Consider the following 144,179-nt stretch of genomic DNA (forward strand, 5'->3'; position numbering starts at 1 on the left):
AGAATGGACCTCGGAGATGACTCTACTGGTCCAATCATCCGGAACAAACAGTCTTTCTGGTGGACAACGATCCGGTTTATCCACCTGAAACTCCTGCAATGCACGTCGCAAGTCTGGGGATACGGCGGACAATATTACCCCATCCCTAAGGATACCAGTAGGCCCAGAGTCTCCAGGAGAGTCAGGCACAAAACTCCTGGAAAGAGCATCTGCCTTCACATTCTTTGAACCTGGCAGGTATGAAACCACGAAATTGAAACGAGAAAAAAACAACGACCAACGAGCCTGTCTAGGATTCAAACGCCTGGCAGACTCAAGGTAAATGAGATTCTTGTGATCAGTCAAGACCACCACACGATGTTTAGCACCCTCAAGCCAATGACGCCACTCCTCAAATGCCCACTTCATGACCAAAAGCTCCCGATTACCCACATCATAATTGCGCTCGGCGGGCGAGAATTTTCTAGAGAAGAATGCACATGGCTTCATCACCGAGCCATCAGAACTTCTCTGTGACAAAACCGCCCCCGCTCCAATCTCGGAAGCATCAACCTCAACCTGAAAAAGAAGTGAAACATCTGGTTGACACAACACAGGAGCAGAAGAAAACCGGCGCTTAAGTTCCTGAAAGGCCCCCACAGCCGCAGGAGACCAATTAGCAACATCAGCACCCTTTTTAGTTAAATCAGTCAAAGGTTTAACAATACTGGAAAAATTTGCAATGAACCGACGATAAAAATTAGCAAACCCCAAGAACTTCTGTAGGCTCTTAACAGATGTAGGTTGTGTCCAGTCACAAATTGCCTGAACCTTAACGGGATCCATCTCAATAGTAGAAGGAGAAAAAATGTACCCCAAAAAAGAAATCTTCTGGACTCCGAAGAGACACTTTGAGCCCTTCACAAACAGAGAATTGGCCCGCAGAACCTGAAACACCTTCCTGACCTGTAGAACATGAGACTCCCAGTCATCAGAAAACACCAAAATATCATCCAAATACACAATCATAAACTTATCCAGATATTCACGGAAAATATTGTGCATAAAGGACTGAAAGACTGACGGAGCATTGGAGAGTCCAAAAGGCATTACCAAATACTCAAAATGGCCCTCAGGCGTATTAAATGCGGTTTTCCACTCATCACCTTGTTTTATCCGCACCAGATTATACGCACCGCGAAGATCTATCTTAGTGAACCACCTAGCCCCCTTAATGCGAGCAAACAAGTCAGTCAATAATGGCAATGGATACTGATATTTGACTGTAATCTTATTCAGAAGGCGATAATCTATACAAGGCCTCAGGGAACCATCTTTTTTTGCCACGAAAAAAAAACCTGCTCCCAGAGGGGACGAAGATGGACGAATATGTCCCTTTTCCAAGGACTCCTTAATATAATTCCACATAGCAGTATGCTCTGGCAGTGACAGATTAAATAAACGACCCTTAGGGAACTTACTGCCAGGAATCAATTCTATAGCACAGTCACAATCTCTATGAGGAGGGAGCGAATTGAGCTTAGGCTCCTCAAAAACATCCCTATAGTCAGACAAAAACGCAGGGATCTCAGAAGGAGTAGATGAAGCGATAGAAATCGGAGGTGCATCATCATGAACCCCCTGACATCCCCAGCTTAACACAGACATTGTTTTCCAGTCCAGGACAGGATTATGAGTTTGTAACCATGGCAGACCCAGCACTAGCACATCATGTAAATTATACAGTACAAGGAAGCGAATCACCTCCTGATGAACGGGAGTCATGCGCATGGTCACTTGTGTCCAATACTGCGGTTTATTCATAGCCAATGGTGTAGAGTCAATTCCCTTCAGAGGAATAGGGACTTCCAGAGGCTCCAGACTAAAACCGCAGCGTTTAGCAAATGACCAATCCATAAGACTCAGGGCAGCGCCCGAATCCACATAGGCATCAACGGAAATGGAAGACAGTGAAAAAATCAGAGTCACAGACAAAATGAACTTAGGCTGCAGAGTACCAATGGCAAAAGATTTATCAAGCTTTTTTGTGCGTTTAGAGCATGCTGATATAACATGAGCTGAATCACCACAATAAAAACACAATCCATTTTTCCGCCTATAATTTTGCCGTTCACTTCTGGACTGAATTCTATCACATTGCATAGTCTCAGGTGCCTGTTCAGAAGACACCGCCAACTGGTGCACGGGTTTGCGCTCCCGCAAACGCCGATCAATCTGAATGGCCATAGTCATAGACTCATTCAGACCTGTAGGCGTAGGGAACCCCACCATAATATCCTTAATGGCCTCAGAAAGACCATTTCTGAAGTTTGCAGCCAGGGCGCACTCATTCCACTGAGTAAGCACCGACCATTTCCGAAATTTTTGACAATATATTTCCGATTCATCATGCCCCTGAGAGAGGGCTAATAAAGCCTTTTCAGCCTGAATCTCCAGGTTGGGTTCCTCATAGAGCAATCCCAATGCCAGAAAAAACGCATCCACACTGAGCAATGCAGGATCCCCTGGTGCCAATGCAAATGCCCAATTCTGAGGGTCACCCCGCAGGAAAGATATTACAATCCTGACCTGTTGAGCAGGGTCTCCAGAGGAGCGAGATTTTAAAGAAAGAAACAATTTACAATTGTTCCTGAAATTCAGGAAGGTAGATCTATCTCCAGAGAAGAACTCTGGAATAGGAATTCTAGGTTCAGACATGGGAGTGTGAACAACAAAATCCTGTATGTTTTGAACTTTTGCCGCGAGATTACTCAGGCTGGAAGTCAAACTCTGGACATCCATGTTAAACAGCTAAGATCAGAGCCATTCAAGGGTTAAGAAGAGGTAAGAAGCAGCTAGACAGCAATTAAGGGCTAGGCAGCAAAACTCTGAAGGGAAAAAAAAAAAAAAAAAAATTTCCCTTAAACACTTCTTTTTCTCCTGCTTCAGCCCCAAACAATTAACACTTTGTGGGCCGGCTATACTGTCATGAATCCCCAATGGCTAGGGATAGCACAGGACAAGCAAGGTACAAATAAATAACGGACGAGCTCTAGGGTGATGGAACCTGGGCTGACCGCTGCCCTACGCCTGACAAACGCAACTAGAGACAGCCAGGGAGCGTGCCCACGCTGGCTCCAGACGCCACGCACCAGCCCAAGAGCTAACTAGTACTGCAGAGAAAATACAGACCTCACTTGCCTCCAGAGGAACGAACCCCAAAAGATATAGTTGCCCCCTCACATGTATTGACGGTGAAATGAGAGGAAGGCACACACATAGATATGATATATATAGATTTAGCAAATTGAGGCCCGCTGTAAACTAGAAAGCAGAACGATACAAAAGGGGACTGAGCGGTCAGCAAAAAACCCTAATCAAAAAACCATCCTGAGATTACAAGAACCCATGTGCCAACTCATGGCACATGGGGAGAACCTCAGTCCACTAGAGCTACCAGCTAGCATAGAGACATAATAAGCAAGCTGGACAAAAAACCAAACAACTGAAAATCAGCACTTAGCTTATCCTGAAAGATCTGGGAGCAGGTAGGCAGGAACCAAACAGAGCACATCTGAATACATTGATAGCCGGCAAGGGAATGACAGAAAGGCCAGGTAAAATAGGAAACACCCAGCCTCTGATGGACAGGTGGAAACCAAAGGCCGCAACCCACCAAAGTCACCCAGTACCAGCAGTAACCACCAGAGGGAGCCCACAAACAGAATCCACAACACACTCCTCACAATTTCGTAAAACTGGGGGTTGGATAGGAAGTTAGGGAGAAGCTGACTGGGTTTGATCCAGGCAACATTCTGTGGCAGAGGGTGTTGCAGGGGAAGATTCAGGGGGGTCCCTGTCAGGGGTGGGAGCCTGACAGAGGCCTAGCGAAAAGGACAGATCGTTATGGAACCGCACCTGCACCTGATTGCGGCGGTATCTTAAGCAAGGATAAGAAGCACGGTTTCTTGTGGAGAAGTGAGAAACGAGATCACAGCACAAAGGAGAATAGAACCAGTAGGAGTCGTGCCTTAAGATCGTGGCAACATCCTACTGAAGCGCGTAGCCGGTGGCCGGAACGCCGAGGAAGTATTGGGCTCCAAACATTACTTCAAACAGCGGCAGGGCAGTTGACTTTAGGTTGGCTGTCTCACCTAATTCACCTAAGCAGACATAGGAGGCAATTGTAGGAGAGGGGCAACTCTAGGGTCCCAGAAGAACTCCAGGCCTACCCGTCGTACGGGTGCGCCCTAGCCAAATCATCTGGGGGACGGAGAAGAACATCAGAACAGAAACGAGAGTTGTGAGAAAGAACATCAGAAACAGACACAACAGTTGTGAGGACTATCCCGTGGTGCTCAGCAGGGAGGTAGTACAACACACAGGTGCTAGAAGGTAGGCACTGATTTCCACCTGCAAAGGGAACTCTGGATGTGCCTTCGGACCAGCCGGTCTCAGCCAGCCCTGTTAGCAGTGCTCTGGATTGCGGACCCTGAAGCCTTCAGTAAAGAGGTAAAGAGACTGCAACCCTGCATCCTCGTTATTCATCGCGACTTGCACCACGCACCACCATCACACCTTTCATTGGACACCCCTTAGCAGGGTCACGGACCGGGTCTAGCCACCGTGACAACCCCAGGACCGAGACAGAGAGGCCCGGTATCGAGCACCCCGCGGCCCTGCGTCTGGGGGTGCTCCAACTTGGAATCACGAACAGGATCTACTTAAGCCTGAAGAATTGGGTCATGTGTGCCTTGGAACTGTGACTGAATTGTGCTTGAACCTTGATTTATTGCAAAGACTGTGTTTTGCTATTGCTGCCAAAAATTCCTGCCAAAATCGCCACCATTACAGCGCAACGCGGAGCGCAGAGGAAGAAGAAGGGCGTGCCATGGGAGCAGACTATCAAAGCGGCGCCAAAGTGGCGACCGCCCCCTCCGACTCTTGCTGCAAAATGATGTCCTGCCCCGAAGCAGAGGAGAACCGCCCCCTGATTTGCAATGGCGGGAACCAAGACAAGAAGGAGCTCCACCCTCGAGAAATGGCGGAACCAGGTGCATGTGCAGCTACCGACTCCAAGACAGCGAAGGTGACCAGCGAGTACCTGAATGACGATGAAGTGACCCCGGACTATCTCCACCGGTCAGAAGTGGCTCCGGACATACCGCAGCTGAAGGACCCGAACTTCTCGGAGCCACAGGAGGGGGAGCTGAGTCAACCTATCCCGGACATGGAGCCAGCCGATGTGAAGCAATGGAATGTGGAGCCGTGCCAGAGAGACGCCTGGGAGGAATCGCGGTCCGCGCCGCTGCCGACTCCAGCGTCCTCATCAGTGGAACAGATCGGCATCGATGTAACCACATCAGACGCAGGTATGGAAAGAGTCCCTGCTCTCCCGACCGATCCTGTTCCCGTAACCGCTCCCTGTCCCGACAGTGACCGATTCCTCTCCGCTGAGCTGGTAGTGGTAACACCCGACACTATGGAGAAGCTGGTGCCTCCGCTACCGAGGACTATGGGAGAACCGCTAGATGTGAGCTCAGAGGGGGTGATTTTCCAGTGGGATACCCCGAGGATTGGGCCAGACGGGGCCAGACAGGAGGGCCTCAGCATTGCTGTGCTCACCTGGGAACAATATAAACAATGCTTAATCCTACACTGGAAAAACCAAAAAGAGACAGAACAAAGTGACCCACCGAAAGTACAAAGCCCAACGACTGTACGCGGAAAGAAGGACTTGGTAAAATGGGGGACTGTACTAGCCTTTCACCCGAAAAGGGGTTGGGGCTCTATACAAGAACCGGGACTGCTGACTGAAATCTTCTTTACCAGCTACAATGTGAAAATCCCGTTCCGCAACAGATGTGACGATCCACTAATATGTAAAGGGGACCAGGTGACATACACTCGCCATCGGAATGCGCAGGGATGGTGCGCTCGGAACGTCCAAAGATGCGAGCTTGCAGTGGCGCCACCTGCTGCCCTGACTAAGACTAACTCGGACTTGACAAATTCTGCTACCATCACTACTGTGTGCATTATTGCTGCTACTGAGCTTGCAACCAAAGCCGACATTCGAATCCAGGCACTGGGTGACCTGGCCACACCTGAGAGACGAACCACTGATACTGATGTCGCATCGTTACATGTAACGTTTTTTGCTGCCGACGGACCACCATTTCCGACCGCCCATGCACGGCCGGAACTCCGCCCCCACCTCCCCGCACCTCACAATGGGGCGGCGGATGTGATGGAAAAATGCATCCTCTGCCCCCGTTGTGCGGCGCATTCACTGCTAGCGTCGGTACGTCGGCCCGACGCTCTGCGACGGGCCGAGTACGACGCTAGTGTGAAAGTAGCCTAAGGGGAGTAATGGTACATCTGATGGCACTAAAGGAGTTCACCTGACCAGGTATCACAGTCACACATTACACTTCACACTCTGGCCTCCAGGGGGAGCAAAGGGTTCTATGTATTAGGCCACTCCTCACAATCTGGTAAAACTGGGGGTTGGATAGGAAGTTAGGGAGAAGCTGACTGGGTTTGATCCAGGCAACATCCTGTGGCAGAGGGTGTTGAAGCGGAAGATTCAAGGGGTCCCTGTCAGGGGTGGGATCCTGACAGAGGCCTAGCGAAAAGGACAGATCATTATGGAACCGCGCCTGCACCTGATTGCGGCGGTGTCTTAAGAAAGGATAAGAAGCGAGGTTTCTTGTGGAGAAGGGAGAAACGAGATCACAGCACAAAGGAGAATAGAACCAGTAGGAGTCGTGCCTTAAGATCGTGGCAACATCCTACTGAAGCGCGCAGCCGGTGGCCGGAACACCGAGGAAGTATTGGGCTCCAAGCATTACTTCAAACAGCGGCAGGGCAGTTGACTTTAGGTTGGCTGTCTCACCTAAATCACCTAAGCAGACACAGTCCCGGAAGAAATCCAGGCCTACCCATCATACGGATGCATCCTAGCCAAATCATCTGGGGGACGGAGAAGAACATCAGAACAGAAACGAGAGTTGTGAGAAAGAACATCAGAAACAGACACAACAGTTGTGAGGACTATCCCGTGGTGCTCAGCAGGGAGGTACTACAACACACAGGCGCTAGAAGGTAGGCACTGATTTCCACCTGCAAAGGGAACTCTGGATGTGCCTTCAGACCGGCCGGTCTCAGCCGGCCCTGTTAGCAGTGCTCTGGATTACGGACCCTGAAGCCTTCAGTAAAGAGACTGCAACCCTGCGTCCTCGTTATTCATCGCGACTTGCACCACGCACCACCATCACACCTTTCATTGGACGCCCCTTAGCAGGGTCACGGACTGGGTCTAGCCAACGTGACAACCCCAGGACCGTGACAGAGAGGCCCGGTATCGAGTACCCCACGGCCCTGCATCTGGGGGCGATCCAATGACAGACACAGCAAACCTTCTTGCCACAGCTCACATTAATGTGCCATCCTGGATGAGCTGCACTACCTGAGCCACTTGTGTGGTTGTATAATCCGTTTCATGCTATCACAAGTGTGAAAGCACAACCAACATTCAAAAGTGACCAAAACATCTGCCAGAAAGCATTGGTACTGAGATGTGGTCTGTGGTCCCCACCTGCAGAACCACTCCTTTATTGAGTGTGTCTTGATAATTGCCAATAATTTCCATCTGTTGTCTATTGCATTTGCACAACAGCATGTGTAATTGATTGTCAAACAGTTTTGCTTCCTAAATGGATAGTTTGATTTCACAGTAGTTTGATTTACTTGGAGTTATATTCTGTTGTTTAAGTGTTCCCTTTATTTTTTTTGAGCAGTATATATAATTTTTTAACCCTAGAACGCATACCTGGGGCCTCGCAGGCCTGCCAGGTTACTTGTTTTCTATTTTCTGTAAAAGTACTTTAGTTAGAATTTTGAAAATCTAGGTAATCCTCAGGTATATAGTTGTTAGTAATTTCCAGTTATTCATATATTTTTATGTTACAGACATTTCGGTATAACAACCTTTTTTTGGGACTACCCCATATTCACGCACCTGGGGCCTTTTAGGACTGTTCTAGGTTTACATGTGATACACAGATTTGCTTATCAAGGCAAATTACGGAGGCAATGATCCGATGTGGAATACGATTTCTGGAACATCCAGAGCAAAGAGAAAAAAAAAGAAAGTGCTGCTATATTTGGCCAGCAAAGAAGGAAAGAAAATCGGAGCATTTCTGTTCTACTTGCGGAAAAATGTATGCAAGGAACATTCAGCCGAAAAGATAATATGCGAGAATTGTCGGGGGAATATGTAAAGTTACAAATAAATATTCCTGCACCAAGTTTGCTACAACCAAAAAATGTTTTCATAAAAAATAGCATATAGAATGCCTATATTTGGCGTGCCCGTTTACTTACTTTTTTGTTGTTTTATGCACATAATTATGTTTTGAAATATACACATCTTAGGCTGTGTTCCCAGTAGCGCTGGGGTTTGCCAAAAGGGGATCCATAATGGATCTGACCTCCTGGTAACTCCAGGATTCCGCCAGCCTTAGCTGGGGTTACCAGGAGGTCAGATTCATTACGGATCCCCTCCTGGCGGACCCCAGCGCTAGTTGGAATGCATCCTTACCTTGCAATTGTAAAATAAATTTTGAAAAGTATTTTTATTTGAGTTATTCCATGGTAATTGTAAACAGGCCTAAAAGGCCCCAGGTGCGTGAATGTGTAGATTTCTATGGGTATGCGTTCTAGGGTTAAAGCACATTAAAAATTACTTTTGGAATTTTACTTTTCCCTCTAGAATAGATTTACCTAGGAGTGTATTTCTATATACAATCTGCCCGTCTGTGAGTTCAGAACCTGCAATGCAGTTTTAAGTATCCACCATTCTTGTCAGTACAGCCAGCGATTCCAAGCATTAACTGCTGCCTACAATGTTAGAGACTGTGGGTTCAATTCTCGGGAACACCAGATCCAAAGAAAAGAGGAGCTCTGTTTATTAAATTAATGTAAATATTCAGGGAAGAGATGTTCGTCCCGCTGTGGGGTGGCAAGAGTGGTAGTCATGGCAACACGCTGTTGTGTTCCCACACCCTGGCACCCCGCAAAGGAAACAATGTCCTGTCTGTTGTGTTTGATATAGGTAAAGTAGAACACTAGCATCAGGCTCCGGGGTTCCTTCTGAATCTGTGATCTCAACCTCAGATTCAAGGTTCACACAAACAATTCTCGACTCCATATTCTTACTCAACAGTTCAACTTTACATGGGAAAAAAAGATTTGCAACTGGAATATTTCATTCAGTGACATCTAGTATGTGGTATTTTAGTGTTCCCTTTATTTTTTTTGAGCAGTGTATTATATATCTATATCAAATAGCAGACAAATTTGGTGTCCCTGTAATTGTAACAACACAGTGATCAAACTATACGGTGATCAGTAAATGGCATGATTGATTTCTTCCCCATTAAACAACAGCAAAAAAAATACAAAATGTTACGCTGAGGTTATATTCACTCATAGCTAGTGTTGAGCGATACCTTCCGATATCGGAAAGTATCGGTATCGGAAAGTATCGGCCGATACCGTCAAAGTATCGGATCTAATCCGATACCGATACCCGATCCCAATGCAAGTCAATGGGACGAAAATATCGGAATTAAAATAAACCCTTTCTTAACTTGTAGGTTCATTCTACATGAAGGAAAACAACTAAGAATAATGTAGGATGTATTGGGGGAGGTGGTGGAGACATTAAAGGCACAGAGGTTTAGCCCAATCAAATAGAATAGCAGGATTTTTATTTTTTTTTATGACGTTCGGCGTTAGAAAGATTTTGACTATGTTATTTTTTTTTTTTTATTTTGTCAGATATTGATGTTTCACTACTTCCACGCCCTTCACCTTCTTTTTTACTTCTCCCACACTTTCTTCTTCATTATCCTCATCATCAGCTTCTTTGACATCAACTTCTTCACCTTATTCATCTTCTTCTTCATCTTCTACCTATTATTTTTTTTGTTACATTGTTCATATTCTTTTTATTTTACTATTATCTTCTTCATATTCTACTTCTTCATCATATTCTTATTTGTGACAGGCATTCCCGTAGTTGTTATCTATAAAAGTTTGAAGATTACACCTTCCGTTCTGCCTGTCACAAAACAGTTACATTTGTCCGCGTTCAGTTTGGCCTGCAGCATCAGGCTTAATCCAGGGGCACCACGAGGAGGAACGGACTCACCCCCATACACTGCTTAGTCTTCTTCTGCTTATAATTTAGATAATATCTTTTGCTCTGATATTTAGTGTTATGCTTAATGTTCTTCTGCTCTTTGTTCTGCAGCCTCTTGTTCTTCTGCTTCTCGGTCTTCCAGGTCGTCGTCGTCTCCAGGGTCGTCGTCTCCGGGGTCGTCGTCATCGGGGTGGTCTTCAGGGTCATCGTCTCCAGGGTCGTCGTCATCACGGTGGTTGTCGTCTCTGGTGTCGTCGTCATCTTAGGGGTGGTCTTCCGGGTCATCGTGCTTAGTCTCTTGAACTTGGAAATGTAGCAGAAGGTACAAGAAGGCTGAGAAAATGCCGAGAAACAGCTGATGGAACTGGAACTCGGATGGCTGCCCGAAGGTCCAAGAGCCAATGGAACTACCGAGGACCAGCTGACGTTACTGGAACCCGGTTACTAAGCAGGAGGTACCCGTGCTTGAAAGCACTACCAAGGACCACCTGACGTTGGTGGAACTCGGATACCCAGAGGGAGGCACCTAAGCCAAAGGCTCTGCCCGGAACCAGCTGACGGTGCTGGAACCAGGATGGGGACCTATTCAAGCTTGTCTTCCTAGAGCCCCAACTAGCAGTGTTGGAGCAAAGGGTCAGCAGGAGGAGGAGAGGGAGCAGAGTGTAGGCCGAAGCCTGCACTGGCGGCAGCTTTGGGTCTGTTGTGTCTGCGTGGCAGTTGCAGGACACGTTGCCGGCTGCACAGCAGGGGAACAGCTGGCGGTGCTGAACCCCACTGACACATTGGCTGGTGTTTTTCTCTGTGCAGCTAGCAGTACCGGGCCCCAACTGGCGGTGTTGGAGCACGGGCTCTGCAGGGGGAGCAGAGTGTAGGCCGAAGCCCAATTGAACCAATTTCAAAGGTAACCTTTAACCCCCCCTCAGGTGTTACAAAGTAGAAGAGTCACAGCTTATGCAGCAGTAGTGCTGCACAAGTCAAAGGTTGCTGTTTTAATTTTTCTCCTTGCACACGCTGAATGAAACACGTATAACATTTAGCCCTTTATACAGTCAAACTGTGTTGGAGGCGCGAGTTCCCTTCGTAATGAGACGCAGCACAGATTTCAAGAATCCCACCTTGGTGCTGGGTGCAGCCTCCTGAGCGTTGTTATTTGCTGTACAGGAGTCTGCGCTGTCGTGTTATCCCCTGGCCTAGCGCTGTTAGCGCTGCCCATCTTCTGACATCATTTAATGTCAGCCGGTGCGGTTCGCGATGACCATGAATCCCAGCCCCGCAGTGTCTTAACATTTTTAAAACACTGCGGGGCTGGGATTCATGGCCTGGCGCAGCACATATGTTCGCCTCTCACACTCGGGTCCTTACACCCGCTTCAGACTGTGCGGCATCAGCTGATCCCTTATCGCATGCCACGGCCATGAAGCCGCACAGTCTGAAGAAGGCGGAAGGAGATGAGGGACAGGCGAACTGATGCACTGCTCATGCCCGTCAATCACACCCTCGCAGTCAAAATGAATAAGACACCGAGGGGCGTTGTGTGGGTCAGGGCGGCCGCAGAGGCGCAGGCAGCCAAACAATGATGCCAGAAGACGGGCAGCGCTACCAAGGGGGTTGCAGCGTGTCATTACAAAGGAAAGTCACACCTCCGGGACGGTTAAATGGTCACACAGAGGACACATTTTAGACGTGTTTTCAGTTCCACATGTGCGAGGAGAAGACGTTTATGAGCCACCTTGCACACATGCAGCATTACTGCTGTACAAGGTGGCTGTAAAACATACAAACGCCTGGGGGAGGGGGGACAGGTTCCCTTCAATTTCAGTTCTTGTGTCTGCGTGGCATTTGCAGGACACGATGCCGGCTACACAGCAGGGGAACAGCTGGCGGTGCTGAACCCCACTGACACATTGGCTGGTGTTTTTCTCTGTGCAGCTAGCAGTACCGGGCCCCAACTGGCGGTGTTAGAGCCCAGGGTCAGCAGGAGGAGAAGAGGGAGCAGAGTGTAGGCCAAAGCCTGCACTGGCGGCAGCTTTGGGTCTGTTGTGTCTGCGTGGCAGTTGCAGGACACGTTGCCGGCTGCACAGCAGGGGAACAGCTGGCGGTGCTGAACCCCACTGACACATTGGCTGGTGTTTTTCTCTGTGTAGCTAGCAGTACCGGGCCCCAACTGGCGGTGTTGGAGCCCGGGCTCTGCAGGGGGAGCAGAGTGTAGGTTGAAGCCCAATTGAACCAATTTCAAAGGTAACCTTTAACCCCCCTCAGGTGTTACAAAGTAGAAGAGCCACAGCTTATGCAGCAGTAGTGCTGCACAAGTCAAAGGTTGCTCTTTTAATTTTTCTCCTTGCACACGCTGAATGAAACACGTATAACATTTAGCCCTTTATACAGTCAAACTGTGTTGGAGGCGCGAGTTCCCTTCGTAATGAGACGCAGCACAGATGTCAAGAATCCCACCTTGGTGCTGGGTGCAGCCTCCTGAGCGTTGTTATTTGCTGTACAGGAGTCTGCGCTGTCGTGTTATCCCCTGGCCTAGCGCTGTTAGCGCTGCCCATCTTCTGACATCATTTAATGTCGGCCGGTGCGGTTCGTGATGACCATGAATCCCAGCCCCGCAGTGTCTTAACATTGTTAAAACACTGCGGGGCTGGGATTCATGGCCTGGCGCAGCACATATGTTCGCCTCTCACACTCGGGTCCTTACACCCGCTTCAGACTGTGCGGCGTCAGCTGATCCCTTATCACATGCCACGGCCATGAAGCCGCACAGTCTGAAGAAGGCGGAAGGAGATGAGGGACAGGCGAACTGATGCACTGCTCATGCCCGTCAATCACACCCTCGCAGTCAAAATAAATAAGACACCGAGGGGCGTTGTGTCAGGCAGGGCTGCCGCAGAGGCGCAGCCAGCCAAACAATGATGTCAGAAGATGGGCAGTGCTACCAAGGGGGTTGCTGCGTGTCATTACAAAGGAAAGTCACACCTCAGGGACGTTTTAATGGTCACACAGAGGACACATTTTAGACGTGTTTTCAGTTCCACATGTGCGAGGAAAATAAGTTTATGAGCCACCTTGCACACATGCAGCATTACCGCTGTACAAGGTGGCTGTAAAACATACAAACGCCTGGGGGAGGGGGGACAGGTTCCCTTCAATTTCAGTTCTTGTGTCTGCGTGGCATTTGCAGGACACGATGCCGGCTACACAGCAGGGGAACAGCTGGCGGTGCTGAACCTCACTGACACATTGGCTGGTGTTTGGCTCTGTGCAGCCAGCACATCTGGGCCCCAACTGGCGGTGTTAGAGCCCAGCGTCAGCAGGAGGAGGAGAGGGAGCAGAGTGTAGGCCGAAGCCTGCACTGGCGGCAGCTTTGGGTCTGTTGTGTCTGCGTGGCAGTTGCAGGACACGTTGCCGGCTACACAGCAGGGGAACAGCTGGCGGTGCTGAACCCCACTGACACATTGGCTGGTGTTTGGCTCTGTGCAGCCAGCACATCTGGGCCCCAACTGGCGGTGTTAGAGCCCAGGGTCAGCAGGAGGAGGAGAGGGATTAGAGTGTAGGCCGAAGCCTGCACTGGAGCAAGTTGAAAGGGAAACTTTAACCCCCCCCCAGGCGTTTGTAGCTGAAAGAGCCATCGTGTACAGCACTAATGCTGGAAAAGGTAAACTTAGCTCTTTTAATTATGGTCCTTGCACATGCTGAACCTAACACTTATGAAAAGTGTCCCCTCCTACCGTGATACCGTCCGGTTGGTGGAACTTTCCTTTGTGATGTGACGCAGCACAGCCGTCATTCTTACCCCCTTGGCGCCGTGCGCCGCCTCCTCAGCGTTGTTTGAATCAGTCCCGGAGCCTGCGCTGTTAGGTTAGCCCTTGGCCATGCACACATTTTGCGCTGCCCGTCTTCTGACATCATTTGGTGTCAGACTGGCTGCGCCTGTGCGGCTGCGCTGCCCGAGATCCCGCCTCGCAGTGTCGTCTAATGTAATCCCACCGCGGGCCTGGGATCCGTGGCCATGCGCAGTGCATATCCTCACCTCTCACTCCCCTCCCTACGGCTTCTTCAGACTGTGCGGTGTCACGGCCGTGGCATGCTATTAGGGACCAGCTGACACCGCACAGTCTGAAGAAGCCGTAGGGAGATGAGTGAGAGGTGGAGGTTCAGATATGCACTGCGCATGTCCATGGATCTCAGGCCCCCAGTGGGATTAAATCAGAACACAGTACGAGGCGGGATCTCGTCCAGCGCGGCCTTACAGGCGCAGCCAGCCTGACACCAAATGATGTCAGAAGACGGGCAGCGCAAAATGTGTGCATGGCCAAGGGCTAACCTAACAGCGAAGGCTCCGGGACTGATTCAAACAACGCTGAGGAGGCGGCGCACGGCGCCAAGGGGGTAAGAATGACGGCTGTGCTGCGTCACATCACAAAGGAAAGTTCCACCAACCGGACGGTATCACGGTAGGAGGGGACACTTTTCATAAGTGTTAGGTTCAGCATGTGCAAGGAGCACCACGAAAAGAGGCACTTTTTCCCTTTGCATCATTACTGCTGCACAAGGTGGCTCCTTCAGTAACAAACGCCTGGGGGGGGGGGGGACAGGTTCCCTTAAATTTAACTTGTTGTGCCTGCGTGGCGGTCGCAGTACACGTTGCCGTATACACAGCAGGGGAACAGCTGGCGGTGCTGAACCCCACTAACACATTGGCGAGGTGTTTAGCTCTGTGCGGACAGCACTTCTGGACGGCAACTAGCGGTGTTGGAGCCAAGGGACAGGTGGAGGAGGAGGAGGTGGAGGAGATAGGAGGGATTGCCACACACACAGCTGGGGAACAGCGGACATTACTGAACCCCAATAACAGAGGAGGGACTGTTGGGACTGTGCGGACAGCACTTCTGGACGGCAACTAGCGGTGTTGAAGCCCAGGGACAGGTGGAGGTGGAGGAGGTGGAGGAGATAGGAGGGATTGCCACACACACAGCTGGGGAACAGCTGACGTTACTGAACCCCAATAACAGAGGAGGGACTGTTGGGACTGTGCGGACAGCACTTCTGGACGGCAACTAGCGGTGTTGGAGCCCAGGGACAGGTGGAGGAGGAGGTAGTGGAGGAGATAGGAGGGATTGCCAAACACACAGCTGGGGAACAGCTGACGTTACTGAACCCCAATAACAGAGGAGGGACTGTTGAGACTGTGCGGACAGCACTTCTGGACGGCAACTAGCGGTGTTGGAGCCCAGGGACAGGAGGAGGAGGAGGAGGTGGAGGAGATAGGAGGGATTGCCACACACACAGCTGGGGAACAGCAGACGTTACTGAACCCCAATAACAGAGGAGGGACTGTTGGGACTGTGCGGACAGCACTTCTGGACGGCAACTAGCGGTGTTGGAGCCCAGGGACAGGAGGAGGAGGAGGTGGAGGAGATAGGAGGGATTGCCACACACACAGCTGGGGAACAGCAGACGTTACTGAACCCCAATAACAGAGGAGGGACTGTTGGGACTGTGCGGACAGCACTTCTGGACGGCAACTAGCGGTGTTGGAGCCCAGGGACAGGGGGAGGAGGAGGAGGTGGAGGAGATAGGAGGGATTGCCACACACACAACTGGGGAACAGCTGACGTTACTGAACCCCAATAACAGAGGAGGGACTGTTGGGACTGTGCGGACAGCACTTCTGGACGGCAACTAGCGGTGTTGGAGCCCAGGGACAGGAGGAGGAGGAGGAGGTGGAGGAGATAGGAGGGATTGCCACACACACAGCTGGGGAACAGCTGATGTTACTGAACCCCAATAACAGAGGAGGGACTGTTGGGACTGTGCGGACAGCACTTCTGGATGGCAACTAGCGGTGTTGGAGCCCAGGGACAGTAGGAGGAGGAGGAGGTGGAGGAGATAGGAGGGATTGCCACACACACAGCTGGGGAACAGCTGACGTTACTGAACCCCAATAACAGAGGAGGGACTGTTGGGACTGTGCGGACAGCACTTCTGGACGGCAACTAGCGGTGTTGGAGCCCAGGGACAGGAGGAGGAGGAGGAGGTGGAGGAGATAGGAGGGATTGCCACACACACAGCTGGGGAACAGCAGACGTTACTGAACCCCAATAACAGAGGAGGGACTGTTGGGACTGTGCGGACAGCACTTCTGGACGGCAACTAGCAGTGTTGGAGCCCAGGGACAGGAGGGGGAGGTGGAGGTGGAGGAGATAGGAGGGATTGCCACACACACAGCAGGGGAACAGCTGACGTTACTGAACCCCAATAACAGAGGAGCGACTGTTGGGACTGTGTGTACAGCACTACCAGGCAACAACTAGCGGTGTTGTAGCCCAGGGACAGCAGGAGAAGCAGAGGAACACAATGTAGGCCGAAGCCTGATTGGAGAAAGTCGAAAGGGAACCTTTAACCCCCCCAAGGCGTTTGTAGCTGAAAGAGCCAGCTTGTGCAGCACAAAAGATGCAAAAGGAAAAGGTGGCTCTTTTCATGATGCTCCTTGCAAACACAGAACTAAACACTTATAAAATGTGTCCCCTGAAACCGTGAGACCGTCCCGGAGGTGGGACTTTCCTTCATGATATGACGCAGCATAGCTGTCATTCCTACCTCCTTGGCGCCGTTCCCCGGCTCCTCAGCGTTGTTTGATTCCGTCCCGGAGCCTGCGCTGTTAGGTTAGCCCTTGGCCATGCACACATTTTGCGCTGCCCGTCTTCTGACATCATTTGGTGTCAGGCTGGCTGCACCTGTGCGGCCGCGCTGGCCGAGAGCCCGCCTCGCAGTGTCATCTAATGTAATCCCACCGCGGGCCTGGGATCCGTGGCCATGCGCAGTGCATATCCTCGCCTCTCACTCCCCTCCCTACGGCTTCTTCAGACTGTGCGGCGTCACGGCCATGGCATGCTATTAGGAATCAGCTGACGGCGCACAGTCTGAAGAAGGCGTAGGGAGATGAGTGAGAGGCAGAGGTTCAGATATGCACGGTGCATGTCCATGGATCTCAGGCCCCCAGTGGGATTAAATCAGAAGACACTGCGAGGCGGGCTCTCGGCCAGCGCGGACGCACAGGCGCAGCCAGCCTGACACCAAATGATGTCAGAAGATGGGCAGCGTTAAGTGTGCCTGGCCAAGGGATAACATAACAGCACAGGCTCCGGGACGGAATCAAACAACACTGAGGAGCCAGGGCACGGCGCCAAGGGGGTAGGAATGACGGCTGTGCTGCGTCATATTACGAAGGAAAGTCCCACCTCCGGGACGGTTTTACGGTATCAGTGGACACATTTTATAAGTGTTAAGTTCTGCGTGTGCAAGGAGCTAAACAAAAATAGCTACCTTTTCCTTGTGCAGCATTACTGCTGCACAAGGTGGCTCTTTCAGTAACAAACGCCTTGGGGGGGGGGGGACAGGTTCCCTTACATTTCAGTTGTTGTGTCAGCGTGGCGGTTGCAGGACACATTGCCGGCTACACAGCTGGGGATCAGCTGACGTTACTGAAACCCAATAACACTGGGTCGTATGTTTTGACTGTGCAGACGGCACTTCTGAGCCTCAACTGGCGGTGTTGGAGCCCAGGAATTAAAGTTCAGGTGGTAGAAAGATGAACACAACAGGAGACCTGGATACTGTAGACAGTCACCTAATTATTTAATCAGGAAGAGGAATGGCAAATCCCTGCGAGATCCAGGCCTTGTTCATTTTCAGGAAAGTAAGCCGGTCAACGTTATCGGAGGATAGTCGCATGCAACGGTCAGTTAGTACACCACCTGCAGCACTAAAGACACGTTCCGATAATACACTGGCCGCAGGGCAAGATAGCACCTCCAATGCATACTGGCTTAGCTCTGGCCATGTATCCAGCTTTGAGACCCAAAACTTGAAAGGTGAAGAGCCGTCTGGGAGTACAGCAAGAGGGCAAGACATGTAGTCTGTCACCATCTGACGGAACCGTTGCCTCCTGCTGACTGGAGCCGTCTGTGATGGTGTAGACTTTTGTGGCGGGCACAGAAAACTGTGCCACAGTTGGGCCATACTGGTCTTGCCTTGGGCAGAGGCACTGCTTCTGCTCCCTCTTTGTGCAGAGCCTCCACCACTGCCTGGACGCACTGAGCTGCTTTGGAATGCACTAGCAGCACTTCTCTCAGTTGGAATGGAGAAGATGATGGAATTCACCAGTGTGTCTTGGTACTCCCGCATTTTTCGCTCCCGGTTCAACGGTGTGATGAGGCTTTCTACGTTGTCCCGGTAGCAAGGATCAAGGAGGGTGAACACCCAATAATCAGACATGTTGAGAATGTGGGCGATGCGGCGGTCGTTTCTCAGGCACTGCAGCATGTAATCCACCATGTGCTGCAGACTGCCAACTGCCCAAGAAACGCTGTCCCCTGCTGGAGGCGTGATCTCTGCCCGCTCGTCATCACCCCACCCTCGCTGTACACACTGACTACTGGACAATTGTGTAACTCCCTCCTCTGGACGGAAGTCTTCCTCCTCCATTGACTCCTCCTCATCCTCCTCACAAACTGTCCCCTGCCTACGCGTTTGTGAGGAACCACGTGGCGCTGACTGTCCAGAAGATGATGGAAATGCTGAATCCTCATCCTCCACCTCTTCCACAACATCATCCCTTAGCGCTTGCAGTGATTTTTCAAGCAGGCAGATAAGGGGGACAGTCATGCTGACTAGTGCATCATCTGCACTCGCCATCCGCGTGGAATAATCAAAGGGACGCAAAACCTGGCAGACGTCATTCATAGTGGCCCACTCTGTGGTTGTGAAGTCTGTACGGCGCTGAGTGCGACTTCTTTGCGCCTGAAGCAGCTGGTACTCCATTACAGCTTGCTGCTTCTCACACAACCGCTCCAACATATGTAATGTGGAATTCCACCTGGTAGGTAGGTCACATATGATGCGATGTTCCGGCAGGCGGTGTCGGCGCTGCAGAGCCGCAATGCGCGCTTTTGCCGTGCTGGAACGCCGCAAGTGAGCACACTCTAGGCGGACCTTGTGCAGCAGTGCATCAAGATCCGGATAGTCCCTCAAAAAACTCTGCACGACCAAATTGAGCACATGTGCCAGACATGGGATGTGAGTGAGGTAGCCGAGGCCCAGAGCTGCCACCAGATTTCGGCCATTATCACACACTACCATGCCTGGCTGGAGATTCGCTGGCACAAACCACACATCGCTCTCCTGCTTGATGGCATTCCAGAGCTCCTGCGCTGTGTGGCTTCGATTCCCCAAAGAAATTAATTTCAAGACGGCCTGTTGACGTTTGGCCACGGCTGTGCTCATGTCGGTCGTAACAGGTAAACGTTCATCACGGGTCCATGTGGAGGTGGACTGTGACAGCTCCTGCAGCGATGATTCTGAGGAACTGGTGTAAGAGGAGGAGTCAATGCGTACAGAATGGATTCCTGCAATCCTTGGAGTGGGCAGGAAACTTTCTGCGCCACTCGCACGATCTGTACCCGGCTCAACGACATTAACCCAATGGGCAGTGAGGGAAAGGTATCGCCCCTGTCCATGTTGACTGGTCCACGCATCGGTGGTGAGGTGGACCTTGCTACTGACGGCGTTCAGTAGCACGTGTTTTATGTGTCCCTCCACATGCTTGTGCAGGGCAGGGACGGCTTGCCTGCTGAAGTAAAAGCGGCTGGGCACATTGTACTGTGGGACTGCCAATGACATCAAGTCACGGAAGCTGTCAGTCTCCACCAGCCTGAATGACAGCATTTCCAGTGACAGAAGTTTGGCAATGCCTGCAGTCAGAGCCTGTGCTCGTGGGTGGTTTGACGAGAAAGGCCGCCTTTTCTCCCATGCCTGTACTACCGATGGCTGTAGACTGGGCTGGGAGTGTGTGGATGACTGGGAAAGTGGTGCTGCGGGTGGAATTAGGCTAGTTTCACACTAGCGTTAACTGCAATACGTCGCAAATGCGTCGTTTTGCCGAAAATACGCATCCAGCAAAAGTTCTTGCTGGATACGTTTTTTCGTCATAGACTAACATTAGCGACGCATTTGCGACGCATTGCAAAACGTTGCGTCCGTTTTGCGACGCTTGGGCGTGTGGTAGCGGACCGTCGGGAAAAAAAAACGTTACATGTAACGTTTTTTGCTCCCGACGGTCCGCTTTTTCCGACCGCGCATGCGCGGCCGGAACTCCGCCCCCACCTCCCCGCACTTCCCCGCACCTCACAATGGGGCAGCGGATGCGTGGGAAAAATGCATCCGCTGCCCTCGTTGTGCGGCGGAGACCACGCTAGCGTCGGGAACGTCGGCCCGACGCACAGCGACGGGTTGTTCCCGACGCTAGTGTGAAAGTAGCCTTACAGCGGGTCTCTGGACAACAGGGCCAGAGGTTCTTCCACGGCGATCCTGGGAGGAAGCCGAACCAGCTGCGTGTGAGCTGGAGGAAGAGGCAACACGAGCTGAAGAGGTGGTAGCTGCCGCTGTTGGTTGGCCTAGCTCTTCAGTGTGTTTTTCTAACTCCGCCACGTGCCTGGTGCGCACATGTTTCCACATGTTGGAGGTATTGAGGTTGCTGACATTTTTCCCTCTTTTGACTTTTTGATGACACACCTTGCATTTGACATAGCAAATGTCATCTGCAACTGTGTCAAAAAAGGACCAGGCACTGCAAGTCTTGGGAGCGCCCTTTTTGGCTTTTGGAAGAGACATGCTCCTAACGGGTGCCAAAGCGGAGGCTGCAGGATCCGCAGTCTTCCCCCTCCCTCTCCCTCTTTGGGCCGTACGGGGAATCTCTTCCTCAGAGCTGCTCCCACCACCTTCCTGTCCCTCACACCAAGATGGGTCAAGGACCTCATCATCTACACTACCCTCTGCCCCCAACTGCTCCTCCTGGGTAGTCTCAGCAGCAGAGCACGCACCAGTAAGTGGCACCTGAGTGTCATCAGCAGCTGATGCGGCCTGCGATGTGGTGACCGGAGCCACTGGCCCACCCGCCTCTTCAGAGGAAGAGAGAAAAAGCTGTTGGGCATCACTGCACCCTGCCTCTTCTTCCATTTCTCCAATGCTGCTTGGCTGGTCCCCTGTTTCCAAGCCAAGAGATTCAGAGAACAGAAGTAGAGACGGCTCCTGTCCTGGGCTCTCTGTCTGCCTGGGCAATTTGGCAGGTGGTGAAGAGACAGATGGCTGCTCTCCAGTGCTCTGTGTCTGAGAGGATGTGGCACTAATTGAAGTTGATGCATTAGCTGCCATCCATCCGACAACGGCTTCAATTTGTTCTTCACGCAGCAGCGGTGTACGGCGCTCTGCGACAAAGCTGCGCATGAATGACTGTTCCCTGGTGAAAGTGGGTGCTGATGAGTCACCGGTGCCCGCAGCAGGCACAGAATCCCCACGTCCCCTCCCTGCTCCGCGCCCACGCCCACGTGCCTTACTCACTGCCTTCTTCATCTTGGTTGACTGATAAAGATAAGCAGAAAAGTACTAACGGCTTTGTGTGCTTATTCCTGAACAACTCCTAACAGGTATAAGAAACACTAATTTTCTAAAGTGTGGACTAGACTTTAATATGAGCTAATGTGGCCTACACAAATGTAAAGTGGTGTCACTGGTGTGTTTGGTGAACTTTATTATTTATTTATTTTTGGGGGGCTGAACTGACAACAGATAGAGCTGCAGTCACACAGAGACCGTGCAGACAGCCGTAAACGGCGCTGCAAGGCCCAAAAACCCTCCTCTACGTTATCCTATGTAGTGTTTTTCCACAAATTAGCTGGACACGGGTGGAAAGACACTAATAGGATTTTTTTGAAAAAATTAGCAGCAGACTACACTACTTTGAAAAAAAAAAAAAAAAAGAACAGTATGAGGCAATGAACCACCCTCCCTGAACTGAATACAACCAGCTATGGATGGCCTATGTGGCTGCACTCAGACTAGAGAGTGGGCTGCACTCACACACACACACACACAGACCTTGCAGATCGCTGTGAAAACAGCGCTACAAGGCAAAAGCAAGGTGAATAGTAGGTGAACACAGCGGTTGCTAAATTAGCCTTTGAAAAGCACAAAGAAGCAAATCGCTATCTCTAAACTGGCCCTCAGTCAGCAAACAGCGTCCTGTCACTAACTGAATTCACAGCAGAGTGAGCGCAAAATGGCGCCAGCGACTTTTAAACTGCATCATGACATCATTTCAGCAGCCAATCACAGCCATGCCAGTAGTTTCATGCCCTCCATGCTGAACAGGATGTGCCCACACTTGGAATCATTCTCATTGGCTGAATTTGTGCAGTTTGAATCTGTGAACTTCCGATTCCGGTATCCGATACGCGGCAAGTATCGGAATCCCGGTATCGGAATTCCGATACCGCAAGTATCGGCCGATACCCGATACTTGCGGTATCGGAATGCTCAACACTACTCATAGCGCAAATACTGCATTTTTTTCCTTCTGCTTTATCCGGCACATGTCCGCACCACATAATGCAATAACAATCTTTTGTTATAATTACATTTTTCTTACTGTATTCTCCCTCTTATTTGAAGCGTTTTTGGAGCTGACTTGAAGTTGTATATTTAATTGTGCAGAAAAGCTGTGATACTACACTTAACACTGCAATTACTTTTTTTCATGCGTTTGTTCCTGACTCTAGATAAAAGTCTAGAGAGAAAAATTCCATCAAAACTGTACAGTCCAGCAGCGTCTTTGGCTGCACAGTGGGCGGAGTTACATCTAATCACTAGGGTTGAGCGACTTATTTTTATAGGATCGGGTCTGGTTTCACGAAACCCGACTTTCTCAAAAGTCGGGTCGAGTGAAATCGGCCGATCCTATAAAAAAGTCGGGGTCGGGGTCGGCCGAAACACGAAACCCAATGCAGTGCAATGGGATACTATCGTTCCCAGGGTCTAAAGGAGAGGAAACTCTCCTTCAGGCCCTGGGATCCATATTAATGTGTAAAATAAAGAATCAAAATAAAAAATATTGATATACTCACCCTCGGACGCGCCCTGGTACTAACCGGCAGCCTTCCTTCCTAAGAATGAGCACGTGAATGACCTGCGGTGACATCGCGGCTGGTGATTGGCATTCCTATTAGGTATATACTCACCCTCAGACGCGCCCTGCTTCTTTCCGGCAGCCTTCCTTCCTAAGAATGAGCGCATGAAGGACCTTGGATGACGGCGCGGCTTGTCCATGTGACCGCTCGCGACCAATCACAAGCCGCGACGTCACCGCAGGTCATTCACGCGCTCATTCTTAGGAAGGGAGGCTGCCGGTTAGTACCAGGGCGCGTCCGAGGGTGAGTATATCAATATTTTTTATTTTGATTCTTTATTTAACACTTAAATATGGATTCCGATACCGATTCCCGATATCGCAAACATATCGGAACTCGGTATCAGAATTCCGATACCAGATTCAGAAGATCGCCGACCTCATGGCCGACCCCACACAGACAGCTGTTTCGGGGTATTTGCTGGATTTGTTGGATGTTTTGATCTCCCCGAGGTCATTTACCTTTATGTTTATAGCCTTTTCACTAGGCACTGCTCCTAATAGCCAGTTTCCTACTCCACACTGATGAGGGGTAAATACCCCGAAACAGCTGTCTGTGGATGGATACCATGTTTTGGCATAGGTGGTTTTCCTTTATTGGAATGCTGCCCTTCCCGTGGTTGTTCCTTCCCGGGGAAAGACCTGACTATTTATTGCTTGCGTTGAGAAACACGTGATGGTGTCTCCGTGGCTTTTCTACATGCATATGTGTATTTTATGACATGACATACTACCCACTGTACATTGAAGATGCTAATAAACTGTGCTGTTTTGGTGCATTTTTTTCTCCTCTAGAGGGTTCTATGTGAGGCATACAAAATTGCATGAAGTTAATAATGCCACCACCAGCACATCACATCCATGATAGTAGATACACAAGAGACCACGAGGAAGATTAAAAAAAAAAAAAAAAGATTCAGAAATAGTTCAAATTAACACACATATTACAAGTGTAACAAGGTGCCTCAAAATGTAGGGACTGCCTGATAATAGAACAGTGTAGGGTCAGCCCTAAAAAGAGCACAACCATAGCTCCAACAGTATACTTAAAATTTGTTTGGCATAATTCACACAGATTCACTATAATATCATTTGATCTAATATAACAGAATATGTAAAGTCACTCAGGATAATGTGTGATAAGCAACTTACGGTAATCCATCCCACTATTGTGTATCTGTATGAGACCAAAGTATGGAAAGGTGAAAGTGTATATGTGCAAAAATATTAGTCTAATAAATAGTCAGTGAATGATGACAAATAGCTTGCTAGACCAACTGAAGGAGCAACCAAATGTATTTTAGCAAACTCCAAATGAGCCATAAGGGTATGTGCACACGTTGCGCATTCTGCTGCGGATTTTTCCGCAGCGGTTTTTGGAAAATCCGCAGTGAAAACCACAGTGGACCAGGGAGTATTTGTATTGGTTTATTATTTTAGTTTTTTTTGCAGGAGATCGAGGACGTCACATGGATTGGCAGAACAATAAGGATGGGAAAAATGTGTAGTGTTTTACTTCATTAAAATACTTAATTCTGTCTGTTTGTTTATTTAACCCTTTAACATATATAGGATTAGTAATGGATAGGGGTCTGCTTTTAATGTTTCTGTGTTTTCACTTGGCCTAAACTTATACATAGTGCTACTGTGCTTTCTTTTTTCTATATAATGCAGTCTGGCAGCTTGCACATGTTCACACTTAGGAGGCGCTGGTCAGTTTTTTGTATATCTATAGATCTATCTATGTCTCTGTCATTTATTATCTATAAACTATCTATTATCTTTCTATCTGTGTGTAAACATTCTTCAATGGAGTATGTAAATGAAAAGGTTGTACAATAAATGACATCACAATTCTTTTTTTTTTCTTTGTTAAATAATAGATCTTTATTTAGCATACAAAACCGCTTGAAAATCTGCATCAAAAACGCACAGATTTTTACCTGTGTTTTCTGCCAAGAGATGCAGAATCTGCGCAGAAAATTCCACAGGCAAATCTGCAATGTGTGCACATACCCTTAGATTGCACATAGGTGGACTTCCTTTTACTAAGCATGTGACTTATGAAGGTAATTGCTTGCACCATAAATATTTAGGGGCTTCATAGCAAAAAGGATGAATACATATGGACAAGCCAATGTTTAGTTATTTGATCACATAAATTTAATTTATGCCTATAATTTTTCTCACTTCACTAACAGACTAATGCACATGCATTACATACAAATTGAATTACAAAAATATTTAAATCCCAGTTGTAATGTGACGAATAGGTAAAAAGTCAAGGGGGGTGAATACTTTTGCATGCTTCTGTAGTGAAGCTTACATAAAAATTAGAAAGATCTGTCTGCTATTATGGAACAAAAAAATAAATCTATATGTCCCAACTAGACATGACCATCATGCACAGATGATGTTGCGTTGGGGACGCCAGATGGCAACAGATTTGCGGACCTCCAGTCCCGTCGCCAAGTACCATTGACCTAGACACTGGCCCATAGTCCCGTGAATTGATCTGCTCATCTCTAGTCACAACAATCCCTGATACAGAGGTACAGTATTGGATTTCGGTCTATGCCCTGCAGTATCGTGCGTCTGCTGAATCACTACCAACATCCACTCTGACATTTCCTGCCAAGGTAGAAAAATGGTTAATGGGTGGGACATGGCTTGTTCCTCTTTGTGTTCTGTACAAGTTGGAGGCATGAGACGATCAATAAATGATCTTTACTATCTGCAGTCTTATTATCGATTCTATGAACATTCATGAAACCGTGGTAAAGAAAAAGCATGGTTAATTGTGTTTGCCTGACTACCATTAGAAATAGGAGTCATCTTGTGAGAAGAGAGATGTCAGAGAAGCTCTAAATACTGTATAATGTGATATTTGCTATATTTCCATTGACTAACATAGAAGATGACTTTTTGTGTGTGACTTTTTCTGTCAGTCAGGGTATTCCAAACATTAATAAAATCTCCAGCATATTGAATATAACCTCCTTTCTGAAAGGAAAGGGTGAGGCAGAGAAGATGAATACCGTGCCATGGCGGTGTGCACAGATCAGTAAGGAATTTGTACCATTTTATTAATACATGGCTTCTTTCTTCTAAAAGCTGCTGCACATCTGTCCATACTTTGTGTAGTATTAACGTGAATTGAACTGAGTTGCGCTAAAAAGTAGCCATTTTTTTTTCTACTTTTCGACATCAGCTTTTAATCCCCAGCCTTTGCTTATTCTGTTCCAGTATACACAGCAAAGCTCACAAGGGAACGGTCTTGTTTTTTTTTCTCCATTCAGAAAAATGTAAATATGGAGTAAAATATGAAAGCATAGAAACATGGGAGTTAAAATTTATAGTACTTGCATTTGTTAAAACCTTTAATGGTAACAAAACCTCAAAAATATTTTAGGATAGTTATACTTCTGTTTAATACTTACTGTTGAATAAAAATGCTAAAATGTTTTGAACTGTGTGAGCTCATGAAATATGCCGCTCAGGATTTGTGGGACTAATTGACCCCATTCCCACTATCACTATTGAATAGGTAAACATATTTCAATTGTCACACCCAACCCCAGAGTCATAAAAACTAGTGCTGAGCTAATTGATTTGCAAGACACCGACCCAAACCTACGTCAAATTCCGGAAATTGCACTCCTGCTTTATCAGTTTTCATACTGTAAAAAAAAAAAATTGTATTCTAGATAACCAACTCACGAGCATGGACCACTACAAAGATCAAGAAGAAAAGAATTGCTTTATTCTGAACTTTACAATTTTCATAAAGCTTAGCAGTAAACTATACAGAATTAAAAAAAAAAAAAAGTTTAGAATGATTACAATTTTCTATAAATCTCTGAAAAATAAAATCTCTTAATAAAAGTGACGCATTTTCAATTGCGCCTATAAATTAAAAATTTGGTAAAGTGGCTTCTATAGGTAACTAGGTAACGTCATCAGTCCTATGCTAACTGCAGTAAGGATAAGCATCACAACAGGACAAGGAGACCTTGCCCTTCCTTTGGACTGCATCATTCGCATTTCCTCTTTATACTCGTTGGATTCTGTGAAGGAAAACAAAAATAAATAAAAATTATATATATATATATATATATATATATATATATATATATATATATATATATATATATATATATATATATACGGACCATTCAAATACATGGAAATCACCAGGAAAAACATATAGCAATTATAGACATCAAAATCTTTTCTGCTATGAGAAGAAACAGGATGAGCTGTAGTTCTTATTCTTTCCCTAAACATTTGCAGGAGACATGGGCCCTTTATGGGAGGTAAAAGGTGTTAAATGTCTGCTACTGATTTCTTCAGCTCCCTTTGTAGTCATAAAGGACTTTTGATAAGACAACTAGAGCCTTGTCATTTTCCCTTCTATGAAAAGGGCATAAAATGCATGACAGCAGTGATTGCTTCCATATGCTCCCATTTTCTCACATAATCTAGTTATCTGTCCATTTTAACCCGACCTGCTAGGTGACAAATGGAATTCCGGACAGCTCATTGCTATCTGACGTTTTATTGCTTGCAAAATTCTGGAGTAGAATGAGGCCAATTTTACAGCGTTATTAGAGTTTATTCAGCTTTCTGGTTCTATTTTATAGTGATAATTATAATTCAGCAAAAATATTTAAACAAAACAACCATATGGAAAAATGCAAAACATAGGTCTATAAAATATCTTCTTTTGGTGAGCGGATACAGTTTCTGTACACCGTACCTGTATTTTTGTCATTCCCGATACCAACTCCCCTACTCCCCATCCCCACTGGACAGAAGCATTAGGCTGTGGGAACACGTTCCGGATTTTATGCAGAATTTTCCTGAATAAAACCGGAGATTTTCTGCAGAAAAGCCCCATGCGTTTTTCTTGCGGATTTTACGTGTTTTTTTCCGAATCTTCCCAATGCATTAAATAGCGGGAAATCCACGATTAATCCGCAAAATTAATGAACATGCTGCATATTTTTCCGCGATGCGTTTTTATCACGGAAAAAAATGCAACATGTGCACAAAAATTGTGGAATTCATTCAAAATGATGGGATGCTTAATGAAAGCATTTAAGCATTTTTTTGCCATGGAAAACCGCCAAAAAAAAAGGAAAAAATCCGGAACGTGCGCACATACCCTTATAGCATCTGTTGGGTTGTCAACAAGCTATACCAGATCCCTAAATGGCTAATCTGCTATATGCAAGTATGGATATATCACTGTATAACCAAGAAAAGACTATTACTGGCCGGAAGTGCATTTTATGTGGCCATTGAAGGTGGACTACCATCTACCATTAGCCGTGATGGATAAGGCACCTAAGGATTATTTCCACCTTCATTAACTATTGATCTATGCTCTATCTATCTGAGTGTATGTGTGTATCGATGATATCCTAGTGGTTGCCATGGTGACGATGATGTCATAAAGGTTGCCATGGTGAAGATGTCAATGGATGCCATGGCGACGATGATGTCATAATAGGTTGCCATGGCGACTATGTCAGAATGGTTGCCATGGCAAATATGATGTCATAATAGGTATATGGGCATGGGAATATGGGATGGAGGATATGTATGATGGGTATATGGGCACGGGACTATGGGATGGAGGATAATCATTATAATTTGTTATAACTAACCACAGTTAGTTACTGTGCTCGGCAACGCCGGGCTCATCAAAATATTGTAATTATATCCTACAATAGCTGATTATTGATTGGGCCAAGGGTGTGATACAGAGATATTTTTCCGTAGCCCAGGATCCTGAAGGCCTACTAAAGAAAGCACCTTTTTATAAATTGCACCCGATAGATGAGGGAACATGTTTCAGATTACACCAGGGCCCAGGAGTTTTGTTCACATCACATTTCATCTTTCAGGGTTTACGTCTAAAGCCCTGAAAACTGAGACTTGAACATATGTACTTACAAGGTAATTGACTGACGTGGTGGACTACAGTTTGGTTCTCACCGTATCATCGATGTTAATTGTCTTGTCAGCACAAGATCACATTTTCAGGGCTTTGGACTTAAGCCCCGACAAAGCCACCAATGATAAAACCTGCCTGATATTCTAGATGTAAACCTGCCCTGAAGTTCCAGCTGTAAACTTGGCCGTGTTATTTAGACTGCAGTTTACAACCACCTCGTTTGGCCATTGAATGGCATGATTATTTGTACTTGGGAAACTACATGGTTAATCTAATAGGTGCTGAACATGGCATAATACAGCTTGAAGCTGGAAGTGCACATCCCCATTATAAACCCATTACTATGGTCTATTGCTATGTGGAAATTAACCAAAAAAAACCCTACATGACAGGAATGGGGACAAAAAAGGATTAACATTTTGATGTGACTCCTCAAGGACATATTTACTGCCATTTCATGAGAATATATATATTTTTTTTGTTAATGGAATTCCAGGTTATAAATTAAGTTAAATATCTTCGTAATAATTCAATTAATTTGGCAATTCCGTCAATATATCTGAAACCATATACTGGCTGGCTACACTGCAGCCGCGACATGGGATTCATTTATCTTTGTTTCCCGGCTCTTGTAAACCGTGCATGTATGTTTTACGTGTTTGTGTTGCTTATCAAAGGCTAACATGCTCCCTCTAAACACTCTTTGGATTGCTTGGATTTTCGGAAATGGTAAAAACAGAAGGCAATCATTTTCTGTTAAGCAGTGGAGATTGCCGCAGGCACAATATAATTCTAGCAGCTTATTGCTACAGCTTCCCAAGAAATGTGTACGGATTTGTACACTTTGTTATTTTTATGTGTGTATAAATGGCCGCACTGTAAACTATGCCTTTGTTACATAAAATCTATTGCAACCTGGAGAGTCAATCATTTTCCATTGATTAAAATGGAAAGCATCTATACTTAGACTTACCACAGGCCCCAGATGGGAAGCAGTACATAACGCCATGAATGCATCTGCATAAAGCACACTTCTTGGGCAGCCAGTGATTGTGAGCTACAGAACCACAATACCTTGATGAAAAAAAAATAGAGCAGATAAAAGATCAGTCCTCGAAGGTAAATGTAATGCATGGTGTATGGTTTGCTTGCATAACACGCACCTTTTCCGCAAGTCAAACTCACAATGTCTTCCTGTGAAATGCTTAGGGCAGGCACAGAAACTGCCTAGCATGCAGGTACCTCCATTCTGACAGCAATGCTTGTCCAGTGAACTTGCTGGAAATATAAATACATATATTATGTAGATGTGAAACTTGTAATCTGTCAGCAGGTTTTGCTATGTAATCAGAGAGCAGCATAATGTAGGGAAAGGTACTCCGATTCCAGTGGCTGGGCTTTTCTGTTTCAACGCAATCATTGTTAAGCTCACTAATTAACAGACCTCTGTATCTCATCTTAGACTCTTGTAACAGTGGTGGTGCCACAGAATTGGAGGATGGCTGATGGGTACCGATATTTAAGAAAGGTTAAAGGATGGATCCAGACAACTACCACCCAGCAAGTCTGACATCAGTGGTGGCAACTACCACCCAGCAAGTCTGACATCAGTGGTGGCAACTACCACCCAGCAAGTCTGACATCAGTGGTGGCAACTAGCATCCGGTAAGTCTGACATCAGTGGTGTGCAAGATTTTTTAAAGTGCCGTATATACTCGAGTATAAGCCGACCCGAGTATAAGCCGACCCCCCTAATTTTGCCACAAAAAACTGGGAAAACTTATTGACTCGAGTATAAAGCCTAGGGGGGAAAATGCAGCAGCTACCGGTAAATGTCAAAAGTAATAATAGATACCAATAAAAGTAAAATTAACTGAGACATCAGTAGGTTAAGTGTCTTTGAATATCCATATTGAATCAGGAATTCCATATTAAAATATGCCCCATATAATCCTGCATAAAGGTTAATAAAGGCCCCATAAGATGCTCCATAGACACATTTGCCCAATAATGCTGCACAAATGCCGATTATGGCCCCATAAGATGCTCTATAAAGATATTTGCCCCTTATAGTGCTGCACAAACGTTATGGCCCTATAAGATGCTCCATACAGACACTTGCCCCATATGCCGTAGTGCCCTACAAACGTTATTTATGGCCCCATACAGACACTTGCCCCATATAGTGCTGCACAAACATTATGCCCCTATATAGTGCTGCAGAAATGTTATGGCCCCATATAGTGCTGCAGAAACGTTATGGCCCCATATAGTGCTGCAGAAACGTTATGGCCCCATATAGTGCTGCAGGAATGTTATGGCCCCATATAGTGCTGCAGGAATGTTATGGCCCCATATAGTGCTGCAGGAACGTTATGGCCCCATATAGTGCTGCAGGAACGTTATGGCCCCCATATAGTGCTGCAGGAATGTTATGGCCCCATATAGTGCTGCAGGAACGTTATGGCCCCATAGATGCTCCATACAGACACTTGCCCCATTTGCTGCAAAAAAAATAAATAAATCACATACTCACCTCTCCGTCGCTCAGGCCCCCGGCACTTTCAACAGTCACCTGCTCCTCGTTCCAGCGCCGATCTGTCTCCAGCACTGACGTTCAGCAGAGGGCGTGCACTGACCACGTCACCGCGCCCTCTGACCTCAGCGTCACTGCTGGAGACAGATCGGCGCCCGGAACGAGGAGCAGGTGACTCTCGCGCAGCGCAGCGCTCCCCTCCCCGTATACTCACCTAGTCCTGCCGCTGTGTAGATCCTGCTTCCCCGACGCCGCAGCGCTTCATCCTGTACTCAGCGGTCACATGGTACCGCTGATTACAGTAATGAATATGCGGCTGCACCCCTATGGGAGGTGGAGCCGAATATTCATTTACTGTAATGAGCGGGACCATGTGACCGCTGAGTACAGGAAGAAGCTGAAGCTGCTGCTGCCGGCGCCGGGGAAGCAGGGACTAGGTGAGTATTTTTAGACAGCCCCCGCTCCCCCTCCCCTGCCGACCCCTGGTATGACTCGAGTATAAGCCGAGAGGGGCAATTTCCGCCCAAAAAAGTGGGCTGAAAATCTCGGCTTATACTTGAGTATATACGGTATTATAAAAGATAACCTGCAGAAATACAGTATTTTGCAATGAATAATACCTTTCACAAACCAGTGCTGGTTGTCAGTTGTTATCTGTCGTGTCTAACTAACATGTTGGGTTTCTATGAGGAGGAAAGTGCAAATATGGATGCTTGTGGTTTATCTGGACTTTCCAAAGGCATTTGATATTGTAACATAAAAGCCTTATACTGAAGCTACAGAAGCAATGACTGGGGGAGACTATGCAGATGGGTAAAAAACTTGCTAAGGGACAGGAAACAGTTGTAAATGGTACGTTCTCTAAATAGGATATAGTCAGCAGTGGGGTACCACAGGGATCTGTGCTAGGACCGATTATTTCTAACCTCTTTATTAATGACCTTGTGGATGAGATTGACAGTAAAGTGTTAGTCTTTGCTAACGACACAAAACTACCATATATAGGATATTAAAATCTGACCTTTACATTACAATACTGTAAGACGATCTAAATAAAGATGACAGACTGGGCAAACGATTGGCAAATGAGATTTAATGTAGATAAATGTATAGTAATGCACTTAGGACGGAGTAATACTTTTGCTGCATATACATCAAATTGGACAATACTTGTGACTACAGAACAGGAGAAGGACTTGGGTATTCTGGCTAACAAGTATGATGAGCAGCAGCTGCGAAAGCAAACAACATTTTAGGGCTGTCCCACACGTCCAGATAATTCCGGTACCGGAATAAATCGGTACCGGAGTTATCCGTGTCCGTGTGCCTGGGAACTCACGGAGGCCATACGAGCGGCACACGTGTGCCGCCCGTATGGCGAGTGGGTACCACACGGAGCGTGTGGTACCCACTCTGCATGGTGCTGAAGCTGCTGAAGCTGCGATTCATATCCTCTCTGCAGTAGCGTTTGCTGCAGAGAAAATATGAAGAATAGTGTTAAAAATAAAGATCCATGTGTCCGCCGCCCCCCCCACCCCCTGTGCGCCCCCCCGCTGGTCAGAAAATACTTACCCGGGTCCCCCGTCGGCTGTCGCTCCTTCCTGGTCTGGCCGCGGCTTCTCCTGCATGCGGTCACGTGGGGCCGATCATTTACAGTCATGAATATGTGGCTCCACCCCCCATAGGGGCGGAGCTGACTATTCATGATTGTAAATGATCGGCCCCACGTGACCGCATACAGTAGGAGGCGCGGCCAGACCAGGAAGGAGCGAGGGAGCGGGTAAGTATTTTCTGACCAGCGGGGGGGCGCACAGGGGGTGGGGGGGCGGCAGACACATGGATCTTTATTTTTAACACTATTCTTCATATTTTCTCTATAGCAAACGCTGCTACAGGGAAGATATGAATACCGGCTTCAGCACCATGTGGGGGGGACAGCGCTTACTGTAGCGCTGTCTCCGGCACGCCACACGGACCCCAGACGGAGAATGTCCGTGTGTGGTCCGTGTTTTACGCGGACCCATTGACTCTATTGGGTCCGTGTAAAACGTGCGCTCCCACGAACACTGACATGTCTCCGTGTTTGGCACACGGAGACACGGTCCGCAAAAAATCAATGACATCTGAACAGATGCATTGATTTTTATGGGTCTACGTGTGTCAGTGTCTCCGGTACGTGAGGAAACTGTCACCTCACGTACCGGAGCCACTGACGTGTGAAACCGGCCTTAGGGTGTGTAAAGAGAGAAAATCCTGTGAACTCAACGTATTGTTACCTCTTTATAAATCACCGGTGAGGCCACACCTAGAATATGGGCTTCAGTTTTGGGCTCCACATTTTAAAAAGAATAAAATTTTTATTAAGCCATACTGGAAAAAAAGCGGATGGCACAATGATGACACCATTTATTCCTGATACCGGTATAATGGAATGTCTGAAAGGAGACCCAAGGCAGTAATTTTATGAGCCTCCAAGTAGGAAATTCTAGTATATATTCTGCTTTTGAATTTTGAGTGGTAATTTAATTGCCTTGTCCTCAATTGTAGTGGATATGCAGCAACTATCACCACTTGTAACATTTTCAATAGTGATGAATGTGAAAAATCTAGAAATATAAGAGTATTCAAACTGGGCAGTTTAAATAATAATGCAAAAGAAGCAACAGCACAATATTTTTTCAATAGGTTTAGTCAACACATTTGCGAAAGTTTCAGTACACCATAACTTACAGCGCAAGCCATAACCTTGAGCACGTGGTGAATAAACCTATTAAAGAATATATTACACAGTCCTGAAGCAGTGACTTCTTTTGTGTAATTGGCAAAGATTTAACATAATGTATTTATGGACAAGTAAGTATAAGGCAGACTGTATCACTAATCGACACCACCCTCTTGACTGGGATTAGCAGTCAAGAGGGTGGTGTCGATTAGTGATAGACAATCTGTCTTATACATGTCCATAAATACATTTTAGCACACTTAAGATTAGTGTTGAGCATTCCGATACCGCAAGTATGTCATGATGCATGATGTCATGATGCAGTTTAAAAGTCGCTGGCGCCATTTTGCGGTCACTCTGCTGTGAATTCAGTTAGTGACAGGACGCTGTTTGCTGACTGAGGGCCAGTTTAGAGATAGCGATTTGCTTCTTTGTGCTTTCCAAAGGCTAATTTAGCAACCGCTGTGTTCACCTACTATTCACCTTGCTTTTGCCTTGTAGCGCTGTTTTCACAGCGATCTGCAAGGTGTGTGTGTGTGTGTGTGTGTGTGTGTGTGTGTGTGTGTGTGTGTGTGTGTGTGTGTGTGTGTGTGTGTGTGTGTGTGTGTGTGTGTGTGTGTGTGTAGCCCACTCTCTAGTCTGAGTGCAGCCACATAGGCCATCCATAGCTGGTTGTATTCAGTTCAGGGAGGGTGGTTCATTGCCTCATACTGTTCTTTTTTTTTTTGTTTTTCAAAGTAGTGTAGTCTGCTGCACATTTTTTCAAAAAATTCCTATTAGTGTCTTTCCACCCGTCTCCAGCTAATTTGTGGAAAAACACTACATAGGATAACGTAGAGGAGGGTTTTTGGGCCTTGCAGCGCCGTTTACGGCTGTCTGCACGGTCTCTGTGTGACTGCAGCTCTATCTGTTGTCAGTTAAGCCCCCAAAAAATAAATAAATAATAAAGTTCACCAAACACACCAGTGACACGACTTTACATTTGTGTAGGCCACATTAGCTCATATTAAAGTCTAGTCCACACTTTAGAAAATTAGTGTTTCTTATACCTGTTAGGAGGAGTTGTTCAGGAATAAGCACACAAATCCGTTAGTACTTTTCTGCTTATCTTTATCAGTCAACCAAGATGAAGAAGGCAGTGAGTAAGGCACGTGGGCGCGGAGCAGGGAGGGGACGTGGGGATTCTGTGCCTGCTGCGGGCACCGGTGACTCATCAGCACCCACTTTCACCAGGGAACAGTCATTCATGCGCAGCTTTGTCGCAGAGCGCCGTACACCGCTGCTGTGTGAAGAACAAATTGAAGCCGTTGTCGGATGGATGGCAGCTAATGCATCAACTTCAATTAGTGCCACATCCTCTCAGACACAGAGCACTGGAGAGCAGCCATCTGTCTCTTCACCACCTGCCAAATTGCCCAGGCAGACAGAGAGCCCAGGACAGGAGCCGTCTCTACTTCTGTTCTCTGAATCTCTTGGCTTGGAAACAGGGGGCCAGCCAAGCAGCATTGGAGAAATGGAAGAAGAGGCAGGGTGCAGCGATGCCCAACAGCTATTTCTCTCTTCCTCTGAAGAGGCGGGTGGGCCAGTGGCTCCGTTCACAACATCGCAGGCCGCATCAGCTGATGATGACACTCAGGTGCCACTTACTGGTGCGTGCTCTGCTGCTGAGACTACCGAGGAGGAGCAGTTGGGGGCAGAGGGTAGTGTAGATGATGAGGTCCTTGACCCATCTTGGCGTGAGGGACAGGAAGGTGGTGGGAGCAGCTCTGAGGAAGAGATTCCCCGTACGGCCCAAAGAGGGAGAGGGAGGGGGAAGACTGCGGATCCTGCAGCCTCCGCTTTGGCACCCGTTAGGAGCATGTCTGTTCCAAAAGCCAAAAAGGGCGCTCCCAAGACTTGCAGTGCCTGGTCCTTTTTTGACACAGTTGCAGATGACATTTGCTATGTCAAATGCAAGGTGTGTCATCAAAAAGTCAAAAGAGGGAAAAATGTCAGCAACCTCAATACCTACAACATGTGGAAACATGTGCGCACCAGGCACGTGGCGGAGTTAGAAAAACACACTGAAGAGCTAGGCCAACCAACAGCGGCAGCTACCACCTCTTCAGCTCGTGTTGCCTCTTCCTCCAGCTCACACGCAGCTGGTTCGGCTTCCTCCCAGGATCGCCGTGGAAGAACCTCTGGCCCTGTTGTCCAGAGACCCGCTGTAATTCCACCCGCAGCACCACTTTCCCAGTCATCCACACACTCCCAGCCCAGTCTACAGCCATCGGTAGTACAGGCATGGGAGAAAAGGCGGCCTTTCTCGTCAAACCACCCACGAGCACAGGCTCTGACTGCAGGCATTGCCAAACTTCTGTCACTGGAAATGCTGTCATTCAGGCTGGTGGAGACTGACAGCTTCCGTGACTTGATGTCATTGGCAGTCCCACAGTACAATGTGCTCAGCCGCTTTTACTTCAGCAGGCAAGCCGTCCCTGCCCTGCACAAGCATGTGGAGGGACACATAAAACACGCGCTACTGAATGCCGTCAGTAGCAAGGTCCACCTCACCACCAATGCGTGGACCAGTCAACATGGACAGGGGCGATACCTTTCCCTCACTGCCCATTGGGTTAATGTCGTTGAGCCGGGTACGGATCGTGCGAGTGGCGCAGGACGTGTCCTGCCCACTCCAAGGATTGCAGGAATCCATTCTGTATGCATTGACTCCTCCTCTTACACCAGTTCCTCAGAATCATCGCTGCAGGAGCCGTCACAGTCCACCTCCACATGGACCCGTGATGAACGTTTACCTGTTACGACCGACATGAGCACAGCCGTGGCCAAACGTCAACAGGCCGTCTTGAAATTAATTTATTTGGGGAATCGAAGCCACACAGCGCAGGAGCTCTGGAATGCCATCAAGCAGGAGAGCGATGCGTGGTTTGTGCCAGCGAATCTCCAGCCAGGCATGGTAGTGTGTGATAATGGCCGAAATCTGGTGGCAGCTCTGGGCCTCGGCAACCTCACTCACATCCCATGTCTGGCACATGTGCTCAATTTGGTCGTGCAGAGTTTTTTGAGGGACTATCCGGATCTCGATGCACTGCTGCACAAGGTCCGCCTAGAGTGTGCTCACTTGCGGCGTTCCAGCACGGCAAAAGCGCGCATTGCGGCTCTGCAGCGCCGACACCGCCTGCCGGAACATTGCATCATTTGCGACCTACCTACCAGGTGGAATTCCACGTTACATATGTTGGAGCGGTTGTGTGAGCAGCAGCAAGCTGTAATGGAGTACCAGCTGCTTCAGGCGCAAAGAAGTCGCAGTCAGCGCCGTACAGACTTCACAACCACAGAGTGGGCCACTATGAATGACGTCTGCCAGGTTTTGCATCCCTTTGATTATTCCACGCGGATGGCGAGTGCAGATGATGCACTAGTCAGCATGACTGTCCCCCTTATCTGCCTGCTTGAAAAATCACTGCAAGCGCTAAGGGATGATGTTGTGGAAGAGGTGGAGGATGAGAATTCACCATTTCCATCATCTTCTGGACAGTCAGCGCCACGTGGTTCCTCACAAACGCGTAGGCAGGGGACAGTTTGTGAGGAGGATGAGGAGGAGTCAATGGAGGAGGAAGACATCCGTCCAGAGGAGGGAGTTACACAATTGTCCAGTACTCAGTGTGTACAGCGAGGGTGGGGTGATGACGAGCGGGCAGAGATCACGCCTCCAGCAGGGGACAGCATTTCTTGGGCAGTTGGCAGTCTGCAGCACATGGTGGATTACATGCTGCAGTGCCTGAGAAACGACCGCCGCATCGCCCACATTCTCAACATGTCTGATTATTGGGTGTTCACCCTCCTCGATCCTCGCTACCGGGACAACGTAGAAAGCCTCATCACACCGTTGAACCGGGAGCGAAAAATGCGGGAGTACCAAGTCACACTGGTGAATTCCATCATCTTCTCCATTCCAACTGAGAGAAGTGCTGCTAGTGCATTCCAAAGCAGCTCAGTGCGTCCAGGCAGTGGTGGAGGCTCTGCACAAAGAGGGAGCAGAAGCAGTGCCTCTGCCCAAGGCAAGACCAGTATGGCCCAACTGTGGCACAGTTTTCTGTGCCCGCCACAAAAGTCTACACCATCACAGACGGCTCCAGTCAGCAGGAGGCAACGGTTCCGTCAGATGGTGACAGACTACATGTCTTGCCCTCTTGCTGTACTCCCAGACGGCTCTTCACCTTTCAAGTTTTGGGTCTCAAAGCTGGATACATGGCCAGAGCTAAGCCAGTATGCATTGGAGGTGCTGTCTTGCCCTGCGGCCAGTGTATTATCGGAACGTGTCTTTAGTGCTGCAGGTGGTGTACTAACTGACCGTCGCATGCGACTATCCTCCGATAACGTTGACCGGCTTACTTTCCTGAAAATGAACAAGGCCTGGATCTCGCAGGAATTTGCCACTCCTCTTCCTGATTAAATAATTAGGTGACTGTCTACGTTATCCAGGTCTCCTGTTGTGTTCATCTTTCTACCACCTGAACTTAAATTCCTGGGCTCCAACACCGCCAGTTGAGGCTCAGAAGTGCCGTCTGTACAGTCAAAACATACGACCCAGTGTTATTGGGTTTCAGTAACGTCAGCTAATCCCCAGCTGTGTAGCCGGCAATGTGTCCTGCAACCGCCACGCTGACACAACAACTGAAATGTAAGGGAATCTGTCCCCCCCCCAAGGCGTTTGTTACTGAAAGAGCCACCTTGTGCAGCAGTAATGCTGCACAAGGAAAAGGTAGCTATTTTTGTTTAGCTCCTTGCACACGCAGAACTTAACACTTATAAAATGTGTCCACTGATACCGTAAAACCGTCCCAGAGGTGGGACTTTCCTTCGTAATATGACGCAGCACAGCCGTCATTCCTACCCCCTTGGCGCCGTGCCCCGGCTCCTCAGCGTTGTTTGATTCCGTCCCGGAGCCTGCGCTGTTATGTTATCCCGTGGCCAGGCACACTTAGCGCTGCCCGTCTTCTGACATCATTTGGTGTCAGGATGGCTGCGCCTGTGCGGCCGCGCTGGCCGAGAGCCCGCCTCGCAGTGTCTTCTGATTTAATCCCACTGGGGGCCTGAGATCCATGGACATGCGCAGTGCATATCTGAACCTCCACCTCTCACTCATCTCCCTACGGCTTCTTCAGACTGTGCGGTGTCAGCTGGTCCCTAATAGCATGCCACGGCCGTGACACCGCACAGTCTTAAGAAGCCGTAGGGAGGGGAGTGAGAGGTGAGGATATGCACTGCGCATGGCCATGGATCCCAGGCCCGCGGTGGGATTACGTTAGACGACACTGCGAGGCGGGCTCTCGGCCAGCGCGTCCGCACAGGCGCAGCCAGCCTGACACCAAATGATGTCAGAAGATGGGCAGCGCTAAGTGTGCCTGGCCATGGGATAACATAACAGCGCAGGCTCCGGTACGGAATCAAACAACGCTGAGGAGCCGTGGCACGGCGCCGGGGGGGTAAGAATGACGGCTGTGCTGCGTCATATTACGAAGGAAAGTCCCACCTCCGGGACGGTCTCAGGGGACACATTTTATAAGTGTTTAGTTCTGTGTTTGCAAGGAGCATAATGAAAAGAGCCACCTTTTCCTTTTGCATCTTTTGTGCTGCACAAGCTGGCTCTTTCAGCTACAAACGCCTTGGGGGGGGGGTTAAAGGTTCCCTTTCGACTTTCTCCAATCAGGCTTCGGCCTACATTGTGTTCCTCTGCTTTTCCACCTGTCCCTGGGCTCCAACACCGCTAGTTGCCGTCCAGAAGTGCTGTCCGCACAGTCCCAACAGTCGCTCCTCTGTTATTGGGGTTCAGTAACGTCAGCTGTTCCCCTGCTGTGGGTGTGGCAATCCCTCCTACCTCCTCCTGCCTCCTCCTCCTCCTCCTGTCCCTGGGCTCCAACACCGCTAGTTGCCATCCAGAAGTGCTGTCCGCACAGTCCCAACAGTCCCTCCTCTGTTATTGGGGTTCAGTAACGTCAGCTGTTCCCCTGCTGTGTGTGGCAATCCCTCCTACCTCCTCCTCCTGTCCCTGGGCTCCAACACCGCTAGTTGCCATCCAGAAGTGCTGTCCGCACAGTCCCAACAGTCCCTCCTCTGTTATTGGGGTTCAGTAACATCAGCTGTTCCCCTGCTGTGTGTGGCAATCCCTCCTACCTCCTCCACCTGTCCCTGGGCTCCAACACCGCTAGTTGCCGTCCAGAAGTGCTGTCCGCACAGTCCCAACAGTCGCTCCTCTGTTATTGGGGTTCAGTAACGTCAGCTGTTCCCCTGCTGTGTGTGTGGCAATCCCTCCTACCTCCTCCTCCTCCTCCTCCTCCACCTGTCCCTGGGCTCCAACACCGCTAGTTGTTGTCCAGAAGTGCTGTCCGCACAGAGCCAAACACCTCGCCAATGTGTTAGTGGGGTTCAGCACCGCCAGCTGTTCCCCTGCTGTGTATACGGCAACGTGTACTGCGACCGCCACGCAGGCACAACAAGTTAAATTTAAGGGAACCTGTCCCCCCCCCCACCAGGCGTTTGTTACTGAAGGAGCCACCTTGTGCAGCAGTAATGATGCAAAGGGAAAAAGTGCCTCTTTTCGTGGTGCTCCTTGCACATGCTGAACCTAACACTTATGAAAAGTGTCCCCTCCTACCGTGATACCGTCCGGTTGGTGGAACTTTCCTTTGTGATGTGACGCAGCACAGCCGTCATTCTTACCCCCTTGGCGCCGTGCGCCGCCTCCTCAGCGTTGTTTGAATCAGTCCCGGAGCCTGCGCTGTTAGGTTAGCCCTTGGCCATGCACACATTTTGCGCTGCCCGTCTTCTGACATCATTTGGTGTCAGACTGGCTGCGCCTGTGCGGCCGCGCTGGCCGAGAGCCCGCCTCGTACTGTCTTCTGATTTAATCCCACTGGGGGCCTGAGATCCATGGACATGCGCAGTGCATATCTGAACCTCCACCTCTCACTCATCTCCCTATGGCTTTTTCAGACTGTGCGGTGTCAGCTGGTCCCTAATAGCATGCCACGGCCGTGACACCGCACAGTGTGAAGAAGCCGTAGGGAGGGGAGTAAGAGGTGAGGATATGCACTGCGCATGGCCACGGATCCCAGGCCCGCGGTGGGATTACATTAGACGACACTGCGAGGCGGGCTCTTAGCCAGCGCGGCCGCACAGGCGCAGCCAGCCTGACACCAAATGATGTCAGAAGACGGGCAGCGCAAAATGTGTGCATGGCCAAGGGCTAACCTAACAGCGCAGGCTCCGGGACTGATTCAAACAATGCTGAGGAGGCGGCGCACGGCGCCAAGGGGGTAAGAATGACGGCTGTGCTGCGTCACATCACAAAGGACAGTTACACCAACCGGACGGTATCACGCTAGGAGGGGACACTTTTCATAAGTGTTAGGTTCAGCATGTGCAAGGACCATAATTAAAAGAGCTAAGTTTACCTTTTCCAGCATTACTGCTGTACACGATGGCTCTTTCAGCTACAAACGCTTGGGGGGGGGGGGTTAAAGTTTCCCTTTCAACTTGCTCCAGTGCAGGCTTCGGCCTACACTGTAATCCCTCTCCTCCTCCTGCTGACCCTGGGCTCTAACACCGCCAGTTGGGGCCCAGATGTGCTGGCTGCACAGAGCCAAACACCAGCCAATGTGTCAGTGGGGTTCAGCACCACCAGCTGTTCCCCTGCTGTGTAGCCGGCAACGTGTCCTGCAAAAGCCTCGCAGGCACAAGAACTAAAATTGAAGGAAACCTGTCCCCCCTCCCCCAGGCGTTTCTACGTTTTACAGCCACCTTGTACGACAGTAATGCTGCATGTGTGCAAGGTGGCTCCGAAACTTATTCTCCTTGCCCAGGTTGAACTGAACACGTCTAAAATGAGTCCTCTGCGACCATTAAAACATCCCTCAGGTGTGATTTTCCTTTGTATTGACATGCAACAAGCTCCTTGGTAGCGCTGCCCGTCTTCTGGCATCATTGTTTGGCTGCCTGCGCCTCTGCAGCCGCCTTGCCCCACACAACGCCCCTCGGTGTCTTATTTATTTTGACTGCGAGGGTGTGATTGATGGGCATGAGCAGTGCATATGTTCGCCTGTCACTCGTCTCCTTCCGCCTTCTTCAGAGTGTGCGGCTTCATGGCCGTGGCATGCGATAAGGTATCAGCTGAAGCCGCACAGTTTGAAGCGGGTGTGAGGACCCGAGTGTGAGAGGCGAACATATGTGCTGCGCCAGGCCATGAATCCCAGCCCCGCAGTGTTTTAACAATGTTAAGACACTGCGGGGCTGGGATTCATGGTCATCGCGAACCGCACCGGCCGACATTAAATGATGTCAGAAGATGGGCAGCGCTAACAGCGCTAGGCCAGGGGATAACACGACAGCGCAGACTCCTGTACAGCAAATAACAACGCTCAGGAGGCTGCACCCAGCACCAAGGTGGGATTCTTGACATCTGTGCTGCGTCTCATTACGAAGGGAACTCGCGCCTCCAACACAGTTTGACTGTATAAAGGGCTAAATGTTATAAGTGTTTCATTCAGCGTGTGCAAGGAGAAAAATTAAAAGAGCAACCTTTGACTTGTGCAGCACTACTGCTGCATAAGCTGTGGCTCTTCTACTTTGTAACCCCTGAGGGGGGGTTAAAGGTTACCTTTGAAATTGGTTCAATTAGGCTTCGGCCTACACTCTGCTCCCCCTGCAGAGCCCGGGCTCCAACACCGCCAGTTGGGGCCCGGTACTGCTAGCTGCACAGAGAAAAACACCAGCCAATGTGTCAGTGGGGTTCAGCACCGCCAGCTGTTCCCCTGCTGTGCAGCCGGCAACGTGTCCTGCAACTGCCACGCAGACACAACAGACCCAAAGCTGCCGCCAGTGCAGGCTTCGGCCTACACTCTGCTCCCTCTCCTCCTCCTCCTGCTGACCCTTTGCTCCAACACTGCTAGTTGGGGCTCTAGGAAGACAAGCTTGAATAGGTCCCCATCCTGGTTCCAGTAACGTCAGCTGGTCCTCGGTCGTTCCATTGGCTCTTGGACCTTCGGCTACCCATCCGGGTTCCAGTACCGTCAGCTGGTTCTCGGCAGTGTCTTTTGCTCTTGTACCTTCTGCTCCCCATCCTGGTTCCAGTACCGTCAGCTGGTTCCGGGCAGAGCCTTTGGCTTAGGTGCCTCCCTCTGGATATCCGAGTTCCACCAACGTCAGGTGGTCCTTTGTAGTGCTTTCAGGCACGGGTACCTCCTGCTTAGTAACTGGGTTCCAGTAACGTCAGCTGGTCCTCGGTCGTTCCATTGGCTCTTGGACCTTCGGCTACCCATCCGGGTTCCAGTACCGTCAGCTGGTTCTCGGCAGTGTCTTTTGCTCTTGTACCTTCTGCTCCCCATCCTGGTTCCAGTACCGTCAGCTGGTTCCGGGCAGAGCCTTTGGCTTAGGTGCCTCCCTCTGGGTATCCGAGTTCCACCAACGTCAGGTGGTCCTTGGTAGTGCTTTCAGGCACGGGTACCTCCTGCTTAGTAACCGGGTTCCAGCAACGTCAGCTGGTCCTCGGTAGTTCCATTGGCTCTTGGACCTTCGGGTAGCCATCCGAGTTCCAGTTCCATCAGCTGGTTCTCGGCATTTTCTCAGCCTTCTTGTACCTTCTGCTACATTTCCAAGTTCAAGAGACTAAACACGATGACCTGGAAGACCACCCCTAAGATGACGACGACACCAGAGACGACAACCACCGTGATGACGACGACCCTGGAGACGATGACCCTGAAGACCACCCCGATGACGACGACCCCGGAGACGACGACCCTGAAGACCACCCCGATGACGACGACCCCGGAGACGACGACCCTGGAGACGACGACGACCTGGAAGACCGAGAAGCAGAAGAACAAGAGGCTGCAGAACAAAGAGCAGAAGAACATTAAGCATAAGACTAAATATCAGAGCAAAAGATATTATCTAAATTATAAGCAGAAGAAGACTAAGCAGTGTATGGGGGTGAGTCCGTTCCTCCTCGTGGTGCCCCTGGATAAAGCCTGATGCTGCAGGCCAAACTGAACGCGGACAAATGTAACTGTTTTGTGACAGGCAGAACGGAAGGTGTAATCTTCAAACTTTTATAGATAACAACTACGGGAATGCTTGTCACAAATAAGAATATGATGAAGAAGTAGAATATGATGAAGATAATAGTAAAATAAAAAGAATATGAACAATGTAACCCAAAAAATAATAGGTAGAAGATGAAGAAGAAGATGAATAAAGTGAAGAAGTTGATGTCAAAGAAGCTGATGATGAGGACAATGAAGAAGAAAGTGTGGGAGAAGTAAAAAAGAAGGTGAAGGGCGTGGAAGTAGTGAAACATCAATATCTGACAAAATAAAAAAAAAATTAACATAGTCAAAATCTTTCTAATGCCGAACGTCATAAAAAACAAAACAAAATCCTGCTATTCTATTAGATTGGGCTAAACCTCTGTGCCTTTAATGTCTCCGCCACGTCCCCCAATACATCCTACATTATTCTTAGTTGTTTTCCTTCATGTAGAATTAACCTACAAGGAAAGAAAGGGTTTATTTTAATTCCGATATTTTCGTCCCATTGACTTGCATTGGGATCGGGTATCGGTATCGGATTAGATCCGATACTTTGACGGTATCGGCCGATACTTTCCGATATCGGAAGGTATCGCTCAACACTATTTAAGATATTAAAGAAAAAAAAAAAAAAAAAAAGATTGTAAATCTTCCTCTATTCTCGGGTAGCTGACAAAAGCCAAAGTAGGCTCCTAAGCAAGGCAGTAGAGGAGGGAGATTTTATTTCAGAGTGTAAGGTAAGGTTCATGTAATAATTTTGCATCCTCACCTGTGGGGTTTCATTTAACACCGTACGGGTATAGGCTTTACATAATATTTTTGGAAAAGCGACAATGAAAAATAAAATGGCATACAGATATACAACGCGACTTACTTTTCGTAAGCCCAATAAAGGGAATCTTTTCTCCAGTGCTTTTGTGCTTTCGAATTCCAGTGTGGTTAGCGTCCCTCACAGGCTTCTCTAAAGAGGTTTCCACCAGCAGTGTAGACCTAGCCGTGATCATTGTTCTGTGCTGAAAATCTGACATCAGATATACATAATGCATTATTAAATACAGACTTTATTTTATATTAATCTAGACAGCACAGAATTAAGACCCCCCTACATGAAGTAGCAAAATATGATGGCTACAGATGGTTAGACTTCAAATCATGTACATTATACAATTAAATGTTTGCCACCTTTTTAAAAATATTTATGCTGGCAAAAGTAATGTAAAAAAAGGCATAAACAAAGATAATAAAAAGCTATTACAAGGTAATATCCATGTTATATAGGCTGACCCATACTTTTACTATGGGGTTCTTGGAAAGAAGGAAAGAGAGGGGGGGGGTGTGGAAGAATCTCCAAAAGGACTCATCCCTTTTGATTCTGCTTTGTTTTGTTGAGCCAAAACCAGTTAGGGGGAGAGGAATTATTCTAATGAATATGGAAGAGTAAGACATTGTAAAATAAACTATGCCAGCTTCTCCAGTATCCAGCGCTACTCCAGTCCTCTTCTGGGTCACGTGACGACTATTCAGATTTTGTGGTTCACATGTGACCCTAAAGTTCCTTTTACAATGTAAGCCTACGGAGTCTCATTCGGACACCCCATTTGGTTACATTGTGAAAGTGACTTCTGGCATTGCAGTAGCTTAGGTATCCATGGTTACAACTCATATAGTAACAGTTAGCCATTAGTGGTCATAACTAGTGATGAGCGAGTGTACTCGTTGCTCGGGTTTTCCCAAGCACGCTCGGGTGTGTCCGAGTATTTGTAAGTGCTCGGAGATTTAGTTTTTGTTGACGCAGCTGCATGATTTACGGCGGCTAGCCAGCCTGAGTACATGTGGGGGTTGCCTGGTTGCTAGGGAATCCCCACATGTATTCAAGCTGTCTATCAGCTGTAAATCATGCAGCTGAGGCAACGAAAACTAAATCTCCGAGCACTAACAAATACTCGGCGATCACCCGAGCGACGAGTTTACGCGTTCATCACTAGTCATAACCATGGATTCTACTGCAATGCCCTGCACATGGGTTATGCAACATAGCAAATCAGAAAAATTATACTTCATTTCTAGTTGGAGGTATTTACTATTATTATACCTACTACATATTGGGATAGGATCTTAAAGATGGGACTACCCATTTTACCGCAAGTCGGAAGAGCAGCCCCGTGACCCAGATGAAGACCAAAGATGGCAGTGAGTATATTAATACCGATATTACATATACTGTACATTCATAAAGATTTAGCCCATAAATCATTTTGACTAGGTTTTTGTCCTGATGAAAAGGTCCTGCATTGACCTCGAAACGCGTTGACATGATAAACCTGTTAGAATAAAGTGGAAAATATTCATGGAGTACTATTATCAGCAGCGCATCCAGTGACACTTCACCCGGATATGTTCTAAATCTTTTTAATGGCATTGCCTCTTTAAATCTTCAGTCACATAAGAGAGGTGTAATAATTTTACCTATTCTGGGCGTCCTTCCACTACTGCCCCCAGATCTACATTTTGCATCTGTTCTTAAGCGAGATCCAAGACCTTACATCAAGACATGAGCAATGCACAGCAGATACATGAAATTGCAGTACAGACATAGGACATTTCCCAAAATGGGTTAGATATTTTCCTTTCTCTAAACAACTCCACAAAATTATTTATGGCAAATGCAATGCAAAAATTGCCTTAAATTTTTCGATTACAGTTTGCATTGTGGTTGCATATTTTCCATTCAAGTAAGAACATGGGGAGAATTTACACTATTTTTTTTTCTTTTTTTATTTCTTTAGGCTTTTTTTTATGCAGATAATTATTAAAAACGGTTTCATCCAAATAAATATATTGGTAATGTTTAGCACCCTATATTTAAATGCTGAAGGTAGAGAAAGATTTCCTGAGGGTTTATAATGTATATTGCGCTTTTGACATCAACTTAACCTTTTCTTCGTGTGACAATTAGCAATTTTCTTTACTGCGATTTCAAGTCAAATCACACATTCACTCTGGTACCCGGCAGACACTCACCAATTCCCAAGTGACCGGCAATAAGGAGCTGAAAAGCCAGGTAATACAAAAGTCTGGAGAATACAAAGAGAACATATTTAATTAACTCTCGTGTTCAAGTGTTAAAGGTAAGCATTTGAATGCATTAATTTGCCATTTTGAATCCCAAAGGCCGCACAGCTAAGTGGCCTTGCGGGGCTTTAATTAATGTTACCTACTAAGTAAACTAACCCTCCTGAAGTGACCTGTTTAGGCCTGCTAATTAAGCCTTTTACTGCACCAAATTCAGTTCACTGGACTATGCAACTTTATTACAATTATAATTGCCTGCTAATAATTTGCACTGGATAAGATTAATAGGCTTAGTGTCTCATTTTTTGCAAAAAAAAAGTGGTATCTGTACAGCTCTACATTGAGACAACAAATTAGATATTTTTCACATGCACAACAACTTGCCATCTTACATGAATGCAGAGAAAATAAATATATTGCTTAACCACTTGTGGTGCATGAAAATGGTACATTAAACAGCTGATACGCAAGCCATTATGAACTCTATATGTACACTGCCATACTACAGATTGGTATGGCAAGGCAATCTAATTTGGCACCCATAGTCTGCTTTTGGCCTAGGCTGTGCCTTTGATTTTATAAGGAGAAACACAGAGGAGCTTTATCACCTACATCATTTATGGACAAACGCTCATGTTTCTCACTAACGAGAAAAAGGGGCCAAAATCTTTTTTTTTTTTTTTTCCAGGAAAAAAAATCTAAGAATGGCACCAGATCCAGCGGCAAAGTGTGTATATAGATCCTACGACCAAAGCTATGCTTAGTCTGGTTTATCCTCAAGAGGTGGTATGTAACACGCTCCTTGCGGTGCTCAGCATCATGTAGTAGTCTTTGAAAAATGCGTACACGAGAAGAAAGGAAGATGTGGCACTCACCAAATCGTGTTGAGATAAAAGTCCTTTATTTCGCCATTACATAGATCAAGGACATCAGACGACCGTTTCGCGCCGACTGCGCTTCAACGGGTCCAGGTGTAAGCATGATATGATGTCCTTTAACCATGTAATGGCAAAATAAAGGACTTTTACTGCAGCACAATTTGGGGAGGGCCACATCTTTGTGTGTGTGTGTGTGTGTGTGTGTGTGTGTGTGTGTGTGTGTGTGTGTGTGTGTGTGTGTGTGTGTGTGTGTGTGTGTGTGTGTGTGTGTGTGTGTGTGTGTGTGTATATATATATATATATATATATATATATATATATATATATATATATATATATATATATATATATATATATATATATATATATATATATACACACACACATATAGATACACACACATCAATGGGAGGTATGTCTCACAGGCAAGGCTGCTCCCTGTAATGTAACCCAGGGTATTTTCTTTGCTGCACATAAGCACTAGGATGTTGTTTAGTGCCCGAGGTCCGCGTTGCGGGTAGCTGTGAGAGATGGGCGGGTCTGGATACCGACATACCTCACCTCTGGGTGTGTTTACAGCCTATTTAATGGAGGCTGTTTGGCACATGGTTTGTGTCTGGGGAGCAAAGAGGCCTCCTGTGCGTGGCTCCATACTGAGCCTGCATGCTGGACATTGCCCAGCCTGTGTGCCAACAGGCCTGAGGGAGCAGAACCCGACTAAGAACATTTTGTGTTGTTTTGCCGACTCTTAAGGCTGTTCACCTTTTGTTGTTTCTTAGGGGTTTATGGAACAAATAAACCCGCACGGACTTTTTAAAGAAATGTGCCCCCTGTCTTCCTCCTGCCGCACCCCTGAGTGAGTACGAGATAGATATACACACACTATGTATATGTATATATATTTTGCTCCGACGCGTGGATCAAAATCTACAGGTCTCTGATTTTACTAAGACTGCTGGCCCCCCCCCCAAAGAATGAATAACATCTTAGACATGTGAATGGCCCCATAGACTTTTGCCAAAATGATTCCGATCGTGAAAATCGCAGATAGCACTTGAGTCATAAGAGAATATCGTAAGCCAGTATGAGGCTTAAAGCAAGAGTCAGATGGCCGTATAACAAGCGAGGATTGGACGTGCTCAGAACTAGACATCAGCTCTCCTGACTGTGACAGCATGTATTTCTATGCAGCTGTCGCGCTCGGGTCGGGAGAGCCAACAGTAAGTTTGAGCATTGCGTTATGATCCTCGTCCGAGTTATTCAGCCATGTGACTCTACCCTAAGGCTGGGGTTGTGTGTTAATTTCGGCTACGACAGCTTTCATTGCCAAAAATTGTTCTCTGCTGATACTACATTGCAGTGTGATGCTGGTAAATGAAGTTACATTACAACCCACAAAGTGCTGCAAAACCTACAAAGACACAGAAAATTCCAACTATTTGATTATTTGTGACTTGGTGTCACAGTACCTTTTCAATTGCATTGAGACTTTTTTGCATTATATCGTGATGTAGCAGCATCATTTGTGTTCTGGCCAAAATTCTAATCTGGCATCAGACTAAAGCTTGCTTTCCTTATGAACCCTAAGGCACACAATCATAATGGAGATCCTTGTACAACCCCTGGCAAAAATTATGTAAATCACCGGCCTTGGAGGATGTTCATTCAGTTTAATTTTGCAGACAAAAAGAAGATCACAGACATGGCACAAACTGAAGTAATTTCAAATGGCAACTTTCTTGCTTTAAGAAACACTAAAAGAAATACAGAACAAAAAAAATGTGGTAGTCTGTAATGGTTACTTTTTTTTTTAAACCAAGCATAGGGTAAAAATACTCAGTGTATGCATGGAAAAATATTTAGAATTGAGAGCCCTCCGTGGTTGATACCTTTTAATGGCTAACTGAAAAGATGGTAACAAATTGCAAGCTTTCGAGACTACACAGGTCTCTTCATCAGGCAAAGACTAAAAGTAATTCTGAAGAATCACATATTTATGCACAACATAGCACAGAAAAAAAAAAGGAAAAATCATGGATAAGACAGGTGACATGAAGCAGAATTACCATGAGTGATAAACAGTTATGTCCATAAATATTGGGCCAGTTCTCAGATAAGGATTGTTTTATTGTCCTCTGATTGGGATCTAGTTCTGTTGTGATGACTAGTGTTGAGCGATACCGTCCGATACTTGAAAGTATCGGTATCGGATAGTTATCGGCCGATACCCGAAAAATATCGGATATCGCCGATACCGATACCAATGCATTTCAATGGGACGCAAAGTATCGGAATGGTTCCCAGGGTCTGAAGGAGAGGAAACTCCTTCAGGCCCTGGGATCCATATTCATGTGTAAAATAAAGAATTAAAATAAAAAATATGGATATACTCACCTCTCCGGTGGCCCCTGGATCTTACCGCTGTAACCGGGAGCCTTTGTTCCTAAGAATGAGCGAGTGAAGGACCTTCGATGACGTCGCGGCTGACGTCGCGGCTTCTGATTGGTCGCGTGAGCGGTCACATGAGCGGTCATGCGACCAATCAGAAGCCGCGACGTCATCGAAGGCCATTCACGCGCTCATTCTTAGGAACAAAGGCTCCCGGTTACAGCAGTAAGATCCAGGGGCCACCGGAGAGGTGAGTATATCCATATTTTTTATTTTAATTCTTTATTTTACACATGAATATGGCTCCGATACCGATTCCCGATACCACAAAAGTATCGGAACTCTGTATCGGAATTCCGATACCGCAAGTATCGGCCGATACCCGATACTTGCGGTATAGGAATGCTCAACACTAGTGATGACCCCTCATAGTCTGAGTGGCAAGTTCCTTAGTTGATGCAAAAAGACATAAATCCGTTCGACACATTCATTCCTGCAGTGAGACTGTCAAAGGTCATCATCAGTTTGTATTCCCTGTTATGATCCGGTGGTAGAAATCACCAAACTGACCTGATAGGTAAACCTGAATAGTGGGACAAGCTCCGGGGATGTGGGAACTATACCGACCGCAATCCTGATCCTATCCACACACACTAAAGGCAGCCGTGGAGCCATACCTAAAAACCTAGACACCTCTTCATGGCCTGAGAAACTAGCTACCCCTAGAGAGAAAGCAAGCCTCACTTGCCTCAGAGAAATAACCCCAAAGTTTAGGCAGCCCCCCACAAATAATAACGGTGAGTTAAGGGGAAAATACAAACGTAGGAATGAAAAACAGGTTTAAGCAAATGAGGCCCACTAACACTAAATAGACAGAAGATAGCAGGGATCTGTGCGGTCGGTACAAGAACTATCAAAAACTATCCACACAGAAAGTACAAGAACCCCCACACGACTCACGATGTGAGAGGCGCACTCTGCTCCCCAGAGCTTCCAGCAAGCAAAAAATCACATATAAGCAAGCTGGACTGAACACATCATATACTGAGAAACATATTCAAGGAAACAATGAGCAAAAAGAACTAGCAAGACTTAGCTTCTCAGAAATAGACAGGTCACCAGGAAAATCCAGGAGAGGTCAGAACCAGTACTGAATACAACGACAGCAGGCAACAAGTAAAGGTCCAGGTGGAATTAAATAGGAACCAGCATAGCAGGAAATGAGGCAGCTGAGCCCAGCTCCAGACCCGCAGTATCGCTAAAGGCCACCAGAGGGAGCCCAGACGGAATTCACAACAGTACCCCCCCCCTTGAGGAGGGGTCCCCGAACCCTCACCAGAGCCCCCAGGCCGATCTGGACGAGCCGAATGAAAGGCACGAACCAAATCGGCCACATGGACATCCGAGGCGACAACCCAGGAATTATCCTCCTGACCATAGCCCTTCCATTTAACTAAGTACTGAAGCTTCCGTCTCGAAACACGAGAATCCAAGATCTTCTCCATCACATACTCCAATTCTCCCTCGACCAAGACCGGAGCAGGAGGGTCAACAGAAGGAACCACAGGCACCACATACCTCCGCAACAATGACCTATGGAACACATTGTGAATGGCAAATGATGCTGGGAGGTCCAAACGAAACGATACAGGGTTGAGGATTTCCAAAATCTTATAAGGACCGATGAAACGAGGCTTGAACTTAGGAGAGGAAACCTTCATCGGAACATAACGAGAAGACAACCATACCAAATCCCCCACACGAAGTCGGGGACCCACACAGCGACGGCGGTTAGCGAAGCGCTGAGCCTTCTCTTGTGACAACGTCAAATTGTCCACCACGTGGTTCCAAATCTGCTGCAACCTATCCACCACAGAATCCACCCCAGGACAGTCAGAAGGCTCAACCTGACCTGAGGAAAAACGAGGATGAAAACCAGAATTGCAATAAAAAGGCGAAACCAAAGTAGCAGAACTAGCCCGATTGAGGGCGAACTCAGCCAATGGCAAAAAAGTCACCCAATCATCCTGATCCACAGAAACAAAACATCTCAGATAAGTCTCCAAGGTCTGATTAGTTCGTTCGGTTTGGCCATTCGTCTGAGGATGGAAGGCCGATGAAAAAGATAATTCAATGCCCATCTTAGCACAAAAGGACCGCCAAAATCTGGACACAAACTGGGATCCTCTGTCAGACACAATATTCTCGGGAATACCATGCAAGCGAACCACATTCTGAAAAAACAGTGGAACCAAATCGGAGGAGGAAGGCAGCTTCGGCAAGGGCACAAAATGGACCATTTTAGAAAAATGATCACAAACCACCCAGATAACAGACATCTTCTGAGAGACTGGAAGATCCAAATTAAAATCCATGGAAATATGTGTCCAGGGCCTCTTCGGGACAGGTAAAGGCAAAAGCAATCCACTGGCACGAGAACAGCAAGGCTTGGCCCGAGCACAAATCCCACAGGACTGCACAAAGGAACGCACATCCCGCGACAAGGAAGGCCACCAAAAGGACCTAGCCACCAAATCCCTGGTACCAAAAATCCCAGGATGACCCGCCAACACCGAAGAATGAACCTCGGAAATGACTCTACTGGTCCATCTATCCGGGACAAACAGTCTCTCCGGTGGACAACGGTCAGGTCTATTGGCCTGAAATTCCTGCAGTACCCGTCATAAATCAGGGGAGATGGCAGACAAAATCACCCCTTCTCTGAGGACACCAGCCGGTTCAGAAACTCCCGGAGAGTCAGGCACAAAGCTCCTAGAAAGAGCATCAGCCTTCACGTTCTTCGAACCCGGAAGGTATGAAACCACGAAATCGAAACGGGAGAAAAACAGCGACCATTGAGCCCGTCTAGGATTTAGCCATTTAGCAGACTCGAGATAAGTCAAATTCTTGTGATCCGTCAAGACCACTACACGATGTTTGGCTCCCTGAAGCCAATGTCGCCACTCCTCAAATGCCCATTTCATTGCCAACAACTCCCGATTACCAACATCATAATTCCGCTCGGCAGGCGAAAACTTTCTTGAAAAGAAAGCACATGGCCTCATCACAGAGCCATCAGAGCTTCTCTGTGACAAGACAAACCCAGCTCCAATCTCAGAAGCATCAACCTTGACCTGGAAGGGCAGAGAGACATCCGGCTGACGCAAGACAGGAGCCGAAGAGAACCGGCGTTTGAGCTCCTGAAAGGCCTCCACAGCCGCAGGAGACCAATTCGTCACATCAGAACCTTTCTTGGTCAAATCCGTCAAAGGCTTAACCACACTGGAAAAATTAGTGATGAAGCGACGGTAAAAATTAGAAAAACCCAAGAACTTCTGAAGACTCTTTACCGATGTAGGTTGAGTCCAGTCATAAATAGCCTGGACCTTGACTGGATCCATCTCAATGGTAGAAGGAGAAAAAATAAAGCCCAAAAAGGAAACCTTCTGGACTCCGAAGAGACATTTAGAGCCCTTCACAAACAAGGCATTGGCTCGCAGGACCTGAAATACCATTCTGACCTGCTTCACATGAAATTCCCAATCATCAGAAAAGACCAAAATATCATCTAGGTACACAATCATAAACCTATCCAGATATTCTCGGAAGATATCGTGCATGAAGGACTGGAACACAGAAGGGGCATTAGAAAGCCCAAAAGGCATCACCAAGTACTCAAAATGGCCTTCGGGCGTATTGAATGCTGTTTTCCATTCATCGCCCTGCTTTATACGCACAAGATTATACGCTCCACGAAGATCTATCTTGGTGAACCAACTGGCCCCCCTAACCCGAGCAAACAGATCGGACAACAGTGGCAAAGGATACTGAAATTTGACCGTGATGTTATTTAGAAGGCGATAATCTATACAGGGTCTCAGAGAACCATCCTTCTTGGCCACAAAAAAGAATCCCGCACCCAAAGGGGACGAGGACGGGCGAATATGCCCCTTCTCCAAAGACTCCTTGATATAACTCCGCATAGCGGCATGTTCTGGTACAGACAAATTAAAAAGTCGTCCCTTAGGGAACTTACTACCAGGAATCAAATTTATGGCGCAATCACAATCCCTATGAGGAGGTAGGGCACTGGACTTGGGCTCAAATACATCCTGGTAGTCCGACAAAAATTCAGGGACTTCAGAAGGAGTAGAAGAAGCAATAGACACCAAAGGAGCATCGCCATGAATCCCCTGGCAACCCCAACTTGACACAGACATTGCTTTCCAATTCAGGACTGGATTATGAGCCTGCAGCCATGGCAGACCTAACACGACAACATCATGCAAATTATGTAACACAAGAAAGCAAATCACCTCCTGATGTGCAGGAGTCATGCACATGGTCACTTGAGCCCAGTACTGAGGTTTATTCTTGGCCAATGGCGTGGCATCATTTCCCTTTAGTGGAATAGGGAATTGCAAAGGCTCCAAGACAAAACCACAGCGCCTGGCAAAAGACAAATCCATCAAATTCAGGGCAGCACCTGAATCCACAAAAGCCATAACTGAGTAGGATGACAGAGCAAATCAAAGTAACAGACAAAATGAATTTAGGCTGTACAGTACCAATGGTGACAGACTTAGCAAAGTTTTTTATGCGCTTAGAACAATCTGAGATAACATGAGCAGAATCACCACAGTAAAAGCACAACCCATTCTGACGTCTGATTTTGCCGTTCAATTCTGGTCAGAATCCTGTCACATTGCATAGACTCAGGCTTCTGCTCAGAAAATACCACCAGATGGTGCACTGGTTTGCGCTCCCGTAAGCGCCGATCAATCTGAATGGCCAAAGACATTGACTCATTCAGACCCGCAGGCGTGGGAAACCCCACCATAACATCCTTAATGGCTTCAGAAAGACCCTTTCTGAAAATCGCTGCCAGGGCACACTCATTCCATTGAGTGTGCACAGACCATTTCCTAAACTTCTGACAGAAAACCTCTGCTTCATCCTGACCCTGGGAGAGAGCCAGCAAAACCTTTTCTGCTTGGTCTACCAGATTAGGTTCCTCATAAAGCACTCCAAGCGCCAGAAAAAACGCATCCACATTTTGCAATGCAGGATCTCCCGTCGCCAGAGAGAATGCCCAATCTTGAGGGTCACCACGCAACAAAGAAATAATAATTTTAACTTGCTGAACCGGATCACCAGAGGAACGAGGTCTCAGAGAAAGAAATAATTTTCAATTATTTTTAAAGTTCAAAAACCTAGATCTGTCTCCGGAGAACAGCTCAGGAATAGGTATCTTAGGCTCTGATATAGGACTGCGGACTACATAATCCTGAATGCCTTGTACCCTAGCAGTGAGATGATCCACACTAGAAGACAGACTCTGAAGGTCCATAGCTGCAGCTGAATTCTGAACCACCCAGAGATTAAGGGGAGGAGAGAGGCTAGACACACTGCAGATGAAAAAAAAAATGAACTCAGGATTTCTCTTATCCCTCTTTTGCGATGCATTAACTCTTTACGGGCCTGCTGTACTGTTATGATCCGGTGGTAGGATCACCAAACTGACCTGATAGGTAAACCTGAATAGTAGGACAAGCTCCGGGGATGTGGGAACTATACCGACCGCAATCCTGATCCTATCCACACACACTAAAGACAGCCGTGGAGCGTTACCTAAAAACCCAGACGCCTCTTCACGGCCTGAGAAACTAGCTACCCCTAGAGAGAAAGCAAGCCTCACTTGCCTCAGAGAAATAACCCCAAAGTTTAGGCAGCCCCCCATAAATAATAACGGTGAGTTAAGGGGAAAATACAAACGTAGGAATGAAAAACAGGTTTAAGCAAATGAGGCCCGCTAACACTAAATAGACAGAAGATAGCAGGGATCTGTGCGGTCGGTACAAGAACTATCAAAAACTATCCACGCAGAAAGTACAAGAACCCCCACACCGACTCACGATGTGAGGGGCGCACTCTGCTCCCCAGAGCTTCCAGCAAGCGAAAAATCTCATATAAGCAAGCTGGACTGAACACATCATATACTGAGAAACATATTCAAGGAAACAATGAGCAAAAAGAACTAGCAAGACTTAGCTTCTCAGAAATAGACAGATCACCAGGAAAATCCAGGAGAGGTCAGAACCAGTACTGAATACAACGACAGCAGGCAACAAGTAAAGGTCCAGGTGGAATTAAATAGGAACCAGCATAGCAGGAAATGAGGCAGCTGAGCCCAGCTCCAGACCCGCAGTATCGCTAAAGGCCACCAGAGGGAGCCCAGACGGAATTCACAACACTTCCCATACTCTTCTGTCTAATGCATTGGTAAGGGTACTGGTGATGTTCCTGAGTATGTGCTGGTACAAGGCATGGATGCCACACAGGGAGAAAAAAAGGCGGCTGGGGTCAAAGTACCGAGGGATGGCTGCAGCCATGAGCCAGTGGAAATCCTCTGTGTCAACAAGCCAAAACACGAACATTTTCATGGCAAGCAGCCTGGAAATGTGTCCTTTAGCCTTTGGGCATGTGAGTGGTTGACTGTAAACAATGATTTAGCAATGTCTGATGATGGTAAGTCAGAAAGCACAAGGACAAGTGCATGGAAAGAGGCATCAGGGCCGGTGTTTTGGACAGGGGATTGGGAAGCACCTAGCACAGAGTAAAAGGCAGCGGAGTCACTAGATGTCACCAATCATGGACCCAGGCATTTGGCCCACCGCTTTGGGTGCTTAGACGACATGTGCATGTGCCTGATCATGCTGGTAGTGTTTAGGTTCTTAGCGGTCAGTCCCCTGCTAATCTTGCATGGCACAGGATGCCATTTTGTTTGTCTCAGAACTCTTAAAAAAAAGTCCCAGACTGGAGAACACCTAACCCTTTGGAGAAATTCAAGCATGTCTGACCTGCGGAAAAGTTGCCCGCCTTCTCCCTCTGGTCACCCCACTGCCTTTTTCCTGTCTGTTTCTATGCTGCTGATCCCTCCTAGTGATGAGCGAATTTGTTTGGAAAATGATTGCCAAAATATTTTTTTTTTTTTTCCAATTTTATAAAAAGAAAAAAAGAAAAAAATAGGTAACATTTGGTAAAAATTGTGGGAAAATATTTGCGCTGCCACTAAAGTATTTTCAGTACTTTTACTACAATAATGGTGGTTGATCATACGTGTGGGGAACATGTTTGTAGAGCTCAGAGGTGTGGCATGCTTTTAACCCCTTCATGACCGTGGGATTTTTCGTTTTTCCGTTTTCGTTTTTCACTCCCCTCCTTCCCAGAGCCATAACTTTTTTATTTTTCTGTCAATTTGGCCATGTGAGGGCTTATTTTTTGCGGGATGAGTTGTACTTTTGAATGACACCATTGGTTTTACCATGGCATGTACTAGAAAACGGGAAAAAAATTCCAAGTGCGGTGAAATTGCAAAAAAAGTGCAATCCCACACTTGTTTTTTGTTTGTTTTTTTTGCTAGGTTCACTAAATGCTAAAACTGACCTGCCACTATGATTCTCCAGGTCAGTACGAGTTCATAGACATTTAATATGACTAGGTTATTTTTCCCCTAAGTGGTGAAAAAAAATTCCAAACTTTGCAAAAAAATAAATAAATAAAATTGCGCCATTTTCCGATACTCGTAGCGTCTCCATTTTTCATGATCTGGGGTAGGTTGAGGGCTTATTTTTTGCGTGTCGAGACGGCGTTTTTAATGATACCAATTCGGTGCAGATGTGTTCTTTTGATCGCCCGTTATTGCATTTTAATGCAAATCGCGGCAACCAAAAAAACGTAATTCTGGCGTTTCGATTTTTTTTCTCGTTACGCCGTTTTGCGATCAGGTTAATGCTTTTTTTTTTATTGATAGATCGGGTGATTCTGAAAGCGGCGATACCAAATGTGTAGGTTTGATTATTTTTTTATTGATTTATTTTGATTGGGGCGAAAGGGGGGGTGATTAAAACTTTTATATTTTTTTTCACATTTTTTTTTACTTTTACCATGCTTCTATAGCCTCCATGGGAGGCTAGAAGCAGGCACAGCCCGATCGGCTCTGCTACATAACAGCGATCATCAGATCGCTGTTATGTAGCTAAAATGCAGGTGTGCTGTGAGAGCCGACCACAGGGTGGCGCTCACAGCCACCGGCGATCAGTAACCATAGAGGTCTCAAGGACCTCTATGGTTACAATATACAAGCATCGCCGACCCCCGATCATGTGACGGGGGTCGGCGATGCGCTCATTTCCGGCCGCCCGGCCGGATGCGGTAGTTAAATGCCGCTGTCTGCGTTTGACAGCGGCATTTAACTAGTTAATAGCGGCGGGTGATCGCGATTTCACCCGCCGCTATTGCGCGCACATGTCAGCTGTAAAAAACAGCTGACATGTCGCGACTTTGATGTGCGCTCACCGCCGGAGCGCGCATCAAAGCAGGGGACCCGACATCGGACGGTATAGTACGTCCGATGTCGGGAAGGGGTTAAACTGTCTTTTTTTCCCCCCTTTCTAACTTAATGTGTGCACATTGCGGCTAGCCAATCAGGGTGCAGGAAACACGGCTTGTGTCATTGGCTGCTGAAATCACATGTCCCGCTCAATATAAAGAGCAGACATCTTGTTTTAGCCCTATTTTATCACTGTAGCAGCTCACAGAGGCTGCTCCTGACACTGGCAGGTGGTTGCTTTAATCCAATAGTTTAGCTCCTGTGTGGCTGTGTAATGGACCTTCCAGCAATATTTTATGTTATTTTTTGCCATTATTGAGGTCCACAGACCAAGACAACAGGACACATGTCATACAAGTGTGTTGTGCACTGCTTATTCTGTGCTCCATGTACGAGCATACCATTCTAAATTTTATTTTTTCACTAGCTAAGTGTGAAACAGCATGCCATATCCCACCTTGTCATAAAGTGGTTTGGTGACATTGTTCTGTGATTTCAGCTGTTGTGCCTGAAATTTTTTTTTTTTTTGGGGGGGGGCAGTTGCTACTGTGATTCACCATGCCACATCACTCCTTGTTATTTCGTGCCAGTGAAATTCCACAGTCTGTGTAGCTCATGCACATGAAAAAAAAGTAGATTTTTTTCTACTGGTAAATGTGATACAGCCCGTCATATCCCATGTTGTATTTTAGTGGCGGTGAAATTGTTGAGTGTGCGCAGAGCTGTTGCACAAAAAAAAAATAGAAAAAAAAATGTTTGCGTTTTACAAATGTGATTCAGCAGGATGAATCAGATTTTGAAATGGTTTGGAGCATATCTTCTAGGTTATACAGGTATCACCCACACTAAGAGAAAAAAAATTGTTCAGTTACTAACATCAAACAGTAGGTGACATCTCACTTTCAAATTGTTGTAGTATCTAGTCTAGGTGATAGAGGCCTTATCCACAGGCCCCCTAAAATTCTTGTGTTACTAACATTGCACAGTAAGGGAGATCTAATTGTAAAATTCTTTGGAACATATCTTTGTCATACAGGCCTCCTCCACACAAACAATTCTTTCTTCTGTAATGAGATTCAGCACGCCATATTTCACCTTTTAATTTACTACCTCTGAAATTCAGCTGTTTGCAGAGCTGTTGCAGAGTGTAAAATCTAATTTTGTGTTGCTAATAATGTGCTCCTACCACACCATCTGAACAATATGACTGAGAAAAAGAGGCATGGTGGAAAGGGGGGGGGGGGTAAAATTAGCCTTGCTGGTCAACATGTACGTGGAGTAGGTAGTAATGTTTGTGAAAGCACTAGTGAACCAACAAATATCACATCCTATACAAAGACAACTGACAACTTCTGTTACTGGACGGGCTAGTCCACTACCTTTCCTTGGCAGATGCACATCAGTATGCCTTGTGGATGAGGACCAGAAAGAACACGTGCTTGGGTGGATGGTAAGTGCAGCTTCAAGTTGCCTCTCCTCCTCCTCAACATTGCACCCAGTACAGCCCACAGAAGTGGCACCCAAATTACCCTTGCTTCCCATCTCTCCAATCATACAACTGACTGTACGTAAACACAGGTGTGCAAATCTGAAGAGCTGTTCACACATTCTATTCCATGGTCATCAGAAGGGTAACCAAAAGCTTCATAGAGTCAAGAGGATGAAATCTGCACCGATGCCCCAAATTTTTCTTTGCTTAATCTGGGGCATGACCAAGTAGGGTTTGAGCAGCATCATGACTTTCGTGACCAGACGTTAATCTGGGGGGGGGGGGGTTGATGCTGATGAGACTCATATCTGAGGTTCACATGGACTGTACTGTGCCATCATGGCAGGAAGAGGAGGTGATCGACTCCAAGGGTGAAGAATGTGATAACACAATGGATGGTAATGAGGAGGTTGTAGATCCCAGTTGGCATGAACACAGAGGCACACAACTGAGTAGGTCATCTGAGGAGGAAGACGAGGATGTTACGTTGCACTGTACATCGCAGACACGTAATGATGCAGTCACGACGAGCAATGCATCCTCAGCCACAACTGTGGCTGTGACCAGCAACATCCGTGGCTCTGCAGCTTGCAGGGGTTGCAAGGGTTGCCTAGCCTGGGACTTTTTGGACACTGCAAAGGATGAGCCAACTCACGTAATCTGCCAACTTTGCAAAAAAAAAAAAAAAAATAGTCAAGGTAAAAAGGTCAATAATTTGACTACTACATGTATGGACCTTCACATGCGCAATCAACATATGTTATTTTGGGAATCCCACTGCACTAAAATGCAGACCAGCGGACCTCAACAACCATCAGCTGCCGCATCAATCGCATCTGCTGCTTCTTCCTCCCAGTTACATTGTCAAATATAGAGACGCAGGTCTTCGACCGCAGAACCTTGGATTCTTCACCAGCTCCAGTCATGCCGACTGAAATCCCGCCTTCAGCTGTAACAAATGCCTGCTGTTTTTCACTCATCAGAGAATGAGCACACTAAAACTATATCAATCCACCGTAACCTGCCTGCACCTCCATCACAGTCAAGTAGTTTCTCCGGTTTTCCGTACTCCACCCTCTCAGCACTGCAGCCGCCCACATTGCCGCAGTTGTGGTCACCTAAAAGATTGTTTCCTACATATGACAAAGCTAAGAGGTTGAACTCCACCCCATCTCCAATCTGTTGGGCATGGAAATACTGCTTTGTGCCTGGTAGTTACAGACGGTTTCAGGAAGCTGATGGACGTCAAAGTCCCCCAGTACCAGTTGCCCAGTCACCATTCCTTTTCTAAGAAAGCTGTGCCTGGGCTACACCAGCATGTTGCAGACAACATCACCTGTTCCTTGAATAAATCAGTCTGCCAGGGTGCATTTCAGCACAGGACGAGTAAGCATGGCCAAAGTCATTACATCTCACTGACTGGGCACTGGGTCACTCTGGTGGCTATGAGGGCAGGTGCTGATCCTCAAGTCTTGGAATCGCCAAGGCTTGCAGGACAAAACCTCTTTATTTCTCAATTCCTCCACCTCCTCTAGGGCCTCCACCTGCTCCCTCAACCTCTGCCTTAATGAGTTATGCATTCCAACAGTGCAAAGCGAATCCCTATCACCTCCGTGCTACACAGCCAGGACTTACCGCAATCAGGCAATGTTAAAATTGATATGCCTTGGAGATTGCAGTCATTCAGTTGAAGACTTGTGGACAGCTCTCCAGACTGAGTTTAAGCAATGGCTGTTTCGCTGGACATGCATCCAGGGAAGGCCGTGTCCGATAATGGTGCGTACCTGGTGGCGGGCCTACGGTGAGGCAAGCTCTCACACATGAGCACATGAAGGTTTGGATTCAGCTCACCCTTATGATGACTCAACTTGTGAAATAGTCTGAGCATGGAATAGCATCTCTGCCAGATGTGGAACTTTTGCAGAAGAAGGTAGGGAAAGTATCCAGCTCCAGGACTAAAATCTAATGTTTTTATTAATGAATCTTAAAAATGAGAAAGCCAGGCTGTCGGACAAATGTACAGGTAATACCGGAGGAAGAGTGCGTAGAACAACTGGACGCGTTTTGAACACATTGAGTGTTCTTGAATCTAAGAAAACTCAATGTGTTCGAAACGCTTCCAGTTGTTCTAGGCAGTCTTCCTTTGGTATTACCGATACATTTGTCTGACAGCCTGGCTTTTTCATTTTTAAGATACATAAATTGAGACATTTGATTTTAGTCCTGGAGCTGGATACTTTCCGAACCTTCTTGTTCAAGCTCACACATGCCTTGCATGGCTCAGGTCCTCAACCTGGTGGAACAGCATTTTCTCCGCCACTATCCTGGCCAGGGTGAGTTGCTCCAGAAAGCACAGAAGTTGTGTGCTCATTTCCACCATTCACACCCCTCAGGTCATTAACTTGCATTGATACAGAGGTCTTTGTCCATGCCAGTTAACAGATTGATATGCGATGTGCTGACAGTGGAATTCCACTCTGCACATGTTTCAGCGACTGTGGTGGCAGCAACGAGCCCTGATACAGTATTTCATGTTGCATGGCTTGGGCCATCGAAGTTCAGATGTGGCGCATATCACGTTTGCAGAGTGGGCACAGATTAAGGACCTCTGCACCCTTCTGCACAGTTTTGAAATGGATACCAAGATGGTTAGCGCAGACTGTCATCACACAGGCGGGTACCAAGAGATAGTAGATTGGAGCAATCGAGGGGTGCTGGTGATAACAGACAAGCTGTTATCAAAGTTTCAAGATCCGAGGAACAAATTGAGGAAGAGGTGATATGCGAGAAACTGTCAGATTAAGAATATAATGATGCCCTCTCTGTTCGTGGTTGGTGGGAGGTTCGTGGCTGATGGGAGGGGATGGAGGAAACAAGCATCAATGTTACCCAGCCACCAACACAACACGGACCGCATGGAATGCTTTTCTTTTTGCCTTACATTGACATGAATGGCATTTGGCTACATTCGGCTAATATTTCAAATTCGGCAATCGTAATTCAAAATGAACATTAAAATATTCACTCATCTCTTATCCCTCCCCCTCAGTGCTGCTGGCCTCGTTCTTTATGCCAGCTTCCTAGGCTGGGTCGGAGACTTTATTATCCACCACCTTGTCTTCCACTCCCCCAACGTGGTCCTATTGACTTGAGAACAAGACTTGGTGGCAACTGCGTCTCATCGTCATCTTCCTCCTTATCCCAAATTTGCCATTCCCCACCATCATCTTATTGTGGCCGTGGCTGTTCTAGGTTTTCTGCATCACTAAATAGCATGTTGTCCTGTCCCACTTGGAGAACGCAGATTTAGAGGCCACAATCAAGAAATATTTTGGTTCCTTGGAATGTTGTAGTGTGGGATCATTAATCTCCTGGGATTCAACATGGTGGGGGAAGGAGGAACAGGGTGAGGATTAAGTGATCCAGACTGTAGGCTGGTGAGACTGGATAATGTGGAAGACTGTAGTGCTGCCAAGCCAGCTGGAAGCATTATCTGCTATTAAACCAACCACCTGTTCGCACTGCTATGGCTTCAGGAGTGGTGCACCATCACTCCCTGTGTGAGAGGAATCTATGAGCCATGGATGGCCGTGTTGCTTGTGCTTCAGCAACAGGCATATTCGCAGCTGCCCCACGTCACCAGCAGTTCCTCATTAATTACTGCACGTCTTATGCATTTTGTAATTGATAGGTCTCATGAAACTAAGTTTACTTTTTTTTTTTTTTTTTTAAAGAAAGGGTCACCTGCAGCAGTCAAAGCTTTTTTTTTTTTTTTAAGTTTAACTTCTTCTATACATGTGCTGTATATGTATGGTGCTGTGGGAACGGCGTCCCTGAAAACCGAAGTACATGTACGGCGCCACAATCGCGGGGACTGACGCTGAGCACCACCATGATCAAGTGTGGATGTCAGGTCTATGTGAAAGCTGATACCCTGCAGCAACGCCCACAATCTGTGCTAAAAGATACCCAAATAAAGACCAAAAAAAGTACATTAATCCAATAAATACATTTATGTAAAAAAAAATTTTTTAAAAAGTACACATACTGTATTTGGTATTGCAGCTTCTGGAAATACCCGCCCTATGAAACTGTCCCACTAGTTAACTAGTTCAATGAACATCTTAAAAAAATAAATAAATAAATAAATAAAAATGAGGCACAAAGCAATGCTTTATCATGCCAAACAAAAAGATGAATGTATATAATAATTGTACTGCTGAAAAAGTCATCTTGTCCCGCAAAAAAATCAGTGGAGAAATAAAAAAAAAAATATAAATAAAAAGTTATGCCAAAACATAAAAACCTACATAAATGGGGTTTCTCTGTAATAAAACTGACCTGAAGAATAAAGCCGCCTTATCTATTTTACCACACATGGAACAGTGTATATACAGTATATTAAAAAACAAACAAAAAACCACAATGCCTGAATTTCTGGGTTATTATTATACCTCCCAAAAATCGAAATAGAAACTTATCAAAAAATGTCATGTGCCCAAAAATGGTACCAATAAAAACATCAACTCGTCCTGCAAAAAACAAGACCTCACATAACTCTGTGGGCCGAAATATGAAAAAAAAAAAAAAATTATAGCTGTCTAAATATGGGGATGCAAAAACTAGTTTTTGCAATAAAAAAAAAAAAGCATCCGAGCATGTAAACCCGATATAAATCTGGTATAGCTGTAATCGCACCAACCAAAATAATTACGTCATATCATTGCTTATATTGCACGAGGAATTGCATAAAAAAAATTAATAAAACAAAAAAGACAGCACTCTGTAGCACCAGAGCATGCAAATATGAAAATTGAATAATATAATAAAAACATCCCACAATGGACAGAAATACTCTTGATCTCTCACACATACTAGTATTGTGTTAGAAAGATAGCTATACAAGAGATCACATATCACTATCAAGGACACTCCAACAACGCATAAAGAGAACCAAAGAATAACACACAGAGTATAAGTCCCATTTTCAAAAAGTATAAAAACATATTTTTATTCATAGAACAATCAAAATACAATGTTTATATACAATTAATCATTACAGACATAATGTAAACAGCAAGGGAACCAAAGGAAAACACTGAAAAAATCTACACGGCGGCAGCCCCTGTGAGTCTCTGATTATTTTACATCCTAAAGTGCTACTAGTGCATATTAAGGTAAAAGATACTATGTAGACCGGGTGGCTAAAGGTCATTCCACATAAATCCCACAGTGGGGTACCGATCAAAAATTCGGCATATACCATGCACAACCTTGTTCAATAGCGCTTACCCATTCCACAGGTATACAGGGGTCACCGCCAAAGCCCCAACGCGCGTTTCGCGTCGGCTTCATCAGGGGGCAGTGCAGTGCATAGTATTGGGCCAGAATATATAATGCCCAGAGTCCGGAATCAGGTGTCCCTAATCGCAGCGCATGTCTCCCATCAGTAGCGCCGGGAATTGCATCCTGCGCGGCATCCAACATGGCGCTGCGGCTCACAGTCGCGTACTTATGACGCCACTGGACCGCGATTGTCACTAACAGGGCGCCGCCCACAATGCCCCGACGGCAGGCCACGAAGGACATGCGCACTAGGGAACACCAGAAAGTAATGTAGGCGCCGGAAAATGAGACAGTCCATCACTACGGGAATCAACATATAACAACGTGCCATAGGTGCATAATACATAGAAGGAAGGGCATATAAAAAGAAAAAAATATACTATTAATGTAACAGAAGTGATAATGAAGGGAAGGGGAAAAATTGGACACAGCGGATAATAATTAAACCGAAACATATGTGAACATATTATTTTCACTGTAAGACAAAGTAATACCAATTATTACATACATATATCATGGCCGAACCAATAATCATCATAACCCCAATATATCCATATTAGATGCATACACATCCCCCCAGACCCCGAACAGAGTGAATGTCACTTATTTAAAGTAGATAATAACAAATATAAATATATAATACATATATGAAAATTACATGTGAATTGAAGCACTGTCATCATGTCTTTTCATCATGATTATGCAGATGATCGACAACTGGAAATCCTCTGGGTTGTAATATAAAATAAGTGGATGTTTCTTCACATGTAATTTTCATATTATTGGTTCGGCCCTGATATATGTATGTAATAATTGGTATTACTTTGTCTTATTATTTTCACTGTATGTTCACATATGTTTCGGTTTAATTATTATCCACTGTGTTCAATTTTTCCCCCTTCCCTTCACTATCACTTCCGGTACATTAATAGTATATTTTTTCTTTTTATATGCCCTTCCTTCTATGTATTATGCACCTATGGCACGTTGTTATATGTTGATTCCCATAGTGATGGACTGTCTCATTTTCCGGCGCCTACATTACCTTCTGGTGTTCCCTAGTGCGCATGTCCTTCGTGGTCTGCCGTCGGGGCATTGTGGGCGGTGCCCTGTTAGTGACGCTTGCAGTCCAGTGGCATCATACGTACGCGACTGTGAGCCGCAGCGCCATGTTGGATGCCGCGTAGGATGCAATTCCCGGCGCGACTGATGGGAGACATGCGCCGCGATTAGGGACACCTGATTTCGGACTCTGGGCATTATATATTCTGGCTCAATACAATGCAATGCACTGCCCCCTGACGAAGCCGACGCGAAACATGTGTTGGGGCTTCGGCGGTGACCCCTGTATACCTGTGGAATGGGTAAGAGCTATTGAACCAGGTTGAGCATGGTATATGCCAAATTTTTGATCGGTACCCCACTGTGGGATTTATGTGGAATGACCTTTAGCCACCCGGTCTACGTAGTATCTTTACCTTAATATGCACTAGTAGCACGTTAGGATGTAAAATAATCAGAGACTCACAGGGGCTGCCGTCGTGTAGATTTTTTCAGTGTTTTCCTTTGATTCCCTTGCTGTTTACATTATGTCTGTAATGATTAATTGTATATAAACATTGTATTTTGATTGTTCTATGAATAAAAATATGTATTTATATTTTTTGAAAATGGGACTTATACTCAGTGTGTTATTCTTTGGTTCTCAAATATGAAAATTGAGTTGCATTACTTCATTAGAAATATGAAAAATTGAGAAAGCTTAGAGCATAAAATTGGCGAATTCATGTGTACTTGGAAGCCTCGTTAAGGTGTTTCTCGTTTCCAGGAACTAGCAATGCCATTCCTCTCTTAAAATAAAGTCTTCATCTGTATGGGAATCTAATAGGAGTCATCTCTTAGGCCTGTTTCACACGTCAGTGGCTCCGGTACGTGTGGTGACAGTTTCCTCACGTACCGGAGACACTGACACACGTAGACACATTAAAATCAATGTGTCTCTGCACAGGTCAGTGATTTTTCAGACCGTGTGTCCATGTGCAAAACACGGAGACATGTCCATTTTTCTCCAGCAGCACGGTCCGCAAAGCATCCCGCACACGGAGAACAGTGTGCACTCTCCTCCGTGTGCACGTACCGCCACAGGAAAAACAGCGCTACAGTAAGCGCTGTCCCCCCTGCGTTTGGTGCTGAAGCCAGCATTCATTCCTTCTCCCCAGCAGCGTTCGCTGGAGAGAAGGAATGAAAAATCAAGGGTTTTTTTAATTATTTTTGTGTTTAAAATAAAGTTCCTGGTCACCTCCCGCCTCTCACCCCCTGTGCACTCACCCGCTTGCATTAAAATACTCACCCAGCTCCCGTGATGCTTCCTCTCAGCGCCGGCAGCTTGTCCTGTGTGAGCGGTCACGTGGTACCGCTCATTACAGTGATGAACATGCGGCTCCACCTCCCATTCTCAGAATCTGTGAGATCCATTGAAACGTTCCAGAGTTATTACCTCAAAGTTACACTGATCAGAATTGATTGTAAAAATTGGCCTGGTCAGGAAGATGAAAGCAGGCTTCGGGGTAAGAGGTTAATACCACCAGAACATAACAGAAAGAAAACTAAAGTATGTGTGACAAGCATTCTATCTAGAAAAATGTTTCAATCCTTTTTGGTATTTTTATAGGCCATAGAAAAGTACCAAAAAAACACATAATACTGTAAGGTTGAGAAATTTAACCCAGGCAAATTTTTAAATGCTTTTTCTTTTTTTTTGGAGTGTGTTAGATCATAGAAATGTATCCCAGAACACGTAATACTGCAAGGCTGATAAATTTAAGACTGCAACATTTTTATACGCTTTTTTCCAGTTTTATTGATCAGATATGCAGCATCAATAGTAAAAAGTTGGTCACAGGATTAATCGCTGCGTAACCGGAGTGCGTTACACCGTGCTCCGGTAACACTGGCATTTACCCTGTGTGAGGGCTGACTGGAGGGGAGTATGGAGCGGGCCCTGACTGCTGGGAGGAAAGAGCGGCCATTTTGCCGCCGGACTGTGTCCATCGCTGATTGGTCGTGGCAATGGTCGTGAGCGTTTTGCCACGACCAATCAGCGACTTGGATTTCCATAACAGACAGAGGCCGCGACCAGTGTATATCCGTGACAGACAAAAACGAAGTGACAATAATATAGTAAATAAGTATATACATTTCATATTCATATATTTTTTTTTAATTTAAAAATCCAAACGTAAAATACTTTTTGTACTAAAATACAAAAAAAAGACATAACACATAAATAAATCATAAAAAGGAGGAGAAAACTTAATTGTTCATTTAAACCCACCGGTGTTAGCATATCCAGAACCCGTGATCCAATGACATTCCCTCTGTGTTAGGAGTCGCACCGCATCCCCACCCCTCACTCCCATATGGATCTGATCAATCCCATATATTTTTAGATCCTCAGGACTACAGTTGTTTCAATTTAAAATGCCTGGGGAGCGACTTTAGGCCCTCCACCTCATCCACGTCATGGGTGGCCCAAATGTCTCTTGACATCACGAGAAGTACACGGGAACATGTCATTCTATATATACACCAGATTGCAACTACTTTTAGCATAATAAACATGTGTAGTTATACATGTGATGAATTCATTGATATTAAATTTCTTAAAGGCCGTCCGATGATGTGGCACAAACATGATTTTTGCACGCTAAACAACTTTTACAAGGAAAAAAGCCAATCCTCTTATTCTCACTACCAAACAAAGATGGAGATTTAGGCACATAGTGGCTTTTTTTGACCAGCATATCTTCAAAAGGGACTCTGTCACCTGAATTTGGAGGGAACAATTTTCAGTCATATGGGTGGGTTTTCGGGTGTTTGATTCACCCTTTCCTTACCCGCTGGCTGCAATATTGGATTGAAGTTCATTCTCTGTCCTCCATAGTACACGCCTGCGCAAGACATAGGGTTCTTTCCGCTCCCATAGGTGGCGGAAGAGTCTCCCAATTTTACTTCAAACCTTAGAGAGATCATCAGGAGAGAAGTAAAGGGATTCCCTAAAATCAAGAGGAGAAGGGAACCTAGCGTTTCAGATTCAGACTCGTCTACTGCCCCTAGGAAAGAATATGGTTCGGAAGCCTCCATCTCCTCTGCATCCTCTTCAGAGGAGGATGCTAATCAATTTTGCTTCCCGCTAGACCAGATGGACAGGCTGATTAAAATCAGTCAGATCCACCATGGGGGTGGCTGACAATAAACCAGAACTTTCGGCCCAAGACCTAATGTTCGGTGGTCTAGACCAAAAAAATCATTAAGCAGAAATGATTTAACCCCTTCATGACCCAGCCTATTTTGGCCTTAATGACCTTGCCGTTTTTTGCAATTCTGACCAGTGTCCCTTTATGAGGTAATAACTCCGGAACGCTTTAACGGATCCTAGCGATTCTGAGATTCTTTTTTCGTGACATATTGGGCTTCATGTTAGTGGTAAATTTAGGTCGATAATTTTTGAGTTTATTTGTGAAAAAAATGGAAATTTGGCAAAAAATTTGAAAATTTCGCAATTTTCACATTTTGAATTTTTATTCTGTTAAACCAGAGAGTTATGTGACACAAAATAGTTAATAAATAACGTTTCCCACATGTCTACTTTACATGAGCACAATTTTGGAAACAATTTTTTTTTTTGCTAGGAAGTTATAAGGGTTAAAATTTGACCAGTGATTTCTCATTTTTACAACAAAATTTACAAAACCATTTTTTTTAGGGACCACCTCACATTTGAAGTCATTTTGAGGGTTCTATATGGCTGAAAATACCCAAAAGTGACACCATTCTAAAAACTGCACCCCTCAAGGTGCTCAAAACCACATTCAAGAAGTTTATTAACCCTTCAGGTGTTTCACAGCAGCAGAAGCAACATGGAAGTAAAAAATGAACATTTAACTTTTTAGTCACAAAAATGATCTTTTAGCAACAATTTTTTTATTTTCCCAGCGGTAAAAGGAGAAACTGGACCACGGACGTTGTTGTCCAATTTGTCCTGAGTACGCTGATACCTCATATGTGGGGGTAAACCACTGTTTAGGCGCACGGCAGGGCTCGGAAGGGAAGGAGCGCCATTTGACTTTTTGAATGAAAAATTGGCTCCAATCTTTAGCGGACACCATGTCACGTTTGGAGAGCCCCCGTGTGCCTAAACATTGGAGCTCCCCCACAAGTGACCCCATTTTGGAAACTAGACCCCCCAAGGAACTTATCTAGAAGCATAGTGAGCACTTTAAACCCCCAGGTGCTTCACAAATTGATCCGTAAAAATGAAAAAGTACTTTTTTTTCACAAAAAAATTATTTTAGCCTCAATTTTTTCATTTTCACATGGGCAACAGGATAAAATGGATCCTAAAATTTGTTGGGCAATTTCTCCTGAGTATGCCGATACCTCATATGTGGGGGTAAACCACTGTTTGGGTGCACGGCAAGGCTCGGAAGGGGAGGCGTGCCATTTGACTTTTTGAATGGAAAATTAGCTCCAATCGTTAGCGGACACCATGTCGCGTTTGGAGAGCCCCTGTGTGCCTAAACATTGGAGCTCCAGCACAAGTGACCCCATTTTGGAAACTAGACCTCCAAAGGAACTAATCTAGATGTGTGGTGAGCACTTTGAACCCCCAAGTGCTTCACAGAAGTTTATAACGCAGAGCCATGAAAATAAAAAATAATTTTTCTTTTCTCAAAAATGATTTTTTAGCCCACAATTTTTTATTTTCCCAAGGGTAACAGGAGAAATTGGACCCCAAAAGTTGTTGTCCAGTTTCTCCTGAGTACGCTGATACCCCATATGTGGGGGTAAACCACTGTTTGGGCGCACGTCAGGGCTCGGAAGGGAAGTAGTGACATTTGAAATGCAGACTTTGATGGAATGGTCTGCGGGCGTCACGTTGCATTTGCAGAGCCCCTGATGTGCCTAAACAGTAGAAACACCCCACAAGTGACCCCATTTTGGAAACTAGACCCCTGAAGGAACTTATCTAGATGTGTGGTGAGCACGTTCAACCCCCAAGTGCTTCACAGAAGTTTACAACGCAGAGCCGTGAAAATAAAAAATCATTCTTCTTTCCTCAAAAATTATGTCTTAGCAAGTAATTTTTTATTTTTGCAAGGGTAACAGGAGAAATTGGACCCCAACAGTTGTTGCCCAGTTTGTCCTGAGTACGCTGGTACCCCAAATGTGGGGGTAAACCACTGTTTGGGCACACGTCGGGGCTTGGAAGGGAGGGAGCACCATTTGACTTTTTGAATGCAAGATTGGCTGGAATCAATGGTGGCGCCATGTTGCGTTTGGAGACCCCTGATGTGCCTAAACAGTGGAAACCCCTCATTTCTAACTTCAACACTAACCCCAACACACCCCTAACCCTAATCCCAACTGTAGCCATAACCCTAATCCCAACCCTAACCCCAACACACCCCTAACCACAACCCTAACCCCAACACACCCGTAACCCTAATTCCAACCCTAGCCCTAATTCCAACCCTAACCCTAAGGGTATGTGCCCACGTAGCGGATTCGTGTGAGATTTTTCCGCACGACTTTTGAAAAATCTGCAAGTAAAAGGCACTGCGTTTTACCTGCGGATTTACAGCAGATTTCCAGTGTTTTTTTGTGCGGATTTCACCTGCGGATTCCTATTGAGGAACAGGTGTAAAACGCTGCGGAATCCGCACAAAGAATTGACATGCTGTGGAAAATACAACGCAGCGTTTCTGCACGGAATTTTCCACATTATGGGCACAGCGGATTTGGTTTTCCATAGGTGTACACGGTACTGTAAACCTGATGGAAAACTGCTACGAATTCGCAGCGGCCAATCCGCTGCGGAGCAGCGGCCAATCCGCTGCGGATCCGCGGCCAATCCGCTGCGGATCCACGGCCGATCCGCTGCGGATCCACGGCCGATCCGCTGCGGATCCGCGGCCGATCCGCTGCGGATCCGCGGCCGATCCGCTGCGGATCCGCTGCCAAATCCGCACATGCCATAACCCTAACCCTACCCGTAACCCTAACCCTAGTTCTAACCCTAACCCTAGTTCTAACCCTAACCCTAGTGGAAAAAAAAATATATATATATTTTCTTTATTTTATTATTGTCCCTATCTATGGGGGTGATAAAGGGGGGGGTTTATTTATTATTTTTTTTATTTTGATCGCTGTGGTAGAACCTACCACAGCGATCAAAATGTACCTGTAAGGAATCTGCCGGCCGGCGGGCGTACTGAGCATGCGCCCGCCATTTTGGAAGATGGCGGCGCCCAGCGAGGAGACGGCCGGACACCGGGAGGATCGGTAAGTATGAAGGGGTGGTGGGGGGGTGGATCTGAGCACAGGGGGGGTGATCGGAGGACGGGGGGAGCGGACAGCAGGACGGGGGAGCGGGCAGGAGCACGGGGCAGCGGAGCACAGGACGGAGGGGACCGGACCACGCACCGGAGCACTGGGGGGGCGATCGGTGGGGTGGGGGGTGGTCACTTCAGGTTTTCCAGCCATGGCCGATGATATTGCAGCATCGGCCATGGCTGGATTGTAATATTTCACCTGTTTTTTAGGTGAAATATTACAAATCGCTCTGATTGGCAGTTTCACTTTCAACAGCCAATCAGAGCGATCGTAGCCACGGGGGGGTGAAGCCACCCCCCCTGGGCTGAAGCACCACTCCCCCTGTCTCTGCAGATCGGGTAAAATGGGAGTTAACCCCTTCACCCGATCTGCAGGGACGCGATCCCTCCATGACGCATACGCTGCGTCATAGGTCGGGAAGGCACAGACTTTCATGACGCAGCGTATGCGTCAAAGGTCGGGAAGGGGTTAAGTTAAGGTTCAGAACCTTATCAAAAGAGAGTGGAGAAAGCCTGAAAAAAAGGGCTCCCTACCACCGGCCTTTAAACGGAGATATTCCTTTGACGACCCCTTGGTGAGCACGTGGGATAAGGCGCCAAAATTAGACGCAGTGGTGGCTAAGGCTTCTAAAAAATCCTCCATTCTCTTCAATGACATTCTTCTTTAAAAGATCCTCTTGATAAGAAGGCAGATTCGTTTCTTAAAGGGACTTGGGAAATGTTGGCTGGTGCTCTAACACCTGCAGTAGCTGCGACTTGCGCAGCCAGATCAATGATGGTCTGGCTGGACCAGCTAGGGTCTAAGCTAGAAGATGGAGCCTCTAGGGAATCCATGTTAAAATCCCTGCCAACAATCCAGAATGCCGCTGCTTTTGTCGCTGACGAGTCTGCAGATTCTGCAAGGATGGCAGCTAGGGCTGCAGGGTTATCAAATGCTGCATGTAGGGCCCTATGGCTGATGTGTTGGCCCAGCAACATTCAGGCCAGATCCCATCTTTGCTCTATTCCGTGCGAAGGAGAATACCTGTTCGGTCCGGTTCTAGATGAACTGCTGGAGAAGGCCGGGGATGAGAAAAATAAATTTCCCAGTCTTCCGACCACTTCTTATAGGCGTCCCTTCACAGGGAAAAGGTTCTTTCGCAGAAGGCCGGCCAGGGACGAGGGCAGATGGGATGATAAAGAGAAAAAAGGTACTGGATTCATGTTTGGAGGTGGGGGACATCAGGAGCAATCCTGTGAGATCAAAAAGCCACCCCAATGACTAGTCGCACCGGTGGGAGGTAGATTAGCTGCCTTCTACCCAGCCTGGTCCAAAATTTCCAGTAGCAATTGGATTCTGGGAATAGTCTTAGTTACTCACTGGTTAACGGTGTTTTTCGGAGTCCATGACAGCACTACGGAGAGGGGATCCGCCCTTCAGGAACAGGAAACCTACAGATACATAAGGGCGGCACCTCTCCCACGCATCAGTTGGTTTACAGAGCACAAGAGGACCACCAAGGTTAATAGCATACATAATAAACAATGATACAATATCTAACTATTCACTACCCGTGAATCATATAAATGAAGGAAGAGGTGTACACCCAGAACTTAAGAAGACGGGAGGGTATGTACAGGTGCTGTCATGGACTCCGAAAAACACCGTTAACCGGTGAGTAACTAAGACTTTATCGGTCGTCCATGACAGCACTACGGAGAGAATTACAGAGAGTAACTAACTAGGGAGGGACTACAGCTTGCAGCACCCTTACACCAAAAGAGAGGTCAGAAGAGGCACCCAAGTTCAATCTATAATGGTTATAGAATGTGTGTGGGGAAGACCAAGTAGCAGCCTTACAAATTTGGTCGATCGACACCTCCAATCTTTCCGCCCACGAAGCCGCCATAGCTCTAGTGGAATGCGCTTTCAGACCTTCAGGCGCCGGCTTGCCCTTTGAGATGTATGCCAGCGAGATAGCCTCCCTGATCCATCTAGCTAAAGTAGATTTTGATGCCCTGTGACCCTTCCTACTACCCTGATAGGACACGAATAGGGCGTTATCTATCTTCCAGGGATCAGTTACTGCCAGATATTCCAGGATACATCTTTTCACATCTAAAGTGTGTAGCTTCCTTTCCTTATCGTTAGTAGGATTGGGGAGGAAAGATGGAAGAACTATTTCCTGTGTTCTGTGGAACCTGGACACTACTTTAGGAAGATATGCTGGATCAGGGGATAGTATCACTCTATCATCCCTAAGCTGCATGTAAGGGGGAACCCTGGATAATGCTTGGATGTCGCTTATCCTACGCGCCGATGTTAGGGCCACCAGGAAGGCTACTTTAAGGGATACATTTTTAATAGAGGCTGATGCAATTGGCTCAAATGGGGCCTCTGTCATGGCCGAGAGGACTAGGTTCAGGTCCCATGGCATGACCCTATTCTTCACCATTGGCCTAGACCGTTTTGTCGCTCTGATGAATCTGCTGACCCAGTGATTCTCAGCAATGTTGCAGCCAAAGAGGGCCCCTAAGGCTGATACCTGCACTTTAAGTGTATTTGGGGATAACCCCATATCCAACCCCTTCTGTAAGAATTCTAAAATCTGGTCTATTGGTATTGACTGACCAGCTATTACCCCCGAGTTTTGAAGGAACTTCTTCCAGATCCTAACATAAATCTTTGTGGTAATTATTTTTCTGCTCTTCAGCAGAGTGTTAATGAGGCCCGGAGAGAACCCCCTATCCTTTAACAGCGCCCGCTCAAAATCCACGCCGTCAGATGAAGGCCAACCGCCCGAGGATGGTAGACTGGGCCCTGGGATAGGAGATCCGGGATGTCTGGCAAGACCCATGGGTCGGATATCGACATAGCCCTCAGGCATGGAAACCACGTCCTTCTGGGCCAGAAGGGGGCAATTATTATTACTGTGGCTTTGTCCTTCCTGATTTTCCTCACCACCAGAGGAAGTAGAGACAGGGGAGGAAAGGCGTAGGCTAGCCTGAAGTTCCAGTCTATGAGGAGGGCGTCTACTGACAGAGGATTTTCTCTGGGGTTGAGAGAGCAGAATTGTGCCACTTTCCTGTTTTCTTTTGTGGCAAACAGGTCTACCTCTGGTTGACCCCATCTTTCCACGATGAGGTTGAAGATGGAGTTGTTCAGGGACCACTCTCCCTGCCTCAATGTGTTGCGACTTAAGAAATCCGCCGTAGTGTTTTCTGCCCCTCTTATGTGAAGAGCCGTCAATGAGAGAAGATGTTGCTCTGCTAGATGGAACAGACGATCTGCTACGCACATTAGGGATTTGGAACGAGTTCCGCCTTGGTGATTTATGTACGCCACGGCGACCCGATTGTCCGAGAATACCCGCACGTGGTGGCCCTGTAGATAGACAAGGAGTGATTTAACTGCCTGTTCCACAGCCGTTAACTCCTTTAGGTTGGAAGACATTTCTATCTGATCCCGATCCCAAAGCCCCTGGACCAACGTATCCCCCATGTGAGCCCCCCACCCAGAAGGGCTAGCGTCCGAGGTGACTATACGAGTTACATTATATTCCCAGGGGACCCCTGTAGGCAGGTTCTCTTGGTCTAGCCACCATCCGAGGGACATAATAGCGTCTTGGGATAGGGTCATCAGGCTCTCCAGACATCCCCCCAACCTTTTTTGTTGTAACAGCACCTCGCCCTGAAGTATCCTCGTATGATACTGGGCCCATCGGACCGCTGGAATACAGGACGAGAGAGAGCCCAACAGAGACATGGCTCTTCTAAGGGACATGGTGGGGTTTTTAGAGGCATTCAGCACCTGAAGGTGCAGGCGATCAATTTTCTCAAGAGGCAAACGGCATTCCTGAACCTGGGAATCCAGGGTCAGGCCTAAAAATCGCTGCACCGTCATGGGCTGTAAGCGTGATTTTTTAACATTTAGCATCCACCCCAGACATCACTTTATGTAACTGTTCCAGACAGTGATCCGCCGTTTTACCTACGATAAGGAGATCGTCCAGGTAGGGGATTATTAGAATATTGGACTCATGCAGGTGTGCCATAACTTCCGCCATAACTTTGGTAAACACTCGAGGGGCGACCGATATACCAAAGGGGAGGGCCCTATACTGGAAGTGTCTGATTACCCCATCCAACCTTACCACCACCCTCAGGCATCGTTGGTGACCTGCATAAATAGGGATATGGTAATAGGCGTCCTTCAAATCCAATACTACCATAAAGCAGTTTTTAAACAGTAGCTTTATTGCGGTGTTAATAGTTTCCATCTTAAATGATTGGACGGTCAGGAAATTATTAAGAGCCCTAAGGTTAATAATTGTTCTGAAGGAGCCATCAGGTTTACTTATTAGGAATAGAGGAGAGTAGAATCCTCTACCCTGTTCTCCTTCCGGAACCTCTGACAGGACATTCTTATTGAGCAGGTCGTGAACTTCTGCTTCCAGGGCCGCCTGTTCTGCTAGAGAGGACCTGAGTGGGGTAACTCTGAAGAAGTTCTGAGGGATGGAAGAGAACTCTAGCCGCAGACCCGTAGCTATTAACCCCAAAATCCAATCACTACTGGAGATTTTGAACCAGGCCGGGTAGAAGGCAGATAGTCTACCTCCCACCGGGGCGACTAGTCATTGGGGTGGTTTTTGACCTCACGGGATGGCTCCTGACATCCTCCACCTCCAAACATAAATCCAGTACCTTTCTTCTTTTTCTCATCCCATCTGTTCTGGTCTCTGGCTGGTCTCCTCCGAAAGAATCTCTTCCCTGCGAAGGGACGCCTGTAAGAGGTAGTTGGTAGATTGGGAAACTTTCTTCTCGTCTCCAGCTTTCTCCAGCAGTTCGTGTAGGACTGGACCAAACAGGTATTCCCCTTCGCATGGGATAGAGCACAGACGGGATCTGGATTGAAGGTCACCCGGCCAACATTTCAGCCATAGGGCCCTGCGTGCTGCGTTTGATAGTCCGGCCGCCCTAGCCGCCATTCTTGCCGAATCCGCAGACGCGTCCGCGAGAAAGGCAGCGGCATTCTGAATTGTTGGCAGGAATTTCAACATAGAATCTCTGGAAACACCGCCTTCCAACTTAGACCCTAGCTGATCCAGCCAGACCATCATCGATCTGGCTGCACATGTCGCGGCTACAGCAGGTCTCAGGGCACCAGCCGACATCTCCCATGTCCCTTTAAGGAATGAGTCAGCCTAAAGGATCCTTTAGGGAAGCCATGTCGTCGAAGGGGATAGATGATTTTTTAGACGCCTTAGACACCGCTGCGTCCAATTTCGGCGCCTTATCCCATGTATTCACCATGGGGTCCTCAAAGGGATATCTGCGTTTAAAGGCAGGTGGAAAAGAGCCTTTCTTCTCTGGTTTTTTCCATTCCCTTTTGATGAGGTTCTGGACCTTGTCATTGAGCAGAAAAGACCTAGGTTTTTTAGGGTCTAGACCGCCAAACATTAGGTCCTGTGCTGAGAGTTCTGGCCTTTCATCAGCCACCCCCATGGTGGATCTAACTGATTTAATTAGTTTGTCCATTTGGTCCAATGGGAAACAGAACCAGTTAGACTCCTCTTCCGAAGAGGACGCTGAGGAGACAGAGGCGTCTGACTCATTCTCCCTACTAGGGCCAGCGGACGAATCCGAATCTGAGGCGCTAGGCTCCCTTCTTCTTTTGGAAGGCTCCCGGGACAGGGATTTCAGGGAATCTTTCACCTCCTTCCTGATAATCTCCCTAAGGTTTGACGTGAAATCAGGAGACTCTTCCGCCACCTATGGGAGCGGAGAAAAAGGCTATGTAATTTATCTGGCGCTACCGCTATCAGAGTCCCCATCAATTTATTTCCTACCGTCTGCCGTACACACGACTGACAAAGTCTCTGAGGGTAGGCGTCTGGCAAAGGGCAAGCGCATAGCGCGCACTCCTTGTTTTTTGTTTTACCAGCGCTTTTTTTCCCCTACGGAAATAAACATAGGAAAAGACTGCATCAGGGTACATTCACGAAGATCTCTTACCCAGGCAGTAGCGGTAGGTACCGGATTACTGGGGGGTCGGTCCAGATCCTTCTGTTTAGATCTGCGACTGGTCTGTTTACTGCGTCCGCGGGTCTTCAGCTGGGGGTTCGCATGGGACTTCTCCGAGGATCCGTCCTGCTCCTGCTCCAGCAGACCGACGGCAGCTTCCGGCTCATCCATAGCTGCAGATGGGCTCACAAGCAGTGCTGCAGCATTCTGTTTGGCTATAAATAGCCCTTCCCCCGGATCCGGAATCAGTGCAGGTGTGTGGCCAAATCCACCCCCCCGACTTGCAGGTGACTGCTCCACCCCTCCCTGCACCCAAACGCTCCCCCCCACCCCCGCCGCATGCAGGACAGCGGCGTTTTTAGAAAAAAAACGGCCGGCGTTTGACTTCCGGTTTTGGCCACGCCCCCTGCGAGTCACTTCCGGGCACGTTTGAGCGTTCTGCCTGAAACCGGAAGCCGGGGAACGGTGCCGCCGGACCACTCAGCCGCCCCCCCGCTACGCCACCACCGCTCCCGCGGCCGCAGCCCAGCGGTGACCGCGGCAGAGGCCGGCGTCCGACCCCCAGCTCCGGTCCCGAATCGAAAGGAGCACAGGACGCCGCGCCGCACCGCACCGACGGGGATCAGAGTGGGGAAGACCGAGGCCCAGGGGGGAGAGCGGACCCCGGGGGGGGGGGGGGGGACATACTCCCCTGCTGACCACTGGGGATGGACCTCCTCCAGACGTCGCTCCACACTGCACCGCTCACTGTCGTGGAGTCCTACCCGGACCCACCGTGGCGCTTCCAGGGACCCGCACTGCCCGAGGTAGGAGACCCCCTCGCTACCTGGGTCGGACAGCCGGCCTGGGTATTGATAGGAGAAACGAAGTCGTATCTGCAGGGAATCCTGTCCTCCAGGAACAGGAAACCAACTGATGCGTGGGAGAGGTGCCGCCCTTATGTATCTGTAGGTTTCCTGTTCCTGAAGGGCGGATCCCCTCTCCGTAGTGCTGTCATGGACGACCGATAAAATAGCTACGGGTCTACGACTAGAGTTTACTTCTATCCCTCATGTCTTCAGGGTTACCCCGCTGAGGTCCTCTCCAGCAGAACAGATGGCCATGGAAGTGGAAAATCACGACCTGCTCATTAAGAAGGACCTATCAGAGGTTCCAGAAGGAGAATGGGGTAGAGGATTCTACTCTCCTCTATTCCTAATACGTAAACCAGACGGCTCCTTCAGAACTATTATCAACCTTAGGGCTCTTTATAATTTTCTGACCATACAACCGTTTAAAATTGAGACTATTAATACTGCAATAAAACTACTGTTTAAAAACTGCTTTATGGTGGTGTTGGATTTAAAGGACACCCACTACCATATCCCCATTTATGCAGGACACCAACGATTCCTGAGGGTAGCGGTCCAGTTAGATGGGGTGGTCAGACATTTCCAGTATAGGGCCCTCGCTTTTGGTATATCGGTCGCTCCCCGGGTATTTACCAAGGTCATGGCCCACCTTCGTGAGTCTGACATTCTGGTAATCCCCTACCTCGACGATCTCCTTATCGTGGGTTAAACAGCGGATCACTGTTTAGAACAATTACAAAAAGTAATGTCTGCCCTGGAACGTCTAGGATGGTTACTAAATGTCAAAAAGTCCCGGTTACAGCCCATGAAAGTACAGCAATTTTTAGGCCTGACCTTGGATTCCCAGGATCAGGAATGCTGTTTACCTCATGAAAAAAATAGATCGCCTGCATCTTCAGGTGCTAAACGCATCCAAAAACCCCACCATGTCACTTAAGAAAGCGCTGTCTGTTAGGATCTCTCTCGTCCTGCATTCCAGCGGTCCGACTGGCCCAGTATCATACAAGGGTACTTCAGGGTGAAGTATTATTACAACAACAGATTTTTATTTTTTTGTCACCTGGAAAGCCAGCTGACCTTGTCCCAAAACACTATTGTATCCCTCGAATGGTGGCTAGACCAAAATAACCTGTCCACGGGGGTCCCCTGGGAATATAACGTAACCCGTATAATCACCACAGACACTAGCCCTTCTGGTTGGGGGGCTCACATGGGTGAAATTATAGTTCAGGGACTCTGGGACCAGCTTCACACGGAAATGTCCTCTAACCTGAAGGAGTTAACGGCGGTGGAGCAGGCAGGTAAACTCCTTGTTTATCTACAGGGCCACCACGTGTGGATATTCTCCGACAATCGGGTCACCATGGCATATATCAATCATCAAGGCGGAACCCGTTCCAAATCCCTGATGAATGTAGCAGATCGTCTATTCCAGCTAGCAGAGCAACACTTTCTCTCGTTGACAGCACTTCATATAAGAGGAGTAGAAAATACTACGGCGGATTTCTTAAGCCACAACACCTTGAGGCAGGGAGAATGGTCACTAAACGACGCCATCTTCAACCTCATTGTGGTGGGGTCAACCGGAGGTAGATCTTTTCGCCACAAAGGAAAACAGAAAAGTGACAATTCTGCTCTCTGAACCCCAGAGAAAATCCTCTGTCAGTAGACAGCCTCCTCATAGACTGGAACTTCAGGCTAGCTTACGCCTTTCCTCCCCTGTCTCTACTTCCTCTGGTGGTGAGGAAAATCAGGAAGGACCCCCTTCTGGCCCAGAAGGACATGGTTTTCATGCCTCAGGACCATGTCGATATCCGACCCATGGATCTTACCAGACATTCCAGATCTCCTATCCCAGAGCCCAGTCTACCATTCTCGGGCGGTTGGCCTTCATCTGACAGCGTGGATTTTGAGCGGTCACTATTAAGAGATAGAGGTTTCTCTACGGGCCTGATAAACACTCTGCTGAAAAGCAGAAAAATAATCACCACAAAAATTTATGTCAGGATCTGGAAAAGATTTCTTCAAAACTCGGGGGTAGTAGCTGGTCAATCAACACCAATAGACCAGATTTTGGATTTCTTGCAAAAGGGGTTGGATATGGGGTTATCCCCAAATACTCTTAAAGTACAGGTGTCAGCCTTAGGGGCCCTCTTTGGCTGCAACATTTCTGAAAATTACTCGGTCAGCAGATTCATCAAGGCAACAAAGCGGTCTAGACCAATGGTGAAGAATAGGGTCATGCCGTGGGACTTAAACTTAGTCCTCTCTGCCATGACAGAAGCCCCATTTCAGCCAATTTCTTCAGCCTCTATTAAAAATCTGTTTCATAAAGTAGCCTTCCTGGTGGCCCTGCCCCTAACGTCAGCTCGTAGGATAGGCGACATCCAGGCATTATCCAGGCTTCCCCCTTACATGCAACTTAGAGATGATAGAGTGAGGCCATGTGCACACGTTCAGTATTTTTCGCGTTTTTTCGCTATAAATACGTGATAAAAACGCTTACATATGCCTCCCATTATTTTCAGTGTATTCCGCAGATCTTGTGCAAATGTTGCATTTTTTTCCGTGAAAAAAAAAATCGAATCGCAGAAAAAAAGCAACATGTTCATTAAGTTTGCGGAATTGTGGGGATTCTGCACACCTAGGAATACATTGATCTGCTTACTTCTCGCACGGGGCTATGCCCACCATGCGGGAAGTAAGCAGATCATGTCCGGTTGGTACCCAGGGTGGAGGTGAGGAGACTCTCCTCCACAGACTGGGCACCGTATAATTGGTAAAAAAAAAAAAAAAAAAAAAAAAAGTTAAAATAAAAAATAGTCATATACTCACCTTCGATGGCCCCTGGAGTCTTCCCGCCTCTCAGCGGTTCACGCTGCCGCTTCCGTTCCTATAGATGGTGTGTGTGAAGGACCTGCAATGACGTCGCGGTCACATGACCGCGATGTCATCGAAGGTCCTGCACACACCATCTATAGGAACGGAAGCCGCTGAGGAGATTGGCTGTCTGCAAAAGGTGAGTATAACCATTTTTTTAACATTCTATCTTCTACTATTGATGCTGCACAGGCTGCATCTATAGTAAAAAGTTGGTCACACTTGTCAAACACTATGTTTGACAAGTGTGACCAACCTGTCAATCAGTTTTCCAAGCGATGCTACAGATCGCTTGGAAAACTTTAGCATTTTGCAAGATAATTACGCTTGCAAAATGCTAAAAAAAAAAAAAAAAAAAACAACGGGAAAAACACAAAAATATGCGGATTTCTTGCAGAAAATTTCTGGTTTTCTTCAGGAAATTTCTGCAAGAAATCCTGACGTGTGCACATACCCTGATACTTTCCCCTAATCCAGCATATCTTCCTAAAGTAGTGTCTAGGTTCCATAGAACACAGGAGATAGTTTCCTCCCTAATCCTACTAATGATAAAGAAAGGAAACTACACACTTTAGACGTAAGAAAATGTATCCTAGAGTATCTCGCAGTGACTGATCCTTGTAAGATAGATAATGCCCTATTCGTAGTTAAGGTCATAGAGCATCAAAATCTACGCTAGCTAGGTGGATCAGGGAGGCTATTTCGCTGGCATACGTCTCAAAGGGCAAGCCGGCGCCTGAAGGTCTAAAAGCGCATTCCACTAGAGCTATGGCTGCCTCGTGGGCAGAGAGGTTAGAGGTGTCGATCGACCAAATATGTAAGGCTGCTACTTGGTCTTCTCCAAACACATTCTATAACCATTATAGATTAAACCTGGGTGCTTCCTCGGACCTCTCTTTTGGTGTAAGGGTGCTGAAAGCCGTAGTCCCTCCCTAAACAGTTATTCTCTGTAATTCTCTCCATGGTGCTGTAATGGATGACCGATAAAGTCTCAGTTACTCACCGGTTAACGGTGTTTTTCAGAGTCCATGACAGCACACGTACATACCCTCCCGTCTTCTTAAGTTCTGGGTGTACACCTCTTCCCTTTTTTTTTTTTATATAATCCACTCGTGGTGAATAGTTAGCGGTAGTATCGTTGTATATACATTATGCTGTTAACCTTGGTGGTCCTCTTGTGCTCTGTAAACCAACTGATGCATGGGAGAGGTGCCGCCCTTATGCATCTGTAGGTTTCCTGCTCCTGAAGGGCGGATCCCCTCTCTCTGTGGTGCTGTCATGGACTCCGAAAAACACCGTTAACCAGTGAGTAACTAAGACTTAAAATTATTTTGATACTCTATTTTTTTCTTTTTTGTTTACAATGATGCTCAATACTGTATAATGGCCCCACATGATGCTCCATACTGCATAATGGCCACGCATGATGCTCCATACTGTATAATGGCCCCCTCCCCCCCATCCTGTATGCATGGCTCATCTCCCCCCTCCCATCTTGCATGCATGGCTCATCTCCCCCTCCCATCCTGTATGCATGGTTCATCTCATTCCCCTCTCCCATCCTGTATGCATGGCTCATCTCATTCCCCTCTCCCATCCTGTATGCATGGCTCATCTCATTCCCCTCTCCCATCCTGTATGCATGGCTCATCTCATTCCCCTCTCCCATCCTGTATGCATGGCTCATCTCATTCCCGTCTCCCATCCTGTATGCATGGCTCATCTCATTCCCGTCTCCCATCCTGTATGCATGGCTCATCTCATTCCCCTCTCCCATCCTGTATGCATGGCTCATCTCATTCCCCTCTCCCATCCTGTATGCATGGCTCATCTCCCCCTCTCCCTCCCATCCTGCATGCATGGCTCGGCTCCCATCTTGCATAGCTCGGCTCCCTGTCCTCCTTCATTCTCACCCCCGTCCTCCTTGGCTGTCATACTCACCTTTCCCACACCACACCGAACATCCCTCCATCCTGCGTGAGCGGTCATGTGGTACCGCTCATTAAGGTCATGAATATGTGTCCATATTCATCACCTTAATGAGCAGTACCATGTGACCGCTCACACAGGACAAGCTGCCGGCGCTGAGACCAGGCATCGCTGGAGTAGGGCGAGTATGACGTCTTCAAGGAGGCAGGCAGGCAGCCGGACAAGAGGTGACCCCGGACTTAAAAAAAAAAAAAAAAAAAACAACTTGATCAGGTGCCGCTCACCCGCATCGTCTCGGCCTAGGCACATGTCCTCAAGTGCCTAGTGGCAAATACGGCCCTGCACACAGGCCTAGACAAGCACTTTCTCCCTTCAATATGAAGTGTCAAAGATCTGTTCAATGGGGTCAGTGTGCTTGTACTTTCATAACCCTGATGATGTCACATGGCCAACCAATCACAGTAATGCCACAACCAAGATGGCTACAGCATTACAATGACACACCCACAATCTCTGCATACTTATTGACTGTAGCAGGCACCAAAAATGTGGTGCGGATTTATTTTATTTTATTTATTTTTTCACATCGAGCATCACCCATTTCTTACCAAGTAACACATAAATCCAGGCACCGTGATGCTCGAATGATGACAGTATCACCGAACACATTCGCTCAGCCGTACCAACGATCAATTAGTTGTCCCATACCAATAGGTTAGGGGATAACATTACAGTTTGCTACAAATAGTGTTGAGCATTCCGATATTGAAATATCTGGTATCAACCGATATTCGCTGTATCGGAGTTCCGATACTTTTAGAATATCGAATACTGGATTCGGAAGTTCCCATAATGCATGGCTGTGATTGGCTGCTGAAATGATGTCATGATGCGCTATAATGGAGTGTGGACGGTGCGTGGGCGGAGACTGTGTGTCTGTGTGTGGGCGGGTTCTGTGTGGGACCGTGGGGGGTCTGTGCAGGCCTGCCAGGGGTCTTTGTGTCTGTGTGCAGGCATCGTCCGATGGGACTACAAGTCCCATCGGGCTATGCCTGCTACAATGACAGTGATTGACACATTAACCGATGATGGGACAGCAGTAGTCCCATCATCTGGCTAATGTGTTGAATGTAAAAAAACACAAACAAAAAAACCCACAAACATACATACTACATACAGACATACTACATACAGTACATATAACAGAGTACTTACTCACCATCACTTGTCACTTTGATCCCCAAAGCCAGTGTCATCTGTAAAAAAAAAAAATAGTAAAATAACAAGCAAACAATATACTCCCTGATCCGCAGAAATCCACGAGTGTCCCACGACCATCTCCCATGGAGAACAGCAGCATAAGCTGATGCAACCGCTCTCTAGGGGCTCCAGGAATACAATGACGGGAGGGAGGTACCTTTCTGCACTGTATTCCTCCACCACTGTAAAAAAAAAAAGTCCCTAGTCTCACTTTTGGCATTCCTGTGTGAGAAAGTTCCCACGCACCTCTCAGTGATGCACTGCAGGAGCCATTGTCTCCTGTCAGTGTGTCACTGAAGGTCCTATAGAGCAGTGCCATCACCTGATGTCACTGTTCTATAGGGGAGATCGTCGTGGGACACTCGCTATAAATTGGACTACGGCGGACAGGTAGTATACGGTTTATTATTTTACATTTTTTGCAGGCGCTGAAGTATGGTTAAATGAATAATATTAAAATACTTTTTTCTGGCTGTGCCTATTTTTTTTTTTTTTTTTTTTTTTAAACTCTCTCACTACACTAGGATTAATAATGGATAGGCGTCTTATTGACGCCTCTCCATTATTAACCCGGCTTAATGTCACCTTACAATAGCAAGGTGAAATTAACCCCTTATTACCCCATATCCCACCACTACACAGGAGTGGGAAGAGAGGGGCTAAGTGCCGGAATTGGCGCATCTTACAGATGTGCCATTTCTGGGGCGGCTGCGGACTGGTATTTGAAGCCTGGGGGGGGGGGGGGGGGAGGGGCAATATCCATGGCCCCTCTCTAGGCTATTAATATCAGCCCGCAGCTGTCTGCTTAACCTTTCTGGCTATAAAATATAGGGGGACCCCACGTCATTTTTTGGGGGGTCCCCCTATTTTAATGGCCAGTAAAGGCTACACAGACAGCTGCGGGCTGATATTCATAGCCTGGAAGGGGCCATGGGTATTACCCCCTTCCCAGGCTACAAATATTGGCCCCCGGCTTTCCCCCTCTGGCACAGAAAATTGTACGGGAGTCCACGCATTTTTTTTCCCTGTTCTTTTCTTTATGTTCATTTATCAACATTGGCCTATCTATGGATATATCTATCTATAGATATAGATGTTTCTATCCATATATCTATCTGGCTAATTTCATACATCGGGTTTTTGCCGTCAGGCACAATCCAGAGAGTTTTGAAAAATAACGATCCATTTTTTTCTCAGAGTTGTATTAGCGCCGGATTGCGCCTGATGGCCACACGTTTCATCCATTTTTTGCCGGATCCATCAAAAAAGCTGTTTCCACCGGACGGAAAACACATACAGAGGAACAGTTTTTCGGTCCAGCGAAAAAACGCACAGCGACGGATCCGGCGAAAAACATTTGAAACTGATGTGAAATGATGAATCCGGCCTATCCATTATTAATCCTAGTGTAGTGAAAGAGTTAAAAAAAAAATAAAGACACAGCCAGAAAAAAGTATTTTAATATTCTTAATTTAACCATACTTCAGCGCCCGCAAAAAACGTAAAATAAACTTTATACTACCTGTCCGCCATAGTCTAATTAATAATGAGTGTCCCACGACGATCTCCCCTATAGAACAGTGACATCGGGTGATGTCACTGCTCTATAGGACCTTCAGTGACACACTGACAGGAGACAATGACTCATGCAGTGCATCACTGAGAGGTTACCTTAGTTCAGAGTCTCACTTTATGGCATTTGCTGCGTTGGAACTTTTTCAAACAGCAATGCCAAAAGTGAGACTAGGGACTACTTTTTTACAGTGGCAGAGGAATACAGTGCGGAAGGATACCTCCTTCCCTTCATTGTATTCCTGGAGCCCCTAGAGAGTGGTCGCATCAGCTGATGCTGCTGTTCTCCACAGGAGATTGTCGTGGGACACTCGTGGATTTCTGCGGATCAGGGAGTATGTTGTTTGTTTGTTTGTTATTCTACTATTTTTTACAGATGACACTGGATTTGGGGATCAAAGTGACTTGTGATGGTGAGTATGCACTCTATGTTATATGTACTGTATGTCTATATGAATGTATGTAGTATGCAGTATGAATGTGTTTTTTTTTTTTTTTTACATTCAACACATTAGCCGGATGATGGGACTACTACTGTCCCATCATTGGCTAATGTGTCAATCACTGTCATTGTAGCAGGCATAGCCCAATGGGACTTGTAGTCCCATCGGACAATGCCTGCACACAGACACAAAGACCCCTGAAAGGCCTGCACAGACCCGCGAGAGGCCCGCACAGGTCCCCGGCAGACCCCCCCCCCCCCCCCCCCCCGAGAGGCCCGCACAGGTCCCCGGCAGACCCCCCCCCCCCCGAGAGGCCCGCACACACAGACTTGCACAGTCTCCGACCACACTCTTCCCCACCTCCTGAACTGGATGTGCAAGGAAAGAAAGGGTTTATTTTAACTCCGATATTTGTGTCCCATTGACTTGCATTGGTTTCGGTATATTTTTTGGGTATCGGTCCGTTCCAATCCGATTCGATATTTCCCGATATTGGAAGGTATTGCTCAACACTAGCTACAAACCCTTGAAAATCTGCAACACAAATGTTTGCATAAACTCTAAGGGTATGTGTCCACGTTCAGGTTTGCTTCAGGCTTTGGTCAGAACGCAGGTAAAATCCTGACCAAAAATGCACCTGAGGTCACTGGCAGGTCACCTGCGTTGTTCCTGCGTGTTTTGCTCATTGTAGCAACATGCTGCGTTCTGAAAAAACGCACCGCATGTGCGTTTTTGCGGGAATTCCGCATGCATTTTTTAATGCACAGTGGAGATGGGATTTCATTAAATCCCCTCCACTATGCTGTAACATCTGGACGCTGCGCTTTTGACGCTGCGGCTCAACGCTGCATCAAAAACGCAGCGTTTCCTGAACGTGGACACATACCCTTAAAAAAAAAATAAAAAACAATAAAAAAAAAAAAATCAGTCTTAGTCCACGTTCACACATTCCATATTTTACCTCAGTATTTGTAAGCCAAAACCAAGAGATAAACAGGCAAAGAAAAGTATAATAGAAACATCACCACTTCTGTATTTATCACCCACTCCTGGTGTTGGCTTACAAATAGAGGAAAAAAAAAAAAATCAACAAATACTGAATGTGTGCAAATGTGACCCAAAGTCATGTCCCCATGATAAGTTTTGACCTTGCATGAACATTTCACATGGCTTGTCTATTTATTAAATTACTTATAAGAACATACAAGTTTACTATCATCACTGTGTGCTGTCCTTGCAAATTGTTGTTGCTGCAATAACCAATACTTTCTAGGGAAAAAACATCCCTCGGTATGATGCTATATGGGCATGTGAAGGTCAGTATGGTTCTAGTGCCTGAGAAGGGCAGGTGCAGGAGCCAAGGCCAATCATTAGCGTATGATTAAAGAAATAAAAAAATCCTGCTAGACTGCCATTTTTTTATTTTTTTTTTAAAGATATTTACCTGCCCTCTTTTCCCTTTCAAAAAGCAGTAAAAACAATGGTAAAAATCTGCATCAAAAACATTACAAGTGAAAAAAAAAAAAAAAAAAAAAGACTGCATCGGGTATATGAATAGGGTTTGTAAAAATCACATATTTTATACAGAAACAAACCAATTCTAAGAGTTGGGACCTAAGTTACTGCATTGTGAAACATTCATAGGCTACATTCATACATCCTTTTACATCTGTGTAAAACTTGGCACTTGTATTACCATCTTTTAAAAACTGAAGGCTGTAAACTGAGCTATAAATTATCCATTGACTTTTAGCATGGATCCATTAAAATTGATTGGAAACCTGAATTTAAAAGATGCCCTTTATTTATTCACAATTATTATATGGTTCTCCAAATATCTTAATGGACAAATTTGAGAAACAAAACGGTTGAGAATAGGACATGCTCAGAGTGTCCTGGACTGGAGATATGGAGTCATTTAAAAAAAAAAAAAAAAAAATGATTTGTGCATGGATAAAAACAAACTGCACAAATAACAGATGTGTGAATGGAGCCTTGGACTGGAGGCACAATTATGTGTTGTTGTTTTTAAGCCATGTCTGTCTAGCGTGGCTCCAAAAGTCATGAGAAATGTAGAAGATGGTCTTAGATTTCCTGATAGATCTAATTCTACATTTGGGTTAAAATAACTGCAAATACTTATACTTATGCCAATTGTGAAGAAAGTTAACATTTTAGAGCAAAAATGTTCCTTTTGAGCTGTGAAATGTAAAATTTAAAGTTGCCGAAAGGAATCTTACCTGCTACAGCACATCCTTTCCTTTCCTATCCAACTCCACAAGTGATCTAAAATTCAGTAGCACCATGCGGTTAAAAAATAAAGGTGTTTCCTTCTCCTGCATATTAATTAATGAGACATTCAAATTCAATCACACTGTGTCTCACTTCAGGGCACACCCAGGAAAAAAGGAAAGAGACAGGCTATGCAAATCAATGGATTTTATTCACAGAAAATCTGGTTTACTGTTCGCTAAATAGGTAGAGGCAATTGCCTGGAATCATATAGAAGCATGGTATTATGCAATATTTAGACATAAATGGGAAAACATTTTAACTTACATGATCTACAAAAGAGAAAAAAATATATATATACAGTATATATATGTAATTTATACACAGGTGCTTCTCACAAAATTAGATTATCATCAAAAAGTTAATTTATTTCAGTTCTTAACTACAAAAAGTGAATCTCATATTATATAGAGTCATTACAAACAGAGTGATCTATTTCAAGTGTTTATTTCTGTAAGGCTATGTGCACATGCTGCGGATTTTGCTGCGAATCCGCAGCGGATTGGCGGCTGCAGATTCGCAGCAGTTTTCCATGAGTTTACAGTACCATGTAAACCTATGGAAAACAAAATCCGCAGTGCACATGCTGTGGAAAAAACCGAGCGGAAAGGCTGCATTGTTTATTCCGCTGCATGTCAATTCTTTGTGCAGATTCTGCAGCGGTTTACACCTGCTCCTCAATAGGAATACGCAGGTGTAAACCTGCAGGTGGAGTCCGCACAAAAACCGTGGTAAATCCGTGGTAATTCCGCAGTAAATCCGCAGTGCAGATTTCCTGCTGATTTACCAAAATCAGTGCGGAAAAATCCGCACACCTTTCCGCAACGTGTGTACATACACTTAATGTTGATGATTATGGCTTACAGCCAATGAAAACCTAAAAGTCATCTCAGTAAAGTAGAATTCTTTATAACACCAGCTTGAAAATGATTTTAAAATCCCTAATGTTGGCCTACTGAAATGTATGTTCAGTGAATGCACTCAATACTTGGTTGGGGCTCCCTTTTCATCAATTACTGCATCAATGCAATGTGGCATGGAGGAGATCAGCTTGAGGCACTGCTGAGGTGTTATGGAAGCCCAGGTTGCTTTGATAGCAGCCTTCAGCTCATCTGCAATGTTGGGTCTACACTGCGTGCAGAATTATTAGGCAAGTTGTATTTTAGAGGATTATTCTTATTATTGATCAACAACTATGTTCTCAATCAACCCAAAAGACTCATAAATATCAAAGCTTAATATTTTTGGAAGTTGGAGTGGTTTTTTTTTTAGATTTGGCTATCTTAGGAGGATATCTGTTTGTGCAGGTAACTATTACTGTGCAGAATTATTAGGCAACATAATAAAAACCAAATATATTAACATCTCACTTGTTAATTTTCACCAGGTAAACCAATATAACTGCCCAAAATATAGAAATAAATATTTCTGACATGCAAAAACAAAATCCCCCCAAAATTAGTGACTAATGTTGAGCATTCCGATACCGCAAGTATCGGGTATCGGCCGATACTTGCGGGTATCGGAATTCCGATACCGAGATCCGATACTTTTGTGGTATCGGGTATCGGTATCGAAACAACATTAATGTGTAAAAGAAAGAATTAAAATAAAAAATATTGCTATACTCACCTCTCCGACGCAGCCTGGACATCACCGAGGGAACCGGGAGCCTTCTTTGCTTAAAATGTGCGCTTTTCCTTCCTTCCGTGACGTCACGGCTTCTGATTGGTCGCGTGAAGCCCATGTGGCCGCGACGCGACAAATCACAGCAAGCCGTGACGTAATTTTCAGGTCCTTCTAGGCATTCAGTATTTTAAAATTACGTTCCGGCGTTGTGATTGGTCGCGTCGCGGTCACATGGGCGACGCGACCAATCACAAGCCGTGACGTCACGGGAGGCAGGAGACGCGCGCATTTTAAAATGCGCGCGTGTCCAGCCTCCCATGACGTCACGGCTTGTGATTGGTCGCGTCGCCCATGTGACCGCGACGCGACCAATCACAACGCCGGAACGTAATTTTAAAATCCTGAAGGACCTGAAATTACGTCACGGCTTGCTGTGATTGGTTGCGTCGCGGCCACATGGGCGACGAGACCAATCACAAGCCGTGACGTCACGGGAGGCTGGACACGTGCGCATTTTAAAATGCGCACGAATCCTGCCTCCCGTGACGTCACGGCTTGTGATTGGTCGCGTCGCCCATGTGACCGCGACGCGACCAATCACAACGCCGGAACGTAATTTTAAAATACTGAATGCCTAGAAGGACCTGAAAATTACGTCACGGCTTGCTGTGATTGGTCGCGTCGCGGCCACATGGGCTTCACGCGACCAATCAGAAGCCGTGACGTCACGGGAGGAAGGAAAAGCGCGCATTTTAAGCAAAGAAGGCTCCCGGTTCCCTCGGTGAGGTCCAGGCTGCGTCGGAGAGGTGAGTATAGCAATATTTTTTATTTTAATTCTTTATTTTACACATCAATATGGTTCCCAGGGCCTGAAGGAGAGTTTCCTCTCCTTCAGACCCTGGGAACCATCAGGGATACCATCCGATACCTGAGTCCCATTGACTTGTATTGGTATCGGGTATCGGTATCGGATTAGAGCCGATACTTTGCCGGTATCGGCCGATACTTTCCGATACCGATACTTTCAAGTATCGGACGGTATCGCTCAACACTATTAGTGACCAATATAGCCACCTTTCTTTATGATGACACTCCACGGCCTTCCATCCATAGATTCAGAGAGGTAGACTGTTTTCCCTCCTTGTAGAACTCACATTTTATGAGGGACCACAGGTTCTCTATGGGGTTCAGATTAGGTGAACAAGGGGGCCATGTCATTTTTTTTTCTTCTTTGAGACCTTTACTGGCCAGCCACACTATGGAGTAGTTGGAGGCATGTGATGGAGCATTGTGCTGCATGAAAATCATGTTTTTCTTGAACAATACCGACTTCTTCCTGTACCACTGCTTGAAAAAGTTGTCTTCCAGAAACTGGCAGTAGGTCACGGAGTTGATCTTCACTCCATCCTCAACCCAAAAAGGTCCCACAAGTTCATCTTTGACGATACCAGCCTACCAGTACCCCACCTCCACCTTGCTGGCGTCTGAGTCGGAGTGGAGCTCCCTGCCTTTTACTGATCTAGCCTCTGGCCCATCAAGAGTCACTCTCATTTCATCAGTCAATAAAACCTTTGAAAAGTCAGTCTTAAGATATTTCTTGGCCCAGTCTTGACATTTTATCTTATGTTTCTTGTTCAAAGGTGGTCGTTTTTCAGCCTTTCTTACCTTTGCCATGTCCAGGAGTATTGCACACCTTGTTCTTTTTGATACTCCAGTAACGTTGTAGCTCTGAAATATGGCAAAACTGGTGGCAAATGGCATCTTGGCAGCTTCACGCTTGATTTTCCTCAATTCATGGGCAGTTATTTTGCGCCTCTTTTGCCCAACACGCTTCTTGCGACCCTGTTGGCTATTGGCCATGAAAAGCTTGATTGTTCAGTGATCAAGCTTCAAAAGCTTGGCAATTTCAAGACTGCTGCATCCCTCTGCAAGACATCTCACAATTTTGGACTTTTCAGAGCCCGTCAAATCTCTCTTCTGACCCATTTTGCCAAAGGAAAGGAAGTTGCCTAATAATTAAGCACACCTTATATAGGGTGTTGATGTCATTAGACAACACCCCTCCTCATTACAGAGATGCAAATCACCTGATTTACTTAATTGGTAGTTGGCTCTCAAGCCTGAACAGCTTGGAGTAGGACAACATGTATAAAAAGTATCATGTGATCAAAAATACAACTTGCCTAATAATTCTGCACACAGTGTAGTGTCTCTCATCTTCCTCTTGACAATACCCCATAGACTCTGCATAGGGTTAAAGTCAGACAAGTTTGCTGGCCCATCAAGCACAGTAATACTGTTGTTTTTAAAACAGGTATTGGTACTTTTAACAGTGTGGACAGGTGCCAAGTCCTGCTGGAAAATGAAATTTCCATCTCCAGAAAGCTTGTCGGCAGAGGGAAGCATGAAGTGCTCTAAAAATTTTCTAGTAAACAGCTGCATTGACTTGATAAAAGTCAGCTTAGCTTATGTCTTGATAAAACACAGTTGACTTTCACCAGCAGATGACATATCTCCCCAAACCATCACTGATTTTGGAACATTTACACTAGACTTCAAGCAGCTTGGATTGTGGCCTCTCAACTCTTCCTCCAGACTTTAGGACCTTGATTTCCAAATGAAATGCAAAATTTGCTTTCATCTGAAAACAAAACCTTGGATCAATGAGCAACAGTCCAGTTCTTTTTCTCCTTGTCCCAGGTAAGATGCTTCTGGCGTTTGTCTATTGGTCATGAGTGGCTTGACACAAGGAATGCGACACTTGTAGTCCATGTTCTGGATACGTCTGTGTGCGGTGGCTCTTGAAGCAATGACTCCAGCAGCAGTCCACTCCTTGTCAATCTCCCCCACATTTTTGAAAGGCCTTTTCTTAACAAACCTTTCAAGGCTGCAGTTATCCCGGTTGCTTGTGCACTTTTTTCTACCAAACATTTTCCTTCAACTCAACCTTCCATTATTATGGATACAGCACTCTGTGAACAGCCAGCTTCTTTAGCAATGACCTTTTGTGGCTTACCCTCCTTGTGGAGTGTGTCAATGACTGCCTTCCGGACACCTGTCAAATCAGCAGTCTTCCACATGATTGTGGAGCCTACTGAAACAGACTAAGGGACCTTTTTAAATGTTTAGGAAGCCTTTGCAGGGTTTTTTGTTACTTATTCTAATTTACTGAGATAATGACTTTTGGGTTTTTATTGGCTGCAAGCCATAATCGTCAACATTAACAGAAATAAACACTTGAAATAGAGCACTCTATTTGTAACAACTATATATAATATATGAGTTTCACTTTTTGTATTGAAGAACTGAAATAAATTAACTTTATGATGATATTCAAATTTTGTGAGAAGCACATGTATATATAATATGTGTATATAGTAAATATATAGTAGAATTATTTATGTTATATCCATATTACAAAATGTATTAAACATGGTGTATGCTCTATTGCCCTGTCTTTATGTTGCCTGCTGTAATGATTTACTACATTAGGTCAGTGTTTTATGGAGATTATATGAATGTAATGATATGTACCTATACTCTAGCAGAATTATCCAGTTTGGTATGTTAGATTTGCTTGTTAATGTATTGGAAACCTGAATATAGAGTTAATTTGTCTGCACAGAGGAGCTGATTCTTACGGTCCCCATATATACTAAACTGATGCCACCCAAACCAGCCAATATCAAGAAGTTAAGTGGGTGGACTAATGTTTATGAGAGGTCCAGCTGACTGATGGTTGGGGGGAATGTCAATCAAAAATGTTTGATTTTGGACAATCAATCTAATATTTTTCCCGAAGATATGCAACTGGCCAACAAGTCAGTTGACATCTTTCTCATGGAGAATTCATGAATACTCAGTCAAATAAACGCTCCTATGTATGGGCAGTGTGGCTGAGATGGCTACCGTTCATCCGTTCGCTCCTTTATTATCTGTAACATAGCCGCCAGTTGACACATCGTCTGGCGGTTTATCTTTGGGAGAACAATATGATTATCTTCTCATTGAAAACACAAGAGTGCTCGGCTAAAAGACTTCATTTGCATGGGATAGTCAGATGAGATGGCTGTCAGCATCGTTTGGCTGAAAGTTATCTAAGTGTAGCCAGTAGTGATGAGCGAGCGTGCTCTGTTAAGGTGTTATTTGAGCATGTTCGTATGCTAATAGAGTGTCTTCGGCGTTCTCTAACACTATGTTTGAGTCGCCTTGGCTGCATGTCTCATGACTGTTTCACAGGCGCAACACATGCAGGGATTACCTAACAAACAGGGAATCCCCGCATGTGTTGCTGTTGTCGAACAGCTTCAAGACATACAGCCAGTTTTAGTGCAAAACTTTGATTTAAAGTATCCCATCAGAAGGTTCCCATATACTGTATATTAGAATCAAATCAGTCAATCCAGGAAATATCAGCAAGATGCAGCAATTTGTATTTCCAAAGGACAATCCTCTTCCTCTCCCTGGTGGTATGCCCCTGCCAATCTACTCTTATAAGGAACACAGGAAGTCTTGTTTGTGGGGAATTGTATTTTTCAATTTGACAAAGACCGTTTGTTGTCAAAACATCCCTTTTCTATCTATATGATTTCAATAATAAAGAAGATAATTGAGTAATATCTCTGGTGCCCTGGATGTGTCTTGTTGAATCTGTTGCCATTGTAATGGAGAGTTGTCCCAAGAGAGCAGGGAGCCAAGGGAGCAGCGCATATTGACCTTCTTTTATAACTTGTTTGTGGTGGAGTTGGAAGAGATAGCTGTCAGCTGACCAATCGTATACTGCATTAAGAGTTGGTGTAAAATTGAATTGTTTAAGCAGCAGGCACTATTGCAGTAAATTTGTCACTTCATTAGATTGAATGGTCTAAGATTATGCTGTCTAACTATTAGATAGAATTACTGAACGTAGAGTGATCTTTCCTATTGTTAAAAATGGCAGGAGCATTTCATAAATTACTTGTTTCACACGATCTGCCTGCTTTTCACAATATATTCTTAGGAGAATTAGGAGAATTTGTACACGGCCCCCAAAAATGTAGCATTTGCCCCGAATGCCTTTTTTTCACTATATTTACAAAAGAAAACTTGATAAATTTGCCTAATGTTCTTCCAAATGGCCTTTCAGGAGTTACATAGCATGCAATTTCCCATGTGTTGTCATTTAGTTATTGAGCATGTAATGTTACATATGAAAGCTAGTGTTGAGCGATACCTACCGATATTCAGAAATATTGGTATCGGATTGGATTGGCCGATATCCAAAAGATATCGGATATCGCTGATACAAGATACCAATGCAAGTCAATGGAACATTAATATCGGAATTAAAATAAACCCTTTCTTTCCTTGTGGGTTAATTCTACATGAAGGAAAACAACAAAGAATAATGTAGATTTTTAATATTTTGTCAGATATTTATGTTTCACTACTTCCATGCTCTTCACCTTCTTTTTTACTTTTCCCACACTTTCTTCTTCATCATACTCAGCAGCAGCATCTTTTCCATCAACTTCTCCTTCACCTTATTCATCTTCTTGTTCTTCACCTTCTTCCTATTATTCTTTTTTTTTACATTCTTCATATTCTTTTTATTCAACTATTATTCTTCTTCATATTCTACTTCTTCATCTTCTTCATATTCTTCTTCATCATATTCTTATTTGTGACAGGCATTCCTGTAGTTGTTATCTATAAATGTTTGAAGATTACACCTGCGGTGTCAGCTGATCCCTAAGCGCATGCCACAGCGATTAGGGATCAGCTGACACCGCACAGTCTGAAGAAGGCAGAGGGAGATGAGTGAGAGGCGAAGATATGCACTGCGCATGCCCATGAATCCCAGCCCTGCAGTGTGAATAAATCAGAAGACACTGCGGGGCGGGATCTTGGGCAGCGCGGCCGCACAGATGCCATCAGCCTGACATCAAATGATGTCAGAAGACGGGCAGCGCTAACTGCGCATGGCCAAGGGATAACATAACAGTGCAGGCTCCGGGACAGATTCAAACAACGCTCAGAAGGCTGCACACGGCGCCAAGGGGGTATGAATGACAGCTGTGTCGCGTCTGATTAGGAAGGAAAGACCTGCCTCCGGGACTTTCACGGTATGAGGGGACATATTTTATAAGTGTTTAGTTAAGCGCATGCAAGGAGCATAACTAAAAGATCCACCTTTTCCTTGTGCAGCATTATTGCTGCACAAGGTGGCTCTTTCAGTTACAAACTCCTGAGGGGACAGGTTCCCTTTAATTTCTGTAGTAGTGTGAGTGTGGAGGGAGCAGGAGAAATTGCCGGATACATAGCAGGGGATCAGCTGACATTACTGAACCCCAATAACAAGGCAGCAAGTGTTGACTGTGCAGACAGCACTTCCGAGCACCAACTAGCGGTTTTGGAGCCCAGGGATTACAGGAGAAACAGAGTGTAGGCCAAGGCCTAATTGGAGCAAGTTTCAAATCTGTAGTAGTGTGAGTGTGGAGGTAGCAGGAGAAATTGCAGCACACACAGCAGGGGTGCAGCTGGCATTACTGAACCCCAATAACACTGGTGCAGGTGTTGACTGTGCAGACAGCACTTCCAGGCAGCAACTGGCGGTGTTGGAGCCCAGAGTCAATGCTAGAAACTGATGGCAGAAATTGCCGCACACACAGCAGGGGAGCAGCTGGCGTTGCTGAACCCCAATAACACTGGAGCAGGTGTTGACTATGCAGACAGCACTTCCGGGAGACAACTGGCGGTGTTGGAGCCCAGGGTCATTGCTAGAAACTGATGGCAGAAATTGCCGCACACACAGCAGGGGAGTATCTGGCGTTACTGAACCCCAATAACACTGGAGCAGGTGTTGACTGTGCAGACAGCACTTCAAGGAAGCAACTGGCAGTGTTGGAGCCCAGGGAATGCAGGAGAAGCAGAGTGGAGGCATTGCTGCACACACAACAGGGGATCAGCTGACGTTACTGAACCCCTATAACAGAGGAGCAACGGTTGACTGTGCAGATTGCACTTCCGAGCAGCGACTGGTGGTGTTGGAGCCCAGGGAATGCAGGAGAAGCAGAGTGGAGGCATTGCCGGATACACAGCAGGGGATGAGCTGACGTTACTGAAACCCAATAACATGGCAGCAAGTGTTGCCTGTGCAGATGGCACTTCTGAGCAGCAACTGGCAGTGTTGGAGCCCAGGGAATGCAGGAGAAGCAGTGTGGAGGCATTGCCGGATACACAGCAGGGGATCAGCTGACATTACTGAAACTCAATAACACGGCAGCAAGTGTTGACTTTGCAGACGGCACTTCCGAGCAGCAAATGGCAGTGTTGGAGCCCAGGGAATGCAGGAGAAGCAGAGTGGACGCATTGCCGCACACACAGCAGGAGATCAGCTGACGATACTGAAACCCGATTGCACTGGGTCATGTGTTGACTGCGCAGACGGCAGTTCTGAGCAGCAACTGGCGGTGTTGGAGCCCAGGGATTGCAGTTCAGTTGGTAGAAACATGAAAACAACAGGAGACCTGGATACTGTTGCCAACCAATTATTTAATCTGGAAGAGGAGTGGCAAATTCCTGCGAGATCCAGGCCTTGTTCATTTTCAGAAAAGTAAGCCGGTCAACGTTATCGGAGGATAGTTGCATGCGACGGTCTGTTAGTACACCACCTGCAGCACTAAAGACGAGTTCCGATAATACACTAGCAGTAGGGCAAGCCAGCACCTCCAATGCATACTGGCTAAGTTCTGGCCATGTATCCAGCTTAGAGACCCAAAACTTGAATGGGGAAGAGCCGTCTGTGAGTACACTGAGAGGGCAAGACATGTAGTCTGTCACCATCTGATGGAAACGTTGCCTCCTGCTGACTGGAGCCATCTGTGATGGTGTAGACATTAGTGGTGGGCACACAAAACTTTGACACAGTTGGGCCATACTGATCTTGCCTTGTGCTGAGGCACTGCTTTTGCTCCCTGTTTGTGCAGAGCTTCCTCCACTGCCTCGATGCACTGAGCTGCTTTGTAAAGCACTAGCAGCACTGCTCTCAGTTGTACTGGAGAAGATGATGGAATGCACCAGTGTGTCTTGATACTCCCGCATTTTACGCTCCCGGTTCAATGGTGTTATGAGGCTTTGTAAGTTGTCCCGGTAGCGAGGATCTAGGAGGGTGTACACCCCATAATCAGCCGCTTTGAGAATGTGGGCGATGCGGCAGTCATTTCTCAGGCACTGCAGCATGAAATCAACCATGTGCTGCAGACTGCCAACTGGCCAAGAAACGCTGTCCCCTGCTTGAGACGTCATCTCTGCCTGCTCTGCATCACCCCACCCTCGCTCTACATACTGACTACTAGAGCATTGTGTAACTCCCTTCTCTGGACAGATGTCTTCCTCCTCCATTGACTCCTCCTCCTCATCCTCCTCACAAAGTGTCCCCTGCCTAGGCCTTTGTGAGGAACCACGTTGCGCAGACTGTCCAGAAGCAGATGGCATTTGTGATTCCTCATCCTCCACCTCTTCCACAACATCATCTCTTAGCGCTTGCAGTGTTTTTTGAAGCAGGCAGATAAGGGGGATAGTCATGCTGACTAATGTATCATCTGCACTCGCCATCCGCGTGGAATCATCGAAGGCACACAAATCCTGGCAGATGTCCTTCATAGTGGCCCACTCAGTGGTTGTGAAGTCTGAACGGCGCGCAGTGCGACTTCTTTGCGCCTGATGCAGCTGGTACTCCATTACTGCTGGCTGCTGCTCACACAACCGCTCCAACATATGTAATGTTGAATTCCACCTGGTGGGTAGGTCACATATGATGCGATGTTCCGGAAGGCGGAATTGGCGCTGCAGAGCTGCAATGCGCAATCTTGCCATGCTGGAAGTGAGCACACTCTAGGCGAACCTTGTGCAGCAGTGCATCAAGATCCAGATAGTCCCATAGTGAGGTTGCCTAGACCCAGAGCTGCCACCAGATTTCTGCCATTGTCACACACTACCATGCCTGGCTGGAGATTTGCTGGCACAAACCACACGTCGCTCTCCTGCTTGATGGCATTCCAGAGCTCCTGCGCTGTGTGGCTTCGATTCCCCAAAGAAATTAATTTCAATACGGCCTGTTGACATTTGGCCACGGCTATGCTCATATTAGTCATAACAGGTAAGTGTTCACGGGTCCATATTGAGGTGGACTGTGACGGCTCCTGTAGCGCTGATTCAGAGGAACTGGAGTATGAGGAGGAGTCAATGTGTACAGACTGGATTCCTGCAATCCTTAGACTTGGCAGAACATGCACAGTGCCACTCCCAAGATCTGTGCCCAGCTCCATAACATTTACCCAATGGGCAGTGAGGGAAAGGTTTTGTCCCTGTCCATGGTGACTGGTCCACACATCGGTGGTGAGGTGGACCTTGCTACTGACGGTGTTTAGTAGCGCATGTTTAATATTTCCCTCCACATCCTTTTGCAGGGCAGGGACGGCTTGCCTGCTGAAATAAAAGCGGCTGGGCACATTGTATTGTGGTACTGCCAATGCCATCAAGTTACGGAAGGTTTCAGTCTCCACCAGCCTGAATGATAGCATTTCAAGGGACAGTAGTTTTGCAATTCCAGCATTCAGAGCCTGTGCTCGGGGGTGGTTTGTCGAGAATGGCCGCCTTTTCTCCCATGCCTGTGCTACCGATGGCTGTAGACTGGGCTTGGAATGTTAGGATGACAGGGAACGTGGTGCTGTGGGAGGAATAACACTGGGTCTCTTGTCATGATTCTCAATGGCGAGAGAACATAGCCCAGCATATATGAGAACTAGCTCTTGGAAGATGGAAACTATACTGACCATGAACTAAACCTGCCGCACAACTAGAAGTGGCCGGGTAGCATGCCTACGTTTTTTAACCCTAGATGCCCAGCGCCAGCCGGAGAACTACCTAATCCTAGCAGAGGAAAAGACAGTCCTGGCTCACCTCTAGAGAAATTTTCCCAAAAGGCAGACAGAGGCCCCCACATATATTGGCGGTGATTTTAGATGAAATGACAAACGTAGTATGAAAATAGGTTTAGCAAAATCGAGGTCCGCTTTCTAGATAGCAGGAAGACAGAAAGGACACTTTCATGGTCAGCAGAAAACCCTATCAAAACACCATCCAGAAATTCCTTTAAGACTCTAGCATTAACTCATAACACCAGAGTGGCAATTTCCGCTCACAAGAGCTTTCCAGACACAGTAACGAAACAGCAGCTGTGAACAGGAACAAAATGCAAAAACACACAAGGACAAAAGTCCAACTTAGCTGGGAGTTGTCTAGTAGCAGGAACAAGCACAGAAGGCTTCTGATTACATTGTTGACCGGCAAGAAACTGACAGAGGAGCAAGGTTATATAGCGACTCCCACATCCTGATAGGAGCAGGTGAACAGAGGGGATGATGCACACAAGTTCAATTCCACAAGTGACCACCGGGGGAGCCCAGAATCCAATTTCACAACAGTACCCCCCCCTCAAGGAGGGGGCACCGAACCCTCACCAGAACCACCAGGGCGATCAGGATGAGCCCTATGAAAGGCACGGACAAGATCGGAGGCATGAACATCAGAGGCAGTGACCCAAGAATTATCCTCCTGACCGTATCCCTTCCATTTGACCAGATACTGGAGTCTCCGTCTGGAAACACGAGAGTCTAAGATCTTTTCCACAACGTACTCCAACTCACCCTTAACCAACACCGGAGCAGGAGGCTCAACGGAAGGCACAACCGGTACCTCATACCTGCGCAACAATGACCGATGAAAAACATTATGAATCGAAAAGGATGCAGGGAGGTCCAAACGGAAGGACACAGGGTTAAGAATCTCCAATATCTTGTACGGGCCGATGAACCGAGGCTTAAACTTAGGAGAAGAAACCCTCATAGGGACAAAACGAGAAGACAACCACACCAAGTCCCCAACACAAAGCCGAGGACCAACACGACGACGGCGGTTGGCAAAAAGCTGAGTCTTCTCCTGGGACAACTTCAAATTGTCCACCACCTGCCCCCAAATCTGATGCAACCTCTCCACCACAGCATCCACTCCAGGACAATCCGAAGATTCCACTTGACCGGAGGAAAATCGAGGATGAAACCCCAAATTACAGAAAAACGGGGACACCAAGGTGGCAGAGCTGGCCCGATTATTGAGGGCGAACTCCGCCAAAGGCAAAAAAGCAACCCAATCATCCTGATCCGCAGACACAAAACACCTCAAATATGTCTCCAAGGTCTGATTAGTCCGCTCGGTCTGGCCATTAGTCTGAGGATGGAAAGCAGACGAAAAAGACAAATCTATGCCCATCCTAGCACAGAATGCCCGCCAAAATCTAGACACGAATTGGGTCCCTCTGTCAGAAACGATATTCTCAGGAATACCATGCAAACGAACAACATTCTGAAAAAACAGAGGAACCAACTCGGAAGAAGAAGGCAACTTAGGCAAGGGAACCAGATGGACCATCTTAGAGAAACGGTCACACACCACCCAGATGACAGACATCTTCTGAGAAACAGGCAGATCCGAAATAAAATCCATCGAGATGTGCGTCCAAGGCCTCTTCGGGATAGGCAAGGGCAACAACAATCCACTAGCCCGAGAACAACAAGGCTTGGCCCGAGCACAAACGTCACAAGACTGCACAAAGCCTCGCACATCTCGTGACAGGGAAGGCCACCAGAAGGACCTTGCCACCAAATCCCTGGTACCAAAGATTCCAGGATGACCTGCCAACGCAGAAGAATGAACCTAAGAGATGACTCTACTGGTCCAATCATCAGGAACAAACAGTCTACCAGGTGGGCAACGATCAGGTCTATCCGCCTGAAACTCCTGCAAGGCCCGCCGCAGGTCTGGAGAAACGGCAGACAATATCACTCCATCTTTAAGGATACCTGTGGGCTCAGAATTACCAGGGGAGTCAGGCTCAAAACTCCTAGAAAGGGCATCCGCCTTAACATTCTTAGAACCCGGTAGGTACGACACCACAAAATTAAACCGAGAGAAAAACAACGACCAGCGCGCCTGTCTAGGATTCAGGCGCCTGGCAGACTCAAGGTAAATTAAATTTTTGTGGTCAGTCAATACCACCACCTGATGTCTGGCCCCCTCAAGCCAGTGACGCCACTCCTCAAAAGCCCACTTCATGGCCAAAAGCTCCTGATTCCCAATATCATAATTCCGCTCGGCGGGCGAAAATTTACGGGAAAAAAAAGCACAAGGTCTCATCACGGAGCAGTCGGAACTTCTCTGCGACAACACCGCCCCAGCTCCGATTTCAGAAGCGTCGACCTCAACCTGAAAAGGAAGAGCAACATCAGGCTGACGCAACACTGGGGCGGAAGAAAAGCGGCGCTTGAGCTCCCGAAAGGCCTCCACAGCATCAGGGGACCAATCAGCAACATCAGCACCCTTCTTAGTCAAATCAGTCAATGGTTTTACAACATCAGAAAAACCAGCAATAAATCGACGATAAAAGTTAGCAAAGCCCAAAAATTTCTGAAGACTCTTAAGAGAAGAGGGTTGCGTCCAATCACCAATAGCCTGAACCTTGACAGGATCCATCTCGATGGAAGAGGGGGAAAAAATGTATCCCAAGAAAGAAATCTTTTGAACCCCAAAAACACACTTAGAACCCTTCACACACAAGGAATTAGACCGCAAAACCTGAAAAACCCTCCTGACCTGCTGGACATGAGAGTCCCAGTCATCCGAAAAAATCAGAATATCATCCAGATACACAATCATAAATTTATCCAAATAATCGCGGAAAATGTCATGCATAAAGGACTGGAAGACTGAAGGGGCATTTGAAAGACCAAAAGGCATCACCAAATACTCAAAATGGCCCTCGGGCGTATTAAATGCGGTTTTCCACTCATCCCCCTGCTTGATTCGCACCAAATTATACGCCCCACGGAGATCAATCTTAGAGAACCACTTGGCCCCCTTTATACGAGCAAACAAATCAGTAAGCAGTGGTAACGGATATTGATATTTAACCGTGATTTTATTCAAAAGTCGATAATCAATACACGGCCTCAAAGAGCCGTCTTTCTTAGACACAAAGAAAAAACCGGCTCCTAAGGGAGATGACGAAGGACGAATATGTCCCTTTTCCAAGGACTCCTTTATATATTCTCGCATAGCAGCGTGTTCAGGCACAGACAGATTAAATAAACGACCCTTAGGGTATTTACTACCCGGAATCAAGTCTATGGCACAATCGCACTCCCAGTGCGGAGGTAGTGAACCAACCTTGGGTTCTTCAAAAACGTCACGAAAGTCAGACAAGAATTCAGGAATCTCAGAGGGAATAGATGATGAAATGGAAACCAAAGGTACGTCCCCATGAGTTCCTTTACATCCCCAGCTTAACACAGACATAGCTCTCCAGTCGAGGACTGGGTTATGAGATTGCAGCCATGGCAATCCCAGCACCAAAACATCATGTAGATTATACAGCACCAGAAAGCGAATAACCTCCTGGTGATCCGGATTAACACGCATAGTCACTTGTGTCCAGTATTGTGGTTTATTACTAGCCAATGGGGTGGAGTCAATCCCTTTCAGAGGTATCGGAGCCTCCAGTGGCTCCAAATCATACCCACAGCGTTTGGCAAAGGACCAATCCATAAGACTCAAAGCAGCGCCAGAGTCGACATAGGCGTCCGCGGTAATAGATGACAAAGAACAAATCAGGGTCACAGATAGAATAAACTTAGACTGTAAAGTGCTAATTGAAACAGACTTGTCAGGCTTCTTAGTACGCTTAAAGCATGCTGATATAACATGAGTTGAATCACCACAATAGAAGCACAACCCATTTTTTCGTCTAAAATTCTGCCGCTCGCTTCTGGACAGAATTCTATCACATTGCATATTTTCTGGCGTTTTCTCAGTAGACACCGCCAAATGGTGCACAGGTTTGCGCTCCCGCAGACGCCTATCGATCTGAATAGCCATCGTCATGGACTCATTCAGACTCGCAGGCACAGGGAACCCCACCATAACATCCTTAATGGCATCAGAGAGACCTTCTCTGAAAATCGCCGCCAGGGCGCACTCATTCCACTGAGTAAGCACAGACCATTTGCGGAATTTTTGGCAGTATATTTCAGCTTCATCTTGCCCCTGAGACAAGGACATCAAGGCCTTTTCCGCCTGAAGCTCTAAATGAGGTTCCTCATAAAGCAACCCCAAGGCCAGAAAAAACGCATCCACATTGAGCAACGCAGGATCCCCTGGTGCCAATGCAAAAGCCCAGTCTTGAGGGTCGCCCCGGAGCAAGGAAATTACAATCCTGACCTGCTGTGCAGGGTCTCCGGCAGAGCGAGACTTCAGGGACAAAAACAATTTGCAATTATTTTTAAAATTTTGAAAGTGAGATCTATTCCCCGAGAAGAATTCAGGCAAAGGAATTCTAGGCTCAGACATAGGTGCATGAACAACAAAATCTTGCAAATTTTGTACCTTTGTGGCGAGATTATTCAAACCTGTAGCTACACTCTGAAGATCCATTTGAAACAGGTGAACACAGAGCCATTCAAGGATTAGAAGGAGAGAAAGAGAGGAAGGCTGCAGTATAGGCAGACTAGCAAGTGATTCAATTAAGAGCACACTCAGAACTAGAGGAAAAAAAAAAAAAAAAAAAAATTGTAGCAGACTTCTTTTTTCTCTCCTTTCTCAGCCAGTAATTTAACCCTTTTTTGGGCCGGTCAAACTGTCATGATTCTCAATGGCGAGAGAACATAGCCCAGCATATATGAGAACTAGCTCTTGGAAGATGGAAACTATACTGACCATGAACTAAACCTGCCGCACAACTAGAAGTGGCCGGGTAGCATGCCTACGTTTTTTAACCCTAGATGCCCAGCGCCAGCCGGAGAACTACCTAATCCTAGCAGAGGAAAAGACAGTCCTGGCTCACCTCTAGAGAAATTTTCCCAAAAGGCAGACAGAGGCCCCCACATATATTGGCGGTGATTTTAGATGAAATGACAAACGTAGTATGACAATTGGTTTAGCAAAATCGAGGTCCGCTTTCTAGATAGCAGGAAGACAGAAAGGACACTTTCATGGTCAGCAGAAAACCCTATCAAAACACCATCCAGAAATTCCTTTAAGACTCTAGCATTAACTCATAACACCAGAGTGGCAATTTCCGCTCACAAGAGCTTTCCAGACACAGTAACGAAACAGCAGCTGTGAACAGGAACAAAATGCAAAAACACACAAGGACAAAAGTCCAACTTAGCTGGGAGTTGTCTAGTAGCAGGAACAAGCACAGAAGGCTTCTGATTACATTGTTGACCGGCAAGAAACTGACAGAGGAGCAAGGTTATATAGCGACTCCCACATCCTGATAGGAGCAGGTGAACAGAGGGGATGATGCACACAAGTTCAATTCCACAAGTGACCACCGGGGGAGCCCAGAATCCAATTTCACAACAGTCTCTGTACAACAGTGCCAGAGGTTCTTCCATGGCGATCCTGTGAGGAAGCCGAACCAGCTGTGTGTGCTGGAGGAAGAGGCTACAACACGAGCTGAAGAGGTGTTAGGTGCCGCTTTAGGTTGGCCTAGGTCTTCAGTGTGTTTTTGTAACTCCACCACGTGCTTGGTCCGCACATGTTTCCACATATTTGTGGTATTGAGGTTGCTGACACTTTTCCCTTTTTTGACTTTCTGATTACACAGCTTGCATTTAGCAATGCAAATGTCATCTGCAACTGTGTCAAAAAAGGACCAGGACTGCAAGCCTTTGGAGTGCCCGTTTTGGCTTTTGGAAGAGGCATGCTCCTAATGGGTGCCAAAGTGGAGGCTACAGGCAACGCAGTCTTCCCCCTCCCTCTCCCTCCTTTTTGGGCCATTCGGGGAATCTCTTCCTCAGAGCTGCTCCCACCACCTTCCTGTACCTCACACCATGATGGGTCAAGGACCTCATCATCTAAACTACCCTCTTCCAACAACTGCTTCTCCTGGGTAGTCTCAGCAGCACAGTATGCACCTGACAGTGGCACCTGAGTCTCATCATCAGATGTGTACTGAGGTGTGCTGACCGGAGGCACTGGCCCACCCGCCTCTTCAGATTCAGAGAGACAAAGCAGTTGGGCATCACTGCATACTGCCTCTTCTTCCATTTCTCGAATGCTGCTTGGCTGGTCCCCTCTTTCAAAGAGATTCAGAGAACAGAATTAGAGATGGCTCCTGTACAGGGCTCTCTGGCTGCCTGGGCAACTTGGCAGGTGGTGAAGACACAGATGGGTGCTCTTCAGTGCTCTGTGCCTGAGAGGATGTGGCACTAATTGAAGTCGATGCGTTAGCTGCCTTCCATCCAACAACGGCTTTAATTTGTTCATGCCACAGCAGTGGGGTACGGCGAGCTCCTACAAAGCTGCGCATGAAGGACTGTTCCCTGCTAAAACTGGGGGATGGTGACGAGTTACCGGTGCCCGCAGCAGGCACAGAATCCTCACGTCCTCTCCCTGCAGAAACTCCACGCCCATGACCACGTGCCTTACTCCCTGCCTTCTTCATCTAGGTAGACTGATAAAGATAGGCAGAAAAGTACTAAGGGCTTAGTGTGCTTATTTCTGAATAGCTGCTAACAGGTATAAGAAACACTAATTTTATAAAGTGTGGACTACACTTTAATATGAATTAATGTGGCCTACACAACTGTAAAGTGGAGTGTTTGGTGAACTTTATTAACTTTTTTTTTTCGCAGAACAGTCTACAGCGTGAGCTGAACTCACACAGAGATCTTGCAGACTGCCGTGAACAGTGCTGCAAGGCCAAAAAAAGCTCCTCTATGTACTCCTATATAGTGTTTTTCCACAATCTAGTAGGATAGAGATGGAAACCCACTAATAGGATAAATCTGGAACAATGTGCCGCAGGCAGCACTAATTGAAAAAAGGACAATGGAGCAGTATAAGGCCGTGACGCATGCTGAGCTGACTACAACCAGCTGTGGCTGCAGAACAGGCTACAGCGTGAGCTGCACTCAAACACAGACCTTGCAGACAGCCGTGAACAGCGCAGCAAGGCCAAAAAAGCTCCTCTATGTAATCCTATATAGCATTTTTCCACAATCTAGCAGGATATGGATGGAAACCCACTAATAGGATAAATCTGGAACAATGTGCAGCAGGCAGCACTAATTGAAAAAGGGACAATGGAGCAGTATGAGGCAGTGACGCACGCTGAGCTGACTACAACCAGCTGTGGCTACAGAACCGGCTACAGCGTGAGCTGCACTCACACACAGACCTTGCAGACAGCCGTGAACAGTGCAGCAAGGCAAAAACAAGGTTCTAACACAGTGGTTGCTAAATTAGCCTGGGTAAAGCACAATGAAGCAAATCGCTATCTCAAACTATTCCTCAGTCAGAACAGCAGCATCCTGTCCCTAACTGAATTCACAGCAGAGTGAACCCAAAATGGCGGCAGCGGCTTTTATAGTGCATCATGACATCATTTCAGCAGCCAATCACAGCCATGCCCTTACTTACATGCCTAACATGCATAACAGGAGGTGCCCACACTTCTTAGTATTCCTCATTTACTGAATTAAATCAAACTGGCTCATTGAATTATGGGAACTTCTGATTCCGGTATCCGATATTGAGAAAGTATCGGAACTCAGTATCAGACTTCTGATACCGCGAATATCAGCCGATACCCGATATTTGCAGTATCGGAATGCTCAACACTAGTGAAAGCCAATATGCATGTAGTAGGTAAATATTGTTAGGCATATATACTCATAAGGTATACATCTGACAGGGGCACAGACTGCATTCATTCTGTGGCACCTGCCACCATAGGGATACATAGTAAAACATGCTGCAACATACTGTAGGAATTTTGTCTTTGCAGTAGATGCAGTGTATAAAGAAACATCTGTGAATAAAGCCGGACATATACACTTGTTGGCTGATCTTTCCCATAGGCCGGGGTCACACTTACAGTATGGAAAATCGGTCCGAGTCTCCCTGCCGAGAGTCGGAGGAGTGTTCTCAGTATTGTCATCCGTGTGTAATCCGTTTGCATTGCGATGATGCAATTTTCTCACACCTATGTATCCGTAAGACATCCGTATGCAATGCAATTTTAACATGAGCTTTTACATGCAGCAATTGTCTGTCATTTACCATTTTCAAAGGAAATATACGTCAAGGCACGAACACACACAATATATATATATATATATATATATATATATATATATATATATATATATATACAATATATACAGTACAGACCAAAACTTTGGACACACCTTCTCATTTAAAGATTTTTCTGTATTTTCATGACTATGAAAATTGTACATTCACACTGAAGGCATCAAAACTATGAATTATCACATGTGGAATTATATACTTAACAAAAAAGTGTGAAACAACCGAAATTATGTCTTATATTCTAGGTTCTTCAAAGTAGCCACCTTTTGATTTGATGACTGCTGTGCACTCTCTTGGCATTCTCTTGTTGAGCTTCAAGAGGTAGTCACGGGGAATGGTTTTCAGTTCACAGGTGCGCCCTGTCAGGTTTAATAAGTGGGATTTCTTGCCTTATAAATGGGGTTGGGACCATCAGTTGTGTTGTGCAGAAGTCTGGTGGATACACAGCTGATAGTCCTACTGAATAGACTGTTAGAATTTGTATTATGGCAAGAAAAAAGCAGCTAAGTAAAGAAAAACGAGTGGCCATCATTACTTTAAGAAATGAAGGTCAGTCAGTCTGAAAAATTGGGCAAACTTTGAAAGTGTCCCCAAGTGCAGTGGCAAAAACCTTCAAGAGCTACAAAGAAACTGGCTCACATGAGGACCGCCCCAGGAAAGGAAGACCAAGAGTCACCTCTGCTTCTGAGGATATGTTTATCCGAGTCAACAGCCTCAGAAATTGCAGGTTAACAGCAGCTCAGATTAAAGACCAGGCCAATGCCACAAAGTGTTCTAGCAGCAGACACATCTCTACAACAACTGTTAAGAGGATACTTTGTGCAGCAGGCCTTCATGGTAAAATAGCTGTTAGGAAACCACTGCTAAGGACAGGCAGCAAGCAGAAGAGACTTGTTTGGGCTAAAGAACACAATGAATGGACATTAGACCAGTGGAAATCTGTGCTTTGGTCTGATGAGTCCAAATTTGAGATCTTTGGTTCCAACCACCGTGTCTTTGTGCGACACAGAAAAGGTGAATGGATGGACTCTACATGCCTGGTTCCCACCGTGAAGCATGGAGGAGGAGGAGGAGTGATGGTGTTGGGGTGCTTTGCTGGTGACACTGTTGGGGATTTATTCAAAATTGAAGGCATACTGAACCAGCAGAGCTACCACAGCATCTTGCAGCGGCATGCTATTCCATCGGGTTTGCATTTAGTTGGACCATCATTTATTTTCAACAGGACAATGACCCCAAATACACCTCCAGGCTGTGTAGGGGGTATTTGACCAAGAAGGAGAGTGATGTGGTGCTACGCCAGATGACCTGGCCTCCACAGTCACCAGACCTGAGCCCAATCGAGATGGTTTGGGGGGGAGCTGGACCGTAGAGTGAAGGCAAAAGGGCCAACAAGTGCTAAGCATCTCTGGGAACTCCTTCAAGATTGTTGGAAGACCTTTCCCGGTGACTACCTTTTGAAGCTCATCAAGAGAATGCCAAGAGTGTGCAAAGCAGTCTTCAAAGCAAAAAGTGACTACTTTGAAGAACCTAGAATATAAGACATAATTTCAGTTGTTTCACACTTTTTTGTTAAGTATATAATTCCACATGTGTTAATTCATAGTTTTGATGCCTTCAGTGTGAATGTACAATTTTCATAGTCATGAAAATACAGAAAAATCTTTAAATGAGAAGGTGTGTCCAAGCTTTTGGTCTGTAATGTATACTGCTCAAAAAAATAACGGGGAACACTTAAACAACAGAATATAACTTAAAGTAAATCAAACTTCTGTGAAATCAAACTGTCCACTTAGGAAGAAACACTGTTTGACAATCAATTTCACATGCTGTTGTGGAAATTGAATAGACAACAGATCTAAATTATTGGAAATTATCAAGACACACTCAATAAAGGAGTAGTTCTGCAGGTGGGGACCACAGACCACATCTCAGTACCATTGCTTTCTGGCTGATGTTTTGGTCACTTTTGAATGTTGGTTGTGCTTTCACACTCGTGGTAGCATGAGACGGACTCTACAACCCACACAAGTGGCTCAGGTAGTGCAGCTCATCCAGGATGGTACATCAATGCGAGCTGTGGCAGGAAGGTTTGCTGTGTCTGTCAGCATAGTGTCCAGAGACTGAAGGTGCTACCAGGAGACAGGCCAGTACACCAGGAGATGTAGAGGGGGCCGTAGGAGGGCAAAAACCCAGCAGCAGGACCGCTACCTCAGCCTTTATGCAAGGAGGCACAGGAGGATCACTGCCAGAGCCCTGCAAAATGACCTCCAGCAGGCCACAAATGTGCATGTGTCTGCACAAACGGTTAGAAACCATCTCCATGAGGATGGACATCGGACCCTCAGACCATCCTCATGGAGATGGTTTCTAACCGTTTGGTAACCTATTGTTATTACAGTAGGGCGGGTGTAAGATTATATACCTGAGAGGCCCACATGTCATGGTCGTGGTGGAACCTCGTATAGACCCTGTAGCGGATAAGGGAGGGAGTGTCATAGTCTTGGGGTAGTCTTTCTCCTGTCCGTGAAGCTAGCACTTTGGATCTCTCAGGCTGCATAATTTGTATTGTGTGGTTTGTGGCTGTTGTGGCCCATATTTTGCTGAGAAATAAAATCTTGTTCCAACAGCCCATATTTTGTTGAGAAGTAAAATCCTGTTATCTGTTTCACAAGTTATAAAGAGAAGCTGGTTTGGTATCAAATCGTGGTCAGAGCCATTCATAGCAGCGCCATATCCCATTCTCAAACAATGACCAGCGTACCGGTTGTTACACTATTCCCATGGCCGATGGCGGAATCTTTGGAATCCGTCCATCCCAATAGACTTTGTTTGCTAATTGCTAACATATCGTACAGCCTTATCTTGTTGACATGGCAAAGCCATTGCACTTCATTCTTTGTGTTTCTATTTTATCTCTTGTCTAAGGACAAATAAGCTTCCGGGAAATGGAATCCAAATGTGTAATATATAGCTAGCCCCCCACCCCCCCAAAAAAAGAAACATGTAATTATAAATAGTCTGCTGTATCACGTTTGTCACAGAATTTTTTTATTTTATTTTTACTGTTCATGAGCTCTTCACACTGCTGAATTTCAACCCAACAAAATGAGAAGGTTGGAGATTGCATGCTGAATCAAGTTAGCAACTGCAGAAAATATTTTTTTTACTGTGCAACTGCTCTGCACACAGAACAATTTTAACATCACTAGATGACAAGGTGAGATATGGAGTGCTGAATCACATTAGCAACTGCAAAAAATATTTTTTTTTACTGCGCAACAGCTCTGCACACAGATCAATTTCACCACCAATAAATGAGAAGTTGGGATATGGCGGGCTGTATCACGTTTAGCAACAGAAAAAATATAATTTTGAAAGGTCTACTCATGCATGGAGCAGAATAATAGCAGTGCACAACACATTTCTACGAAATGTGCCCTAATGTTTTTGACTTTGGACTTCACTAATGGCACAAAACAAATCTGCTGAAAGGTTGATTTCACAGCCACACAGGACACTGGCTATCTAATCCATCTGACTTAGAAACAACCTCCTAGCTAACTAGCTAAAATCTATAAGTACCCAGGTCCAACTCTTAATATAAAGAGGGACATGTGATTTCAGCAGCCAATGACAAGACATTGTGGATGGTTCCTGCACCCTGATTGGCTAGCCACAATGTGCACACATAAAATTAGAAAAAAAAAATGTTACAAGCACGCCGCTCCTCTGAGCTCTCTCCACCCTCTACACTCTTCAAACATGTGCCCCTCTCTCATAATACACCATCATTATCCTAGCTAAAGTGCTCAAAATACTTTAGTGGCAACCCAAATATTTTCCTGCACTGTTAATGAATGTTACTGATTTTTACCGATTTTATGAAAATTTGCTCTTGTTTCCGATCACAAATCCAAATGTGCCATATTCATGGCAAATTTATGTTTGGTGATCGTTTTTCAAATACATTCGCTCATCTCTAAACTATATCCTTCTGAATCCTTTCTCTGTCATCTCTAGTGTTAGCTATCCCTCTTAGCTTTGCATTGTCTAAACATTTGATTAGTTTATCTTCAGTTACCTTATCTAGATTATTTATAAAAGTTTTGAACAACTCTGGGGCCAAGACAGAGCCTTGTGGTATCCCACTTGAAACACTCTTCCAATTGGATGTGCAACCATTTATTTCCACTCTTTGAGTATGATCACTGAGCCAGTTATGAATCCACCTAACCATAGCCTTGTCTATTCATACTTTCTCAATAAGGACAGTATGATATTTATCAAATGCTTTGCTGAAGTCAAGATATTCTATATCTACTGCATTTTCCTGATCAACCCAGTCAGTGATTCCATTATACAGTAGAAGTAAATTAGATTATGGCATGACTTGTTTGTTGCAAACCCATGCTGGCTCTGGTTACGTACTGTATTCTTATCCAATATACATACATACATGCTATTTAATAATTTGTTCAAATATCTTTCCTGGTATTAAAGTAAGGCTCATTGGCCTGTAACATCCTGGCTCCATCTTCTTCTTTTTTGAAGATAAAGGCAGCATTTGCCCTTCTCCAATCTTCTGAGACTCATCCTGTTCTCCAGTATTTTTTAAAGATGTTGGCTAGTGGTTTTTCAATTTCCTCTGCTAACTATTTCATTACCCTAGGAGGTAATTCATCTGGACCAGGAGATTTAAATTACTTTAAATTGTGTTCCCTCACCATCTCTCTGTTTATAGATAGCATAGATTCTTTTATTACTTTGATGGCACCATGAAGATCAGTTGATGTTACAGTTGCTTTCTTAGGGAACACAAATGCAAAATAGGAATTTAAAAGTTTGGCCATCTCAACATCATTTTTGACCATTTCACCCTTTTTATCCATTTGGATAGACTGTACAGACACATTCCATTTTGTAGTCGGTTTCTCTTGCATCTCTATTTCATTCATAGTTTACTGTTTTTGTTCTTTATTTCCACTTTTAATAGCAGGGTTCTCAAAAGAATTCGTTAGCTGCATATTTCTTTAATGGACATATATTTCTCATCCCATATTGCTCTAGTCTAAAGCTCTCCTGATGAGTGTAGAAAGGCATCTACCAAATAATATGTGTTTTCCTATTTTTGAAAGATGTAAACCATTTCTAGCAAGTAGTCCATCATACAGGTAATTCACACCTTGGTCAAGAAACCCAAAACGTTGCTCACAACAAAATCAACATAGTCAGTTGTTCACCTGCAGAATCCAGTTCAATCTCTGTGGTCCATGTCCATACTCTGCATATAGTTTCCAGGTCATTTTCTGCTGTGTCATTTGTTATTATATGTATTAGTAGCCATGGGTAGTCTGTAGCACTGAAGAGTAGGGTTGAGCGACCTTTACTTTTATAGGATCGGGTCGGGTTTCACGAAACCCGACTTTTTCAAAAGTCGGGTCGAGTGAAATCGGCCGATCCTATAAAAAAGTCTGGGTCGGGGTCGGCCGAAACTCGAAACCCAATGCAGTGCATTGGGTTTCCAATGGTTCCCAGGGTCTGAAGGAGCGGAAACTCTCCTTCAGGCCCTGGGATCCATATTTAAGTGTAAAATAAAGAATTAAAATAAAAAATATCGCTATACTTACCCTCTGACGGGCCCTGGTACTAACCGGGAACCTTCCTTCCTTAGAATCAGCCTTCCAGGACCTTGCGGTGATGTCGCGGTGACGTCGCGGCTTGTGATTGGTCGCGCGGCCGCCCATGTGACCGCTCGCGCGACCAATCAGAAGCCGCGACGTCACCGTGACGTCACCGAAGGTCCTGGAAGGGCTGATTCTTATGAAGGAAGGCTGCCGGAAAGAAGCAGGGCGTGTCCGAGGGTGAGTATATACCTAATAGGAATATACTCACCCTCGGCTTCCTTCCGGCAGCCTTCCTTCCTAAGAATCAGCCCTTCCAGGACCTTCGATGATGTCACGGTGACGTCGCGGCTTCTGATTGGTCGCGCGAGCGGTCACATGGGCGGCCGCGCGACCAATCACAAGCCGTGACGTCACCGCGACGTCACCGCAAGGTCCTGGAAGGCTGATTCTAAGGAAGGAAGGTTCCCGGTTAGTACCAGGGCCCGTCAGAGGGTAAGTATAGCGATATTTTTTATTTAAATTCTTTATTTTACACTTAAATCTGAATTCCGATACCAATTCCCGATATCTTAAACATATCGGGAATCGGTATCGGAATTCCGATTCCAGATTCAGAAGATCGCCGACTTCATGGCCGACCCCACACAGGGGTCGGGTCGGGTTTCATGAAACCCGACTTTGCCAAAAGTCGCCGACTTCTGAAAATTGCCGAACCGTTTCGCTCAACCCTACTGAAGAGTCTTTATACCCTATCAGATACATCTTTCATTTGGGCACCTGGAAGACAGCACACTTCTTGTGCGGTAATATCCGGTCAACAGATAGCGACTTCTATTCCTCTTAGTAGGGTATCCCCCACGACCACCACTGACCTTTACCACCCAGCTTATTAACATCTCCCAACTGTCTGCGTAGCCTTACTGGTCTTTTCGGTGTCTTATCTTGTAAGTGCTTGTTACTACTTGGAAACACATTCAATCAAGAGCTACTTTAAACTATAAACTGTCCAATTAAAAAGCTGTAAAAAAAAACTCTTCAAAAATGCTACAAAAACTCATAAAAAATTATTCAGGAAACAGTTCTGGAAATTGAAAACTCTCCAAAGAGTTCTTGATGTAGTTTACACTGGAAAATTAGTTTTGACAGTCTAAAAAAAATGTACACATAGCCTCAGGCTGTGCTCACACGTTCAGTATTTGTAAGCCAAAGCCACAAGTTGAACAATCAGAGGAAAAGTATAATAGAAACACGTCACCACTAGGGTTGAGCGACTTTTATTTTTATAGGGTCGGGTTTCACGAAACCCGACTTTCTCAAAAGTCGGGTCGAGTGAAATCGGCCGATCCTATAAAAAAGTCGGGGTCGGGGTCGGCCGAAACGCGAAACCCAATGCAGTGCAATGGGATACTATGGTTCCCAGGGTCTGAAGGAGAGGAAACTCTCCTTCAGGCCCTGGGATCCATATTTACGTGTAAAATAAAGAATTAAAATAAAAAAAATTGATATACTCACCCTCTGACGCACCCTGGTAGTAACCGGCATCTTCCGTTCCTAAAAATGGCGCTTGAAAGACCTTTCGAATGCTTCACGGCTTGTGATTGGTCGCGGCGGCCCACGTGACCGCTGAGCGACCAATCACAAGCTGGTGACGTAATTCTCAGGTCCTGTTCTGGTTCTCAGGTACATGAGAATTACGTCACGGCTTGTGATTGGTCGCTGAGCGGTCACGTGGGCCGCCGCGACCAACCACAAAGCCGTGACGTCATTGGAAGGTCCTTCACGCGTTCATTCTTAAGAAGGAAGGCTGCCGGAAAGAAGCAGGGCGCGTACAAGGGTGAGTATATACCTAATAGGAATATACTCACCCTCGGTGACCGCTCAGCGACCAATCACAAGCCGTGACGTAATTCTCATGTACCTGAGAACCAGAACAGGACCTGAGAATTACATCACCGGCTTGTGATTGGTCGCTCAGCGGTCACGTGGGCCGCCGCGACCAATCACAAGCCGTGAAGCATTCGAAAGGTCTTTCAAGCGCCATTTTTAGGAACGGAAGATGCCGGTTACCAGCGGCGATGTCCAGGCTGCGTCGGAGAGGTGAGCATATCAATATTTTTTATTTTAATTCTTTATTTTACACTTAAATGTGGATTCTGATACCGATTTCCGATATCGCAAACATATCAGAACTCGGTATCGGAATCCCGATACCAGATTCAGAAGATCGCCGACCTCATGGCCGACCCCACACAGGGGTCGGGTCGGGTTTCATGAAACCCGACTTTGCCAAAAGTCGGCGACTTCTGAAAATGGTCGACCCGTTTCACTCAACCCTAGTCACTAGGGTTGAGCGACCTTGACTTTTTTAGGGTCGAGTCATGTTTCACGAAACCCGACTGTTGGAAAAGTCGAGTCGGGCGAAATCGGCCGATTACTGCGCAGTCGAGGATCGGCCGGAACACGAAACCCTATGCACGTCAATGGGGATTATTTTTTTTTCTCTCTCTCTCTCTCTCTCTCTCTCTCTCTCTCTCTCTCTCTCCCTCCGTCCCAGCACAGAAAATTTCGTTTTACACATTCCAAATCGCTACTGCGCACAAGCGATAAAATGATGATAGGCGTGCACGCCCTAACCCCTATGTCATCACTCTGCCCACGCTCCTTCATTGGCTGTAAAAATGGCGCTAAACACGTCATACGAAACGCGACTTTGGCGCCAAGATCGCGTACCGCATGGCCGACCCCACACAGGGATCGGGTCGGGTTTCATGAGACGCCGACTTTACCAAAAGTCGGCGACTTATGAAAATGAACGATCCGTTTCGCTCAACCCTACTAGTCACCACAGTCACGATTTGGAATGTGTAAAACGAAATTTTCTGTGCTGGGACGGAGGGAGAGAGAGAGAGAGAGAGAGAGAAAAAAAAAAAAAAAAAAAATAATCCCCATTGACGTGCATAGGGTTTCGTGTTCCGGCCGATCCTCGACTTTGCGCAATAATCGGCCGATTTCGCCCGACTCGACTTTTCCAACAGTCGGGTTTCGTGAAACATAACTCGACCCTAAAAAAGTCAAGGTCGCTCAACCCTAGTCACCACTTCTGTATTTATCACCCACTCCTGGTTTTGGCTTACACAACATACTGTGATAAATAAAATACCCAACTTGTGAACATAGCCTTATTGTATGTGATGCTTCTTTAAAAATGGTAAGCACAATCACAATACTATATCAATACAAATAGTGAAATCTCTGCTATCAGGCTATTTCAATTACAGCTCCTCATGCACATGTAAAAGATCATTTTTTCCATTAACAGTACAATGAGGTGGTTTCTAAGGTAATATTTCACACTCTACTGAAGACTTTCATTCTCACATTCTGCTTAGAGGAGGAGGTAATGATGCACAAAATTAATTTACCTTGTATGTGTAAAAATAATAGGATGAAAGAAGAAATGGACAGATTGTCATACAAGTTATTGTACCCAGGAAGAAGGCAATCTGCTACGCATATACAGTTTTGCTCAAAGGTTTACATACCCTGGCAGAATTTTAAAAGAGAAAACACAGTAGTTTGACAAAAAATGGTTCACCCAACCACTAACCATGAGTGGAGAAAAAGTTTTGGTGTTATCATGCATTTTTTCTGAAACAAGGCCAAGAAAGCAAAAATTCTGTTGGGGTATTTAAACTTTTGAGTACAATTATATATGTATATGTATACAATTTATATATACTCTGGAAAAATTTAGAGACCACTACAAAATGTTCAGTTTCTCTAATTTTTCTCTTTATAGGTATATATTTGGGGGGGGGGGGGGGTCTGAAAAGGAGAAGTTGTAAAATGGTCAAAATAAAAAAAATAGTGCTCTCAGACCTCAAATAATGCAAAGAAAACAAGTTTATAATCATTTAGAAACAACAATACTAATGTTTTAGCTCAGGAAGAGTTGGCATCCTTTCCACCAATCTTTCACACTGCTTCTGGCGCAAAAATGTAAACCGTTCTTCTATATTTCATGTCTTGTGACTATTAGTGTTGAGCATTCCGATACCGCAAGTATCGGGTATCGGCCGATATTTGCTGTATCGGAATTCCGATACTGAGATCCGATACTTTTGTGATATCGGGAATCGGTATCGGGATCGATATTAATGTGTAAAATAAAGAATAAAAAAAAATATTGATGTACTCACCTCTCCGACGCAGCCTGGGCCTTACCGATGTAACCGGCAGCTTCCATTCCTAAGAATGAGCGCTTGAAAGACCTTAGATGACATCGCGGCCTGTGATTGGTCGCGTGAGCGGTCACGTGACCGCCACGCGACCAATCACAAGCCGTGACGCCATCTAAGGTCTTTCAAGTGCTCATTCTTAGGAACGGAAGCTGCCGGTTACATCGGTAAGGCCCAGGCTGTGTCGGAGAGGTGAGTATATCAATATTTTTTATTTTTATTCTTTATTTTACACATTAATATGGATCCCAGGGCCTGAAGGAGAGTTTCCTCTCCTTCAGACCCTGGGAACCATACAGGATACCTTCCGGTACTTGGTGTCCCATTGACTTGTATTGGTATCGGGTATCGGTATCGGCGATATCCGATACTTTTCGGGTATCGGCCGATACTATCCGATACCGATACTTTCAAGTATCGGACGGTATTGCTCAACACTAGTGACTATCCATCATCTTCTTGATTATGATTACATTCCAAAGGTTTTCAATGGGGTACAGGTCTGGAGATTGGGCTGCCCATGGCATGGTTTTGATGTGGTAGACTCTTGATTTTTTGCCAGAGCTGTATTGTAGATATGTATGTAGTTTATTTGTGAAGATTTAGGAATAATGCAATGAATACACAGGAATTTCCAGGTAAAAAATATACATTATCAGTGAAGCGGTGTTTAAATCCCACGTCAATATCGCTGATTGGTCGCGTCCGGCTGGGCGTGACCAATCAGCGAAGCATGGTTCAAATCCCGCGCCAATTCGCGGCCGGACTGTTCCTGTCGCTGATTGGTCGCATCCGGCCAGCCATCAGCAAAGCGTGGTTCAAATCCCATGCCAATTCGCGTCCGGACTGCGCCAATATCGCTGATTGGACGCGGCCGGCCGGGCGCAGCCAATCAGCGCAGCGGGGTTTAAATCCCAAGCCAATATCGCTGATTGGTCGCATCTGGCCAGCCGCGACCAATCAGTGAAGCGTGGTTCAAATCCCGCGCCAATTCGCAGCTGGACTGCGCCTGTCACTAATTGGTTCGCGAGCAGCTGGTGAGACCAATCAGCGACGCAGGATTTCCATTACAGACAAACAGACAGAATTAGAGGATTATATAGTAGATACCCGATGTGTTAGAATCGGGCCACTATCTAGTATTCATATAAACATTGGTGCTGACATTTATGATTTAACCCACTGGACACACTGCCATTGTTTTTCTCCTGTCTTTATTTTACGAGTCAAAACTTTATTAGTCATCTATTGCTTGTTTTCTACAGGATGACTTATAGTTTTCAAAGACACCATTTATTATACCATATGATAAACTTAAAAACAGGGAAAAATTTTATTCTCTCCCTTACACACTATCCTCCTTGTTGTTCTCTCCCTCACAGACTGTCCTCCATATTATTCTCTCCCTCACACACTGTCCTTCATGTTATTCTCGCCATCACAGACTGACCTCCGTGTTATTCTCTCCCTCACAGACTGTCCTCCATGTTATTCTCTCAAACACACACTGTCCTCCATGTTATTCTCTCCCTCACAGACTGTCCTCCATGTTGTTCTCTCCCTCACAGACTGTCCTTCATATTATTCTCGCTCTCACAGACTGACCTACATGTTATTCTCTCCCTCACAGACTGTCCTCCATGTTATTCTCTCCCTCTCAGACTGTCCTCCATGTTATTCTCTCCCTCACACACTGTCCTCCATGTTATTCTCTCCCTCACAGACTGTCCTCCATATTATTCTCTCCCTCACAGACTGTCCTCCATGTTATTCTCTCAAACACACACTGTCCACCATGTTGTTCTCTCCCTCACAGACTGTCCTCCATGTTGTTCTCTCCCTCACAGACTGTCCTTCATGTTATTCTCGCCCACACAGACTGTCCTCCATGTTATTTTCTCTCTCACAGACTGTCCCTCATGTTATTCTCTCCCTCACAGCCTGTCTTCCATGCTATTCTCTCCCTAACACCCTGTCCTCCATGTTATTCTCTCCCTCACAGACTGTTCTCCATGTTATTCGCTCCCTAACAGACTGTCCTCCATGTTATTATAGTATGTAAATTTAGATGTGTGTCACTTGGCATAGTGCGGTCAGTGATGTAAAACCAGAGTGTTTTTGCCTTCAGCATGCTAGTTGCTGAAAGGGTTAATAGGAAGTTATGTTATGGGCTGGTTTTAGTGAACCTTCATAGAGCGAGTGGGAGGAGGTCCACCATATCTTTCCAGCTGCAGAGTCCTGGCAGGACCTGTGTGAGGTCAAGGTCATGTGACCCTCATGTGTAATGTTAAATACCTGGACATAAGTCAGTCTGTGTCTCTTGGTAGAGCAGGAGCTCCCACATAGTTCCAGGAAGAGCTCAGAACATTACAGGTTAACTGCAGGTGAAACCTGCAGGGAATGGACTCATATGGACCGTGTTTTGTTTGTTTTACTGTTATGCCAAAAAGGCTCTGTGTATTTTGCTGAACCCTGCTAAGGTTTATACTATGCACAATAAACCAGCAGGTGATCTTCTACCAGAACGGCTCCTGAGTCTACCTGGGAAAGCAGCTGAGTGTGTCAACCCTTAATATATATATTGTGAGGCTGTGGCCTCTGATACAGCTAGGGGGCGCTGTTTGTTCTCCCCAGAATGTGCATGCAGACGGATGAAGTCCATAGGTGTGCATGAGAGTCACGGATTTCCGGTCTGGGTTTTCCTGGTGGCTGAAGGCCACAGGTTTGTGTGTGTTTAAAAACCCTGCAGTAAGGGGTATGGGTGTGTCAGGCCGTGTCAGGTCTGCGAGGTGCACGTCAGTGTCAGACTGGTGTGTGCTGGTCTGCAGAGTGCATGGAGGCCAGCAGAGCCAGCACCCAGGGCAGCTGAATAGCCTGGCACCCACAGCGTACACAGAGGTGCGAGTCGTCCATGGTACTGGTCTCGGATGTGGACAGTCCTGTGCCCGGAGGTGGATGTCCTGTGCCCGTAGGAGTGGGATGTGGACTTTCCTGTGCCCGGAGGTGGATGTCCTGTGCCCAAAAGAGGACTAGCATGTGCAACGATTGCAAACAGGTGGATATGGTGCCCGGCTGCTATCCGGAGGATATCCTGAACTGTATACGACTGTGTGAGTAAAGAGTCTGTAAAGAGACTGTGATACAGCGATGCAGGACACCCACGAGAACTAGTCAGAAGAGGGCTGGTGTGTGTAGTGTCTGCAACATATGAGGCTGTGTGTATGGAGACGTATAGACTGTGAGATGGCGTGCGGTCGCCCAGGGAAACTGGACAAGGGAAGTCTGGCCTGTTTAGGGACCGCAAATCTAAAGCCATGTGATATGTACTGCTTTGAACCGGTGTAAACTGGTCACTGATATTATCCACTGAAGTTATATGCATTTATGTGAATTGGACTTTAATGCTGTGAAGAAACATATTAAAAGAGACTTTTGTGTTTGAATTTGTGGGTCACTGCTTCTTCACAGCATGTGATGCTACTGCAGCTTTACAACATATATATATATATATATATATATATATATATATATATATATATATATATCTTCCTTCTCACCCTCAGTGGGTGTGGTCTTGGTGTTCTTTCTTATTCTCGGGTCCTCTACCAGAGGCCTGTGAGTTTGAGGGCTCTGCTCAGGATCTTAGTTGTTCCCAGCATTGCGTTTTTCTGGACAGAGAGCTCAGATGTTGCTCCTGGGATCTGTTGTAGCCATTCTTCCAACTTTAGGGGTCACTGCTTCAAGGGCTCCTATCACCACTGGAATCACTGTTGCTTTCACCTTCCACATCTTCTCCAGTTCTCTTTTGAGGCCCTGGTATTTCTCCAGATTCTCATATTCCTTCTTTCTGATGTTGCTATCATTTGTCACGACTCACTACCGCTTCTATTATCATTGATGTCTTCTGATCCTTGTCTACTATCACAATGTCTGGTTGGTTAGCCAACACTTGCTTATCCGTCTGGATCTTGAAGTGCCACAGGATTTTAGCCCTTTCATTCTCCACCACTTTTTCTTAGGCCTCCCACCTGGACTTAGGGGGACTTAGCCCCTATGCTGTGCAGATGTTCCTGTATACAATCCAATCTACATGGTTGTGACATTCGGTATATGCTGTTCCTGCTTGCATTTCGCATCCTGCCACTATGTGCTGGACAATTTCTGAGGTTTCTTTGCATAGTCTGCACCTGGGTTCTTGTTTTGTGTGGTAGATTTCTGCTTCTATGGATCTTGTACTTGGTGCTTGCTCTTGTGCCGCTATGATTAGTGCCTCTGTGCTGTCGTGGAGTCCAGCATTCTCCAGCCATTGGTAAGATTTCACCATTTCAGCCACCTCCATTATCTGTCGATGGTACATCCCATGCAGTGGCTTGTCTTGCTATGGTACTTCACATTCCTATTCTTCCTTCCAGATCTGTTGTTGTTGCTGTCTTAGGCTTTCTCTCAGCATTTCATCTTTTGGTGCCACTCTTCTGATGTATTCCTGGACACTTCTTCTTTCATCCGTGATACTGGCTTGGATACTTATGAAGGCTCACCCATCCTCCTTTCTGTTGGTATGTAATCTTTGGGTGTTAGACTTAGCGTGGAGACCTCCATGCATTGTGAGAAGCTTTCGTGTCTTCACATCTGCAGCTTTCATCTCTTCTTTTGGCCAGCAGACTATGCTAGCAGGGTATCTGATAAGTGGCAGGGCATATGTATTCTTATTTTAGTCTTGCCATTGAGCAGGCTCTTCAGGACCTGTCTTACCCTTTGATGGTATTTGGATGTTGCTGCTTTCCTTGCCTCCTCATCATGGTTACCGTATCCCTGTGGGATGCCAAGGTACTTGTGGCATGTCTGTACATCTGCTATGTGTCATGCTGGTAATTCCACTCCATTAATCTTGACTACCTTGCCTCTCTTCATTACCAACCAGCCACACTTTGTCATGATTCTATGGTAGGATTTGAGCAGGAGCCTCGGGGGTTAATGCTGGTGGCCTCCCTTTGGATAGGGGAGAGCTTTTTATAGTCGCTGGAGGCTTGTATCCTTGTCAGTTATACACCGTGTTCCAAATTATTCTGCAAATTGGATTTAAGTGTCATTAAGATTTAATTGTTTTGTTTTTCAAATAAACTCGTGGATGGTATTGTGTCTCAGGGCTCAATGGATCACTGAAATCAATCTTAAACACATGTGATTAGTTTTTCAGGTGATTCTAATTAAAGGAAAACTACTTAAAAATTATGTTCCACATTATTAAGCAGGCCACAGTTTTCAAGTAACATGGGAAAGAAAAATTATCTCTCTGCTGCCGAAAAGCATCAAATAGGGCAATTCCTTGGTCAAGGGATGAAAACATTGGATATTTCCCGAAAACTTAAGCGTGATCATCGTACTGTTAAGAGATTTGGGGCTGAATCTGAGCAAAGATGTGTTCGTGCTGATAAAGGCATAATGAGGTTTCTGCCAGGTAAGTTCATCGGATTAAGAGAGCAGCTGCTAAAAAGCTGTTACAGACCAGCAAACAGATATATGAAGCTGCTGGTGCCTCTAGAGTCCCTCGAACCTCAAGGTGTAGGATCCTTCAAAGGCTTGCTTTGGTTCATAAACCTACTATTTGGCCACCCCTAAACAGTGTTCACCAGCAGAGATGGTTGCAGTGGGCCCAGACATACATGAAGACTAATTTTCAAACAGTCTTGTTTACAGATGAGTGTCGAGCAACCCTGGATGGTCCAGATGGATGGAGTAGTGGATGGTTGGTGGATGGCCACCATGTCCCAACAAGGCTGTGATATTAGCAAGGAGGTGGAGGAGTAATGTTTTGGGCCGGAATCATGGGGAAACAGCTGGTAGGGCTCTTTAAGGTTCCTGAAGGTGTGAAAATGACCTCTGCAAAGTATATAGAGTTTCTGACTGACAACTTTCTACTATGGTATAAAAAGCAGAAACGTGCCTTCAGGAGCAAAATCATCTTCATGCATGACAATGCACCATCTTATGCTGCATAGAATACCTCTGAGTCATTGGCTGCTATTGGCATAGAAGGAGATAAACTCATTGTGTAGCCACCATCTTCCCCTGACCTCAATCCTATAGAGTACCTTTGGAGTATCATCAAGCAAAAGATCTATGAGGGTGGGAGGCAGTTCACATCAAAACAGCAGCTCTGGGAGGCTATTCTGACTTCATGCAAAGAAATAAAAGCAGAAACTCTCCAAAAACTCACAAGTTCAATGGATGCAAGAATTGTGAAGGAGATATCAAAGAAGGGTTCCTATGTTAACATGTAACTTGGCCTGTTAGGTTGTTTTGGAGTTAAATAGCTTTTTTTGTTCAGTGAATGTGACCTCCTAATGCTGCAAATTCCACAAATGAGCATTTTCAGTTCTTTAAAACATATCAAATGTTTAGAAATTCTACTGTGCCTAATAATTTGGAACAGTGCATTTTGAGTTTTTATTCATTTTGGAGATTATACTGTTAGCATTGGGAGGTTTCTTCAATAAAATTCGATGTATACTCTAACGGGTGATGACTTTTATGAGACTGACTGTCATTTTCACCGACCATTTAGGAAAATCCAAGAAAAATGTCATTTGCACAACAATTTGGAACATGGTTTACTTCTGCCCTTGGCTGAATTAAGTGACCCCTGTACGCTTGTGTGTTTGTACCTTGTGCCTGCCTTGTGAGTTTGCATTCCATTTTGACCCGGCCTGTCCCCCACGTCGCACTTGCCTGTCAATTAGGTTCTGTCTGTGGATTATCTGGTTCTCTGACCCCGACTTGGTTTCTGACTTCCCTTTCAGTTGTTCCCTTGGCTCTGGTTACCGCTTGTATCCAGTTATTCTTCTGTTTACACGCTTGTCCGCACCCCAGCCCGTCACACCCTGGTAGTACCCTTAGTGCTCCACTGATCGCTCTGGAAGCTCCAGCGGCTGGGCCCGCCCCGGCCTCTCATCCTGCGATCATGTGCCGCAGGCCATGCTCCCCTACGACTGTGCTGTTCTGTGTCTACAGATGCTGTCTACCTGTCCCATTCTGTGCTGTGCGGGACTCGTGTCTGGACCTGGACAGGTTGGTCATGAGGTCCTTGACATTATAACTGAACATAACCTAGCCTTCTGTGGTTAGGTGTAATAATTATATGGGTACTATGGAATCTAATAGCATGGGATAAAGCCAGTCCGAGAACAAAATTGCAGCAAAGAATGTTTTTACTCGAAACAGAAATGTAAACAGAATTGACACGGATATTTCTGCAATTGCAACGAGGTCTTCAGCTCTATATAGTAAATAGCAAACAGAGCATAATACAGATATTCCTGCAGTAGTAACAAGGTCCTCAGCACAATAAAGTAAATTACAGCAGACTGAAAGGCGAACTGATATTTAAACAAGGCAGTCCAATAAGGTTATTAGTGCGTATGCTGTTGTGAATTAGACTTTTTGGCTCCCTCTTGTGGTCACTAGTGGTATGACTCTGGGATTGTCTTTTTTCTGTTTGGCACTCACCTGGGTCGTTAGTCCAGGGGTGTCGCTATATTAACTTCCTGGATCCTTAGTCCAGTGCCTGGCATCGTTGTAATCAGATCCTTCTGTTGCTCCTGTCTGCTGGTCCTGGCTCTTGCAAAATTAAGCTAAGTCTTGCTTCTTTGTTTTTTGAGTTACTTGCTTTGCTACTATTTTTGTCCAGCTTGTACTAAATGTGATTTCTGACCTTGCTGGAAGCTCTAGGGGGCTGGTGTTCTCCCCCCGGCCGTTAGACGGTTCGGGGGTTCTTGAATATCCAGCGTGGATATTTTAATAGGGTTTTTGCTGACCATATAAGTCATCTTACTATATTCTGCTATTAGCTAGTGGGCCTCTCTTTGCTAAATACCTAGCTCATTCTTATGTTTGTCTTTTCCTCTTACCTCACCGTTATTATTTGTTGGGGGCTTGTATCCAACTTTTGGGGTCTTTTCTCTGGAGGCAAGAAAGGTCTTTCTTTTCCCTTCTAGGGTTAGTTAGTTCTCCGGCTGGCGCGAGACGTCTAGAACCAACGTAGGCACGTTCCCCGGCTCCTTTTATTTGTGGTGCTAGGATTAGATATATGGTCAGCCCAGTTACCACTGCCCTATGAGCTGGTTTTTTGTGTTTGCAGACTTGGTATTTATTCCTGAGACCCTCTGCCATTGGGGTCATAACAGTATGCCAGGCCTACATTGAATGTTTAATGCATTGCAGAAGTGGGATATAAGAAAGGAAATTCTGAATTTTTTTTTTTTCCTCTCTTCCTCCCCTTTACCTCTGAGTGGCTTGAGCTTGCTGCAGACATAAATGTCCAGACCTTGATTACAAGTGTGGACCAGCTTGCTGCTCGTGTGCAAAGCATACAAGATTTTGTTACCAGTAGTCCTATGTCTGAACCTAAAATACCTATTCCTGAACTGTTTTCTGGAGACCGATTTAAGTTTAGGAATTTCAGGGATAATTGTAAATTGTTTCTATCCCTGAGACCCCGTTCATCTGGAGACTCAGTTCAGCAAGTTAAAATTGTTATCTCTTTTTTACGGGGCGACCCTCAGGATTGGGCCATCTCGCTAGCGCCAGGAGATCCGGCATTGGCAAATATTGATGCGTTTTTTCTGGCGCTCGGATTGCTTTACGAGGAACCCAATCTTGAGGTTAAGGCAGAAAAAGCCTTGCTGGCTATTTCTCAGGGCCAGGATGAAGCTGAAGTGTATTGCCAAAAATTTCGGAAATGGTCCGTGCTTACTCAGTGGAATGAGTGTGCTCTGGCCGCAAACTTCAGAAATGGCCTTTCTGAAGCCATTAAGAATGTGATGGTGGGTTTCTCCATTCCTACAAGTCTGAATGATTCCATGGCGCTGGCTATTCAAATTGACCGGCATTTGCGGGAGCGCAAAACCGCTAATCCTCTGGTGGTGTTGTCTAAACAAACACCTGATTTGATGCAATGTGATAGAATTCAGACCAGAAATGAGCGGAAAAATCATAGACGTCAGAATGGGTTGTGTTTTTACTGTGGTGATTCTACACATGTTATATCAGCATGCTCTAAACGCCTAACAAGGGTTGTTAGTCCTGTCGCCATTGGTAATTTGCAACCTAAATTTATTTTGTCTGTGACTTTAATTTGCTCATTGTCCTCCTACCCTGTTATGGCGTTTGTGGATTCAGGTGCTGCCCTGAGTCTTATGGATCTGTCATTTGCCAAGCGCTGTGGTTTTGTTCTTGAGCCGTTGGTTAATCCTATCCCTCTGAGGGGTATTGATGCTACGCCATTGGCGGAAAATAAACCGCAGTTTTGGACACAGGTAACCATGTGCATGACTCCTGAACATCAGGAGGTGATTCGTTTTCTTGTTCTGCATAAAATGCATGATTTGGTCATTTTGGGGTTGCCATGGTTACAGACTCATAATCCAGTCTTGGATTGGAAGGCAATGTCTGTGTCAAGTTGGGGCTGTCAGGGTATTCATGGTGATTCCCCGCCGGTGTCTATTGCTTCCTCTACTCCTTCGGAAGTTCCTGAGTATTTGTCTGATTATCAGGATGTGTTCAGCGAGTCCAGGTCCAGTGTTCTGCCTCCTCATAGGGACTGTGACTGTGCCATAGATTTGATTCCAGGTAGCAAATTTCCTAAGGGAAGACTATTTAATCTGTCTGTACCTGAGCATACCGCAATGCGTTCGTATATCAAGGAATCTCTGGAGAAGGGGCATATCCATCCTTCCTCTTCCCCTCTTGGTGCGGGATTCTTTTTTGTGGCCAAGAAGGACGGATTTGTGAGACCTTGTATTGACTATCGGCTTTTGAATAAAATCACTGTTAAATTTCAGTATCCTTTGCCTCTGTTGTCAGACTTGTTTGCCCGAATTAAAGGTGCCAAGTGGTTCACCAAGATAGATCTTCGTGGTGCGTACAACCTTGTGCGCATTAAGCGAGGAGATGAATGGAAAACCGCGTTTAATACGCCCGAAGGTCATTTTGAGTACTTGGTGATGCCTTTTGGGCTCTCTAATGCTCCTTCAGTGTTTCAGTCCTTTATGCATGATATTTTCCGGAAGTATCTGGATAAATTTATGATCGTTTATCTGGATGATATTCTGGTTTTTTCTGATGACTGGGACTCGCATGTAGAGCAGGTCAGGATGGTGTTTCAGGTTTTGCGTGAGAATGCTTTATTTGTTAAGGGCTCAAAGTGTCTCTTTGGAGTACAGAAGGTTCCCTTTTTGGGGTTTATTTTTTCCCCTTCTGCGGTGGAGATGGACCCAGTCAAGGTCCGTGCTATTCATGATTGGACTCAACCCACGTCAGTTAAGAGTCTTCAGAAATTCTTGGGTTTTGCTAACTTCTACCGTCGTTTTATTGCTAATTTTTCTAGCATTGCTAAACCTTTGACGGATATGACCAAGAAAGGTTCTGATGTTGCTAACTGGGCTCCTGCAGCCGTGGAGGCTTTCCAGGAGTTGAAGCGCCGGTTTACTTCGGCGCCTGTTTTGTGCCAGCCTGATGTCTCACTTCCTTTTCAGGTTGAAGTGGATGCTTCTGAGATTGGGGCAGGGGCTGTTTTGTCGCAGAGAGGCCCTGGTTGCTCTGTGATGAGACCTTGTGCCTTTTTCTCTAGGAAGTTTTCGCCTGCTGAGCGGAATTATGATGTTGGCAATGTCGGGAGTTGTTGGCCATGAACTGGGCATTTGAGGAGTGGCGTCATTGGCTCGAGAGTGCTAAGCATCGTGTGGTGGTCTTGACTGATCACAAAAATTTGATGTATCTCGAGTCTGCTAAACGCCTGAATCCTAGACAGGCCCGCTGGTCATTGTTTTTCTCCCGTTTTGACTTTGTGGTCTCATATTTACCAGGTTCAAAGAATGTGAAGGCTGATGCTCTTTCAAGGAGCTTTGTGCCTGACTCTCCGGGAGTCGCAGAACCAGTTGGTATTCTTAAAGAGGGAGTTATCTTGTCAGCCATTTCTCCGGATTTGCGACGTGTGTTGCAGAGATTTCAGGCTGGTAGACCTGACTCTTGTCCACCTGACAGACTGTTTGTTCCTGATAAGTGGACCAGCAGAGTCATTTCCGAGGTTCATTTCTCGGTGTTGGCAGGGCATCCGGGAATTTTTGGCACCAGAGATCTGGTGGCTAGGTCCTTTTGGTGGCCTTCCTTGTCACGGGATGTGCGGTCGTTTGTGCAGTCCTGTGGGACTTGTGCTCGAGCTAAGCCTTGCTGTTCGCGTGCCAGCGGGTTGCTCTTGCCCTTGCCTGTCCCGAAGAGGCCTTGGACACACATTTCCATGGATTTCATTTCAGATCTCCCGGTGTCTCAGGGCATGTCTGTCATCTGGGTGGTATGTGATCGCTTTTCTAAGATGGTCCATTTGGTACCTTTGCCTAAGCTGCCTTCCTCTTCCGATCTGGTTCCTGTGTTCTTTCAGAATGTGGTTCGTTTACACGGCATTCCTGAGAATATTGTGTCTGACAGAGGATCCCAGTTTGTTTCCAGGTTCTGGCGATCCTTTTGTGCTAGGATGGGCATTGAGTTGTCGTTTTCGTCTGCCTTTCATCCTCAGACTAATGGACAAACGGAGCGAACTAATCAGACTCTGGAGGCTTATTTGAGGTGTTTTGTTTCTGCGGATCAGGATGATTGGGTGACCTTCTTGCCGTTGGCTGAGTTTGCCCTTAATAATCGGGCTAGTTCCGCTACATTGGTTTCGCCATTTTTCTGCAACTCTGGTTTCCATCCTCGTTTTTCCTCGGGACATGTGGAGCCTTCTGACTGTCCTGGGGTAGATTCTGTGGTGGATAGGTTGCAGCAGATCTGGAATCATGTGGTGGACAACTTAAAGTTGTCACAAGAGAAGGCTCAGCGTTTTGCCAACCGCCGCCGCGGTGTGGGTCCCCGACTTCGTGTTGGGGATTTGGTATGGCTGTCTTCTCGATTTGTTCCTATGAAGGTCTCCTCTCCTAAATTTAAGCCTCACTTCATCGGTCCTTACAAGATATTGGAAATCCTTAATCCTGTGTCCTTTCGCTTGGATCTTCCTGTGTCGTTTGCCATTCACAACGTGTTCCATAGGTCTTTGTTGCGGCGGTACGTTGTACCTGTGGTTCCTTCTGGTGAGCCTCCTGCTCCGGTGTTGGTTGAGGGCGAGTTGGAGTACGTGGTGGAGAAGATCTTGGATTCTCGTCTCTCCTGGCGGAGGCTTCAGTATCTGGTCAAGTGGAAGGGCTATGGTCAGGAGGATAATTCCTGGGTGGTTGCCTCTGATGTGCATGCGGCCGATTTAGTTCGTGCCTTTCACGCTGCTCATCCTGATCGCCCTGGTGGTCTTGGTGAGGGTTCGGTGACCCCTCCTTAAGGGGGGGGTACTGTTGTGAATTAGACTTTTTGGCTCCCTCTTGTGGTCACTAGTGGTATGACTCTGGGATTGTCTTTTTTCTGTTTGGCACTCACCTGGGTCGTTAGTCCAGGGGTGTCGCTATATTAACTTCCTGGATCCTTAGTCCAGTGCCTGGCATCGTTGTAATCAGATCCTTCTGTTGCTCCTGTCTGCTGGTCCTGGCTCTTGCAAAATTAAGCTAAGTCTTGCTTCTTTGTTTTTTGAGTTACTTGCTTTGCTACTATTTTTGTCCAGCTTGTACTAAATGTGATTTCTGACCTTGCTGGAAGCTCTAGGGGGCTGGTGTTCTCCCCCCGGCCGTTAGACGGTTCGGGGGTTCTTGAATATCCAGCGTGGATATTTTAATAGGGTTTTTGCTGACCATATAAGTCATCTTACTATATTCTGCTATTAGCTAGTGGGCCTCTCTTTGCTAAATACCTAGCTCATTCTTATGTTTGTCTTTTCCTCTTACCTCACCGTTATTATTTGTTGGGGGCTTGTATCCAACTTTTGGGGTCTTTTCTCTGGAGGCAAGAAAGGTCTTTCTTTTCCCTTCTAGGGTTAGTTAGTTCTCCGGCTGGCGCGAGACGTCTAGAACCAACGTAGGCACGTTCCCCGGCTACTTCTATTTGTGGTGCTAGGATTAGATATATGGTCAGCCCAGTTACCACTGCCCTATGAGCTGGTTTTTTGTGTTTGCAGACTTGGTATTTATTCCTGAGACCCTCTGCCATTGGGGTCATAACAGTATGCACACAGTACTTAAATGAGGAAGTCCAGCAAAACTTGATCACACATGTGCACAGTACTTGTTAGTAGGAGTCCAATAATTCACAGATGATGTGTTGTGTGAATGCAGTCATGGGAAAGAGAGGACGAGGGAAAAAGAGGGAGAGCGCTATCTAAGCGTAGCAGATGAGTAAATCTTTGTTATTGAGACAAGCACAACTTGAATCTTGCTCACCTGGTGTAGTTGTGCAAAGAGGCACAACACTGGGAAAAGTTTTGCAAACAAAGAAGATACTTCCACAGGTGCGCAGCCCGTCGCAGAAGTTCCAGAGGCGAGAGGTAGCTGAATGGAGAAAGGCAGACCACCGAGTAGTGAGCAAAAGCAGGGAGTTCACCAGTAAACTGGTAGAAGCTCAGGAGCCAACAGCACAAAATACTCAGGCACAAGAGATTACATGATCTGGACTTAAATAATCAGGACAGACAGGAAGTTCCATGACAGGGCGAGATCCAAGACTCCATCTTGGATCAGGGTGAACAGGCACCAGGAAAGTCCAGAATCCTTACATTAGGGTGCAGTATGGACCTGATGTGCACCCTGTTTGAGCAGGTAAAGCACCTGTCTCAGATGCTGCAGAAACAGCAGGTGTTGGACATGGTTCAGGGGGCTCTGTCCTTGGGAATATCATGGGGCGGGGGCTAGAGAAGTCACTCCCCCAAACCCCGGTTAAGTTACCCTATACGTTTTCTTCTTTTTAAGACCCCGCTCCTCTGGAGATGAAAGTCAGAGGGTGGGCATTGTCATGTCTCTGGTTAGGGGACTCCGCAAGCCTGGACGTTTTCTCTCCCCTCTGGCCTCTAAGAGTTTAGGTGGATGCATTTTTTGAAGCCCTAGGGCACATTTACGATGAGCCTAATAGAGTGCGTCTGGCAGAGGATATGGTGATGAGTGTTTGTCAGGGAAGCACTTGGCCGAGTGGTTTTGCTCGGAATTCAGACATTGGACTGTGGAGGTCTCATGGGATGATGCCGCCCTCCAGGTCTTGTTCTGTAGAGGCCTGTCCAAACATCTGAAGGATGCCCTTGCACTTCATCCACCACCTGATTCCCTCTAAGAAGCCATGACCCAAGCTGTTCATATGGATCGCAGATTATGAGCAAGGGGTGTTATGCAACTGGAAAGATTATTGTTCCCTAGGGAAGACGAAGCCATGGCTACTTCTGAGGCTATAGAGGTGGGGGCCATCACTTTGAAAGAGAAAGAGAGAAGACATCGTTGTGAGAAACAGCTGTGCTTTTATTGTGGAGAGTCCAGACACTGGAAGATGGATTGCCCTTCCTGCCCTTCACCATTCAAGATGGTGGGAAACAACTAGGTCTGGTTGGTGGTCGAGAAATCCATCAAGACCCTCAGGTACACTTTTCCTTATTTGCTAAAGTTTTTCTACCAGTGGAACAGTTGGTGGATGATTGTTCTTATTTTTCTACAGCTTTTGTGGACTGTGGTTCATCCATCGACTTGCTCAGTCCTCATTTGATTTCCCAATGAGAGATAGGGACAGTTAGACTCCAGACTCCGATGAAAGTGGTGGCCATTGACTCCTCTTACCTCACTAAAGAAGGAGTTAGTTACGTTTCAGGGGTCTTTTTCTTCAAAGTAGGCTCTGATCATGTTGAAGAAATAAGATGCTTTGTCTTGGTGAACTTGCCTGCTGGGTTGGTGTTGGGTATGCCCTGTTTGCAACGCCATAACACTATCTTCAATTGGGTGACGGGGGACATTGTTCAATGGGGCTCTAATTGTGTGGACTATGGTTGTGAATCTGCATTATTATCTGAACCCATCAAGTCTGTCTCTTTGTCGTCTGTCAATCTGGAGGGTACTCTGGAGTACCTGAAGGACTTTGAAGATGTGTTCTCCGAAAGTGAGGCTGAGGTTTTACCGCCACATAGACCCTTTGATTGTGAAATTGAGTTAGTTCCAGGGGCTAAGCTACCAAAAGCCCTTGTATTCAATTTGTCCTGTCCTGAGCATTTGGACATGAAGGAGTATATTGTTGAAAGTCTTTGGAAGGGGCATATACGGACTTTCGTCTCTCCTGTGGGTGCGAGTTTTTGTTCGTTAAAAAAAAGATGGCGGTTGGCGTCCTTGCCTCGACTTTCGGGAACTCAACAAAATAACGGTGAGAAACACATACCCTCTTCCCCTTATCCCAGATGTATGTAACCAATTATCAGGGACCAAATGGTTCTCCAAATTAGATCTTCGGGGGGCTTATAATCTGATAAGGGTTTGTGAGCGTGACTAGTGGAAAACTGCGTTCCGCACATCTGAGGGACTTTTTGAAAACCTGGTCATGACGTTTGGACTTACTAATGATCCCGCTATTTTTCAGAATTTCATTAATGTTGTATTTGCTGACCTTCTAGGACACTTTATCATTATTTATTTGGATGATATTTTGGTGTTTTTCCCCGACAGTCAGACTCATTTGCAACATCTATGTACCATTCTCCAAAGATTCAGGGAAAATCAGTTGTTTGCTAAATTGGAGAAATGTTTGTTTTTTGTACAAGAACTGTCTTTTTTGGGTCTGATTGTGTGCTCTGAGCGGTTTCATATGGATCCCAGGAAGGTGCAGGCAATCTCTGATTGGGTTCAACCTCGAGACCTTAAGGGGTTCCAGAGCTTCCTGGGATTCACCAATTATTATCGTAAATTTATTAATGGTTTTTGCAGGTGGTTAAACCCCTTACTGATCTTACCTGCAAGGGGTCGGATGCAAAAGATTGGTCAGGGGCTGTCAAGGAGTCTTTTTTGGCATTAAAAAAATGTTTCATGTCCGTTCCGATTTTGATATAATCAGATTCATCCAAACCTTTTATTGTGGAGGTGGATGAATCTGAGGTGTGGGTGGGAGCAGTGTTGTCCCAGAGACCTGCCACTTTGATTAATCTCAAACCATGTGCCTTCTTTTCCAAGAAGTTCTCGTCCACCGAGAGAAATTATGATGTGGGCAATAGAGAACTTCTTGTGGTCAAGTTGACATTCAAAGAATGGAGACAATTTTTGGAAGGGGCAGCTCACCCGATTACTGTGATCACTGATCATAAAAATTTAGCATATATTGAGTCGGCAAAAAGAATGACCCCTAGACAAGCTCTTTGGTCGCTTTTTCCAGTTTCAGTTTTCTATTACTTTTCGTCCTGGTTCTAAGATCTTTAAAGACGATGCCTTATCCCGAAGTTTTGATCCTGTGTCTTCCCCAAGCCACCGCCCTCCATTCTTCACCCCGGGGTGGTGGTAGTGGGGATCTCATCTGAGTTGGAATGAGAGATTGTGGGGGCTCAGTTTTTGGCCCCTGCTTCCAAGCCAAGAGATAAATTGTTTGTACCTGACCAATTTCGGTCTAGGCTCCTACAGGAATTTCATGAGTCTAGATTGAGTGCCCATCCTGGGATTGTGGCCACTCGAGAGGCAGTGGCAAGGGTTTTTTTTGTTGGCCTCACTGGGTTCTGATTTAAAAATTTTATATCTGTATGTGGGGTTTGTGCACGTTCCAAAAGGTCTCATAGCTGACCGGCTGGGGAACTGGTGCCTTTAACGGTTCATGAGAGGCCATGGACTCACCTGTTGTGAATTTGCTTTTTGCTCCCTCTAGTGGTTACTAGTTTTTTGACTCTGGTTTTTCTGTCATTCCTTTTATCCGCACCTGGGTCGTTAGTTAGGGGTGTTGCTATATAAGCTCCCTGGACCTTCAGTTCAATGCCTGGCAACGTAGTTATCAGAGCTAGTCTGCTGTGCTCTTGTCTACTGATCCTGGTTCCAGTTATATCAGCTAAGTCTGCCTTTTGCTTTTTGCTATTTGTTTTGGTTTTGTATTTTTGTCCAGCTTGTTCCAAATCTATATCCTGACCTTTGCTGGAAGCTCTAGGGGGCTGGTGTTCTCCCCCCGGACTGTTAGACGGTTCGGGGGTTCTTGAATTTCCAGTGTGGATTTTGATAGGGTTTTTGTTGACCATATAAGTTACCTTTCTTATTCTGCTATCAGTAAGCGGGCCTCTCTGTGCTAAACCTGATTCATTTCTGTGTTTGTCATTTCCTCTTACCTCACCGTCATTATTTGTGGGGGGCTTCTATCCAGCTTTGGGGTCCCCTTCTCTGGAGGCAAGAAAGGTCTTTGATTTCCTCTACTAGGGGTAGCTAGATTCTCCGGCTGGCGCGTGTCATCTAGAATCAACGTAGGAATGATCCCCGGCTACTTCTAGTGTTGGCGTTAGGAGTAGATATATGGTCAACCCAGTTACCACTGCCCTATGAGCTGGATTTTTGTATTCTGCAGACTTCCACGTTCCTCTGAGACCCTCGCCATTGGGGTCATAACAGTTTGCCAGGCCAGTATTAAATGTTTAATGCATTGCAGAAGAGGGATTATAAGAAAGAAGATTCTGAGTTTTTTTTTTTTTTCTTCTTCCCCTTTACCTCAGAGTGGCTATGCTTGCTGCAGACATGAATGTCCAGACCTTGATTACAAGTGTGGACCAGCTGGCTACTCGTGTGCAGGGCATACAAGACTATGTTATCAGAAATCCTAGGTCAGAACCTAAAATACCGATTCCTGAACTGTTTTCCGGAGACAGGTTTAAGTTTAGGAATTTCGTGAATAATTGTAAATTGTTTTTGTCCCTGAGACCCTGTTCATCTGGAGATTCTGCTCAGCAAGTAAAAATTGTTATTTCGTTCTTACGGGGCGACCCTCAGGATTGGGCTTTTTCGCTGGCGCCAGGAGATCCGGCATTGGCTGATCTTGATGCGTTTTTTCTGGCGCTCGGTTTACTTTATGAGGAACCCAATCTTGAGATTCAGGCAGAAAAGGCCTTGCTGGCTATGTCTCAGGGGCAGGACGAGGCTGAAGTGTATTGCCAAAAATTTCGGAAATGGTCCGTGCTGACACATTGGAACGAGTGTGCACTGGCCGCTAATTTTAGAAATGGCCTTTCTGAAGCCATTAAGAATGTTATGGTGGGTTTTCCCATTCCCACAGGTCTGAATGATACTATGGCACTGGCTATTCAAATTGACCGGCGGTTGCGGGAGCAAAAAAACGCAAATTCCCTCATGGTGTTGTCTGAACAGACACCTGATTTAATGCAATGTGATAGAATCCTGACTAGAAATGAGCGGAAAATTCATAGACGCCGGAATGGCTTGTGCTACTACTGTGGTGATTCTACACATGTTATCTCAGCATGCTCTAAACGTATAGCTAAGGTTGTTAGTCCTGTCACCGTTGGTAATTTGCAACCTAAATTTATTCTGTCTGTAACTTTGATTTGCTCACTGTCATCTTATCCTGTCATGGCGTTTGTAGATTCAGGTGCTGCCCTGAGTCTCATGGATCTCTCATTTGCTAAGCGCTGTGGTTTTACTCTTGAACCATTAGAAAATCCTATTCCTCTTAGGGGTATTGATGCTACACCATTGGCAGCAAATAAACCGCAGTATTGGACACAGGTTACCATGTGCATGACTCCTGAACACCGCGAGGTGATACGTTTCCTGGTTTTACATAAAATGCATGATTTGGTTGTTTTAGGGCTGCCATGGTTACAGACCCATAATCCAGTCCTGGACTGGAAGGCTATGTCAGTCTCAAGTTGGGGCTGTCGTGGTATTCATGGGGATTCCCTGCCTGTGTCTATTGCTTCTTCTACGCCTTCGGAAGTTCCAGAGTATTTGTCTGATTATCAGGATGTCTTCAGTGAGTCTGAGTCCAGTGCACTGCCTCCTCATAGGGACTGTGACTGTGCTATAGATTTGATCCCAGGCAGTAAGTTTCCTAAGGGAAGACTGTTTAATCTGTCGGTACCTGAACATACCGCTATGCGTTCATATATCAAGGAGTCTCTGGAGAAAGGACATATTCGTCCGTCTTCTTCCCCTCTTGGTGCGGGATTCTTTTTTGTGGCAAAAAAGGACGGATCTTTGAGACCTTGTATTGATTATCGGCTTTTAAATAAGATCACTGTCAAATTTCAGTATCCTTTACCGCTGTTGTCTGACTTGTTTGCCCGGATTAAGGGTGCCAAGTGGTTCACCAAGATAGACCTTCGTGGTGCGTACAACCTTGTGCGCATTAAGCAAGGTGATGAATGGAAAACCGCATTCAATACGCCCGAAGGTCATTTTGAGTACTTGGTGATGCCTTTTGGGCTCTCCAATGCGCCTTCAGTTTTTCAGTCCTTTATGCATGACATTTTCCGGAAGTATCTGGATAAATTTTTGATTGTTTATCTGGATGATATTTTGTTTTTTTCTGATAATTGGGATTCGCATGTGGAGCAGGTCAGGTTGGTCTTTAAAATTTTGCGTGAAAATTCTTTGTTTGTCAAGGGCTCAAAGTGTCTCTTTGGTGTACAGAAGGTTCCCTTTTTGGGGTTCATTTTTTCCCCTTCTGCTGTGGAGATGGACCCAGTCAAGGTCCGAGCTATTCTTGATTGGACTCAGCCCTCGTCAGTTAAGAGTCTTCAGAAGTTCTTGGGCTTCGCTAACTTCTACCGTCGTTTTATTGCTAATTTTTCTAGCATTGTGAAACCTTTGACGGATATGACCAAGAAGGGCTCCGATGTAGCTAACTGGGCTCCTGCTGCCGTGGAGGCTTTCCAGGAGTTGAAACGCCGGTTTACTTCGGCGCCTGTTTTGTGCCAGCCTGACGTCTCACTTCCCTTTCAGGTTGAGGTGGATGCTTCGGAGATTGGGGCAGGGGCCGTTTTGTCGCAGAGAGGCCCTGGTTGCTCTGTTATGAAACCTTGTGCCTTTTTCTCTAGGAAGTTTTCGCCTGCCGAGCGAAATTATGATGTGGGCAATCGGGAGTTGTTGGCCATGAAATGGGCATTTGAGGAGTGGCGTCATTGGCTCGAGGGTGCTAAGCATCGTGTGGTGGTCTTGACTGATCACAAAAATCTGATGTATCTCGAGTCTGCTAAACGCCTTAATCCGAGACAGGCCCGCTGGTCATTGTTTTTCTCCCGCTTTGATTTTGTTGTCTAGTATTTACCAGGTTCAAGGAATGTGAAGGCCGATGCTCTTTCTAGGAGCTTTGTGCCTGATGCTCCTGGAGTCGCTGATCCTGTTGGTATTCTTAAAGATGGAGTTATCTTGTCAGCTATTTCTCCGGATCTGCGACGTGTGTTGCAGAGATTTCAGGCTGATAGGCCTGAGTCTTGTCCACCTGACAGACTGTTTGTCCCGGATAAGTGGACCAGCAGAGTCATTTCCGAGGTTCATTCCTCGGTGTTGGCAGGTCACCCAGGAATTTTTGGCACCAGAGATCTGGTGGCCAGGTCCTTTTGGTGGCCTTCCTTGTCAAGGGATGTGCGGTCATTTGTGCAGTCCTGTGGGACTTGTGCTCGAGCTAAGCCTTGCTGTTCTCGTGCCAGCGGTTTGCTCTTGCCCTTGCCTGTCCCGAAGAGACCTTGGACACATATCTCCATGGATTTCATTTCTGATCTTCCGCTATCTCGGGGCATGTCCGTTATCTGGGTGATATGTGATCGCTTCTCCAAGATGGTCCATTTGGTTCCTTTGCCTAAGCTGCCTTCCTCTTCCGATCTGGTTCCTGTGTTTTTCCAGAACGTGGTTCGTTTGCACGGCATCCCTGAGAATATTGTGTCAGACAGAGGATCCCAGTTCGTTTCCAGGTTCTGGCGATCCTTTTGTAGTAGGATGGGCATTGATTTGTCGTTTTCGTCTGCTTTCCATCCTCAGACTAATGGACAGACGGAGCGAACCAATCAGACTTTGGAGGCTTATTTGAGGTGTTTTGTCTCTGCTGATCAGGACGATTGGGTGACATTCTTGCCGTTGGCTGAGTTTGCCCTTAATAATCGGGCTAGTTCCGCCACCTTGGTTTCGCCTTTTTTCTGCAACTCTGGTTTCCATCCTCGCTTTTCTTCGGGTCATGTGGAGCCTTCTGACTGTCCTGGGGTGGATTCTGTGGTGGATAGGTTGCAGCAGATCTGGAATCATGTGGTGGACAACTTGAAGTTGTCACAGGAGAAGGCTCAGCGCTTTGCCAACCGCCGCCGCGGTGTGGGTCCCCGACTACGCGTTGGGGATTTGGTATGGCTTTCTTCCCGCTTTGTTCCTATGAAGGTCTCCTCTCCCAAATTTAAACCTCGTTTTATTGGGCCTTACAAGATATTGGAAATCCTTAATCCTGTATCTTTTCGTCTGGATCTTCCTGTGTCGTTTGCTATTCACAATGTATTTCATAGGTCCTTGTTGCGGCGGTACATTGTGCCTGTAGTTCCTTCTGCTGAGCCTCCTGCTCCGGTGTTGGTTGAGGGCGAGTTGGAGTACGTGGTGGAGAAGATCTTGGATTCTCGCCTCTCCAGGCGGAGGCTTCAGTACCTGGTCAAGTGGAAGGGCTATGGTCAGGAGGATAATTCCTGGGTGGTCGCCTCTGATGTTCATGCGGCCGATTTAGTTCGTGCCTTTCATGCCGCTCATCCTGATCGCCCTGGTGGTCGTGGTGAGGGTTCGGTGACCCCTCACTAAGGGGGGGGTACTGTTGTGAATTTGCTTTTTGCTCCCTCTAGTGGTTACTAGTTTTTTGACTCTGGTTTTTCTGTCATTCCTTTTATCCGCACCTGGGTCGTTAGTTAGGGGTGTTGCTATATAAGCTCCCTGGACCTTCAGTTCAATGCCTGGCAACGTAGTTATCAGAGCTAGTCTGCTGTGCTCTTGTCTACTGATCCTGGTTCCAGTTATATCAGCTAAGTCTGCCTTTTGCTTTTTGCTATTTGTTTTGGTTTTGTATTTTTGTCCAGCTTGTTCCAAATCTATATCCTGACCTTTGCTGGAAGCTCTAGGGGGCTGGTGTTCTCCCCCCGGACTGTTAGACGGTTCGGGGGTTCTTGAATTTCCAGTGTGGATTTTGATAGGGTTTTTGTTGACCATATAAGTTACCTTTCTTTATTCTGCTATCAGTAAGCGGGCCTCTCTGTGCTAAACCTGATTCATTTCTGTGTTTGTCATTTCCTCTTACCTCACCGTCATTATTTGTGGGGGGCTTCTATCCAGCTTTGGGGTCCCCTTCTCTGGAGGCAAGAAAGGTCTTTGTTTTCCTCTACTAGGGGTAGCTAGATTCTCCGGCTGGCGCGTGTCATCTAGAATCAACGTAGGAATGATCCCCGGCTACTTCTAGTGTTGGCGTTAGGAGTAGATATATGGTCAACCCAGTTACCACTGCCCTATGAGCTGGATTTTTGTATTCTGCAGACTTCCACGTTCCTCTGAGACCCTCGCCATTGGGGTCATAACACTCACCTGTCCATGGACTTTCTTACCAATCTCCCTCCGTCCAGGTGTAACACTATGATATGGGTGGCGGTTGACAGGTTTTCAAAGCAAGCCCATTTGTTCCTTTTGCCTAATTTCCCTCAGCTGAGACTTTGACTAGGTTGTTTGTTCAGCATGTGGTCCTTTTGCATGGGGTACCCCTGAATGTTGTGACTGACAGAGGTGTGCAGTTTGTGGCTAAATTTTGGAGGGCGTTATGTAAGAAATTTGGTATTTCTTTGTCTTTCTCTTCCGCATATCACCCGGAGAGTAATGGGCAGACAGAATGCACCAATCAGTCCTTGGAACAGATTCTTAGGTGTTTGACCTCTGTTAGGCAAGATGACTGGTACAGCGCATTACCGTTGGCTGAATTCACCGTCAACAATTGGGTATGTCAGTCCACAAGTATGTCCCCATTTCTGGCCAATTATGGCTTTAATCCTCATTTTGGGGAATTCTCACGATTGGATTCCAGTTGTCCCGAGGCGGAGGGATCTGTTCAGCGGTTAAGGGATATGTGGACTGAGGTACAGCGTAATATTTCCAGGGCTCAAGGGAGGTATAAGTTGTTCGCTGATAGAAAGAGAACTCCGGGTCACATGTTTCAGGTTGGGGAGATGGTTTGGCTTTCCACACAGAATATCAACCTGAAGGTTCCCTCAGCCAAAGGTCATCTCCCTAAGTTCATCGGGTGGTACGAGATTGAGGAAATAGTCAATCCCGTAGCCTAAAGATTGCGTCTTCCAGCCTCATATAAATTGTGTAATGTGTTCCATAAATCTCTGTTGAAACCATTAGGGTCAGCCAAGGAAGATTCTGGGTCGTCACTTCCTCCGGTGTTGGTGGAGGGGCACAGGGAATATGAGGTTGGGCACATTGTGGATGCTTGGCTTGTGCACCGCTCCTTGCAGTATCTGGTGCACTTGCCTGTCAATTAGGTTCTATCTGTGGATTATCTGGTTCTCTGACCCCGGCCTGGTTTCTGACTTTTCCTTCAGTTGTTCCCTCGGCACAGGTTATACCCGCTCGGTTTCCTGACACCCGCTTGTACCCTGTTATTCTTCTGTTTACATGCTTGTCAGCGCCCAGGCTATCAACCCCCCGATAGTACCCTTGGTGTTCTATTGATCGCTCTGGCAGCTGGCCCCGCCCCTGGTCCCTCTTCCTGCGATCACGTGCTGCAGGTCCTGCTTACCTGCAACCATACTGTTCTGTATCTACAGGTGCTGTCTACCCATCCCGTTCTGTACTGTGCGGGACTCGTGTCTGGACCTGGGCAGGTTAGTCACGAGGTCCTTGTAACATTTCTCTAGTCCGAAGGAC

At 46.2% G+C, this 144,179-nt stretch overlaps 1 protein-coding gene across 1 annotated transcript; it reads right to left on the reverse strand.

Moving 5' to 3' along the window:
• Window positions 1-26,951: 26,951 nt before the first annotated feature.
• On the reverse strand, window positions 26,952-90,763 carry LOC143794009 (cryptic protein-like). The gene is made up of 6 exons (XM_077280927.1): window positions 90,659-90,763; window positions 47,543-47,595; window positions 45,396-45,542; window positions 30,336-30,450; window positions 30,146-30,246; window positions 26,952-27,277 (listed from the first exon to the last, which is right to left on the reverse strand). The coding sequence occupies exons 1-6, from the start codon at window positions 90,670-90,672 to the stop codon at window positions 27,147-27,149; spliced, it is 561 nt and encodes a 186-aa protein (XP_077137042.1). The 5' UTR covers window positions 90,673-90,763; the 3' UTR covers window positions 26,952-27,146.
• Between the last annotated feature and the right edge of the window lie 53,416 nt (window positions 90,764-144,179).

Source organism: Ranitomeya variabilis, chromosome 1 (genome assembly GCF_051348905.1).
Source record: "Ranitomeya variabilis isolate aRanVar5 chromosome 1, aRanVar5.hap1, whole genome shotgun sequence".
NCBI classification, from domain to species: domain Eukaryota; kingdom Metazoa; phylum Chordata; class Amphibia; order Anura; family Dendrobatidae; genus Ranitomeya; species Ranitomeya variabilis.

Bases quoted from the DNA above. Each gene is read 5' to 3' on its own strand.
- LOC143794009 (XM_077280927.1), bottom strand. The intron at 45,543-47,542 runs GTGAGTGTCTGC...ATCTGATGTCAG, and splicing joins TGCCGGTCACTTGGGAATTG to ATTTTCAGCACAGAACAATG. The intron at 30,451-45,395 runs GTAAGTCGCGTT...TTATATTTCCAG, and splicing joins CTTTATTGGGCTTACGAAAA to CAAGTTCACTGGACAAGCAT.